A 129,891-nucleotide genomic window follows, 5' to 3' on the forward strand; every position below is an offset into this window, starting at 1 on the left:
TGCTGGGGACTTGAATGTAGGCTCCCTGTGTCCAAAAGCAGTCATTTTCTGCCACCTAAAGCGAGAGCAATGTTTCCATTAGCCGTCGCTTGCAGAGCCACAGCTCCTCTCCTGATAGGCCTTCAGCAGAGGCTGCAAAAGTACCGTAAAAGCTCACAGCAGTTTTCACTAGAGAAGCTCTTTGCTGCAAGGGCCTTTGGAAACATCACAATCTACATCATTTTCAGTAGTACCTTAGAAAGCTGAGTCCCAGTTTCAAAAAGTGGCACAGTTTGGCATGTCTAAACCACGTGCGGTCCCTAAAAATAAACCAGAAATAGGAGTTTTTCCTTCAAATTCGAGCGAGAAGCAGAAATTGCACTGCTGTGGGCTATTTGCACAGCCTCCCCTTCAGAAAGTGGCCCGCACAATAAGGAATGGTGTAAGAGGGACATAAGTCTAAACTGCTTGTGAATGAAAGACGCAAAATGGCTGCGCTGGGAGGGCATCTGCCCAAAAGTTCATCTTGTCATGAGGAAGTTAACAACGACAAATTTTACTCAAGACAACCATCAGCTGGATTAAACAGTAACTGGGTGGAGGGGGGATTCACAAGACATCTTTGAGAAAAGAGTCAGCTTGAAAAGAAGTATAAAAGCCGCATGAAAATTCACAGTCATGGGGAGAGAAGAGGTAGCAGTAAAAACCTGGTCTGACACTGCCAGAGGTCACCTCTGGCCCCACCTCCTCCATTTGGCCTGCTGCGAACTCCTTACTTGATTTAAACCATGTGAGCTGACCAGGCCTTCCCCATAGCACACCGTTTTCCTGACTGCTGGGGAGAACATCAGGCTTACAGATCGTGACTCACCTGGCGGTGATGGTCCCCATCATCTGGAAAGTCAGAGCACTATTTCAATGCTTCGCAGAGTGTTTTGAGACAAAAGATGCCGTATAAAAATATTTTATGTTTAACACTTTGGCAGGTGTGACATTCCATCTAGTAGAGGATAATCAGAGATATACACAGGATAACACATTACAGCTTTATCTTATGAATCAACCACAGCAGAGCTTAAGTGCTTATCCAGCAAGTCAGACAGAGGAAAAACAGAAACCATCCAGGGGATTTTTAAAATGTTATATTTGATTCCCTTTTAAACCCATTTTGTTTTATTATTTTTTTTAAGAGCTGCAAGAAGCCAGATTAGATAGTTAAACTCCGGTGCCTTTTCAAATGGGAACAGATAAACTCAGAGCTCAACATTTAAAGCCTACATAAACCTTAGGGGTTTTGGTAGCTTCAAGCAGAACCCAGTTGCCATTTATGCTCCGTTCAAGGCAAGACAGATGCAGACCCAAATGCAAATATACAGAGATAATAAAGTCTGCTATAAGCCAGACATTTTCTGAACTTGTGCAATTGGCTGATATTCTAATACGGACTACTTGCCAGACTTTTTTCCTACAACACAGATTAAAAAGCTCAATCCTGAAGTTTCTACTCTTGTTAACTTGTGAGTACTGTTGATTTCAACCCTCATATAATTATGTGCGGAGATTTTTTTTCCTTTAATCTCTTTCTTATACCCACAGGTTTTCCAGGTGATTTACAAAGCTAACATAAAAACAGCCCAGGAAGAGAGAAGTTTGTACATAGGACAGTGGAGAAAGAGGAAACAAGCATCAATGAAGATTTTAAATGTGATGGGAGTCAATAAGGCATTTTTTTTCCCAAGAAAAACAGTTTTCAGTACAATATCAAGGCCCTTCCCCTTGTCTCGGGAATCTCAGCCCTGTTACAAGGACACACCTGGCGCCTGGCAGCTACTAACTAACTTTCCGGCACTGCAGTGACCTACTTTTAAATGAAATCTCCACGGCATATCTATGAAGTTAACCCTGGTCATTCTCATGGCCTGAATGTTCAGGCCAGGTAGCAAATGCCTATAGCAGGAACACAAATATTTTCTTCATGGTTTCATAAAGGTCTCGCCACTTTCTCCCCTAGGCTTGCAAAGCAAATTTCATTTCACATGTAGTTCTTTTTTCCTAACCTGTGCATCTGAACAGCTCCCATAACTCTTTCAAGAGTACCAGCAGGAACATCATTTCTCATTCAAAGAGTGCTCTTGATAGGAAATTCCTTTCTAAAGCAAATTACTTATCAGCAACCCAAATCAGCCCTTTAATTTCCGAGCCAGTGAACCAATAGGGTCGCAACGCCTTTCAGTACCCAAAAATCTTCTCTCACTTATGCCAGTATTACACTGATTTAACTCTCAACCATGCTCATATAGGCTCCTGTCTGCAGAGGCAGCCTTTAGTCCCACCACAGGATTTCTCAGGAGCCAGCCAAACCCCCGTTTAGAAACACGTAGGCTTAAATAGTGTTCCTTTTGCCAAGAAATAGTCAGATGTGCCAAGAAGACATACAAGGTGCTCTAGGACTCACACCAGAGAAGCGCAAGAAGTGCTGTGCTAGCTGAGAGCCAACCTCCAGCCCAAGCATTACCAACCTGAGTCCTTCCCCTGACTTCAGATGTCTGTAGGACTTGGTCCATCAGGCATTACCAACACAGGAAGGGCTCCAACTTGCCACTGAGAAATGAAAACTTAAAAAATCAACATCCATTCTACTCACAAAGTTCATAGGAATTTTCTTTCCCCTGCCTTATGTCTTCTTTTTGCTGCAAGCATTTTCATGAGAACAAGGACTGTCTGTGAGGAGTTCATCAAGCCTTATGGCTCATTGCCCACTTCCAATCACAGACCTCTGCCTCTGACTTCATTATCACTTCCATGACAATGCACTTCCTCTACAACATCTCTTTCCACAACAAAGACTGTTGCTTTATGGTCTTGGGTCCTGTTTTCAGGCATATGTGATTTTATAGCCTCTTCCCCCATATGTGACCGTGGGGAAGAGGCTACCAGAAAAGAAGCAGTATATGCAGAATTGTTTACAACCTGAACTGATTTCACAGCTGCTGAGGAGCCAGCAGCACTGTCATTTTGGTAGGTCTTGTTTCTGGGTGTAAGACAACTAGTTAAATTTAAATATTTCAGCTGTAAGTGAACAATACATTCACTCTCAAAAACTGGAAATGTCTTGATCTACTAGAAGAAATGGAGGATCTACTAGATCATACAACCTATTTTTTGTCCCAGCAGGATGGCTTTAATTCCATTTGATTTTAAAATCTAAAAATTCTAATGACATATGCTGCTAAAAGGTGATTACATGTGGAAAAAGATCAGAGCGATATACAAAATATATCCCACCTTAGTCTGGTGCCATTTTAATTACCTAGATCACTAAAAACATCTGCAAATGGGCTTCCTCATGGCTTGACTTTTCACTACCAAATTCAGCTTGTCTGAAATTTGGAACAAGACAGGGAGACCTCTTCTGAAAGAATGATGTATTGCAAACAAACATATCACAACTTTCTTCTCGACATCTTCCTCTTTTCTCTCTTTTGATTCTAGTACACTCTTTAGTTAACATGCCCATTTTCTTATTGTCACTGATTTCATCTCAGCCACCAGTAATGAGTTGGGAAGAATATGTTCAGGGTCTCATAAATACAGAAGAAGCACAGAGTTTCTGCATCTTTGGGAAATCAACAAGGGTTTGGACCTTGACCAAGAGCTTTTACCATAAGTTAATTTAGTGTTCAAACAGCAGATGGAAGTGTTCTCAGAGGAACTGTGCTTCCCTGCTCTGCCGCCTTCTGTAGGATGGCCCAATACAATAGTTAGTCTAATCCAAGACAAAGAATTAACTTTTGCCCATCATAAAGATTCCCATTGATTTCAGCAGACATGAAATCAGATCCATATATATTTTCACAGTGCTTTACAATCATCTGAAAGTTTATCTTATTTTTTGTTTTGGTCTCTTAATGAAGCAAGAATGAAAGAATACAGACAAGGCAGAGACAGCGGATGCAAACAAAACTATTGTGACAAGCAATAGACACTGAATAAAACCAAATACTTACATGCAAACCTCATTTCCCTAAAATGAGCAGCCCTTCTGCATCTTACAGAGCTTCATCTGTTTTTTTATTAGAACTGGGTGCATTACACACTAACAGTAAAAATGGCTGGCTCTGTGAGCAAGCACATCTGTAAATCTAGCTCCCTTGAGAGATCTATAAAGACATACTTTTGGTAAATAAGACATCACAGTAGAATTAAGTGAGTTGTCTTCATACTGGTACTCAAACAGCTCATGTACCCTAACCTAACTTTAATAATAGCTTCATTGTTATCACAGCCTTACTCATCAGAAAGCTTTCTGTGTAGTGCAAGGCTAATTTAGCAAGCCTTGTAAACCAGTGGCACGCACTGAGCTTGGTGCTGGTGCTGTCTTCCACAGGCTCAAACTCCAGCTTCTCAGTGACTTCAGGAGGCCCAGGCTAGGAAGCAGCACCATTTATATCAAGCTTTGTGTTTTTAATGATGATTCAAGCTCAGAGATTTCATTAGCATTTCTCAGGACCTAACTGTTCAAAACAGCAGAGAGCAGGTTTCACTAGAGGTAAGTTTGCTATGAGAGGCCATGTAACCAATTGTTCTCCCTTCTTGGTCCTCCCATCTTTCCTTCAGGATTTCCATGGCTGCATCACACCCCCACGGCCTCTACCCTCCACTAGGGAAAGAAAATTCAGAAACAATTCAGATTTGCTCAATTCCCTCATCACATCAGGACAGCAGATCAGAGCATATTTGGGAATAATTTCTTGTGGAAGAACCAGGAAATCTCTGAGAAATGGTTCTCCACACAGAGGTCCTCCAGACTAAGTTCCCGTGGGTCTGCCACTATTTCTCGCTCATGCCTGCAGACACTGCAGGGCAGGTACATCCAATAAGTGCCTCAGCTCTGCCTGGCTGCTGCATGAATCACAGCAGCAGCAGGTATGCTTTAACAGGAGCAGCGGGGTGGCTTAAATCTAGGACTTACGAGATCAATTCTCAAAGCTGGGGCTTTTTAGCCAGCAGAATACCTGGCACGGCCAGAAGAATTGCCATCTGCAGGAGCAAGAGGTGGCTGCAATTATTTTATTAGCCAGTGCGAGGAAACTATAAATAGCTGAGGTTCCCCTAGTGCAGCCCGAAAATAAAGGAAGATACAGATTTACTCTCAGACGTTGGCTACTCTTTTAAGAGCAGTGATGAGCCATTAAAGGATGAGTCTGCTTACAGTCACTCCAGTGTTTTATTCTAGTGTCTGTTAATTTTTAATGTAACCAGCTATGACAGTAGTAGTCATGGTCAATGTTTTTTTATATTGAGCCAGTGACTCCCTGGCTATAATTTGGGAAGGCCTGTGCTGTAACTGTGCCTGTGCTGCACCATGTAGTGACCATGTCTTCTACAGCAGGGAGAAAACTGCTCACCAGCATGGCAAAGGCCATTTCTCTGCAAAGAGCCTAGTCTTTTCATGTTGATGCGGGAGGCTTCCTGGAGGAGCCAAACGCATGAATCAGAGCAGCAGAGAGCAGTGTGAACCAAGCATCCATTTCTAGCAGAAGGAAGATACTGGAAAGAAAAGCAAAGTGAGGACTGGAAGAAGGGAGCTGAGCTCCCAAGGCACCACTTGTCTTCAGGCAACATCGAAGGCCCCATCCAGGGAGGAAAACCCCTCTTCAGATGTGTTCTGCCTATCCCAAGAGCTTCACCTGCTCAGAAACCTGAGCTGGGACCCAGCATCTGAACCTCCCCAGCTCTCCCCAAGGAAGCCAGCTCACTGTCTCTGGGGCCGGCAACATAGTACTTAGCACAGCTAAGGCTCTTCAGCTCTGACTCAGAGGAAAGAAAACAACCCACAGAGTTTAGTAAGTCTCAGAACAAAATAACATATTTTATCTCCAAGAATCTCCATCCACCCTCAATCTATTTATCACTCAGAGACACGACTTACAAGACCGTCCCCTATTCACCTCTGTCTGATTTCTTCTTGGAATCTGATCGTGCCAGATGGCATATTGCTAACAACTGCTCTACTTGTCTTGGCAACAGAGACAAATCTATTTATTTATTTCTGAAAAAGACAAGCTGAACCAGAGGTGAGAGCAAAAAAGTAGGCAAATGTGGTCAAGCCTTCTAACTGCAAAAAACAAGGTGTCATTTGTTGCAGAAGTGGTTTTGCTACTGGCACTGTTTGTACCAGTGAAATTCTGAAAGGAAAAAATGTGGTGTAGGGTCTGGTCCTCTGGCAGGAAAACCTCTGGGGATTTCCTTGGGCGAAGAAAAAGAGACCTTTGCAGCCATGCTTTAGGTGCCAGCCCTGCTCCTGCAGAGGTGGCTGTGGGGTCTCACTCAGCACTGGCACACGCGGCTTTGAGTGCCTGGCCATCCCCACCGGGATGGGCACCTGGCATGCTTCCATGTGGAGCAAGCCTGGCGCTTGGAGCCAGCACAAAGGAGCTTCCCAGGAAAGAAGATGGAGGGAGGACATCTCTTCAGTATTTTTTCCTAGGGAAATTCAGATGAATGTCAAGCTACTGTGTCCCTTGCTCTCTTCCAGCCTCCTCGTGCATTCAGGAGCTGTGTCTTGTGCCCCAAAAGCTACGCCAGTGCACGCAGCAGCCACATCTGCGCTCACACAGAAGTAGGGGCACCACCACCACCGTTCTCTGGACCACGGTCCCTGCCAAGGAGGTGTCAGGAAGATTCACATTTTAAAACTACTCTTTTTCCCTCTGGAAACACTGAGAGATCTCTATATTTAAACTGCTTTTTCTGGAGTCGTTTCAAAGTCAGGGGACTTTTGCGCATCCTGAAGAAAGGCAGCTGTTTCTGTCAAAGTTCATTGGCAAATTAATGCTCCAGCCAAACCAAAAGCTTTATACAAAACTAACACCAATGCAGGGTAAGAACACCCTGCAGAGACCAAGTCCTCGTTATTTTTGTGCCAAGAGCACCACCTGGTGGGCTTCACCTAAGCATTGTCTTCTTCAGAAACGACAATAAAATTAAAATACTTCAAGAAAAAAGAGAAGTTTGGGGCTGTGAGAAGAAATTTATGGATAAGCATGGTAAAACCACCACGTATTTGTTGGATGAAACCCAGCCAGCAAACAAGCAATGACTAAAGCCCATATTACAAACTGCTATTTGGTATCCTCGTGAGGAGAGTGAGGGGTCCCACTGCAGTTTGTGTTGTGGCTGAATAAATGCAGAGAGCAACACGGCAGAAGAGGCTGCGAGAGAGCAAGCCCCCCTTCCCACTAGCAACAAACATCCTGTCTCCTCTTTTGGCCAACTTGCCTCCAAAGAGAGCACCCTCTACTCAAAAGAGCACCCCAAGGTGTTGCCGGGCATTTCACTCTGCTCCACAGGCAGCCAAGGAAGGTGCTGGGGATCCCTGAGCAGCAACAAGCACCCACACATGCTCATCAGCTGGGGTTTTGCACTCATCAGCTTCCCTTGGGCACGTTAAACAGAGAAGACCGCAGTGGGGTTTCTGTGTATATTCTCAAGCTGCCCGAAGCAGGAATATATTAAATAATTTGATCCCAGCAAGGGAGACAGCCTTGTGGGAAATAACTTATACAAGAGTTACTGACTGTTAATAGAAATCTTCAGGAAGAAAAAGAAAATGCACACTTCTATTAAGATCAAAAAAAAGAGTGTGTCCATCTAACAAATAATTCTCACGAGCTATGCCAGGAGACCCATGTGCAAAGCATGAGAAAGCTCCTATGTTTCTTTAGTGGACTGCTCTGCAGTGTTTTTATGAGAGCTGAATTGAACTGAGGGGGAATTGAAACCAGCACAAGAAACCCTGTCCTCTGACTGCCATGGGAGAACATATCAAGCAGGCAAGTGAATCCATCGGTTACCTGAAGTAACAATAAATAAAAAGACCTCCCAACAATACAAGCACTAAGGAGGAAAAGCTCAGGCAGAGCTAATTTGGGCATGAGCAGCCTGCCCCAAGAGCCCCACAGGCTCAGAAGAGCTCATGCCACCTGGCCACACTGTGCAAGCCAACACATGCCGGTCACCTTTACTTCGTCATTCTGCTCTCACCAGTCAGGAAAAACTACTGGCTTCTGCAGGACTTCACCTCTCTTTTTCTCCTCTTTCATTTCTCTTTCCTTTGCTGTCCTTTTCATTTTCCTTTTCTTCATGAATTTATTGCCAGTGGTTTGTATTGGCTGTAGACATACCAGCTGGCAAGTCACGCAGTCCTAGGTGTGACAATTACTACCCGTGTGATGAACACATCTATCATGTACTTGTGATGCTTTTCTTTTGGATGTCACTTCACCTAAACACAGCCACATCACAAGGTTTTTTTTTTTGTTGTTGTTGTTTTTTTTTTTGTCTAAAATATTGAAAATGCTTTAGTAAAACCAGAATTACCTAAAAGGCTCTTAACTTCAAGAGACACTTCAAGACACTGCAGAACTGTAAGCCTATATCATTTTAGTTAATGGAAAAACCCTCGAGTGTTTTGTATTGCGAGCAGTGCAGTTTCTGGGACAAGTCAGTATCACTGGAAAAAATGAGGTAAGGACAAACTCATAAAATCATTAAAGTCACCATTCTAAACGTGTGTGTGCATGCACATGTGTTTACAAAAAAAAGTAATGTCAAGCTTTAATTTCCTAAAATTACAAGAGCCCAATTTTATAGAGAGCAACTAAAAAGATAAGCATATACTTACTTGATACTTAAACATTACCTGAGCATATGTTTTTCCCAGGTTTTAGTAGCCATTTGATCAACACCATCCTCTTAGAAATATTATCAGATTACAGAAAAAAATAAGCAAGAACCCCAAATTATCTGTCTCTTGCTTAAAGCTCTTTGGAAATTTATTAAAATGTTTTTGTTTTAGAATGCCATTCATCTGATCACAAGAAATGGTGATCACTAAAGCAATATTTGCTTTTAATATACAGTAACATCATTGGATTTTTCATTGACATAAATGTTCTTGATGTTACAGTATTTAAAGCAACATTTTCAACAGGTTAATACAGTTTTCCAAGATATAGCCTTTCTTAAATGTACTTTTTCATATTGTCATTTTTCCAGTCTGAAATGCATTTGGTGCTGTAACACTTGTCAACTTGAATCTGCAGCCACATCTATTTTTTAAAGTCAAATTTGCAGGTTCTAGCAAAGGATGCAGAGAAAAAAAAATATTTTCTCTGTAACAACTTCAAAAATATTACTTGCTGCTCACTTTCACTGTGAATTTCCACAAGGACTGCTTTCAGTAGTTAAATTTTGAAGAAAAATATTGAATTTTTTTAGTTTCTAAGCTGCTATTTACGCCCTACCTGCACATCCCCTAGCACAACAGAGTCCAGCCTGGAGGATCTCTGGATGCCCCACAACAGGTATTTTAAATAGTAATGACAGTAACATCTTTGTAGACCTCCTTTTCCTTAAAGCTGATAGTACCTATCTAAGTAAAGTACTTAAAGATCTTCACATAGAGTGCCACTAAATCCTAATTCTCAAAAGCATTTCTCCCACAGAGATGTCCCAAGCTATAAGGGTTCACATCTGCTCGCAGCGCTGCAGCCATGCAGAAAGGGATTGGTCCGGTGCAAAGAGGGGCAAGACTCAACCTGGATGGCGCTGGTAGCACACACACAGTTGTGAGCCAAGGCATGAAGTCAGGTTAGAGAAAACATACGCTTAAGCATAGATACCAATCCTGCTGAAGCCTTGACCAGCTCAAGCTGTTAACACCTGAGAGAATGACCACAAACCCACAGGGGAACAGGACTGGCAATGTCAAAAATTTTACCCACCTCCCAGCTATTTTCTATCTCAAAGCACGAGCCAGCACTGTCACCTTTCCTGAAGGGTGACTGCTGAGGGAGCAACCTTCAGGTGTATAAAGGCTGCTGCAAAAGAGAAAGGGAATGATCCATTCTCCAAACCTGTTCTAGATTGGAGCAGAAGAAATGGGCTAATATTCTGACAAGAGAGACTCACTTTAGAAATTCGGAAACACTTTCTGGCAGTAAGACCACCAAAGTACTACTGAAAATTGCCCAAGAAGCTTATGGAATCTTTTTCTTGAAGCTTTTAAAGAACAGGCTAGATAGTGTCTGTCAGGACTGCCACAGATATCTTACCTTGAGTCAACATGATGGAGTAGTGACCTCCTGAAATGCCTTCTTGTTCCCTGGAGAATCAGAATAAATAGGGCATGTCCAGAAGAAGTTGGGGCAGATAAGCAAGTTCTTGGGTACTCCGATAAGCCTGGGGTTTCCCTTGGCAACACTTGTAAGGTCAGGTCTCCATTTGTGACTTTCTCACCTTCCTCCATACCCCTGTGGTAGACAGCCTGGGTCTGTGGCACATGGGATCACAGAGCTGCATTGTGTGAGAAATCAAACAGCCCAGGCTGTGGGACCTGCAAAGGAGGGAGCCAAGTATGTGCATCTTGCACTCAGTGCACAAAGTCTCATGGATGTGTTAAGCGAAGAAGTCCCCTGAACCAAGTTCACCACAGTATCTGAGCTGGCTAGGAAGGGTGAATAGTAATTTTATCCATTCCTTATTTCTTTGTATACATAATGCTTAGACCACGCATTCATATATTTAACTGGTCATAACTAAAAATTGCAGCTTGTCATTCAGTCTCCAGTTAACATCTGTGTTGTCCTTAAACCCATGTCTCCCAGCCAGAGCATGCTTTATCTTTTGAGTATCATCTACTGGCACATTAAATATTAACTACCATTCAACACTATAATAAAAAACACTTATGCTGGTGCATGTCAGCCTCCAGCAACTTATATGATGGCCTCCTGCAAGATGTAAAAGGGAGCTGTCATTCTCTAGCAAAATAAAAGCCCAGATGAGAAAGTCCAAATCTTTGCTTATGCAGAGAGGAGCCTCCCTCAATCACTCGTTGCTCTCCCTCCTCTCCCTGTTTCCTCACAGCCTATGGAAATGAAGGAAATTCCACAAACAAGCAGAAGTTCAGTGAGGACTGCTGAACTAGTACACACCATCTTGTGGCAATAATTGTGTCATGGAGGCCTATGAATGTCAGTTCACCTAGGCAGAGGAATGGCTCAGACATCTCTGCGCCAAAGCTGCTAAAGACCCAACTCCATAAACGGTTCTTGTGCTGAGCCACACTAACTTGAGAAACTTTCAGTCCTCACTACTATGAGTGATTTTCTCTTTGCATTTTTCCTGTTCAAACAGACCCAGTTTAAAAGATTTGTTTCTTAACTCCATGTTACTTCAAGCTTCTTTAAAGATACTTTGTAGCAATGACACCATAGCTCCTGTCTCCAGGCTGCTTTTAAAAACAATACGAACAGCAGCCCTTACCTTTCCCTGTCGGAGGATTTCATTTTGCGCTCCTCTTTTCCCAATGCACGATTCCCCTCTCCAACGTAACCTTTCTTTAAATTGAACTTACTTGGGGGAATCTACCCAATTAGACATTTAAGTCAATTAGACTGATTGACAGCAGGATTATATCTAGCATATTCTTAATTATGAATGCAAACACTCAGCTGGAATAAATACCTGCCACATAAGGGTTTGGTGAGGATTAATTAGCTAATGTTTGTGAAGAGCTTTGACCATATGAAGTGCAATACAAGCACTATCACTACTGTTCTTAGTAACATATGCTTCAAAGCCGGATACAGTAAAGACAAGGCAGGAGAATTTCCACGACAAAGTCACACTGTACCCAGGACCACTTGGGGCCACAGGAGAGAAAGGACAGACTGTTGTCAGGCAGGGTTTTGCTCTAACAAAAGCAGTCATGAAGCCTCTCCTGACCCTCTGTGGAATGGCAAGAGCACCTTGACCTCTAGACCTCTGCACCAGCCCTTTTCCCCACGCTCAAGCCAGCACAGAATCGGCTCAGTCGATGAGGTGTGCGTCCGTCCCGGCTTCCAGCGTTAGAGGAGGAGGAACACCACAAGACCTCCTTGCCACGCTCCATGGAGGAACCCTGGCTGCCTCTCATCTAGCAGCTCCCAGTGCCAGACACCTGGGTGTCAGCTCACAGAGAGGCCGCTCCCCTGTATCTGGTTCTTGGGGTTACAGGACACAGAGCTGCGCGTACTGCCAACACTTGAGATACCGTAGAGGAGAGAAAGATGAACCAACTCCCACACGGGTGAGACTGCAAGGGTTTGAACCCTGGATCCCAGCTGGCCCACACTGTGTGCTCCAGCAGGTAGGCCTCGAGCCAGGACTCAGAGAAAGCTAGGTTTGCGCCCTGTCTCAGTGCACCTCAAGGTCACTCTCTACGCCTGTCTAGTCTCCTTCTGATTTCTGACTATAGAGGGTCCAGAGATGTTCATGTTTTTGTGCCTTCCGCTACTAGCATGCGTTCATGACTGACCGCTGGCCCCTCGCAGAGAACACAGTCCTCTCATGGACAGAAGCTGTCCTCCTGCCTGGACTGGCAGGTATCCAAGGCAGGCATTCTGGTTGCGGTGCTTTTATAGAAGGTCTATTGCAAAGCCATTTTCAGAAGCATGAAGGCACTAGTGCCTAATTAATAAATAGGAGGTAAACTTCACTAAGCCCCCTGAGAATCCCCAGAAGTATTACTGTCATTATTACCAGTTAACACAGATGTAGCAAAGCTACATGTTAACAGAAAAAAATTCACACACCTCAGCAATGCAAAGGATCTCTTGCCAGACACACAAGCATGTATAAAATATGCAAAGTCAACTGTAAAATTGTATGTATGTGGATACATGGGGATAAACGTAAAACCAGTTTTGCAAGTTGTTCCTCACCAAGAAAAGAAAACACCATTAAAATTCTTCAGGCCATATCTGAAAATCAGTAACATTACAGAGTATAATACTAACATACCAATGAAAATAAAGAATGCATTTTTCAGTGCATATGAAAATGTTCTATTCAGATGTGCAAGCCGGTATGTATATATGAATTGAAAAGCTTCTAGTCTGGGACTCACAAAATTAGTTTGAACTGGCAAATGTGTTTGTGTGTGTATTTCCCTGGAAATCTAAACCATTGCACCCTACAAATAAGGCAGCTTCCACTTAAGAAGGCTTCCACTTAAAAACACAGATGTCCTATCCTTACCATTCCTCTACCAGTCAATCTGATATTGAAAACAATTGAAATCTAGGTTCCTGATGACTTACCTTGCTGGAATGAAGCTGCTGAATTCTTCGTCTATTGTCTTCCCAGAATCTCCCATATCCAGTCCAAGAGTTCATCCAAAGTATTCTTCTGGTAAGGGCTGACTAGTTGTTGGTACAAATTATACCATCACCAATTCATTAAAACAACAATCTAATGATACTATTTTTAATAACACTTTTAAAATAATGTACTTTTTAATGCTACATGGAAAAGTAGTAACACGGACAGACAGCATTACCCCAGAAGCACCTCCAAGAACTAACACTACAGAACAGCCATCACAAAACAAAGCATTCGTGTCATTGACACACACATGCTGGAAAAGCCACAGAGGACTGTCTCTCACCCAATCAAGCAACAGTATGTGAAACTAATGGGCAAAATTCTCCATTTGTGTCAACCAGCTCAAACTCATGGAAAAGTCCCCAGAAACACCAACAGATATTTTAATTTTAAAATATACATTTTAGAAAATGTTTGAGAGGGACTCTTTGGTGATGACAAGCACATAGGAGCCAGGCTTAATGCCATATAGATCTCTGCTTCTGTTTTCCTTTAAAATTGGATTAACAACTAGCAAAAAATAAAGTATTTAAGTGAAGGGTGGGATTTTCAAAACTGTCTGGTGAATTCAGAAGCCTAAATATTATTTCACAGAAAGTGACTGCCTAAACCCCTTTGTTGATGGCTTTTAAGACCCCACCCTCAAAGCTCAAAGCAAGTAAAATCACCATTAAAGAAATATGGAATCATCTTCAGTGACCACCATGTTTAGTGGTCTGTTTTGATAGTTAGAAATCTGATTAATTTTCCTGACCATTAAGGGTTTTATCCGTGTGTCTTTGTTCAAGTTTTCCTTGTATTTCCTATATCCCTTCTCCAGGGAGGAGAACTACACAGATTTTTGGAATACTCTCATTTTACAGCCTTCCCAGTCATTTGCCATTAATTTATGTGGGGCTTTATCTGCAACGAAGGATTTATTATTCCTACATTCTAGCACCCAGCTCTGACTGCTAGTCCCTTGCACATTAAATGTGCGAGTTATGAAAGCATTTAAAAATAAATTTCCATAACATCTTTCATGGCTGACTAATTGCTCAGAGTTATTTACACAGTGGAACAGTTTCAGTTTTACTTCTTTTAAGGGATTCTTTTCCTGTCCTGTTGTTAGGGAATTATCCAGGTGGGAGAATATTCTCGGTTGCTATACTACCTGCTTTGAATCAATTATCCCCAGACACACAGAAATAACTGGAGAACAATCACAGCAATGTTACACATCAACAAAGGAAAAAAAAAGGCATTCTTTATTTCTCTCATTAAAGCTTTGCTAAACTTGTCTACAGCATTGATTTACTTCAAGAAAATAAAATATTTTGGAAAAAGTTTTTCTTTAGCTTTTACTCTTCTTGCTTTTTCCACTTCTTTTCTTTTACATTCTTCTTGTCTTCTGGTGAAGGGCTACTTTTACATGGTCTCTCTCTTCTTTTGTTTAAAGTACAAATAGTGCCTCCATCAGGACATGTGCTGGCCTTTATCTCAACAGCCTACATACTTGCACTTTTAATCATATAATTTTACACTTCCCTTTGAAATACTGGTCAATAACACATCTTTCACACATGAGTCATATGAACATTATTTTTGCAAGCATGTTTTTCCAGCAAAGCTGAAATGAATAAAATATATCTGACCTGTTCAGTTCCAACTTTTCATGGGGCCCAGAGAAGTCTTCCTCTGAGCTGGGAAAATAATAAGTTTACATGTTGACACATTTCATTTTCATTAAAACTGTCAACATTGCGAGCTATGCAACTGCAAATGCTTAGGACCACAAAATTGCACACTTTTTTTTTTTTTTTTTTTTTTTTGAAAAGCCAGCAATCAGGCTTGCTTGACAACTTATCATAGTGGTTAATGATCATACACTTGCCATTTTCTAGAAAAATTGTCTTCATCACTGAAATCCTTGACATCAAACATTATCTAAAATGTTGTATGCTGAAATTCTTTATGAAAAATGGCTTCTCACAATACAATGACAGTCACTGAAATCTAGAAAGCATTACCAACTAACACAGCAATAATGATGCAGGAGTAAGTTTTTCTTTATGATGCGTCACATTCTTCCTATCATTAGGAGTATCCTACACCCCTTATTCAATACAGCAATCTTAAACACTTTCAGAAGTTGAATGCCGCAGATCCTAAATCCTCATCTCTAGCAATATATTGCATGTCTATGCATTTTCATGAGGCAAATATTCTTATCACTTGAATTGCTGAAATACTTACTGCAGGAATAACTTTGAATTTTTCTACATTTCTAGACAGTCTCAGCTCTTCATTTCATAGCTTCTGAATTCAGAAAACAAAATATATTTCCAGTGGCTGTTTAGGATTATTAGCTTTACTTTTTCTGTTTTTCTAATTGCTACATTATCAAAATGGCTCTAATTTCAAAAGACCGAATTCTACAGGAATACAAAAATCTCTGTTTATAATGCAAGGTGACAGACTGAATCAACAGACTGGATGATACAAGGGGTCATGTCTTCCTTTCCTAACAAATAGCATGTAGCAGTGACAATTTTAATGGCCCGTTTCAAAAAAACATTGCTGGACTGACTTCAACTACTAGTGACACAGGAAACAGCTGAATTCTACCCCTAACAACAAAGCATTATATCAGTTTTAATTAGCTCCCTACACACATCAGTAAAATGCAGTGAAATAAATCTGAGTGATTATCATAAAGGTCAGTCATTCCTGACAGAGAGTCTACAGTTATTCTAATAGTGAGTAGCCTGTGGTGTCTTAAGTACCAGTATGTAATCAATGAAAGCATGTACTGATTCTTACTGGAAGCCACTTTGGCACGCATGCTCACACCTAGAGAGACAATAGCTTCTTCTAAAACACCATCAATTTGTTAGATGTGTTTTTATTTAGAGTACTGCATGCCTGCAGGAAAATAACTTTAATATTAGAACTGAAATATACTAAGAAGCTGTGTTAGCTGTGAATTTCAACTATAATGCCTGTTTCCACAAAACAAATCTATTTTTAAATAAATAAACTAGAATTTTACAAAATAAGAATTAATGACAGGAAATTTCATTTCTGTATGCATTAAGCTTTAATGGAACTAGCTCTGCTAGTCATAATTGTTCTAAGGAAAAATCATGTTGTAGTGGACACGATTAATGCAAGGCAGGGACAAAAATGGCATTGGTATGAATTTCAGCTCCCATTTTGCCAAGACTTGTGTTGATTTTAACAGGCTTCTGTACAGCAAAGTCAAGCATATCTGCAAGTGCTCACAGGACTGTAACATTAGAACGAGTCTTTCGAAGTGTAAATGAAGGCACACACAATAATGAAATTGTTAGCCTTTTCAAACCAGCATTTCCAAATAGCTAAATTAAGTGAAACAAACTGAAGATACCTGGCCAAGTAATTACTTGAATATTACTTCCAATAAATTGGAAAATACAACATACTCTATATAGTTTTCCTTTACTAGGAAAAAAAATTCACTTTCCTACTGAAGTCTATAACCTACTGTAATTTAGAAAATGCCACTGTTTCACCAGAGTTGTAAATAAACCATATTGCAGAACCAACAGTGTCAATATACACTGTCAGCCCAGTTAAAAGGCCCATATTCCTTCCAGGAGCAAGCATGCCAACCATAAAGAATTGTACTGGTGGACTCACAGAGGACAGAATGCATTCCCAGAAAAATAACAGAAAAGCATTTTCCATACAATTCCTTAAATTGAAAGAAATCTAGGATAGAGAGGAAATGAGAGAAGGAAGACTTCAGACTAACAGGTACTTATTTTCCTTTGGGAAGATCAGTTTGTAAACACAACAAACTTGCCATGTTCCCAGCAGACTGAATACAGCCCCAAAAAAGCAAGCAGGTAACTCCAGAAATTTCACTTTCACAGTAGGACCATAACTCAAAAGACCCAAGCTCAGAAAGTAACATTCCGTTGTCCCTTTTTTACCCTACTGCCAAAGACTGCAATACTAGAGATTGGGGAGAAGTACATATTAATGCCAATTAGAACAGCATCCTGAGATGTTGGATTTAAAGATTTCTGAGTTCAGTTGTTCCACAGAGTGGCTAACTAATCTTAGATGAAGAAGTGGGGTCCCTTCAATATGAAAAGCTAGAGTGTCTAGGTCTCTGAGGAACTAGACGAGTCTCTGGTTTATTGCCAAGTTTCAATCACAAGTCATTTGGGCACAGATTTTTAAGTATTAGTTGACTAATCATACAGGCAGGGACCAAATTCCCATTGTTAATTTTACAGCAGTTAAGCACTAGGCAGTATGAAATGCTAATATCCTCTGCACATTTTCAGATAACTAAATATTTTTTAAAATCCAGCTTATTTCCTGCAGAGGCCAATTCCCTATTTCTAATACTTTTGTAACAGCCAGTGTGCCCTCAAGAAAAATTAATTAACATCTGGAAATTTCACTGTCTTCCAGTAATGGAAGCTATCTGAGGGTAGAAGACATAAGGCAGATGATAGGTAATAGAAAATAGGTGGGAGAGGTCCAGGATCAAGGAAATGTAATGACATATGTGAAGGTGAAAAAGGAAGTTGACCTTGGTGGACACAGAACACTACATCTGGAGAGCACTTTATCTTCAAACAGTGGGAATTATGCCACTGGAGAGAGTTACCACTTAGTTTGTCAGTGAAGGGCACAGTCAGGACAAGTTTAAGACACACAAAGCTAGTAACTGGTTTTCAAAGAGGTTAGCAGAGCTCCCTAGGACTCTCTGCATAATCTTTGGGAGTAGCAGACCCCTATATTGATTGCAGCTATCCTGCAGAGACCATTTTTGTGACCACTGTAGATGAAAGCCTTAACTGTATTTTTAACTGATGGCCCAGTACAAACAAAACAGGAATGTCTTGACTGCTGACTATCAGGCATATGTGTCACGAGGAAATGAAAAATGGATGATCCACTTCTAGACCTACACGCATGGATCTTGGTGCCTGCAAAGTCTGAGAAGTCTTAGGGCAAAAAAATGAGAGAATGTGTTTTAAAAGTGCAACCAATTGGTTTGGTATATACCATCATATACCATTGGAAGGTATATGATAGCACACACTACTGAGCTGATAGCCAATAGAATAATGCACGGTTTTACATGTGGGAACCAGATGTGTATCAGGAGAAGTGGAGTCCTCAGCCAGGGACTTCAGGTCCTTGAAAAGGTGAACTCTAGCATATATTATCTGACCATCAATACACAGTGCCTGGTTTGGTATATATGCCCTATTGCATTAAAAAACAAACTGAGTCTGTAGTTAAAGATGACTGAAATAGTCAGGGTCTCTGGTTTCCAGAGAGAGAAAAATTTTGGAATAGTCAATAGCTAATAGTAGGTAATGAAGTAAATCTGGAATAACTAAAACTTGGTCAGGGTCTCTGGTTGTGGGAGAGGAATCAAACAACACCTTTTATAGTAATGAGAGAATTCCTACTCAGCTGACTTGTGAAAACTTGCAGGAAAAATAGGTTCTTCCCTTCTGTTGCCTTAGATTTAGCAAACTCTTCAATTGGATCTTTTCTATTGAGCTCTGCAATAGGAAGTCCTACTTTGCACTTATTGTTTTTACTTTCTTTTTTGTGGTGTGTCCTTCCTTTCTTTTAATATCTAAAGAGCTAGAGACAGTATAACTAGTTCTAATTCCAATGAAGAATAAGGCTGTAGGAGAATCTAAATCACAAAGGTTTAAGAGAGGCAAGGAGGAGAAATTTTTCATCTTCCTAATGAATCAACAAGAACTTGTTCTCTGTGACACATAGATTTTCCCTGTCTTTGAGCTTTCCCAGCTTTGAGCTTCCTCAGATAAAGGAACTGATCTGCAAGTGCAAAAATAAGGGAAAGATGACTCCAAAGCCCAAAGAGACAGTGATCACTACAAGAATCTCAGGAAGGAAGAACAGCAATGCTCTCACCCGTAGATTCTGAATTTGGTTCATGTATTAGAACTGTGTGTCTTGTATATCTTAAAAATCAGGACTGAGTTTGAAGGTCTTGCAGTAGGAAGAGAAAAGCTTGAGAAGAGGCAGTAGTAGGTGAGGGGACATTGCAGATCTCTGAGATCAATAAGGGATTTTCACAGGTTCTTTGGCTGAGCCCTCTTAGATCTATTAGTTTTCAACATCAGCAAGCAATCCTTCAGGCCTGGAGCCTTGATGCTGAGCTCACCAAGGTCCTATGCATATGTGTCCATTGCTTCAAGCAACTAAAACCAGGCCGTTTGGGAATCCGGACTCAGTGCAGCACAGAAGCAGAGCAAGAACGCTGAAAGCTGTGGAAGAAAAGAAGGAATAGCTAAATAAGAGAGACGAAGGAGGAGGTAAAAGCACTGAGGAGAAGTACCTGGAAGCTTTCTGAGCCCCCAGCCTGAAGAAGGAAGGTCTAGTGCTGCATGTTCATCAGCAGCACCAACAGTCCTGTTCCTCAGCACTGCCTTGGCAGTGTCTGTACTCAGAGAAGCTGTATGGTGACAGCACACAGCACAGGCTGTCTGTAGTCACTCTGGGACCTAGAGAACTTGAGAGAAGAACAAGATTTTTGAAAAAATAATTATTTTTACATTTATTACAAGCAAATTCTCTATCTTCTGTACCATGAAAAAGACTGTAGGCAAGCTCTTGAAGGTGAGAAGGCAACCCTGAACCCAGAATCTCCAAACTGGAAAATTCATTCCTGATAAAGTATGGTTTTGTCACTTCAAACTTCATTCCTAAATTACTGTATTAAAAATTTTAAGAGAATTACAATAAATAATTTTGCAATTCAGAACCTATTTTTCCAGTTTCCTATCCAAGGTAGACTTAAATTAGGAGAGAAGTTATTAGTAATACACAACAGCCACATAATGCATTTAGAATATGAGGTTACCCATGACCTTAACTCAGGAAAGCACTTAAATCCATTCTTGTTTGCAGGAAAAGGAGAAGTTTTCCTGACCCAAGGCCTCTAAGCAGAGGTATGATATATCAAATAAATACTGCTTGGGCATACAGTAAAGATTTGACAGTTTGTTTTATAAATAGTTGGATTCCACAGCAAGTCTTAATCCAATATGTATTAAAAATCCATCAGTTAATTGAAAGTGCAATTCCCCATTTTGAGCTAAGTTGTCTCTACTTTGATGCATCATTCTTGCCGCAAAATAATCACAAATTGATATGGAAACATGATGGCAGTACTCACACTTTTTGGTAATTCAGAAAGGTTACACAATTTTACTATTCAGCAAAAATAATATTCTGGTTCATACAGTTACGAAAATGTACTTCTGATTCTGAAATGCTTCTGACCTCCCTATGAAATACATATGCAGAGCAGCAGCTCTGCAACTGTAAAATACCCTCATTCATTTCTATGAGCTATGAATTCAACAGTAATACTACTGATATTTTTAATGTTAATATTATTTGCTAACATATGAAACTCATGGACAAAGCATTGTAAAACAGACAACAAATCTGCTTTTTGGCTTTGATTAGTTAACCAAAAATTCAGAGATACAAAAGCTGTTCTAGGTCATGACCATTCTCAGGACTGGATTTTTCCCCAAAGATTTCTTTAAAACTCCATCCAATCCAATTACAAATAACATAAACAATGAAGTATCTGACACTTCCCCCAGGAGACCTTTCCATAGAATAACAAGAAGTTGTTTTTTCTGAGTTTAACTCTAATGTAGTTTCATCCCATTGCCCATTCTCACGTAAACAATGAGAAAAAGTTCCCAGGGGAGGCAACAGAAAAAGAGAAGTTGGTAAACTACACCAACAATGTGTATAAAAGCAATTCAGCTGCCAAGCGTGTTGATGGAAGGAGAAGCATAAAGGTAAGAGCAAACACGAGAAAGTCATAAAAGCAGCTTCCTAGTTTTCTCCTCTTCATCAGCATGGAAGAGTCACAGATGCATATGGATGGCTCCCAAGAAGAAACTAAGTATAAAAAAAAAGTGTGGATAATAATTCCATACATGTACCTTCATAAAAAGAAGCAAACTTCTCTTAGAAATTGCCTAGCTTTCTATTTTCCAGAGTAGGAAGGAAAGCACTTTGCAAGGTATTATTACAGTCCTGAAAATTTATCAGCCATGACATCTTTCCATCTCTTCTCATAGACACACAAAACTACCATACTACACAGAAACTACCATATTTTAACAGACACACAGTAGTCTATTGCTCTGTCTCTGAGACCATCTAATGAAAGATGCTGCCACAGGAGATAATAAAAAATACCTGATTTCATCTATAAGGATTTTTCTTCTCTCACAGCTTAATAAATAGCATCTTGCTTTTTACTTAACATATCCTACAGCTAAAGGATATATTTATTTACTGTTTTATTCCCTCACCTTCTCCATTGCTCATAAGAATTGGTGAAAAATAGTTTAGAGGATTAGTTCAGGATGTGTATGGAGACAACCATTTTGACAACACTATAAACAAAACTCCTAGAAGGTATTATAGAAAAAGAGATAGAGAAAGCACCTCACTGTCATCACTAATGTTGGCTATGGAAGCAAACATTTGCTACCTAAAATGATATATATTTTGTAATGTAAAAGCCCTAATCAGTATTTAACAAAAAATAAAGGATACCCTCCAGAAAATATCCATCCCCACTGATGTCAACAGCAAGACTCCCAATTAACATCAGAGGAAGGTAGATTAGAATTTGATTCCTGTCCTTCTCCAGAGTCTCAAAATCAAAAAAAGGCCTTGCAATGGCCAGCAATAACTGTATACTAAAGACCCAATCCATTTAGAAAAGAAAACAAAAGTCATTAATTAATCAAAAAAAAGATGACTAGATTATAGCTTGAAGAGATTTCAGGTGCCCCCATCTGCAGCTTCCTTGCGGCGCTGGGTCCGAAAATGACGCTCAATATTTTTTGTCACTTCCCTCTGCAAATTTCTGTTGTTAGTTTTTCCAGCTGTTCTGATCCAAGGATGCTGAAGTACTTGTCGTGCTGTGTAGCGCTTTTGGGGATCCACTATCAACAGCCTGGTTATGAGGTCTTTTGCTGCTATTATGAAAGACAGAAAAGGAGGGAGGAGAAAAGTGACATGATAATGCAGGCAGTTACACCTACACACAACATCCTTCTCATTTTTCCTATTAATTTTACCATAATGACTTCTGTGGCTACCCCAGGAGATATCCTAACAACTGGATTTAGAACTACAGGCAAGATATGTCAAATCTCCACCATGTCCTTTACTGATACATTTCTGCCATATAGAAAGAGTTATTAAAAAAAAAAAAAAAAAAAAGGAAGGGAATTTAATCTAGAAAGCATGCTGTAGGCATCAGGCTAGGTGCTCTCATTCACAGGATCTTTATCTGATCCCTCAAAGAGCGTAAAAGTTGTAGAACTCCAGTGAGAAAGAGGTTGGGGGCGGGGGGGGAGGGCGCTGTTTCAGTTTTGCAGGGAGAGAGGAGTTTTAGTGTTTTCAGTTTTGAAAAATGCATGAAGACACTATACTAGCCTGTGGGAAAAAAGAGATTACTAAGTGCAGACCCCATTGATTTCAATAGAAAAACCATACAGAGTTCTGTAGAGCAAGGAATCCTTTCTCAGATTATCAATCTAACATACGACTGTGGTGCCTTTTTCATGGAGGCAATTCATACAAGCAAGGTGAGGAAAATCCCTGCTCTTGCCTCAGAAAGGGAGTAATCAGCTAAACCAATCATACCCAATGTTCACATTCACAGACATCGATACTACCAGAGGACTAACTTCAGATTTGAAACAAATACAGATTCACGCAAAACAGACGTTGAAGACAACCCCAAAGATCACCAAGTTCTCTGTTCTGTCCAAAAGTGTAATTTATGTGTCCAAACCATTCTGGAGAAGTCTGTCACTTCTCAGATATGGTATAAACGATGACTCTTACCTGCAGAAATATTGTCCCAGTACGGTGAAAGGAACTCATAATGACCCAGCTGTATGATCTGAAACAGCTCTTCTTGATCACGTTCCTGACTGCGAAAAGGGGGAAAACCGCAGAGGAGAATGTAAAGGATCACACCGGCTGCCCACATATCAACTTCGAGCCCATAACCTTAGGGAAAAAAAGACAAACCACACACTATCTTTTACCAAAAGTCCTGTTTTAGACAGAAAAGTCACAAATGGTAGGAAACTTTTTTATTCCATTCTCCAAGAAGCACAGAAGGTTTGCTCAGTTTCTTGAAAAGATGAGGTCAGCCGAAGAATGAGTGGCTGGTACAGCATGTTTTCAAGCTGAGCTGTACTCTTTGTTAATAACTACAGCTCTCACAAAGTCCCTCTCTTTTTCAACACATTCTCTGTCTCACAAGGCCAGTGTCAATTGAAGCCTAATTGAAAAAATACAGCTTATATTTGTAAAATAGTCCTTCTCAGATTCCCTTCCAAAAAAGCACTATGAAAGTGCCAAGTTTCCATTGAAACTGAATATAACTGGAGATGCGCAACCCAGCTCCACAGAACAAGAAACAGACATAGCTTTGTTTGAGTCATCAACAGAACTGATTCTTTTTCAGGTCTGAATCTTCTTGGATATGAAATCTCCAAACCTTCCTCTGATTTGAACTTCACCTGGGGTTCTTACACAAGTATGGCATACATTTTCACAATCTTTTTGCATCATTATGGGCCTTGGATAGTTGTTTGGATTGCAAACATGAAATGGGGGTGACTATCCTCAGGTTGTAAGATGAACTCTTGCTCACTTACCCCATTTCAGCAATTATCATCTATGGTACTTCATGTCTTGCCTACTTGAAAAATACCACATTTACATTACCATAGATTTTAAAACTGCAGATACAACTGGTGTCATGCTTATGTTTTTCAAAAGCTAAAAGGTTTTCTTTCCTTTCACAGACTATACTGCTAGCCAATCTCCTACCCTATAAAGACATATTGATAGGTTGAAGCATTCTGGAATATTTCCATGATTAGGAAGTTCAGTTTACTAAAAATTATAAATATATACACTCACCCTTCTCAGCAAGTATTTCAGGGGCAACATATGTTGGTGTCCCACACACAGTAAATATGGGTTTTGTAACCTGCTTTGCAAGGCCAAAATCTGCTAGTTTCAGCGTAGTAGATTTATCTGCATTATGCTGAACCTATACACAACAAAAAATGTATATATTTATTCCAGATTCATTTGAAGACAGCAAAATATAAAGGAAGCAGTTCATAATAAGCAGGAAGAAGTAAGTCCTGATAGTATAGTATAGTCCTGATGCTTTCAAGTAAATCAAAATGAAATGGAAATGACATTTTGATAAATAGTATTTAGAAAGTTATTTGCACGTACTAAGTTGTATATATTTAAGAGGAGAAGCAATAATGGAAAAGGAAACTTTGTTCTAAAAACTCTGGCACATTCTAACTTCCAAGAAGTTAAAAGCTAAGAGGATGAAAAGTAAAGGAGAGTGAACTCAATGTTAATTTTCTTCCCTTGTGAAAACAAGTTCTTCTTTCCCTTTGGAAAGAAGAAAGCTGTGAGCTTCTTTATGCTGAAATGTGATATTCCCAGGTAAGTTATTGACTTCACAATGTCACCCAAAAAGCATACCTCCCTCACAAAGGTCTAATAAAAAACCAAACAACTCTTCATTTATTTGCAAATTACTCTGCTACTCTACCTGTTGCCCTGAAAACAAGTATGAGTCACAGTCATCACATATTAAGAGTTGGAGAAATAGATCCAAGTGGAATATCCTCCTAAATGTGTCTCTCTTGCAGTTCCCATCTCCAACATCCACCTGGAAAGTAGTCAAAACACTTCTTCCCATTCTAATTTTGTTTGTCTTTAATCTGTACTGTGGCTAAAGAAGCATTATTTTAAGAAACAAAATATTCAAAGGTCAAGGCATGAACAAGACAGCAAAGTAATAAAACACATCAATATTCTTAATACTGGTGACTGATATTCCAACATTCTTTAAGAAGTAAAAAAGTGTCATGTTGCTTTAAATGAGAAATTGTCCATCTCTAACTATGGGGAAAAGACCTGCAGTGAACACGTCTACAAGAAACCCAAGGAAATCCGGACTCACAGGTTTTGAAGGGACAAGCTGGAGTACGATATGGCAGACATACACCATGCTTTAACACCTCACACTTTGCCATCAGACAGTGCTTGAGACGGCCAAAAATGCAAGATAGTCTCTGTTATAAGACAGCTAAGGGCACAGATGGGACAAAATGTGCTCTCCTACACTACAGCCAAATAATCCCCACTCGTCTTCTTTATAGCAATTATAAACACTCTTCCAGTTTCCATCCAACAAAAAGTTCTGGAGTTTTGCTGTTTTCCTAAGAAAATATAGTTTTCAGTGTGAAATTGAAAATAAAGTTTACTACAGGCAGGCAGTCAAAACTTTTGCTGGAAAAAGGTAAAATGTAGTAACCACCTTTTTATTTTTTAAAAGCAGACAATTTCATGATGTTTTGTCATGATGTGCTGTGAACACATCAGCTGAGAAAAATGAAAAATAAGTTATATAAAGGTAACAGTTACTTCCAAGAGAAGCATCTATACACAAAATTTAGATTTGAAGCACATGGGTAATAGTGGTAGCATGCTAAAAAAGTTACAGTGGAAAATTTAAATTTTATATATTCTATGAATATTCAAGTATGAAGATATTTTATATTACACATATAAAGCTTTTAAAATCACAAAACGAAACTGTATCACACAGATTTCTGCTAATATCCTGCATGCTATCATTCTAAGACAAATAACAGTTATATGTTTACATAAACATTTAGAAACCAGGGTGGGTCACTGGTCCTAATCCCAACCTTACCAAAGTCAGTAGGAAACATCTAGCTGTTTTGCTTTGTGAAACACACTGTTATACTTCTTCTTTTATCAGGATATCAAACTCTAATCTCTCAACAGAGCACAAGGTGGCAATACTGCACTGTCTGTTCTTCCAGGGCAAAACCAGTAAGTTTTCATTTCACATAGCAACCAAACAGGTAGGAACTTGGGTGTATTTTCACAGCTTCATGACAACTGTTTCAAAGAAAGCGTGCAACTCAGCTCAGCTCCTCAGCATTTATGCTCGGAACAACTCAAAACTCAGCTCACATGGAGTGAGCTCAGATGAAGGATCCCAATCCTTATACGCTCCAGTCTATCCTTTCCATTGCCTGGCAGCAGCAAAGCATGTAAATACTTTCAACATAGAAATGTATATGCCACTCTGAAACAAAAGGTTCCTAGGTCACTTTCATTTCTTCTGAGGCCAGAGTACTTAGTCACAGCAGCATCACAGAAATCCAGGGCCTGCTCAAGAAAAACCTAACCATGCCTCCCATACCTGCAACATGTGCTCTGCAGAGCCAAAGTGAAATGGTGCTAACAAAACAAAAATGGTAACATTAGATGATCATAATAGCCTTACTGCAGTGCCTAAAAAGATATCTATTACAGCATCTGCACTCAAGACAAAGAATGGCTCCAAAAGCCCAATTAAAAGGCTTGCCTTGTCTTCTCTACCTACAGAGTCAGAGATAAGGAGGAACTGTATTCAGTACGCTTTCTACAGGCAGTAGACTGCAGTCAGTTTAGGCATTATAACTCGTTGTGGCCTTCAACTGCAAGGAAGTGCCTGGTAACCTTGGACTGCAGGCAGTCAAAATTGCTCACCACTCTCTTCAACGCAGATGCCACAGTGTGATATCTGAATACTGTTTTGAATTTCTAACTTGCCCAGCCATATGCCTAGAGAATTTTAATACAGTCATCTCTAACAGAAAGCCAAGTTCATCTTCAAAGAAGGGGCAAACTGATCTTTCTTTCTCCTGCCTGCTGATGACTGACACCTCTTCATGCTCTTGTATGTTTTCACATCTACATTGTGAAATTCAACAGGATGTTTAAGATGGTGATTTATAGCATATGCAAATACATAAGGTAGCACAGATTCTTCACAGAGACATCACAATAGCAAGCTGGTCCGCAGGACTTTTTGTATATTAGAAAGAGATACTCAGAGCTAAAGAGAGAGCACTGCTTATATACTTGAGTTTCAGATTTCCCTTGCTGCTAGCTAGAAGAATACCTCTATGGAAATATCTCACAGAAAATTCCCTGTGTAGGTTTATCACACTGAAAGCTCCTGACAGGCAACCGGTTAAATAGGATTTTAACGCAAATGTATTTGGAAACCTCTGATAGTGCTTTGTGTATTTGTAGATAGTATCACAAAACTGAAGTTAAATGAGAGAAAAGCTAAACTTGAAGTTCTCATACATACATGAAAACTTACAGAAAAAGAGAAAAAAGATGAAAAACTCAAATGCATGAAAAGCTGTAACACTTATATTATTTATAAAGCCCAATGTTAAACACAGAATTACCATAGTGGCATGTTTTGGAAGCAGCAAGGAGATAAGTTTACAATCACTGATATAAGAACGGGCAAGGATGTGATTTTGCCATAAACTGGAAAAACAGCCACCACACTTTGAAACTGATATCTAACCCACAACTCAAGAAATGCCACTTCCAGTAGAATTAGGAAGTCCTTTAACTAAGAACCTCATTAGCAAATTCTGTTCCTTCAATGCTCCTCCAGGTAGCATTAAAGATGTGACTGGCTCCTTTTGTGGGGCCAAATACACCATATTGCTCATCTTTGGTAGCTAAGGTTTTATTGTTAAACATCTAGTCCTAAATCAGGTGACTCTGCTAGCTGACGGGAGGAAGTCAGAGCAGCTGTCTTCACACCAGCTGTCAAACAGATTTTGTTTTTGTAACGCAGTCACCACCCTTCTGCCTCACAGTTATGCTGCAAGGAGCATGGAAGCTGCTGGCAGCCACAGCAATAAAAGGGGGGGGGGGGAGGGAGGGAGGGACAAAAAAAGGGATAACTGTGGATTGTTATAGAAGTTTATAACTGGAGAACAGTTCTACAAGAGGAACAAGAGTGTACTAATTAAACCAGATTTCCAACTCTGTCCTGTGTGAATAACCTTACATTTCATTAGACATCAAAGTGTATTTCCACCATTCCTTCTGTGGGAGGCAGAAATGGGGTTTCCCTTCTTTCCCCAGCTGCTTATTTTCATGAAACTTGTAGAAATATTTCTTCCTCAGATTGCTGTTCTGTCAACTCTGATGGAAATTAGCCAGTAGGCTCAAAAGTTACCAGGAGCAGGACTAGATTTTCACACATAGCAGGTTTATAGTAGATAGGCACGTTGCCTTAGGAGAAAAGACTGTTTTTCTTCTGTTCTCCATTTGCTAGAAAGATTTAAGAAATATGGAAAAATTACAGGCAAGAAAGAGAAAGGACAGGATTCACCTGACCAAAGCAGACATCCAAAATAGGACAAATGAGTCAACAGCCTAATGTGTGTGCCTATTTCTTTTCACTATGTACAAAGACAGCCTAGGAAGGCTAGCTCAGACTTAAACATCTAGAGTAGCAATTTGAAGTGAAGTGAGAGGTATCCCACAACCAAGAACAGAAAAGGTGATGCTTCAGGATGCCAGCACTAACAGCACTGTGCTTCCTCTCCAGTAGACTACCCACAGCCCCTAACCTGCCAACACTGGATGAGCCCCTGAATTTTTCTTCAACACTTGTTACTGTTCAGCTCTGGCTGACACTTTAAGATTAGCAGCAGCCATCCTTCCTACTCCATTACTGCTTCAGTGACTCTGAGAAGTCAGAGACAGCACCTTTTAGGTCAGAAAGACGGAACTCTTCACTTAGATGACTTGTATTTACTAAGATATTGGATATCACATGATATCACTTACTGGATAGCACATGAAAACCTTGCTAAAGCACCATTCCCAAACACTGTGGTTAAAAATACCCTCTGAGAAGGATTCCTTATGGAAAGGACCGGTGTTGCTGGACAGAGTTGGTACAGTTCTCACACCTCTGCACTAAATGGCAGGGGTAAGTTCCACTGGAATATCTACAAACAAAATACTATCACAGCTTATAACTTCATTTGACTTGTTGAACTTACTAGTCACCTTAACTTTTCAATGGGAAGCTTTATGTAAACTACATCTAAGGTAGGTATTCAGTCAATTAGCAGCAAAGGGAAACTCCAGCAGATAAAAGTCTTTTCGCATTCAGTTTGGGTGACCGGGCTGATACAGCAAAATACCTACCGGCCAGTGGTAAGTTTGTCCTTGCAGAGTATTTTCTGACATGTATGTTTAGTCAGAACAGGCAACATGATTATTTCAATGCTACAAAACTTTGCCACTGCCCAGGAATCTCTGTTTAGCATAGCGTTGAATTAAATGTGAAAACAGTCAGGACAGATCTGTATCACACCCCTCTTTCTGCTTACCTGCGTCATTGTGATGATTGCACATTATAAAGGGAAATAAAGCATCTGGTCTCGGGTGTTTCACATGCACCAGTTTAATTTCAGTAAAGAGGAAGGAGCAGAGCCTGGTCTATAATGGAAAGATCTTCCAGTCTCTGGAAGAGCACCCTTCAGTTCTGAGTGAAGTCTTGCTCTCACATCAAAACAATGAGCATGAAGGCAGGGCCTAGCAACACAACTCTTTCCGCAAATCAGCCACATGCATTCCCCATCTTTTCTTTACATGCAGCCCACATACCAATAATCTTCTTCAGACTACCCAGGCTGCATAGCAGGAGCTAGTATACATACTATTGGTTGATTAAAAGGTTCAGGAGCAAACCTTTCATGCCCATCCTTGACCAATCTCTGCTCATCCTACAGGCTATGCTGTCTTTTTTGTCTAGTAATTCCCAGTGATACCTTTGCAATACTAATTCCATTAAAGAACTGAATCGCACATAAGACCAAATTGCCTATAACCCATTTTTGGCTAACTGTGATCTTCCACCAGTAGATCAAACTAGATTTGCAAATACGTGGTCTCTATCTGGTCCAAATTTTGGAACTTCAGTGCAAAAGCATAAGACGCATGATTGGCAAGAGAGCTCATGTGAGTAACTCAACCGACTTCAGTGCTGAATGCAAAGAATGTAGCTTCAGAAATGTGTTGCAAAAAAGAATTTTGCTTTTTGGCACAAGGGTTGTACTTGGGCTGACTTTAGTGCTCAGTGCTATAATTCACTGAAATACTCATCTTGCAATTTCAGATTATTTCAACCAACTGTGTCATACTTCTGCTCTTGAGAAACAAAATCATCACAAGATAGAAACTGTACAGGAGAGAACTAGCATGCTGGTCTGCAGAATGTTACTGCAGTAGACAAAGAGAGTTTCAAATTAATAAGCTGAATTGGCAATTATAACAAATCTCGGTCTGCAAGGGAGATGCCTTATGATTCAGTGCATGCTTCATGCAAAGCACTCAAGCTTGGGTACCTAAAAGTCAGATGCTAAATAACAGACTTGATTTCCAGAAATATGTGAAAAAACACTATGCATGAAAGTCAGGTCACTTTAGTATGAATTTCTATCCACAGGCACTACTATCAGCAGTGTACAGCAGATATGTGCAAAGCAAACTATAAGGCTACTTTCACTTTAAAATTGTGCTCTTTTTTCCAAACAGTATTGCTACAGTACTTCTTCTCTGCATTGTATTTCCTTAAGAAATATCCAAAGATCCACAACAAAAAAGAAAATAAATCTAGCTCTTGCACATACACATTGTTACTGCCAATACTTACCAAAAGATTCTCTGGTTTGAGGTCTCTGTGAACAATGTTTTTTCTGTGAATATAAACCAATGCCTCGCACAGGTCAGTGATCATGACAGCAGCATCATGTTCTGTGAACTTCACACTTTCTATGATTGCATCAAATAAGTCCCCACCTGGGACATACTCCAGGATTAGATAAATCTCAGCCTCTGTTTCATACACTTCAATTAAGCTTACTATATTGGGATGAGAAAGACTCCTGATGATCAGAATCTCACTTTCCATCATGTCCTCTTTCCCCTTCAGCTTGGATTTATCAACAATTTTCATGGCATAGATCTCATGGGAGATGCAGTGGCGACATTCCTTCACCACTGCAAAATTCCCATCCCCAATGGTCCTGCCAATCTCATAGTGGTTTTCCACATCAGTTCTACTTTTAATAGCATGCCTCCGGCTTGTGTTTTCCAATCCCTGAGCCTTGTTTTCCTCTTTATTCGTTCTGCGCTCTCCTGCTTTTTCTGGTCGTCTCACATCATTCTCTCTGTGTAGGATATCCCCCTCTCTTCTGGCACTCTCTTCTTTAGTCCTTTGCCCCTCTCTGCCCTCCTTGCGTGTTTTTGATGGCTTCTCTACACCTCTTGGAGTATCTTTCATTAGCCAACCACTTTGGTTAGTTATGCAGCTACTTCCATTCTCTTCCTTCACTTCGTGAGTTACCTGCCATGCTTCTACAGCATTCTTCTTGATTTTTACCACTTCTTTCTCATGGTTTTCATGCCTCTCTAGACCTCTTTCCTTCTCAATGCTCCGTTTTTGCTTTTCCAGCTCTTCATTAATGTTTCTATGTAAGTGCTTCCACATCCTCCTACAGCCACCATCCTTCAGTCCAACTTCCTCAGCTTCCAGCGGAATTTCTGAAGATTTTCGGCAATTCTTGACTTTTACATTTCTTTCTATGTGGTACTTCTGACATGTGCCTGCATGGTCTCTGCTCTCAAATGAGGTCTCAGCCTGCCTTTCCCTTTGTAACTTTTGTCTGGCCTGCCTTTCTCGTTCACACTTCTCACATCTCATTATTTCCTCTGAACTCTCTTCTATTCGTTTGTCAGGACTTTTCTCTTGGCTACAGTGCCTCTCACCTTCTCGGGCTTTTCTAGAAGGCTTCACCCCTTGCTCACCATCCCAACTTTCTCTAGACCACTTTTTTTTGGTTCTCGTCTTTTCCTCTTGCCTTGTCTTGGCTTGACTTTTTCCTTCACGTCTGGCTATCAGTTTGGAAGACATGACATCACTGCAGTTCTTGGCAACTTCTGTCTCATCAAAGCCACTGTCCATTTTTGAAGCCTTGTCATACAGCCTGCTCTTCAGTTTTTGGGACTGCTCCTCATTCTGCTGAATTGCACTGACAGCATAAGGATTATCCGGATAAAGTTCTTGTATTACCAGTTCCAGATTCTTCAAAGTGAGCTGCTCTCTCCCCATAGCTATGAAGGCGTCACCTTCCCTGAAGAAGTCAGAAACGCTTCGGATTTCTCTGCCTCTCAGATTGTAAAGCTTTCTCACACGGTCATTCTTCCAGCGTGGAAATCCCAGAGCTTCTGAAATGTCAGCCATCAGCTGTTCAAAAGTCTGGACCGATCTTCTGTTCAGAAGCAAGGTAATCTTTCTGAGTGTGTGTCCACTGGGTTTTACCACAGTAACAATTCTTGGCTTCACAGGGCTATGCTCTGAATGTATCGTGTGAAAACCATTCCGGGGATTAAAAAATGGTGAACTATAACTATTTGCACTCAAACATGGTTTTCCAAAGTTTCCTCGACTGACAGAAGAAGTCCCTTGTAGTTTCCTCTCCTTTACTTTTGAACTTTCATTGTGTGACATATGGTCAAACAAGCCTCGATGTCCTAGAAAAAAACAAAGAGCAAACATATTATTCATTATCCATCATCAGATGTCTCTGAGTAACAGTATTGCATGCATCAGCATGGTCTCAAAGTCAGGATACACGCATGCAATGTTTATAAAGCACTTAAATTGCCACTAAGGAGTAACTGCATATACATGCAACTACAAACATTGTTTGTCCAAAAATACATACTTCAGCAAATACACTTTGTGACTGAGAGACACTATTCAGAAAAATATATTGGAAACGAATAGATCTTTCTCCTATATCTCATCAGCTTCCAGCAATCCTCAGATACAGGGTTACTCATGCCAGGATTCTATCCAGAGGGTTTAACATCCCATAATGGATCCAGCTTCCATGAACCCGCTCCATTCCATTTTTGAACCCAATTGCAATTTTCACCTACGCAAGCCCTGAGGCAACAAGTTCTACAATTAAACTGCATGATGTGAGAGAAATTAAGCACTTTTGTTTTAAAACTGCTACCAGATGGCTATTTGTGTGCAGCCTTGTATTCTTAAAATAATTATCTCGCTGTTCACTTTCCCTGGACTGTTTATTTGCTTTCTAAATTAAGTAAATTTAAAACAGGAGGAAAAAAGGAAATTCCTTAAAGAAAAGTACCACTTATTGCTATAATTTTATAATAATGTTTGTAGAACATTTAGTAAGAATATAATTTAATTTTTTTCTTAAAGACTCTCTCAATTCTGTTTGATATTTGGAGTCATGGTTTTCTGATATTATGATTTGACTTTTTTATTCTAAAACATATGTAAAGCAAAAAGTCCTGAATCCTACCCAGGGACATTTGCAGTTTTTCCAGCAGGATTTTCATCTTGAAACACCAATCAACAAAGAAAATGGCACTATTCTTCACATATAATTCCAGAAAGGAGGAACTGAAAAACCTGATACATAGTTCCAGCCAAACCAAGTTATAACATAAGTCACTCTCTATATACAAAACAATGAGCTAAGAATAATAACACTATCTGAAATACTCTGATTTTTTGTACTTATTAAGATTAGAACTTGATTACAATGGAAGTCTTTTCAGCCACAAGAAATAAACTTTCATAATGAGATCACAGTGAACTTCCAACTCCATTTAATGATTTTACAGTTTAGTTGGGAACAAAGATTCAGTACATTTGAAATAAAAGGATAAAGCCAAAAGAAAGTAGGGAAAATGATTACTGGACCATTGCAACAAAATTCCCATACACAAATGGCTTATCTTCCAGAGAATTCAGCCCATTTTCACACAATATTATGATTTAATAGCCACAGTGTGAGAGAGTTCACTCCCATGAACATTCTTGTTGCTAGAATTAAGATACGCATGTTCAAAAGCTCTTGCAGGCTTAGGCCTACCACATTTTGGTTTTCAACTGCTGAAATATCATCTTCAGTATCTCAAGCTAGATATTTTTATTTGTCCCTTTCATCAAGGCAAAACGGAGTGAAAAAAAAAGATGCCTTCATACCTAGAATAACAAACGAAAGGGAAAACTACTTTCGCCCACCAAGGGCTGCAGCGTTCATTAATCCTCAAAAACAGCCTATCCAAAAGGCAACACAGAGTCTGAGTGGGGAAAGTATGACATAGGAAGACACTGTTACAAAGCTCCACTCTGATAATGGCTTGGTTTGGTACCACAGTGATGGAAACTTCTGAAATGTAAGCCTCACCAGCTAAGCTCTGTGTGCCCCTCAGCACTTCCCTTAACTCTTGTCTTCATTTTCTCCCTTCTGCCAAATGAGAGAGATTTTTTTTCTCCAAATAAATATTACAAAGAAGGCCAGCTGTCGGTATGCTGATTGAAGACGTAAGCATTATATAAGAGCTATGTATGACTAATGCTTGGTGGCTGTACTAGAGCAAGATATTTCTGTCTTCATTCTACTTTTTAAAGACGATCTCTTGTTATTGAAAGATGACTACATATGTGCTAGTGATTTTTCAGCATCAGGTATTTACACTCTACACAAAATAAAAGCCTACACTGAATGGAAAAAAAAAAAATCAGATGTAATAATAGTTCTCTGAAATCTAAATGAATTCCAGAATATGTTGGTTACCAGGAACTGCTGAAGCTCTGAATTTGATCAACATTTCCAAAATCTTGCGTACAGTCATCAAAGCATTACCTTGCTCATGGGAACAGTACACAACATTTTTCAGTTTATAATCTTGGTCCAACACAAAAACAATGCTGCACTAATAATGACTTTCCCCACAGATTATGTTTCTCCTAGCTATGCTGCTGTTATCACACCTTTCTGCAAACATGGCTATTCATTTTAAGTGCCTGGCTGCACTGTTGATTGTTTCAATTACCTGAGTATGGATAATGTTTCCTTTCTTTACTAAATCAGTTAAGCTTTAAACAGAAAACATGTTCAATTTTTCTATGTAATTAATGGCCTGTGAGCAATTGTATTTCATTAATAAAAACAATCCAGGGATGTGTTTTTGTACATTTTAAACTGGTTTAATTCCTAGTCAAAAATAGTTTGACATAAATCACAAATTTAAAAATAATCATTTTAAGAATACTAATGATTCTTACACCTTCTTCTAACATGAAGTAGGAAGTTACAGAAATACTTAAATAAATGCATACGGATGTCTCCTAAACTTTTCTGAGAAAAGGAGGAAGTGCCAAATTTTGTCAAAGTGGTCAAAATGACTAATCTATATAAATACCACATAAATTAAGAAATTTGATTCACCTGTGACAGCTATACATATTAGTTATTTTCCTGTTAAGATGCATTTATTTTACCAGATATTCTTGTTAAAATATGAAGTAAGCCCCAACCTTTCCTGAAAGTTCATATATCTAAAGCAATAACAATTATTTCTAAAAAGCTATGAAAGATCATAGGCATATACATACACAAACCTATAGCTACAATTTATATTACTTCAAAACCTTGTTTCTATATTTATATAAAAATAGGAGAGGGAGGAAGAGGGAGATGTGAATCAGAAGTGCATTTCAATGAGCTGGAGTACTGAAAAAATGACACTGGTGAAAAAATGACTGGAAAATGCATTTTTTCTTTTAATGTCTTCTGAGAGCCAATGGTTGAAAACATCTACATGTTTCTTGTAAAGGCTAAGATGTATGAATGCATGCAAGTCTATTTTTACCCATATATGCTTCTATCTATACATGTTTGTGCATCACCAAATGTCAGTATATAGAATGATGCAAAAGCTGAACAAGGCAGAAAACTGTGGGAGAGCATCAAGGCAGAGGAGAGTGCTGAGGGCTATTGCTATGGAGCAGAAGCAGTAGGGCTGATAAAAGGCACCATGCATCCCACCTAAGCTGCGCACAGCAGCACTGGAAAAAGAAAACTGAGACTTGCAAAGAGATACAGAGCTTTGGATGAGGAAGACCACGAAGGTCTTGAGGGGGCAAACTGATCACACCCAGTCCCTAGGGAAGCAAGAAGGATGAGACACAAGAGAGATTTGCGGGCCTGAGCTGGTGGCATGCACGCAAAGTTTAGCCATCTGTTGGCAAGAGCACAAGTGCTCCCTGGACAGAAAACAGCTGCTGCAGCAAACACAGTTTCTGGGGTACATTTTTAACAGCCAATTCGCAAACCATTCATGATATTCACAGACAACCCTAGTGAAAACAAAATAAAATTTCTTCTAGCAGACCTTTCCTTGGGGGGTTTTGGTTCCTGCTCTGGAAGTGGAGTAAGATAAAGGAAATTCAGGGCACTTGAGCTCTGAATAAGGTGTGCATGCAAGGCTCTAACCAATCTATGTCTTAACAAATGGCTACAGCCCTACAACACCAAGGTTATGGTGTTTGCCAGAGGTCACATACTATCATTGCAAATAACAATTTACTGCTGGCATTTGCCCTTCAAAACTTATCCTTTCCCTTGACCAGTCTTTAAGTTTGTGCGTATTAACTAAAATGTTTCCACTCATCTTGCATTCCTTCTTGGCTCTCCCTCTTGAGATCACAGTTTCAGTAATTAACTGAATGGTTTACCCAGCAGCTAATGCTGGTATCAAGTCACAAGTTGCAGTGGAATTAAATTTTTACAAGGAGTATTACAACACAATTTAAAATTGAAGGCAACACTGAAATAGGATCTACTTACAGCATCACTTTCTGTGAATAAGATGGTTTTATTTAAGCTCTGCAATTTAGAGGGCCTTCGATCAATATGAAAGCCTCCACTTAAAAAAAGCAGTTGTGAAAACTCCCCAAAACATTAGTAGAGTTATTCATAAAAGTCGCACATAACAGAAATGGTATAACTAGGAGTGTTTTTGACATATCAGTCCCAAGATAGCATAAACAAAATGTTGTTTCAAATGGGAAGTGAAAGAGCAGAACCAATTTTTTTTTCCTGAAGCCCCAGCAATTCTTGTTGAGGGCACGTAAAACAACAAAGACAACAGAAAGAAGAATCTTAACTGGAATTCAAAACTTTTTATTTACGTCAAAGTATCTGGAAGTATCTCAAAGTAACTGAAGTAGAAGAGTCTCTCTGGACTGCCTTTAGCTCAGAGCAGCCAGGTATGTAATTCACACAGGTTAACAGTGCACATCAGCAGTCAGCTGCAGGATGCAATATGAGTCCTTTAGAAGTATACCATCTTAGTCTCCTCTTCTTGCTGTAAATTATTAAATGTTGCAACTTTCATAGCCAGTGCACACGGAAAGTGCCCGAGACTGAAGAAGTAGTAGTATGACAAGTCTGATGAATGTACTAAATTAGTTGCATGGAAACAATATATGATCACAGGCATCCTTTTACAGCAAGTAAATTTTACATAGGCATCAATTACAGCCCTACTGTTGGAAACATAGGCCTGTCAGTCCAGTTTGGAAAGGTTCTTTCCAAACATATAGAACATAAGGTGAAAAGATTATTTTTATAATCTATATATTTATTATAGGTTTGGCTTGTCATAATATCTGTTACAATGGTTGCTGATACTTCCTCTTAGAGGAACCATTCCTTAGTAGTTTATAATATTTTCAAGTTCCAACTATTTGGGCTAGAATCTAGTACACCAGTAACTGCTTAAAGTTGACTTCTCTCTTTTTAAGTATTTCAGGTGAAATTGTTTAGCCTTTCTAGGAAAAAGGCTAGATAAAGAGATATTGTTTCACCAGGTTCAAAAACACTGCCCAGTTTTTCTCTAAATAACTGTAGCTGAGGGTGCAGAAACACCCCCTCTTTCCTTTCCTCCTGCTCACCCTTGCCTCTTTGCCATGCTTTCCAGCCATTTAGGGCAGAGACTTCGTTGGAGTAAGGATGGGCCTTTACTTCAGCAGCACCAGAAAGTAGTCACCCCACGTCAATCCACATAAAATTCTACCTAGAAAAAAGCAGTCTAATTTCACAAGATCTCCATAAGAGACAGTGCCAAACTCAGCAGGAAAATCCCTGCTAGTTCCAGCCTGAGCGAGCTCAAAAGGCTCACACGGATCAGAGGCATGGTGTATGTGCCCTTGAGCCCAAGCTTCAAAAATTTCTTTTCCCTTTTAACAGCTGCTAAGGCGTATTGATAAGAAAAGGCTGGATGGTTGAATCAAAAGTTTGGGATAAGTTACAGTGGCTGGAGCCTCTCACAGGAAGACTGAAAGTCAATAAGGGAAACGGAGGAGAGTGGAACTGGCTTGTCAGAGGGAGGCTGGAAGAAAACATGCAGCACAAGGATTTGGCTAACTGAAGAAATGAAGACTATAGACAAATATGTGTACAGGCAGATAAACAGGACTAGGGAGAAGAGAAGTCACTCAGTGCTCCAGTGTGTTGTGAAAAACAGACTGGCACCAGAAAAGAGACCAGGATAAGAAATTACTTGAAAGACAGGAGATGAGGAGTCTTGGCAAAGGGACTAAAAATGGAAGTCGACTGGGGGAAGGCAAATGAGAGAGAATGGAGGAAAAGTTGGGACAGGAACCTGGAACTTGCTGTGTGAGAACAGGAGGGCTGGGAAAAGGAAAGGAAACTGGGAGGACATTGCTTTTCTGGTATCACTCTGTCCGGAAGCCAGACTGGCTATAGCAGGGGCAGTGACTAGAACAGAAACAGGAATGACTGCAGATGTGGACTGGGTGGATAAAAGAAAAAGAGAGGGCTAAGAAGTCGCAAGTGAGGAGGAAAAAGAACCGGGAAAGGCTGCAGGAGATCGGGCAAATAGGGCCATATTTAGATACTAGCTGACAGCAATTCCTGTGAACTTTGCTGACAAAGTGGAAGCGGAAGCAGAGGGAGACTGGAAACGGGAACCAGTAAATGTGAGGATGGGAGTAAGATGGGCTGGGAAGTCAGGTTGGACCCTGAGCTTATGCAAAAGGACAGGACTGGAAGACAGTAACAGAACTGTCCTCACATCCCTGGTCTGCTCTGTTGCAGTTCTTCATAAAGGACATCTACCTCTTCCTGTTGTCACTTACCGTATCAGTTCACCTAGATTATTTTTTTCTTAAAGAATGGAGAAAATACATGCACACAAAGAGATAGCTGTACTAAAAGAACATTACTAAGTTCATTATTAAGACAAGACAGAACTAAAGTTGTCAACAGAACTTCACCATCTCCTTGCATAAAAGATAGTTTACAAGCGCATAAGGTTTTTCCTTTGGCCCCTTCGGGCCACAGTGGATCCTCTTTAACAGAAAAATCAGCATCAGGACCATGCAGTGAAAAAGTGCATTGTCTACAGAAACCTTATCTCTCTAAGCACAGCAGTTGAAAAGTGTGTTGTGAAAGAACAGAGGAAGAGAAGGAATGTTTTCTCAAGGGAAGGGACTACAGCCTTAGAGAGCTGGATTTTAACTCAGACAGTTCCACAGAATTTCTAAGCAATTGACTTAACCTAGATTTTTCAGTGAGGATTACATTCTGGTGCCCAAAATAATATCCTAGGACCTGATCTGCAAAAGTATTCAATGGTCACAGTTGCAACAGAATTTGCTGGAAGCTGTACCTCAGGCATATAAAGTATTATTACACAACACATATACATAAGTCATCCAAAAATTGAGGGCCTGGGAGTCTCAGACTGCACTCTTCTCTTAATTAAAGGACTTTTGACATTAATTTTTCTATCTTGACTCCCACTCAGAAAAACATAGTTAATGCACTCTCTTCAGAGCTATCACAAAGTTGCTAATCGACGTTTGTGAAGTATTCTGTTCTTGTAATGATAAGCACGATAGAAAGGCCCAAGAGGAAGTTAATAACCCCATATTCACAGCGGGGTTCAAAAAGCACGCCATGAAACGCATGAACAACTGGGGTAAACTGTGAGTTGATGCTCATTATGTAAGCTTTGTCCATCCTATGCACTGATGGAGTCAGAGACTCCAGGGAAAATAACAACATCTGACACTGCAATTATTGGTTATATCATAATGCACACAAGCAGGGCGGGGGGAAGACAACATCACTAATCAATGCTTGTAAAGGCTTGACTTTGTAACCTGAATAATGTTAGATTGTAAGTACCTGTCCTGACAGAAACACATTGGTCAAATGATATATGCTCAGGACATATTAGATGGTGAGGCAAATACAAATTATATGATGCAAGAAAACAGTACTGTAAATCATCTGGTCATCATAACCACGGTTTCCTGAACCAATGAGATAAGCACAATCTAAGTATTTTTAGACAACTGAAGTGTATTTTAGCAGCCAACATTAGGAATTACCTATGACAGTATTTGCAGGAATTATTAATTGCATTAGCTACTGCTGCAGAATGAAAACAAAATCACATCCAATATTACAAATACTGCTTATCAGCTGGAATCTTTCAAAAACAATTTTAATACTGTCACAATAGAAAGGGAATGAGCTTGATTTCTATAACATCATTTCTTCTGCCTTAATGAGGAGCTCCTATCATATTCATGCCAGCACATCCACCTCCAATTCGCACTAGTGTAATGGAGATCAACTGCTGACCCAGTCTAACCCAAATTGTGGAAAACTGAGATCACTCAGCAACTCAAACAGTACTCAAGTCCACTGAAGAAAAACTAATTTGGACTTGTCTACAAAAAGGAAAAAAAGACAGAAATAAATAGAATATATAAATAAAAAGATATATTATTAATGTATCTGCCTTATAAATATACAATTTTAGTCCTAAAGGTCCTATGAAATAAGTATGATGCAATTCCAAGTTCATAATCTTTCACAATTTCACATCAAGCATGCTTAACTTTGCATGGAGTATTATTTTTCCTTTAACTGTCAGCCCTGCAAACTCAAGTGTGTGTCAAGTTCAGTTCCTTCTTTCCCACACATCATCAACAGGACTAAAGTTTCTCCCGGCCAAATTACGTCTCGTTCTATTAAGCGAGCTCCAAAATGTCAGCAGTGAGGAAAGAAAACATCATTAGAGACTAGTCCTAGAGGACAAAATTAAGGGAGAGACACACTTCTGTTCCCACTCCCTACCCTCACAAGTCCCTGGCATGCAAGAAGACCACTACAACGTATCTGCTGACAGCATGTAAAAAATGAAAGCTTTTGATTTGAAGAATAAAATAAACATCCGTTATGTTATGCAAACTGGAAACCAGAGATCTCTAAGTCTTTCAGCCCCGTGAAGGTCCATTCTCATTCTTCCCCCATTTTTCATGCATTCACTCTAGTTCCTTTCCCCCCTCCCCCGTTTCAGACTCTCCTTTTCACTGCCAGTTTTGGTATATGAATCCCTCAGTTTATGGGAGATGCTAGAGAGTAAAGAGTACAGAGCAGCTGCAAAGCAGACAGGTGCTGTAGCTAAGGATTCCCTCAGGTGGGAAGGGCTGTCTGGAGGGACAACCTGGGTGAAAAACCTTGCAGCTGGCTGGACTTCAGTTGAGGATGGGAGACCAAGCAATCTCCACACTGGATCCCTCGCCAGAGCTAGCTAATTTCTGGATTTTTCCATTCTGAAGATGGATGCTGCCTCCTTGTCACCCACACCTCCAGTGACAACCTGCAGTGATATGCATGTAGGAGGCTCAGCACACAGGAACGTGTGACTGTATTTACCATATTTGAGATCCATGAGGGATAAAAGACACTTAGCCATTCTTCTCTCTCTCTCCTCAAAGAAAATGAATTCAGCTTTTTTCTCTCCTCTTTTTTTCTCCCTTTTGCTAAATGTTCAGAGCCTCCTTGCAGTCTGCCCCGGCCTTCTCCCATCTGGCTCCCCCCAGAGACTGAGCAGTTGGGGCCAAACTGCTGCAGGGCAGCCTGGTTTGCTTTCTGACAGTTTTACACTCCCTTTCCCCATCCGTGCATACTGGTTGGGCAAGAACTACCTTCCTATCAGCTCATCTGCTCCCCCTGCAGGCCCACAGCAAGCCCACTGTACGGTTCAAGATTTTCTAAATTAAGCCATTTGTAATTAAAAAATAAAATATTTACAGCAAACACAGATGGCTATTGCCATGTGTTAGTGTTAAACTGAGCTGAATCACCCCCAGAGCAGCAGATGAAGGTAAAGATTTCATGTAGTCTGGCAATGAGTCACAAGTGCCATCATTTTTACATTTTTTTTTTTAAGAGAAGAACCCCACTTCCATTATTTTTTTTCTTTCTAACATTCTAAAGGTATCAGATTAAAAAATGAGCATAATGAAATCTCTAAAGAAGTATACAGATGCATAATCTGTAAAGATGAAGTGCATTGCACATGAAATGAAGCAGTGCACTTGGAGATGTGAGGCTCAGTTTTTTAAGTTATTACCTTGCATAAAACCAAAAAAGAACATTATGAAACTGCTCATTTATTTCATTTCTTTCAAAGGTGACAGCCTGTGTATTTTATTGGTAACAGCTATGCCTGCTTTTTGTAGTTTGACAGGTTTAGGGTCGGTCCCAGTAACTAGGGAAGTGAGCTATGCAATCCAGGACCTTCCATCAAGAGCATCCTCCAGGAGAGGGGCAGAACTAGCAGAAGGAAACAAAAGCATTTTACACAACTGCCACATTTGCAATGATCCCTCTGTCAGAGCTCTCTGTGTGTTTCCCAAGGTTCAATGTACAAGGAGTTTCACGTTGATGTTCTGGACTCCTGAACTACCATATATTTCAAATTACTTATTCATGCTCCATCACAAAGTAAGTTTTCATTGCTTTTTAATCCTGTTAGCCAATGCTGTCACAGTGGAAGGAGCAGGATTCTGCTTATTTTTGTACCAGGTTTTACTTGGATTGCTTCCTAAATCTCAATTTGATGACTAATCAGTTGCAACTGAGCAAAACCAATGAAAATTAGAGAGCGTGCAGAGGTGTCACTGAGGGTTTAATTAGGCTTCTAGAACCTTTATTACTAATAACATTGTTGCATAACTGAAGAGAAGACCCAGCTAGAGTCTGATTCTCTGTTTAGTTTGCAAAAGGGGCAATTATGCAAACATTTTACTTGGAAATTTAGCACATTTAAGAGATGTTAACTCACATGTAAGAGTAGTATTTCCGATCCCAATATTACAGAACCAATTTTTGAGAAGAGAGTCATATATTAAAGTCAACATTGAAAACCACTTGTTTTGCACCACTTATAAAAGCAAATGTTTTTTTTTTTCAGACAAAACTCTAAGCCAGTGCTAATTATGTTTAAAAGCATGATGACAAGCAGAAGGATAAGGATTTTCACACCACCAGGCATTTCTCGGCATTTCTAGTAAGTACACTATTTGGGGTGATATGAAAACTAAAAAGCTAAAATATATGTGCAGGCTAGCAATACTGATTGAGTGGGAGACGGTGTTTTCAGAACAATTACTGAAAGCTTCTAAGAATACTTAGCATAGGTAATTGTTTTGCATTCTTACAATAGTTAGACTGAGTGAATTACACTAATAACAGAGAGAAGCTGGTAAACGTGCCTGATTTTTATTTGCAGTGAAGGCAAATTACCAAAACCTCAAATTCACATGAGAACTAATTGAGGCAGTAGCTCCCCCTGCCCTTTTTCAGTCTGTTTCCAGGATCTAGTGGATATTTTCCTAAAGGAAAGACCACCTACCTGAAAACAAGAAAATCCTGGAAACAGTGTACTGTTAGAAAGTGTCACATTCACCTCTTTCCATTTCTACATTTTCAGCTCTGACCTAAGTTACATTGAAGCTAATTAAAAGATTCACATTGCCTTCACATTGCCAGTGAGAGCTGGATCAATCTAACTGAGACTGCTGAATGTTCCATAATGTTTTAGTGCTCATTACATTTACAAGAAAATCTACATAACGCTGATTTTAAATGTTGTTAAATATTTAGGAATCATCACGTCAAAGCAAAAGACAGTGACAAAACCCCACTTCATTAGCTTTAGAACTGCTGGAAAAGAAGGAATAACCACCAGCTTCCAGATCTCTACAGCCAATAGCTGTAGAAAGCAATATAAAGCTAAGTGAGCTCAGAAACTGGGAAATGAATCCCACACAACCTCCCTTAGTCACCACATGTGTAAAGTCCCACAGACACCAAAATAGAGAAGCTGGGTAGGACATGACTAGAAAGAGCTGCAGTGCAGTCAGATACAAGGTCTGTTGTAAGACTACTAGATAAAGATATATTCAAAACTCAGATCAGCATGCCCAAGTTAATTAACTTGAGTTAAGACAACAACAAAGACAAGGTAACATTAAAACAGCTCAATTTCAGAGTCTTGAACAAGTGCCAATAACTTGAATTAAAACCAAATTATCTTATCTGTGCTGACACTTTAAGCCCAATTAACCAATTCAGGTTGATGAACCACATATGGAGATTTACCGGAGGCTAGCCCTCAGCTGACATGTCCTACAAGAGCTTTTCTGGGGAGAGTGATGCCATACCTGTAGACCCACACCGATTAAAATACAAGAAAGGACCTAAGTCTGAAGGATCAGTTCTGTCTAAAGAACTGCAGTACAACTTCCTCAAATACAAAATGCAGCCACCTCTTGAGAAGAGCATGATGGAGTTGCTGTTGAAGACATAACGGCTGCACTCGTACTACATAAACTAGTTGCAGTATGTTTTGTAAGCTTTAGGTCACTTGACAGCTGTTTTGTGACTGTGCTCTGCTTCTCAATATTTCAAGGAGTCAAAACTACATTCAGAGTGCACAAGAAAAAAAAAAAACAAGAAAGCGTTAAGATGAAAAAAGAGTGCTAAAGAATACCAGAATGAGTGGGGGGGGGAGAAACTTGTTTGATACCCATGTCATTAGAGAAGGCATCAAAAAGTTTTCTACTACATCTGAAAAATTCATCATTTTTTTCTTTAAACTAACAAAACCTTCCTTTTTTTCCTCTTGTCCCTTTCTTAGTTGATAGGAAGCATTTCCTTGGAAACCGTAAAGCAAAAGTGGTTTTGTTTCCTCCTCCCCCTTCTTCTAATTTGCAAATGCTTCTCCCTGGCTCCCACTTACTCAGCTCCAGAGACCTTTTAAGTTGCTTCTTTTCTTATCTACCCACTTCTTTGTTCTTTTGCTTTTATTTATTTGATGAATAATTTAACTGATATTTTTTCAGACCAGTCTCCACGGAAAAGAATACTACGTGAAACACACAACTCCAAACATTGCAAAAGAAAATGGATCAAAAGCTACAGGGTAGCAAAGGTATAATGAATTGAAGAACTTGAACAAGGGTTTTTTTTAAATATGTGCATATGCATATATTGTTATTTATATTATGAAGTTAGTAGCAAAGATAAGCAAGATAAAAATATTAGATTAACCCCTCACACAATATAGGCTGAAACCTAAATGCTCAGAGGAGGAAGTGAGAGTTTGGTTGCACAGTTGTGAGGTCTTGTTTAAAAGAAGTATTTCAGTACACAGCGTAGCAAAAGCTTCAAAATATAGGGTGGTTTCCAAGCATAGCCTCTCAGAAATTGAAAACTGTCCCATTAGGTCAAACCAGTGGCCGTCTAGTCTTGACTACTGAGGAAGGGAAGAAAAGTCATGCTGCACAGCGAAAAGTTATGGAATAGTCTTCCTATACATATCCATTCTGTTATTAAACAGGAGCAAGTATAACTGATTTAACTACAGAAGTCAGGGGATGCAAGAGCAGAAGCAGCATTTTGTGCCCCATAAGGCACAGCTGGGTGGTGTGGCTACCACGTGTCAAGCCATCTACATCTGACACTCAGGGCACGACAACCTTCCCCAGCCTTTAAGCCTAAGCCTGTAACCCACAGTTGCCACTGTAGTAACCTCCAAACTGAACACCAGCTGAGGGAAGACTCAGTCTCTAAATGTGTTTTAACACACAGCTGTGCAACAGCTATAAATCTTTAGAGCAAATACTGTTTATTTTTACACAGCATGAGTGCTATCTTACTGGCCTGTTAGCATTTATTTCAAATGAACTATACTCACACCAAGTATTAGAGGACTGCAAATGACTTCTCATCTTTGATTTTTACTGTAACACAGACGACGCTGCCCATGCCTTTCAGAATAGTAAACAATGATTTAACCTTCAGATTTTAAAGCTTGCTTTTGTATCCTCTACAGCTGCTTAGGTGGTCTCTCAGCCTGGGAAAAGGAAGGTTAGCCTGGCCTCTAACACTTCTCTATGAAACAACAAGGAATTAATCTCCTTTTAGTAGTATTTTGCTCCATTTCCCCAAAGCTGTACAAAGCTACCTCATTAGCTTTCCTTATGATACAAAGCAGGACAACTTCTCCTTATTCCAAGAAAAGCAACTGAATGTTGCACAACCCAGGTGATGAGCACAGCTGAATAAACATCCCAACTTCGCATCTTTGGGGAACACCTTTTTAAAAGATTTGCTTTTCTTTGGAGCTGTTGCCCGAATTCGGCCACAGCTGGCTGTTCCCCAGCTCACCCCGGAGCAGAAATCGCTCTTTCCTAAGTCACTCTATCCTAATTTCAAGCTCAAATGCCTCAGAAACTCTCCCCCGTCCCTCGCGGAGACCACTGCCGGGCTGGCACAGGGCAAGCAGTGCCGGCTCCCTACTCACGCACCCGACAGCGGTTACCTCAGTAGTATACACGCGCAACATGAGCACATGCGGTAACATATAATGACCAGGGAGGAAGTTTCCCCCGCCACCAGAGCCCGGTCGTGCCCTCCCCCCCCCCAGAGCCGGAGTCCGGCTGCCTCCAGCTCGCCCGGCCGAAATCACCCCAAACTCACGCGAAAGGCCGGCGTCCCGCGGCGGCGGAGCGGCGCAGGCAGCACGCGGCGACGGGGCGGAGGGGGCCGCCGCCGCGGGGGGCGAGGGAAGGGCGCACTCACCCGCGCAGTGGCAGCAGGAGCCCGCCGCAGGGTGCAGCGGCGGCGCCGCCGCCGCGGCCGGCATGCCGCCTCGCCTCGGGTCCGGTCCGGGGCGCCCCGCACCGCGCTGTGCGGTGTGCCGCCGCGCCGCGCCGCGCCGCCTCCTCGCCGTGAGGGGAGGGGAGCTGCCGGGAGGCGGTGCCGCGGTAACGGCCGCGGCAACGGTCGCGCCCGCTCCCCCCACAGCCGCGCGGGGCAGCGCGCCGCGCTCGCCACCATCTCCGCGCCCCTCGCCCTCCGTGCCCCCTTCCCAAATTCCCTCTGTCGCCCCGCTTCGCGTCCACCCCCGCCACAGCGGTTTCCTCGCCTTGCCCCTGGCCTCCCCTCGTGTCGGCGACTCGCCCGCAGCCTGAGCTGTGGCCATCCCCAGCCGCCAAAAACTCTGGGTTTTCCCCCCTTGGGCGTCCAGCTCTCCAGCTTGGCACTAGAGTTTTATTAAAGGATGATGCGAAGGTGTCCCGCGTGCTTTTGGGCATGCACAGTGTTATTCCTCAGGTGGAAGGACTGAGGATACAGCAAGCGTTAACCCACTAATTAGTTCAAGCACACTTTTTTTTTTAATGGCCACTTTAATGCCAAGTCATGGATGGAGTAGACTTAATAAGTCATTCACTTGGGGTTTGGATTTAAAAACAAGCACTAAACAGCGTAAATAAAGCACATATTAAATGCATGAACAACTGGTTGCCCAGCAGACCTCATAAAATTTGAGAATCATAGTTGCAATATTTAATGAAGTTGCGAAGAGACTCATCTCAGGCACAGCGCTATTCAATTTTTGTCAGTGATGTAGAAGCAAATTAACATCATTGCTGGTACCTTGGCAGTTGACAGAAACGTTGGCAGCACAACAAACAGATGACAGAGGGCAAGGCCTCCATAAAGGTCAGTCACTTGGCAACACGGGCTCATTCACCCACAACACTTTTGGCTGCTGGCAAATGCAAAAATATATATTGAAGAACAAGGGACGCGGGCCCTACGGTCAGTCCCCTCTTCCATACACACCTCAGAAAAGTTATGGCTCAGAAAAGACCAGTGAGCGCTCTGGAAAATGGGCAACTCGGAGCTAGCTCGCCATGCAGCGCTCTCCAACAAAAGCGGCCAGATTGGGACATAAATCGGAGGACAGTGAGCAGGAATGAGGAAGCGATTTCTTCTCTCCATGCTGCGGCGTCCAGGCTGCTACTGCAATACCGTCTACACATCTGATACACGTATTTGTAAAGGCATGTTCAAAAAATCAGTGGGAGTGAAGTAACAAGCCACAAAACTGATTACATGAGAAGAACTTGGCCCGTTTATCTTATGAAGAAGGAGGTGCAATTTGATAACAGCGTGTACGTGTCTCCATAGGGCAAAATACCAAGAACTAAAAGTCCCTTTAATCTTGTAGAGGAAAAGAATAAAGAGAATCACTGTCTGGAAGCTGAAGTCAGACAAATTCAAATTGGAAATTTTATCATGAGAGTGAATAATCACTGCACAAATTACAAAGTGAATCTCTGGTTCCTTCATCTCTTGAAAACTTCAAATAAAACAAGATGTGGAAAATATACTCTACCCCAATGCAAGTCATTGGGCTTACCACAGGGATGACTAGATTAAATGTAATGGCTAGAGATATATAGTAGGTCAGACTAAACAACTTAGTGCTGTATCCTCCTGGCCTTAGATTCTATGAACAGAACCAATCAGAACATTTAATCACATATTCTTTACACTCTGATTTTTTTCATTTACTGAAAGTTTTGTCCTGCTGCCCCATTTAACTATCTTGTCTTCTATGATTTTACTTCCACAGTATTTCGCTGTTTTGGAGCAAGATAGTCTGACACAAAATCCTTTGTAAATGTAGATTTTGATCAATGTTTTTCCTGAAAAGTCTTCCAGTGTGCTTTCTAAGAGTTAAGTGTAAAGACATGGATAGAAAGGCTAAATATGCTCTCTGGATTTATTTCCATAGAGCATTTCTATTTTGCTAGACTATCTGATAAATAAAATCATGCAAAATAAAAGTGTAGACAAAACCTGTCACATAAGCTAATCAAAACCCAGGTTATCAAAACCAGCAACGCATTATAATACCAAGTTAGTAAGTTATAGTAGCATAATTCCACTTCTGTTTGTAATCTTCCGGATTGTTTAAAACCTCAAATACTAACGCCACCCTTTTTTTCTTATTTTCCCCTTATCCGTGATCTAGAGCTTGTTCATTCTATAGTCATCGTTATTTTTTTGTTTTCCAACTGAGCCCAAGTTATTTTCAAATAAGGCATCTTCAGGATTAGAATTGCCTGGAAGAGCAGGTTTTGAGTCATTTTTATATGCACAGCTTGTGCAGTATAAAAGGCTACCTCTTCTATCAGACTCAATGTTGCTGTGAAATCTTGGCTCCACAGTGAAAGTTTTCTTCTGCTAAAGGAGCATTTCTCCATCTTTCAGGTGGTTCTTTAAACAATGCTATAGCTAACTAATTTCTGTCGTTCTTCGCATCTCAGTAAATAACTGATTGCTTCTGGATGAAGCAGGTGTGAAGATGCTGGAAAGCTGCTGGAAATCCTAGTGTATTACTATCACTATTATATTTTAACGATGATCACAGCCTCAAAATTATTTCCCTGGCAATCAAAAACTAATCAGAATTCCAACTTTTCACCTCTACAAACAAAATTTAACAGTCAACATGGAAATACGTTTAAAAAGTGATGATCAGTCTTTTTAAAATTAGTAATACCTTATTAAAAGCATACCTACTTCCAGAAAAGCAGAGGCAGTGAGTACAACACTGGCTTAAGATTTCAGGGGCTATGTTCTATTCCTGACTCTGGGATTCTTCTATCAAGCTATTTCATATTGCTGTGTGAGACCTTTTCCACCTGTAAAATGCAGACAATGATACCAGTTAAAGGGATTTGCTCTCAGTAGATGCAAAATCTTTAGAAGAGCTAAGTGTCAATCCTAATTATTTGGTATTACTTCCTGCAGTTTGTTTCCAACATAACATTCATACTTTCAGAAGTCAACACACTTTGGTAGTACTCACATTTCTTAGGGTAGAATGAAAAACAGAAAGATGCAAAAAGAGGCCCAATGCATTCAATATGAAAATAAAGACAAAATCTGACCTTTACTGAGGACCAGAAATAAGACTAAAGTGTATCTTAACTGAGTTCTCTCCAAACTATATGTTTCTACCTCAGGTACTATGGCTTGCACATATGAAATATAATGGGTAGAAGATGAAGGAATTAATCTGAATGGTTAGTGATTATAGCTAACAGTCAGCTGCTGTTAGAAATCCAGATGATAATTTTTCAGACTTCTTCAATAAGAAATCAAAAACTCTCAGTAAAATGATGAAAAATGGTAGATATTACTCAAATCACAACGAACACATGCCAAACTAGATGTGAACAATGCAGATTTTGTCTTCCCCTCCCCCCAAAATCAAAGAATTTACATGCATGCTACCTCTTAGATATATATAGGATACATGTAATGAAATGAATAATTCCTGACATAAATCAAGGGGTAATGCCTGAACGGAACCAAGAAAATATATCATTTTGCCAGAACAGTGATATTACAGTCATTTACACAACAGTGCTGAATGTATTCATGTCATCAAGAAAAGAAATCAGGATCCTCAGCCATAGTCAGCAGACCAGCAGATATTCAAAGCAAAAAAAAAAAAAAAAGCTTTAGAAACTTATTATTGCCTAAACAGGAATAATGATAATGACATAATTCTACGCTTCTTATTATCAGAATATTATTTCTTATTAATTCTTATATCTATTCTTATTATCAGAATAAATATTTTTTCTATCAAGAAAATGCACTACAGTTTCACCAAAGTTATGTTATCTTCCCCTAACAAATTGCCTTACTTTGATTTCTAAATCATTGAGATACTTAATCAGTGTCAAATTCAGTGCAGTGGAAAGGGGCTCTTGATCATAGATGGCAACATTTTGATGAGGCAGGAGAATTCTCTGTAAATTTGTTTTTATAAACAGTTCATGTATTATTTTAAGAGAGACTCACTAGTGTCAAATGAGTAGAAACTGTGACTGCTTGACATCCTCTGACACGCTGGATTATATGCTTTACCTGTGCTAAACTGATATCCACTGGATTATGACTCTTGCCTTCTGAGAAAATTCACAAAATTCAATGTTCCTCATGAAGACATCTCTCAAGGGAGACATTTTATATACTAATAAAGCCTTTCATTGAAGGCTCTTGACGCTCATCAACATTCAATGAAATCTCATAGAATAATATAAGGCATGTTGAAACTTCATTAATGTGTGTGTGACCTCATCAAAGCCTAGAGCTAGAGAAAAGCAGTTAAGATACATAAACATTATCTTACCTGTATCTTAAATGAGTATCAGAAGTGAAAAAATTGAGGCACAAAGAGACTCAGCAAGGGCCACATAGCAAGTCACAGGCAGAAATGAAACAGAACCCAAACCCGACTATCCATCCCTCAATATCTACCATTATTACTGAGAATATTTGATGCTGGATGTATTTCTTGAAAGTACCCTAGATTTTCAAAGGTATTTAGACATCTACGTACACACATAGGCTCCTTGTGTTTTTCTAAGAAGCCCATTTCCCTAATTGATAATGTAGCTTTAAAATTTTGCTCACTTACTTCCTCAAAAATTTTTATCATTCTCCCTGCTATGCTACTTGCTATATATCTGTTTATCTCATATCCTGATGTAAAGTGAAGAGGAGCCTTAAGAAAATTGCTTACAGGAAACAATGTGTTTCATTACCACTAATGGCTCAGGCAATAGAGAATTTAGCTGCAAACAGCATGAGACAGTGTTTGTAGAGACACATTTTAAAATGACACAGTTTAGAGTGTGTGGAAGCAGCCAGCTTGTAGTTAGTAATCATGTCTATATTCTTACTATAGAAATGGAATATGACCAGGAAAATAGGAGATGGATGGGAGAAATAGATCAGTAAACCAGAAATTAGAATGCCAGCATGACAGAGTCTTTCACCTTATGGTCATTTATTCTAATGCGGACCAGTACTGATGAAGACATCTGACTTCCGAGAGCCGCCGGAGCACAGCAGCTGCTACTGACAAAACCAAAGAGGGTTTTCATTACTGATTTTCTGGGCATCTCTTTGGGTGCCTTGATGGGCAATACACATTTCTCTCCCCCCACTCAATAGCTGGACTTGATAAGAAATTCACTTCCTCCCTTCCCTACTGAATGGAAAAGCTGGAACAAGGAAGACACTTCTGTTTCCGGAAGTAGCTGAGCTGGTCTCAAGTTTCCCAGACTCTAGTGCCTCTTTGGGAAATTTGGCCACAGCCTGAAATGTTTTCACAGATGCATGATAGAGGCATCCACCAAGATACTGCAGTCTGCCTTCTGTGTAGCACAGGTGCAGGTCTTTCCTGAATTAATTCTTGCTCAAATTAAAGCATATCTTTTAAAATACAGACTCTCTAGTCACAATGTCCCAGCTTGTGGTTGGGGGGAAAAGCAAGAACCTGAAAACTGCAGATTTGATCTCAGAAACCTAAGCAAATAATACAAAATGTGTGCTTTTTCATCATCTTAAGAAAGGCTCCATTTTCTGGGCTTTCATTAAGAACACTTGAAAACTGTCATGTGTGGGAGGCCCAGCCTAATTAATAATGCTTCAGATTCTTAGGAAAGATGGATCCATATTTTCTTCCTCACTCTTCAATAAATTCATTGTACTCAAAATACAGAGAGCAAGCATAGCACCATCACCATTGCATTCTGCTTGTTTGCAATATCTCCTTTTCCTTTTTTTTTTGCTTTCTTCCTCAGGACAGAATCTCCTGCTACCCTGTGTTTTTGCAGTGCCGACCACTCAGCCTGTCCATAACAAGCATGAAAAACGTGGAAGGAGCTCAGGCATGGAGAGATTCAGTGCTTAGCCACCCTTCCCCAAGGATAACTCATAGTATAAGTGAATGCAGGTGGTGCTCTCATGGACACAGGTCTCAAAGGGACTTCTCGGCAATCATTTCAGGCAGGGCAAACCATCTGGGAAGACAGGCTGTAGGGACCAGCCTGCATTTACTGTATCCTAATGAGAGCTGAGAATGGCCGGAACTCCGCACAGAAATACTAAGCCTCAGTAGCCAGTGGTAGTCTGCTGTTTTGTACCCAGCAGGGAGGTGAGCTCGGGGCATGTAATTTTCCTTTACTTGTACTACCTGAACCCCCCAAACTCTGGCCTTGCAACCACAATTATTCAATCCCTTATCGTAATAGTACAGTAACACTGAGAGGCAACGATTTAGACTGGCACGTCTTTGCACCTGGAATTATACAAACGCGTTGTTACCAACAGGTCTAACAGTCTGATGAGCTGGGACCCAAATTACACTTTAATTAATCATGGTTTGTCATTTCTGATAGGAAAAGAGGACAAAGTTAAATCACATAGAGTGAGAACGTTTCTAATAGACTACAACCTACACACAGAGAAATTAACGTATTTTTATTTGTATCATTTATGGATATATAGATATGGATCATTTATGAATGAAGTCAATAACAAATAAAGGAGAGTCCTACAAGAGAGAAACACATACTAAAGAGGAGAATGTGGTAGAAAAAGATTTGTATCACTTTGACAAGGCCAAGAGAGAAGCCAAAACTATGCATAGTAAACACATGTTCATGCATTTGTGCTAAAGATAATGTAAACACAAATATACTTAACAAAAATATAATTCTCATGAGAGATCATAGCAGCATGACAATTCATGAGTATTTGAGAAACACACATGATGAAGCAGAATCCTTGAAATTTAATTATATTTGTTTGTTTTTCCTTTTTTTTTCTTGTCTCAACAAAGATTTTAACAACCTTGCACAAAAGTGAGTGAATGCCACTTAGTCACATCCCAAGGTACAATGTATTTCAAGTGTTTTTTTGTACATTTGTTAAGTATTTATAATGTTCCCTTAAATCTTTGAGTTTTGTAATGGCACATTAGCAACACAGCGTTTTATTTGGGAACTTGCTAAGTTGCAGGGGAGCCCAGGGAGAAGATTCCAATGGGGAGCCAGGAGACTGAGCTCTATTCTCAGCTCAGATGCTGATCTGCTCTGGAGCCAGGCGCAAGACACCTCGTTTCATGGCACCTGTCATTTTTCTTCCACTCTTTGCCTAATTAGTTATTACGATATTTGGGGGGAAAGGGATAGAGGGGAACTGGGGACAGGATTATCTTCTGCTGTGTGTAGATACAAAAAATAGGACCATCAGGCTCCACTTTCAGTTAGGACCTCTTCATATTTCTGAAGCATAAATAATAATATTACATTACGAAGCACTCACAAGTATTTAGAGGAAGATGGCTTCTAAAAACAGTTACCAGCTGTTGCTTTTCTACAAGCTTAGGACGACTGGTGCCATTCCATAACTTTTGAGAGCCCTGGTTAGAAGTAGTTATTTATACTGGAATCTGACAGACTAGCCACCTAATCAGCAAGAGTTTTCCAAAACAGGAGAAATTCCAGCAGCGGTTTTTTAAAATCAATCTCACAATCTAACAATGGGGTTTTTTTGAAACCTCAGCTACAGTTATAGAGAATTTCTATTATCAAATAAAGAAAGAACACAGTCTTCCTGGTTGATAAAGAATATCTTGAGAATATGAACTTTAGAGGTATAAGAATGAGCAGACAGATACTCATATTATCTATTTCAAGCCTGACTTCATAAGCAAGTAAGACTTTTCTGGTCTTATTTAAAGTTTTCCATCTCCTCACCCAAAAGCTTTGAAACCACTGGCTAATTTCCATGAAACTTGAAAAGAGGGTAGACATTTGAACTTCCTGTATAGCTACATATGTACTTCCTATTCCTATACGTATGTCTTCCTTTACATTTTGTGAAAACTGATTTGACATTTTATGAAAACATGGTACACAACAAGCCAAAGTATTTTCCCTCATGAGGGAAAAGCAGCTAGAAAGTAGCTGCTCTTCATATGTGCCATTCATTGACAACCAACTGGCCATTAAACACATAAGTAGCTTCACATTAGCCTGTTTTTCTTTCCCACATCATCAGCACATGGTGGAGAGCTGACATCATTCAGATTGAAGGAAAGCTTAAGCGGGAAAGGTAAAAGACTGAACGCAAAGGACACACATTCATAGGAAAAAAGGATTGCTTAGTTCTAGTGCTCACAGGACAACTAGTGTAAATCTCACTGATTTTAAGATAGGAGCCACAAACATGATACAGACAGTCTGTCAATTTTAGAAGTATAAACATAGTAAAATGCACGTGGCATTAATATTGACCCCTCAGAGAAGCATTTAAAAATATATCTGCCACCTCCTTTTTCTTGATAGCACTATCCTTTGCTTCTTGTGTCAATATGCAGTATGACATTGTTTCCAAAGTTTTGAGCTCTTTGTGTGTTAATTTCACTACTTTTCTGTATTATCTTGCAAAACAAGAGTGCAAGAGATGCACATAACTGGACAAGGTGAAAAGTGATGACGAAGTGGGTGGTTTTCCACTGGCCCTAATGAACTTTGCTTGAGCCCAGAGAACATAGGGGATACTGAAGTACTGGAAGTGCTTCTATACAGCTGTGAAGCTACCTGTACCCAAGCAAAGGAGAAAGATATAAAAGACAAGAGTAGGCAGCTGAATGCTTTATTAGACTTTCGATGGAGATGCTGTTTTGGCACACAGCCATGTAGCAGCATGCCAAGTTTTTCTGGTTTTGCCCTTCTCCTTGTGGTGCAATGAAAGAAAGCAGAGAAAAAGTTGAGGGACCTCCCTCAACACAGCTACTCAGCCAAGAGGACAGTGCCTAATACAGCCTTTCCTCTGCCATGTGTCCTTCATACACGGTAATAAATTCATTAATCTCCCTTCCCTGCCCCTACCCACATGTTACACATCAAATGTTACTGGCATGATCCCCCATTCCCCTCCCAGCTCAATCAGATCAGAGCTGCCTCTGTCTCAGAGACATCTTGTTGGAACAGAACTTGGCATAAGATATTCTGGATAAGGCATTTTCTGTCATTCCTCCACTGGCACATATTTGTGACCACAGTTTATTGTCCAGTGCTCTATCCAATGCTATTCGTAAGATCTTGTTTTCACCTGAGGCTGAGATATCTGTTACAAGGATAAATTAGCCATTCTGCAACAGGTGCAGATACCCTTTCTACTATGCCTCCACTCAAATTTCATACCTAAACAGCCTGACTACAGCTTTTAAACCACTTTGAACAGGACACCTAAGCCTAGACCAAGTTTCCTTTTGCTAAAAGACATAGTAAGGAATAAAGCATTGACATGAGCACTTTTTCAATCTCCTCGGACAAGAAATGGATGAAGTATGAAGACAATGGTTATGGCTACAGCCTTTTTATTTATATTTTTCTCATTTGCCAGTGTTCCTCAGGGTCTCTATCTAAACCGAGAAAAACTAGACTTGACACTTCAGTGGTGAAAAGCTGAGAAAATAAAAACAGATAGCAATTTCCTTCTCTCTGAAAAAAAATCAGTCTCTTCAAAGCCAGTTTAAATCCATTCCAGATAACTTCACAAAACCTCATGTGGCACCTCCCTTTATATGAAGGCACCACAAAGCAATGTGGGCCAGCTGCCTGTGTCAGTTTGTCTAGTCAAGCTGCAATTTGCCTGGAAAACATGCAAAGTCATCCAAAAATTCAAATTTTTCCCCTGCAACAAAGCAAGACTTTCCCCCTCCATTAAATGATCCATAAATCTCTCTCAAATAAAGAAGCAGGAGAGAAACAGTTCACCAAACTAAGCAAACAGTTTCTAATCCCTCTACACTTGTTAGGAATGGGCCTGCGGTAGAATATTTTCTTGCAGCCTGGGAGCCTGGGGACTATATTTCGCTACCCAGGCAACTTATCCACATCATCAGTAAAGCCCTGCAGACAGTCTGTGAGAACTAAGCTGCATGAAAAATCCTACATTTCACCAGCTATTTGTCTTTTATTTATTTAACAAAATACGAATACAGTCTCCGAAGGTTTTTGTAAGAAAGGAGTGAGGAGAAGTTTAGAATGAAAACATCACTGAACACAGTTGTTAGCCAGTACTTTATCCTCCCATGGTTGTACTGAAGCTAACTGTAAGACTGTCAAACACAGTCAAAGGATGCATTTCCTTACATGAAGCTAGTGCTGAAATGCAGCATATCTTAGACCTTTTCATGAAAGTAACTATTTGCTTCAAAACACCATCTTTGTATCAGAGTAATTAGAATAATATATTTTTTGAGTTTTTTCCTCAAAGATGAAAGAGTTGGTCATTCTCAACTAAAGACAGATATAAAAATTACTAGCTTAATTGCTGAAGCCAGATGAGATGTATTTATGCATCTTTATACATAACTCTGCTTATTTGGGGGACAAAGCTGGAGACTGCTCTCTAAAGAGACAACAGGTCTTCCCTGTATAATTTCTACAATTATCAAATAATTGATTGAGGCTATCTGGAGTTTCATATACTTTTAAATACCAAATGTATCAAATACATAGGTCATACATGTTCCCATGCATTGGCCATACGTCCACACTGCACACTGCGTAACTAATTCCAAAGAGTTGCAGCTGAGGAAGTGAATCCAGCCAGTACAGAACTGCCTTTAACATTATGTTTTGAAAAGGATCTAGGTTAGCTGTTCCTCGGCCTTTTCCCCTGGAAGATTTAAGGAGGCTGAATCCATTATTTCACTCTATTGAGTGCTTCATGCTCTGTGGTGTGAGCTGCACTTGACAATCAAGACTACAACAAAAAATTGCCTGTCCAGTAAGTTGACAAGCGAAAGAGCAGCACCGGGAGAACAAATTCCTGCTTAATGTTTTTTAAAAAAAATTTTAAGGCAGGAAGGAGGATTCATTTCTTTTAGATATTTTTAAAAACAAGTATTATAATCAAATTTCTGGGTTACATACAGTATTACTATGCACCTATATTGCAAGGGCATGGAAAATATCTGGAGACAAGATTACAGTCTTAGCCATCTCTTTAACTCTTTGTATATCCCATTAAGGCATACAGCACTGAGGGGATTAACTCTTTTTTGGTTTCTTCGAGTTTCCAGTAAGTGTTCTGATGAAGGACAACTTAATCAATCATTGTGGTAAACTGTTGAAAGTTTTCAATAAGAACAGGGCAATTCTTTCCGAGCAGAGCCTACCTGGGCCTGGGTTTTCCTATGTCCATTTTTTTTAAAGTCCAAATTTAAAGGAAAGCTGAGCCTCTCTTGTAAACGCAATGAGCAGGTGCTGCTAAGAACTCGGCTAGGCTGGAGTTGATTGCACATGACTTAACGGCTTTGTTTACTTCCTGCGTACTTTTAAAATGACATTGCATAAGTCCAAAGGGAAACAATTAGTATCCATGTGCTGAGAAACAAAGCAGTGCTGATACTTTAGCTCCTAAACTCTCAAAGGAGTGACCAAAAGCTAGAACTGAAAGTCACAAAGTGAAACTAAGGTTCACCAAATTAAAATCATGTTCTCGAGTATCTCCCCTTCCCGTTAGCCACCTCTAAATGCTCTCAGCACCTACATTTTACCCAGAGGCCGTCTAGCGTGAACCGCAGAATGGCTGAGCAGGCGACCCCAGCGCAAGGCTGCACAGCCCCGGTGCCTGCGCCCACTCCCATTCTCACCTGGGCTGTCTCCCAGTGACTCTCTGCAGGAAAGGACCAGCTCCCGGAGGGCTGGGGGAAGTTTGCTGCAGAGTCTCCCAACCTTGCCTCCAGCCTGGCTTTAAGTCTCAAAGGGGGAGACGTTGGTTTGAATGTTCTGGGTGAGGAACAGGTTGATTGCACTCTTATTTAGTGTCCAAATGCTCCCACCATTTCAGTATTGTCTTGGGTAGTATTGCCTCTTCCCTCTTGCCACATTTTAGAGAAAAAGATCGAGCCTCTCTGCACTCTTGTAAAGGATGAATTTTCAGGAGACATTTTCGAGAGAGGGTTCCCATCTAGATCAAGACACCTCAGACAGAGGTTCGTCCTTCTGCCTGGTGTTTCCACATGGTTAGTTTGAGGCAGCTGCATGCTGATTTTAGCAGATCACGTATCAGTGTAATGACTGCTCCAGATCACATCCTGAAGAGTCTCTCAGCATGAACTGCACACAGATGCCAACAGAGGATATGGGATTTCATTGTGGGGCCAAGCACCTACTGCTTGAGTGCCTAGTACACCCTCACTGCACACCCTGGATCTTGCGTGCCTTCACTCAACAGAAAACAGAGAGAGAAAGATGCAGGTCTGAGGTCACATCATTTGAGGTCACCTATTAATTGTTCATTGCTCAACTGATACCAGAAAGAAACCTGACAATTAAATTCAGCAATACAGCTATCGTCAAACGCGCACAAAGCCTGCAGGAGCTCAAATAGAAAGGTAACATATGGGTAAGGCTGAAAAAGCTAATTTTAACATGATTTAGTTTAGCAAGGAACACATCCTAATTCAAAGTCTGGCTTTATTCTTAACTCGCATTTGTTATGCTTAGAGTTATTTTTCTAAAGGCTGATTCTCATTTTTAGTAATTATTAAGACATGCTGATTTGCAATACATGTGGTGTTTATACTAGATTTGGTACTTTTCCTTTGGTAAATTGAAGAATGTATGATTAAGCATCTTATTTTTTAGACTTTATTTTGTTAGAAAAAGGTAAATAATACTTTTTATTTCTGAGGGGATTCCTTTTTATTCATGATTTGCGTTAAGCTTCTTTGGATGGAAATCTGAATTATATATGCAAGGCAAAATCATGATATGTTATAGTAAGTTAAATATAAATATATGGAATATTATGAATAAATTAGAACAAAACATTTATCAAAAAATATTTTGAAGTTAAAACTATTTGATTAACAAGTTCTTTTGGGCCATATGTCCTTGAAAATACCTAGTATTAGTGGCTATTAACTCTCCATCTTGTAGGTTTTGTCATCAGATTATTTATTTTCTTCCTCTAGGTTTCAACTCCCAATTGACTTGTCAGACTCTAATGATCACTGTATTGAAATTAGCTAACATGCAGCAAAAAATAAGATTACCCACATATAATTTCTCACTCCAGCAAATTCTACTCTTTAAATCATTATAGGTGATTCAACCTTTTGTTGACTGAACTTTTGTGACTGGCAGCACATATACAGACAGGTTTCTTTTTTTTTTAGAGTGCAATTTACATGAATGTCATAAATTAAATCTACTCTGTAATATATGTTGTCATATCAATATTCAGGTCATGAGTCATAAACACATTCTGTTAGAAAATACTCGTGACAGTGGTCCCAGTTGCATGTCTGCCATTACTGAAGCCATCAGTGTTTTGTTTTCTCTTTCTCACCAAGGCAGAAAAATAAATCATCAAGCTTACATTTTACTTTCTTTGTTCATCTGCTCCTAAGTTAGCCTGGAAATGGGTCAGTTAGTGCTCTTTTATTCTGCTTAAGATTAATTTTCTTTCTTATAAAGCAAAAAAAGAATTTTCTATCTATCTTTGTTTATAAAACTGTTTTTTGCTCAAGGCTCTGCATCTCTTCATATCAATCAGCCAAGACTAGTATGTGAGACAGAAAGTAGGACAAAGATCCCCAAAGAGTGACAAAAAATGAAATGACATATCAAGCTGGAAAAATTGCAGGGTCATTTCCCTTTCAGCTTCAATGAAATATTTTGATTTTTGAGTCAGCATTTATGACATAAATAGTTTGCAATTATAAAAATAGTAAGGTGATAAAGACTGACATTTGCAGAATGCATTTTGCTACCATATTTTAGCAAGGCAGGAACAAACAGGACTGACTTGTCCAAGATCATACAGTTAAAAGCATAAACCCAGAAGCCAAGTCCATGTTTTTGGATGCCTAATCAGGCGATCAGAACACCAGGCTCCTATGAGACAGAAGTAGAATCACCTCACAAAGAAAAACACCCAAGAAGTATAAAGTTTCAGGAACTTACCTTAAGAAATCCCCATATGCATGGACACACTCTACTCGCCAAAGAAATAAACACTTTCTAGGATGTCAGAAAGAAAATAAGAAGCTCATTGCCCTGTAGCCTTCACCAGTGTACACAAATTTAGTACTATTGACGTCCAGTCCTTTCTGATACCCGACTGAGTCAACAGACCGTAGTAGTTCAGATAGTCCATCTCAGTTGGGACATTGAGGCTTGAATGTCCTGCATTAAGATGTGAAGAACCTGAACCTCTGGTTTTGCTTGTCTTCCTTCTATACCAGTGAAACTCATCCAGTTTTCACCAGATTTACCCCACTTTCACACAAGCAGAAAGATTAAAAAGTGACTGGAAAGAGTTTATACCAGGTGCAAGTGTACTCACATAGCTGCTTCCAGTGCATGGACAACAGAACTTACAGATCTCTCCAACGTTATATGTTTAAACATTTCACTCAAATATGGGTATCTTCATGTAACCATGATTTTGACCGTGAGTCTTTAAAACAGCAGTTCTTTTTAGAGGAAATATGGAAAATTGCTTAATTTGTATTGTAAGAAATTATCAGAGATACTTTTTTTCCCCCAACCCAATAGCACAAATGTTAAGGGAGATCCATAGTTTTTGGTGTGCATCCACTCAGTTCCATGTTAGATTAGAAACTTGAAATAATTGTATGGTCATGAACTACAATTCTGCAGGTGGTAACAGCATAGATATTCTCTTTCACTTAATGATTCTCTCACTGAAACTCAGGCCTATTCTCCTGCCATTCACAGATGTAAAAATTCATTTTCAGGATGGCTTTAAAGTCATCAGTTCTAATGAAAGAGACAAATAAATTAAGCCTGATCAGGAGAAGTTAGTGACAGTGTACTCCAGGTAAGGGTTCAGTCAGGCACATAAGAATTGTCCACATTCATGACAGGCAGCTAGCCCGAGCCTGAAGAACACATGCAGTGAGTGTGGCCCTGTTCTTGGTGCATGAGGAACTCCTAACAGGAGGTTCCAGACCTACAAATCAACACTTTTGCACCCCTCAAGCTTGTCACATGTTCTCCATTCCTGAATTTCTCCATCGCTAAATTGGGATGATCAATACACATCCCCTGGGATATCATAACGCTCAGCTGACTAACGTTGGCAAAGCACATAGTTCCGAATGAAAGCTGCTACATAAGTACAGAGAGTTGCAGCTATCTGCTTGATGTGGCTGCACTTTTTATTTCTCCCTTTTACTGACTGATATTTCATGCATCCTCCCTTGCACTTGAAGCAGTAAACGAACAGAAGTTATGAAGTGCGCCTTCCAAACTTCCCTCCCACTCACCTCTCCTCCATCTGTTGGAGACAGAGATCTTATTTGCTGCAGAAGTGCTGTCTGGCTAAAAATGTGAGCACTTTTTAAAGTATGATCCTACTCTCTCCTCCACGCACACCCACTGCCCAAGTGTTTCGTTTTGAAATATGACATTGCTTCTCAGATAACACCCTCTGTAAGAAGAGGATTCTAGAGCAGATTCTATTAGGTGCTGACTAAAACGCTGCTTTAAGTACCCCTATGGTGTTCACTGCTGATCATCTCCACCCTGTCTCTTGGGAATGGAAAGAACAGAGGATATCCGACAATAAAGAATATTTTGCTTTCTCTTTTCCCTGCCACAAACAGTCCAATTCAGTAATATGCCTCACTATTTCCAAATCTGGGGCTTTAATCCTGAGTCTTGTGACCAGTTGGTATTTCTCTTAACTACTTGGGTCCGGGAAGCAAGTGTTCTTTTGATATTTTCTAATTTGAAAGAAAGCAATGACTCCAGTGCCGTCTCTGAGGAAGAAAATTAGAAAGGTTTGGCTGAACACACTCTAAAAGACTCAGAAAATAAAAAGGTACATAGAAAGCATCAACATTATTTAAAACACACAACATAAGTCTTTATTTTTAAGACAGCGTGCAAAATTTTAAGCCAGTGGAATTGGTACTATGAAGAGTGAGGAAAGCTTGTGATCGTGAGGGCAAGACTGTCCACCAAGAGTAACTAACAGGAATACAAAAAACAGTCTTCAGACAGTATTCTATTCCAGACCTCAAAGTCTAAGCCCAAGATATTGTTTAAAGAGAAAGTGCAATAGTTATTAGAAGAAAAAGGCAGGCATCACCTCATTTACCGTTGAGGTAAAACCTCCCAGTTTCATTCCCATTCTGAATTTTGTAACCTTAATCAAGAGAAAAGTTTGCACAATTTGGAACTTTTTTTTTGAGTTTGATCAGCCAAAGGGTGTATTCTTCTCAATCATATATAATGCTTTCTATACATAGAGATAGACATGTGTGTGTGTACAAATAAATATAAAACATCTGAGACACTCAGGCTAAAAGAAACATTAATAAGTAAAAGGTCCTAGAGAATCATTTCATGTGTGAGAAGAAAAAAAATGTGGAAGCCTGACTAGAAAGTTTTTTCTGGTAAAAGCATAATTCTTAATTAGAGCTATCTAATTCCAGCATTTGGGAAGTGCAGGCCCTTGAGGAGCCTGTGTTGCCTTTGGCTCATGACTTCACCACTTCTACTCCCAGTAAAGTGCTCCTGTGTGTGGAGGAGGAGCATTGCTAGGATTGAATACACATTCAATCACCACACTGAATGCATGATTTACTGTGAGTTGGGAAAATATGTCTGCAATGCCAGACAACCCTGGATTCTCATGAAACGTGTTTTAACCTGCTTTTCTGCATCTTTTTTTAGTAATCTTCACAGGATGAGTTCAAAATGGGGAAGGTTGGAAGATAAGTCTCAGTCAAGAGGTAGCATTTTCTGTTCTGCCTCACATTGTTTGGTTAGCTAATGCATGATTCGAAGAAATTGTGTCCTTATGGAAGAAAAGACACAACTCAAAGCTGTAGTACAGACCTCCATCAATTCAATTCTTTGAGTTCAAAGCAATTCTTATAAAAGACTTCAACCTGAAAAGCAGATGCATCACTGATGACAAATAAAGGTCCAGGCTACACTACAAAGTGATTACAGTTCATATTAAAAGCTTATTACAACTAGATGGAAATGTTTGCCTATTGAGGAAGGGCCGCCAGTCCCACGTGATGACCTTAGCCTTGGACAAGCTTTGAGTCAAACCTGAGAGCTGTTCAACAGAGTTATAACTCAGTTTGGCCAAAGGTGACTGTCTAATCTAGGTCCTCAAAATACTACTTACTAAAAATTCAGCATCATTACCTTGATGACTCCCAAGCCACAAGAGCTTCAAAAAAATCCTCCAGCAAGAAATAGGCACAGGTAGTATTTCTAAACTAGAAAACACAAAATAGGCAAGGGTGAGAGGAAGAGAAGGGACTATTGGCCTTAGAATGGGTGGTGGAAATGGACAAAATTCTCCTTTCTCTTCACAGCACTGTACCAAACAGTCAGCTAGGTTATACTAAAAACATTATATAATAATAATAAATTATAAAATAATATAATAATAATAAATTATATAAGTTACAGCCAGGCTATACTAAAAATATTCCATATAACAAATCTCAAAGTATTCTCCTCCCCACTACAACAAACCTGCTGCAGAACACACAGCTTATAAATATCCAGGCTCACAGATACAGTTCATTGTACTACAAGATTTTCCTTTTTAAGCGTCAGTGACTCCTCCAGCCAGAGTACAGAAATAATGAGAATCTGTGAATGTAACATGTTAGGAAACTCCTTCCTATTGGCTTGTGCTTAATCTCATCTGAACAGCAGACACACTCAAAGTGACAGGGTCAAGAAAAAGTGAGATTGCCCAGGCATGTTATTTACAGAGACAGGCAGAGTTGCTGGAAGCTTAAAGGTATTTTTTGTTACTTAAGTACTCGCTTTAGCTTGATCCCTCTGTTCTTTATGCAGGTCTCCAGCCAAGGGTACCTTGCTAACTGCTCAAAGTGCCTCTTAAAGGAAACTAGGCCATGTTTTATCCAAGATCTGTGGAAAACAGGTTGTTCTGCATTATTTATTAACACAAAGGAGTTAAATGCTTTATATCTGCCTAGATATCAGGGTTCGAATAAATACAGCAGCACTCCTCACTTACTATATCCCTCTAAGGGAAAAAATATTGTGCAGGATTGTAAAGCACTAGTCATCCTAAAAATCTCACAGCTGTGTAAGAATTGATGGAGCTGTGTAGGCAATATTGATACCCAGTTAATGGACCCAAGGGCAGCAGTAGCATCATCGCCAAAGGAATGGTGTATGAAACAGGAAGGGTGAGTCCTATTTCTTGCCTTGCAACTTGACCCAGTAAAGGAGCTGACTGACTGGGGGGAAGAGGAGGAAGGGTGAGGGAAAAGGCCCCAAAGAGCAATTGGCCACTGCATAAGACAAGGTATCAGGCTACACAGCCCCTACACAACCCAGAACATCTAATTCTTACACACCCAGAACTGCCATACTTTGACAAGGCTGAGCAGTTCAGCCTGTATTTACCTGTAAGTCAATCCAGGATCCAGGAACTAGGCAGCTCTGCCTCTTCTTCTACCTTACTCCAGCAAAGAACTCCCCAAAGATCTTGCACACCAGTAGGATCATTGTAAAACATGGGGTGGTTCACTTCTGAATAGCCTCTGAGTGGGGGTGCTTTCCCAGGGAACAGGAGATGCAGGTTTAACACCACATCGCCTACAGTTTACCAGTTGAGGAGCCTGGTGACCACACTACTGGCATTTCTACCTTTCCTGAAGATGTTTCACCACGCAGAGAGAAATTCAGCATTTATTTATCAGAGTAAGTGGGCTCAACCCTGCCCTGGCAACTAAGCACCACTGACACTGGAGTCACAGGTCCCCTTCCAAGAGTTGGTTGGTTTTTAAATGTAGGACTACCAGTATTGACACCTGCAGCTACAACACAAGTCCTTACTGAATGGGTCCCTCTTCTAACCTCCATCTATCCCCAAAAATCTTCAATTAACTAAGCTTCAGCAGCAACTGTAGTGAATGCTCCTCTAGACAAATCAGCCCATGGGTCAGAGCATCCTTCCAGGAGATCAGTTTAAAGCCCAGGTGTCTCAGAAGCCTAAGATAAGTACTCCAGCCACTAGGCTATTATGTGAGTACCCATCATCACTTTCTCCTCTATATGAATTTTTTCTGATTGTGTCCTAATGAAAGATAAAGAGCTCTGATTTCTCCTTTAAAGGAGAGACGATTGAAGTTTCTCAGCTGCATACTTCTGACACTTTTCTGCTTCCCAGTATAAGCTCCAAAGATAAAGAGTCTGAGACTCACCTCTATCCTCAGTGTTTTCCTTTCTGCATGTCTTTTGCTGACACATGCCATTTCAGATGCCAGCACTTCACAGCTCAGCGCTCTTCTGCTCTGTGTCCAACTTTCTCCATGGGAAACAGGCACCTCATCCACTTAGGCTTCACAGTCCTTTCAGGCAACTCGCCCTTCAACAGCTCTTCTTTCTTTGGGGACCCTGCCCATCGCTACTAGAAATGTAAACTCCCTGGGAAAAAGGCTACATAGTGCACGTAGAGAACCCCAAATAATACTGACCTTGACTGGGACATTACTAATAATATTGGAGTAATTTAACGTTCAGCAATTACCTAAGCTGACAAGGCAAGTCAGCAACAGATCTCATGTTTTGCGCTAATGACATAAGCATTCATCTACCTACATTAAAAAAAGAGGAAAGAAAAGGAAAGGAAAGGAAAGGCAATGCTTGCAGACAGCTGCAAAACTGAAGGGTTTTTTTATACCACCTTCACAAGGACTGCAGTAGGAGGAAAAAGGGGGCTGATTAACCTCTCCTCAGTCTATACACAGGAAAAGAATGTTGCTGAGCAGCAGAAATGGTCTAACAGTTGTACTGTATGTGCTCATTTCCTGTTGATTTCTTCGTGTTACTTTTCTTCTCTATTTCTAGGGAAGCAGCCAACTGTTAAACAGCTCAGTGTGGTGCCTTGAATGTTCCATCCCTGACTGTTTGAAGGTAAAAACCTCATCCCATGATTACATAAAACATTTCTAGCACAGGACAAGCAAACATTGTAATAAATAATTCCCAAAGAGGCATACAGCAGTGTGATACAGCTTCTGTGAAGACCTATTCACCTTTTACAAAAGGGAATTACAGGGATTTACTTCTAGGAAATTTAATGAAAACTAGTCACTGTCATCACCATTACTTATTTTCCTGCAGAATGTCTTAGAGTTAACCTAAATCTGTCAGTTTGCTGGAATTTCAGCACTGATCTACACAGGACAATTTAGAAACCAGTTTTGCTTGGTCAATGAAAGCTGGTATGACAATCTTCAATTCCTTTTAGTTTAGGTTGATCAGAAGCCCAATGTCTGGAATATTGATATTATTAAATCATTAACAATTGAAACTTCGCATGCAGACTAAACCTAACATGAACCATAGAGAAGTATTCTTTAGACTTGGATTCTTTGGCTCCAAACATTGCTTTCACAGATAAAGCAGCACAGAATGATCATAAATAAGGATTCAAAGACACTAACCCATCCTCCTGCAGCCAAGGCAGGATCAACATGACCAAAAAAAAAAAAAAAAAAAAAGCCCCCACACCATACATACACATCACCTATGCACATACACATAACATGCTCAGAGCATGGGCTAAAAGCAGTATCACAAGTCCAGAGGCCAGGACTTGAAATAAATGGTGTAATTTTTGCAGATATAGAGTATTTGTTTGGAATGGCTATTAATCTGAAAATTTGGCTGCTTTGACTGCTGTTTGACATTACCTTACTTGAGTGTATTTGCATTCAGAAATCTTGGCATGAAGCACATAGTCATGAAAACTACGAAATAAAGCACAAACCCTTCCATTGCCTGACCAAACCAGCTCTTATAAATCAATCCGGAGAAAGGCTATGGGGTAAGTGTAGAGAGCGCAGAATGTCTGCATTACCAGCAGATCACCTTACTTCAGTTATACTGACAGTCTACCCAGAAAACACCTAGTTCTGAATTGGGTTCTCAACTGGGATAAGCAGATCTGCCATAATTATCAAGTTTACACACTCTACAACTATTAAGCCTTACGCTACTTCAGATGTGTTAATTAATTCCAATATAATTAAACCTGGGCAAGCACCTTCTCTCAAAAAGCAACATTACTTCCAGCAGGAATTCTTCACATACACATGCACACTATCTTTTATAAAAGACGCACTTTAAATTCACCTCCTTGCAGACAACCAGTCATCAGTGATACTTCCTGAAGTTGAACTTAAAACCTATTTTTTCCAGAAATAACCACCTGTATTTTTATTTCATAGGTGCTAGGGAAGACACTAAAAACCTAAGACATCTACTACACTAAGACGAACAGGTAAAGAGTACAGGTGCTGTATAGTATTTTGCTAACAGATTTCTGAGTTACATGCTAACTGAAAGCCTGAATGACAGAGGTGCTGCAAATCTGTAACACAGCAAGACATAGAAAGTCCTACTTTTAGTAGTGCAGATGTGGAGGTTTTTGTGAAAACTGAATGCTCCAAGAGCAGAGGCAGAGGCCCAACAACAATGGCTGTAGTCACCTTCCATCTGAGAAAGCACGCTTCATAACTGGTTTTGAGCAAATAACATCACAGGGATTGCTGGCAATAAAACCTTTTAGTTTATTTACACTGAGATCAGACAAGGTTTTTGTGAAATTCCCCTCTGCCATGTTCTCTGCAAGCATAAAGGCAAAAGGCTTCCCTTCGCAAATGAAAGCAAATGCTTAAAACGTAGTGAGCGTTTAAATGTTTCGCTGAGTCAGAGCTCGTAAGAGCTAGTTATTGTTAGGAATATGTTTTGGAATAAATCTTTGGGCAATATTATACAAGGATGTTTTTAAGAGGAATACAGGAGAAAAGAATTTGAAGATCTCCTTCGCTTACAGCCCTTTGCTGTATTAATATAGTAATATATGAGGTTCAGGCAAATGAGAGGTTTTTTTCCTTCTTCTCGAGGAGCTTGGAGTTTGGAGAAATATTTGTCATATTTTTAGACCCCACCCCTTTCTCCCAAACCACAGTAAATGATTCTTTCTTCTGTTTCATTTAGATGTCATTTTTGTATCATCAGGGAGAGATTTTAAGTCACTGGTTTCCATAAAACTGGTTTCTTTTGAAGCCTTTCCTAAATTCTTTTCAACTTAACATGGTTTAGACAGGTAGAAGTGGGCGGATCAGCTTGACAGCCTGCATCTACTATTCAATTCCGAGTGTTTTGATACAATATGCACCTTGCATGTACCAAGGCACCTGTCAGAGGTCTTAAGTCCCTTTGAGTCAAAGGCATTAACCCATGCCAGAATACTGCAGCTTCCTACCAGGGGTGAGAAGGATTTTTAAATAATCAGAAAAAACAAGAGTAGATCCAGCTGAAGTCCACTTTGTTAATTACACATTCAGATAGGATTAATGCACACAAATCATTATTATCTTAACAGACTACCATGGAAGAGAAAGGTTTATGTTTATTTATGTACACCATCAAAAGGGGAAAGTAATAATAATAATAATAATAATAATAATTTAAGCACTGAGGTTGGGTTAGGAATCCAACCAGATTTCCCACTCTGCATGAGCATTGCCAAAATCTTGGCCTAATATACTTCTGAAATTGTAAGCCCAGAAATGTGAATTTTCATGATTCTGCCATTGAAATGAGTTCCATCTGGGAGAAATGGTTCAAAATCAGAGCCAGCACATTAGGTTTTTTTATTGAAGCATACCAAGGATCATACGTCCCTGCTCCAAGGAAACCACCCGGGATGAAATTCTTAATGTAATATAACTTAGATTCTTATATCTCCTTCTTCATTTTCTCTTTGTTTGGTATTGTACAATTCTGTTTTCAAAGTTTGCTTTCTCCCCACAAAGAGAAAGCAAAAATATGTTCACTAGAACTTTAAAATGTGAATAGTAAGGATCTTTAAATGGTAATTGTCATTAATATGTTCAGATAACATTTAATGCCACAAATTTAAATACTCAAGTCAAGAAACTAAACAGGAAATGTTTTTGGAGTAGTATTAAATGTAAAACATACATCAGCACAAGGCCAACTTTTAACATCAAAGCAAGTTAAAGTTGAGCATTTTTTAAAACCCCAAACCAACAGAAATTTCAACCAAAACATACACAAAGAGCCAAAGAAGCTACATGAATGATCTAAATTTCTTAATTCCTCTGCTTTGCAATTATCTGGCATTCTATTTCATCAATGTATGTTTTCAAAGTACTACTACATGCTCGCTTAAGTAACAAGGGTTTAAAAACAAGCAATTAGGAAAGTGTCTTCTTCTGGCAGACGAGCAATTACAATGCAATAGATAACTATTACTGCTGCCCATATCGCTCCATTCTACAGCAGCATTTCATTTTTATCCACATGAAGTGTCCCACTTCCAAGACAGCACAATAACAAGTTATTAAGTTTTCTGCAAAAGTGTAATTGTTAAAACATACTGTTTTGTTTGGACAAAGCCACTCCCTTTTCAAGGCAAAATATTTCAACAACTAAACAATACCTTAACTAAGCATGTTTAATAAACAAAATGACTAGTTTGAAATGTTTTTTAAAGGAGATTAGTGTATGTTAGAGATACTGAAATCCTAGAAGTAAAACAGTGTTGGTAAGAACTGATACTGTACTTTTGACCCAACCTGTAACCTTCACTCATTTAGTCAGTCGCATAGGGCTTTCATAAAGCTTTCAAAAAATGAGACAAGACCAAATGATTTTAAGAACCTTACAGGTTTTATAAAATATTATCATACATTACAAAAAGTTTATCAATTAAAAGATATAAAACACTTCAAATGTATAATGCTCTTTAAAGAAACATTATCTATATTTCAGTATGTACATGTAAGAGTTTATATCAAAACTTGATCAAACAGATAATTTTCATATCTATCCAATTTGATGTACACTGTTGAAAACCTGATTGTGTTCAGAAGTGATCAGAAATTATTCTTGTTTATAAAATTAAATAAGAGAGATACTCTAAGTACCCTACCTGAAGACTCCCAGACATAACAAGACTCAGAAGACAGTGGGTTTACAATAGTTATTTAAAACCATCAATTAAAACCTCTTAAAATTGGAGAAATTTATCTTCTTATTTTTCTGAGTATTCCAGCTCAGAAGAATGATAATGTACATTAACAGGGGGAAAAAAAAGAACACTAGGCAGAAAAATACCCCTGAGATAAGGCAGAAACTTGATTACTTTTTCCTACTTGATTAAGTAAAAATCTACTCTTTGGCTTTTTGTTACTTTCAAGTTACCACATTTGTTTGAAAGGAAATATACCCTGTCATAGGTTTTAACAATTATGTCATCACAGGTAATTATTCTGACTGAATACAAGTAATAAAAAATAATTGCATAAGTTACTATTTTTCTTCAGATTCTTCCCATTTCTGACCCCATTCTTTTATTTTTCTTCTTAATGCTTTTAATTTCTATTGTAAAATTATATTGTTAGAGGATAGAATAGCCACCTGTATTTTATTTCTAACTACCATTTCCTACATTTTCCTTTTCTTCTTGAGGCTTTTTTATGCACAAGTTCTTCAAAAGCCATGCTTTCATCTTCTATGTCATTTTCCAAGTCTCTATCATGGGCAAAACCTATATTAAAAACAAGAAATTAATGCAAAGTGTAAAAACCTGACAACTTTTTCTTTTAACAGTATGACAAAACTATACCATAGCTATTTTATATATCAGCCAAATATCTTTGTATGTGTATAATTATGTTTAAGAAGCATTGGTTTTCATATGACTTAAGCTTGTGGTTAAGAGCTCTGCTAGGATGGAGAGACTGCTAGGCTGCTTGCTGCACTAGAATTTTATTTTTACATGGAAAATCTGTTTCTACTGTTATAGCATTTGACTTTTTCAAGTAAGAATGATCTCTTCTATCAAGGTGCAATTTCGGCAGACAATACATTTGCTTATTGACTTCAAAAGACGGCAAGACAGACTATAATGTTGCTTATAAGACCACAAGAGCACTCCCATGTAGGCTTATTAACTATGTCTTTCTTGGAATAGGAAGGTATAACACAAAGCTTTATCGTGATCAAATTCCCTAAAACAGAGCTGCTTTAATGCTTTAGTGTGATTTGTAAGCCTCATTGCTTCACTGCTTCTTTTTTACACAATTGTTGCAGTCCTACCACTTAAATATGTGCTTAATCCTAAACATACAGGTAGCCACAATGATTAAACTTGTGCTCAAAGGTCTGTGATGCAATAGGCTGCACCAGTGTGTGTTACTTTTAGCAAAAAGCAAAGTGAAATGAAAGTAAAAACAAAAGAAATTCAATTGCACATAGTATTTCTTCCCAGTAATCTTAAAAACAAGGCGAGAACTAGTTTTATTAAGAAGCTGGTCTCCAAGAACTTGGGACCACGCTGTTAACTGCCCATAAATGTACTGCTGTAGCACAGTGAAGAAACAAATAGCACTAACTAATTAGTGCAGGTGAATACAGCTTTTCTTCCTTTTTCAACCCCCGCCAAGCTTCTATCCTGAAGGCTGCACTTGAACCATAGCTACGTGTGTATGTGCATGTGCGCGCATGTATGTGTGCTCATATACTCTATGCAGGCTAGGATTCATCCAGTGCCAGGGGAGGAGGTTTGCTCCACTTGAGCCCCCCTGCAGTCAGCTCTAAGGCTCATACTCTGTTTCAAAGACCCAAGAAAGAAGACTGGATAATTCGCATTTTCCAGAGCACTCCATGGAGGTACCTGTCTCTTGCTGCCTAAGGGTAAGCGAATATCCACAAAACTGCTGACTTTGAGATTGAAATGATGTTTCGAGACCACTACCAAACAGCGACTTCTGGGGAACACAGAAACTTGTGTAATTTGAAAACATACCTTTTTCCTTTATCCTATATGAGTCCATTTTCTTCAGCCACTTATGAGCCTCATCAATGGTGGCAGACAATTTGTTGGCATGTTGGGTCATGATTTCTTCAGCTAAAAGAGAATGCAATTAACGTTTTATAAGAACACTAGCTGAGAGATGGATAGTGGCTAAAAGCCAAGCAAAAAACAAGATGTCATAGAATAGTGCTGTATGACAATGCTGCAAAGCAAGAAGTCTCAGTCACAGGCAATTACATGTACAAATTCACTACTGGGGACAGAGGTGCTATTTGTATTATTGTCCATGCCAGTCAATATTACTAGCACAATGAGAGGAGAAGTTCACATCTCCATCCTCGTGCTGACCCTTCTAAGGTATACCTGAACCTCCTGGCAACATTATGGTTCATCTATTTGGGGGCATCAAAGAAAGAGTTCCTGGCTTTCAGCATCCCTCTGAAATTCTACAAGCCAAAGAACAACATGGAGTCAAAATGTTGGGGCCGTTGTTTAATTACCCTGGGAAAAGTAATCCCAAAGGCAAATGACTTCTGTAAATAGATTTCTACCAAGTGGAGGAACAAGGTAACATTCATCAAGCAATTATCATAACAAAATCAAGTATTAGCTAATTAATATTTATATTAAATATATCCATCACTATCACAGTTCACTGAGCAGAAAGCCAACTACATAAGTAGCAAACACTATGAACTTCATCCATATGTAAAAGCTTTCCACTTGGAGTACAGATAAAATGAACACATCAAAGTGAAGAGCACAACCTAACATTTAGTTACAAACTTAACATATTTCACTGATCAGAACGGATGAGCAAGTCAAACCTTACAGTTTTTCATTACTCCCAGCCATCACAAGCAAACAACTTGACAGGGCTGGTGAATTTCTATGACTAAAGCCACTAACAATGTTTTGATTTCAGATGTCACTTTCCCAGAGCAAACACCTCAAACAATTTTGCTCCTAGGTCACTCATTCATTGATTCAATTTTTCTTGCAAAAAATCAGCAAATCAGCTTTAAGAATATGGGGAAAGAAAGCAAGTATCAAAATATGCATCTCCTAAGTTCCATAACCTACTGGACATTAGTATACTAGTTTTGCCTTTGACAGCTTGTCCCCCAGTACGGATTTGTAGTCAAATATCCACTTTTGTTCAGTCCTAGCGAAATTAGAAGTTCAAGGGCAGATCAGTCAGAGATATTCCTACCCAAAGACTAAAGGTACTTCCGGCACTACTCTATCCCTGCATACCCAAATTACCATGGTTGGAAGAATAAAACAAGTAAGAAACAGGAGGAAAATTAGCAAAGATTTTCAGGTCTAGTGCTAACTTATGAGGTGTTTTAAGACTGTGTAAATTCAGAAAACACAGCACATCTGATCATGTAGTTAAAATGCAACACTGTTTGCTTTATCTGTACTATCTGATACACTTATTACTGTTTTGGAAAATGTCAGAATATTTAATATTTTCTTACATGCTGCCTTAGTTCCTCTCTCCCTCAGCTACCTGAAGTATAAGGTCTGTCTCTTACCTACATGAATATTTTGGAGTGGAGTTTTGTCAGGCCTGGAAGTTTGGCCACAAATGGTGTATTATAATTGTTTAAAAGAAAACTCAAACATCTTACCTTCAGCCCAGGCTTTTCTCTCATAGATTTCCTCTATTGTATCTGAAATCTTCTTAATATTCTCTGAGATTTTTCTTTGGCGTAAATTGGAACCTTCCTTGTATGCCAGATGATCTTGGGTGTAAGTCTTTTCTTTAATAGCCTTCACTACTTCCAGTCCGTCATATATTATTGTGTCTATCTTTCTTCTGAAAAAGTCAGCATAGTATTTGTAGGCAGCAGTATTATTTCTGTGTTCATCTGTGTTCCTGTGCTCTTTGTAAGCCTCACTGGCCACAGAAATTGCACTTTCTTCCACATGCAACTTTCCTTCCTCACTTATCTCTGTTGGTATCACAGCTTCAGAAGCGTCTACCTCCATATTTTCTGTCTGGCTAAAATAGTTCTCAGGGCTCCCAATAAATCTGACTCCACAGAGGTCACACTGGGTTTGGTCAATATCTGCTTTTTTGAAGATCTCTGATAAAAATTCCTCTCCTTCCATTGCAACAAGCTCCGTTTTGGAGCAGACCTTCCTTTTCCACTTCACGCATAGACAGATGAATTGGAAAACATGACGCAGCTGCCGTTGTGCAGATGCTTTCTGCGCTTGCTTTTGTTGCTTGTTGAGTGCAATGACTTCCAGGGGATCCTTTCTGTCCTCTAGACACTGATCCCTTTCAAGTTCCTTCTCTATCTCATCAGCATATTCCGTCTTATCCAAAGGAGTCACAAACCTGTCAAGCTTTATGGTTTCATAGAGGATGCCCCGTATGGTTGGATGCCCCTGCATATTCCCAGAGTCCCACCTCCATCGGCAGTCAACTAAGTACTCTGCATCTCGCTCTGTCAGAAGCTCTTGCAGGCCTTCAGCGATGTCTCTTACGTGTGTAGCATCACTCACTTGCTCCACAATCTTTAGCAATCTTTCAGGCACTTTAGAGGGAGAATCTTTTCTCATTGATCTCAGTATAGCCTTTATTTCAGGAAAGTGTTGGCATAAGAGAGATTTACGTTTAGAATTATGCACCTGATCAGCATTCAGTAACATCACTAAGCACAACACGACAGTCCGCTCAGCCTCCCCTGAAGTTATGCAGTCGGGATCCTCAAAAGCATCCAGAAGGACGTTGAAGTTCCCACAAACTCCACACAAAACCTCTGCAAGATAACAGAGATGCAATCTGAAATTCTGTGCAGCTGCATATATGTCCGTTGGTCTGTACTCCTGTATAATGGAAAAAGTGTCTCCAAGTTCTTTGTTATGGCCTCTGCTTCTGAACAAAAATTCCCAATAATGAATGAGAGCAATGTAACTCTTTGGAAGGCACAGAGTAATGTTCTTGCAGAGACGCATCAGGACAGCACAACAGAGAATATACTGGAATTCCAACAGCATCACTGTGTTTTGTATGCTTGGAATCAGGTAGCTAGTGCATTTCCTGACCAGGACATTCATAAAACGGAAAAACAACCATTTACAGTCTTCCGGGTTCTTATGAACATAGAATTGCTCAAATGAATTTTCAAGAAGTCGAATGAAACACAAGTGCATTCTTCCCGCGTTTTCAGCATTTTTGTCAGGTAGCAACATACCATGTCTGCCATCTATTCCTTTCATCTTTCTTCTTCGGCCTTCATTCTTTGGGGAGTTTTTCACCTTTGACAATGCAAGGTTTAGCTCTTTGTTGTAATCCTCCTCTTCCTTAAAAAGAAGTTTCTCAAATTCTTCAGGATATCCTGAAGATAAGATGAAAACTTCCATGGCACTTAGCCACAAGTCAGTTGATTCTCTTCTGGCTCTAGCATCTTCATTTTTAAACTTAAATGTGATGTACTCCTTTAACACCGCTCTGCAGGGTTTGGAAAGAATGTCATCAAATTCCAGTATTTCTTTGCATGCTCTTGGGTTCTCAGACAGTATTCTCAAATGGAAATGTTTAGGAAAAAACATTTCTAGAAGGGCTTTACACGATGCATATTTGTCAGCAGTCAAAACGTCATCAAAGTCTTTGCACTGATTCACTAGCTCTTTAGGGAAAATCTTTGTGGCTTCCAACACCAGTCCATTTATTGCTGCCAGATGCATTTTACACCACAATACAGTCTTTGCTTCATGACGCAACAAAGGTCTATGGAAATCCTCACAGGTTTTATCTTCACAGTTCAACCCAACAATGAACTTCAAACAAATATCAGGGTAATGCTTGGTCAGTAACTCATGGGTGATAGAATACAACCTGCTCAACAAGTGCTGCTTCAAAGCAGATGTTATCTCCTCTGTTCTTACTGAGAAGTCATCTTTCGTCTTCCTCTCTCTTAGACTTCGGTTGTCTGACAAAAACTTGAGAATAGGTTTGGCTTCATTTTGGGACACCTGGCAACAACTGTCACCTGTTGGCACAATCCCAAAATAGGCAAAGCATGACTTCACCATATCTTTCTCTGCATTGGTGGCTGCTTTCTTCAACCCCCTAACCAGTCTTAGAAGAGCCATTAAGCCACACGTTGCCAAAAACAGGATGTCCTGGCTTGGTGCGCTGCAACGAGATAACACAAAGAGGGCTTCCACTGCACCAGCAGAGTGATTGAGAGACAGGAACTGACCGTAAGCACTTCTCAGCTTTGCAAAGTCTCCCTTCAGAGCTCCCTGCAAAAACAGAGCCTCTGCAATGCCACATTTTTGTTTGGTTTGTTCACAAAGTTCAAGGGCTTCTCTCAGGATGGCCTCTCTATCTGCCAGTTCTGCTTCTGAACAGGGAGTCACACCAGCTCGAGCTGCAGCAAGCAAACATGATGCACGAAACTCCTTTATAGATGTGAGGTTCGCTGCTTCCAGAGCAAACCCGTGTTGCTTCATTAATTTAGCAGCCTCCTCCTCTCGACCTTCTTTTTTCAATAAGCCTGCTGCTTGGTGCAGGCATCTGCGAGATTTCAAAAACTCAAGCTGATCCTCTATATCAAGTTTTGAGAGGACTCTCATCATTTCCTCAGTTCTGTTTGCATTCAGGTACTTTGCAGCTGCTTCCAAATAAAACTGATTTGCTGTGCACGAGAGTTTGCAAACCATTTGTCCTTTTGTACTTAATATCTCTTCATATCTGAAATAAAAGATACGTTCACACCAATTTACTAACACAGGTGACTAACCTAGACAAAACCACAACTTTTTTTTAAAAAGCCCGAAAAGCATTAAACACATAGCTGCTCCAGAAAGCCCTTCCTTAAAAGGCCAACTATTTCAAGTTACGTCTGTCATGAAAAACGATCACATGATTTTAAAAATTCTACAGAAAAATTCAATTGCAACGTAAGGTTATCTGAAGCAAGAGCACTAAAACTTCCAACATAAACAAAATCACAAGGTTTACAGTATTAGAGAATCTTGCTCCATGCTGTCAAATCGCTGTATTTCAAATTAATTTAATCACATTTTACCAGTGATAATCTTCTGCTTGTTAAAGTGAGCCTCAATATACAGTGGTTCTTTACATGAACAGTGACCAGAATGAAATAAATCAGAGTATCAATCAATTTTCCACAGGCCAATCTTGATAATATTGTGTAAGAGCTTATATCAAAAATTGGTCAGTTTAGAGAATTGTTTCAGTCCTGTCATATGCATCTACATACGCTTTGCTGCTTACTAAGTGCCTGAGCAGAGTATATGGTTGTAGCTTTCAAAACATTCACTTTAAAACACTCGGTCATTAATTGTTATTGCCTGATGTCAAATTATTAAGCCAAACTTTAGTCTTGCAAATGTATTATCACATGCTGAGAACAGATAATTTTTTTTTTCTGATGGGTAAGTAAATTATCATTAGCCTTTCGTTATTATCTTTCTCATGACAAATGTGGGAGTGCAGATTTTGTGCCTCTTCTGGTAAATTTGCATAAATGATTTGGGGAGGCTGATTTAAAGCAAAACATTAGATGGTGAAATGACTTTAATACTTGCACTTTTTGATCAGACTATCTCTACACATTAAGTAACTTTTATTTCTTTAAGAAGCAATTCCCATAGCATAAGAATTATTGAAGGTGCATCACAGAGGATTTCATTAGATTTCAGTGTAGGTGTGTAACTGTAGGCGTTGCTGGAAGTCTAATTGGTGTATATAGTCTTAAAAAGTCCTTGCTAATGCATCAGCCAAATTAGGTGTAATAAAAGTAGTGGCCAATAAAACGGAACTGTTTGCACAAGAACATGCTGAAGAGATCACAAGGATGGTACAAGATGAAATTCCTGTCAAAAGACAGTAATAAAAATCAGTTTAGCACAGTGAGAGACAGATCTTAACTGCACCTAGTCAGTTTGGGGCAGATGGTATGGAAAAGCTCAACAGCAGAGCTTGGGACAAAGAATCTGTCAGAGAGGCAGCAGGAGCCCTGTTAACATGACTAACACGAGATTTTTGATGAAGTAAATGACTAACTTTATATAAAGAAAGTCAGTAGAAAAAACTCTTTTGAAAATTTTGTGGAGAGTCTACTGTATTATGTTGAAGCTGGAGATCGAAGAGAAAGATATTTCCTTTTCCAACACCCTCTTGAAAGACACACCTTTCAACTGCCTTAGCTGCTTCCTCATAGAGTTCCTCCTGACAATACATCTTAATTGCTAGATCAAATTCCTCGATTTGTTCATAACATGTGGATGCTTCTTTGTAGCACTGGCTTTTCTGATAGTAAACTGCAGCATCTTTCATCTGCAACACAGAAGTCAGTAATAAAACTGAAATCTTTTAAACAGTCAAAACTACAGGAACAGAATAAATCCAGTAATTTCATCATGTAGGTTTTTCAGCCAGGAACACACTTCAAAAAACATAACTAAAGTAATATAACCAAAAATGTATCAAAATAACCATCATTAAAACTAAACTGATTTAAAAAAAAACCTTCAAAATATTTATGTTGGAAAAACTGAGGGGGGGAAAAAAGCACAATGCAAAAATCTTCTCACCAACATAAGAAGCAGAAGAATTAAACCAGTTCTGCATGCAGAATGGGAACGCTAACCTTATACCTTGAACTTCAATTATTACAGGAACCATTCTATTACAATCTGTTAGTAGAAACACTGCAAATAAAAAATGCTAAATATCCTTTTACACTTAGAAAATTGTCTGCCAATGCTCAGAATTAAATCTAATACTGTAATCATCAGTGCACTGCTATCTTACTGTTAGGATATTATTTAACCTTTTCAAGTTCTAGAGCTCCTTTTAGTTGACTGCATTAATCAGTGAAGTTTCAGTATCATCGGGTTATTATATTAATGAAGTAATAGCTTACATTTTATGAAATCAATAAATAAATAACTTTCAACAGCAAAGCAGAAATGACTGATGATCAGATTTGAGAAAAGCTGAACAAATAAATCTACAGTGCACAATCACATCATTCTCCTCTTCATTGCCCTTACAGCTATTCTGTGACAAGTGTGTCCTCTTGAACAATGGCCCAGCTTAAAGAGCTGTATTTTATGTTTAGCTACTACTATGTCACAGAAAAATATTTATTACTTCAAGTGTTCACAATGAGTTCATGTTTACAAATTCTCTACAAGCACCAACTGGGGAGAGGGTTGAGGGTGGGAGGGGTGGAAGCTCTCAGAAAAGGAAAGAAATAAAGGTAGAGAATTTAATACCTTGCCTAACTTTTTACATAATTCTGCACAAAGCCGGAACTCCTTTGACTGAAACAGGCATTTTAGCGATAGGTTTGGTTCTCCACATTCCAAGTAAGTTTTTGCCAATGCCATATATTCCATCTGTTTTTCCCTGCCAAAAGTAAGAGGAAATTACTGCTAACACACAGATTAAATCAAGTTTAGGATCACATGATCACTTACTGAATCCAACCAACACTGACATCATGCGTGCTGTTCATAAACCGAGGCAGCATTACTCCAGTTACATTTTGGGCCTTTCTGCTCTGATCAGAAGTCTGCTCCAGAATCTCACTGCTCTGAGTAGTATAAAGCTTCTTTTAATTTTCAGACTAAGTATACTAAAGGCCAATATGGTTTTGTGCCAGTTTTCTTCTTTAGCATAAATTGCTCCTTCTTCCTTTCTGCTATTTACCCCCTAATGCCATTAAAAACAGTGATCCAGTTCATTCTCAGCGTTTGCTCTGTAGCACTAAACAAGTCCAGCCTTTCTGGTGTCATCACAGGATGTCTGTTTTCTTCCCAGAGCTTCTCTGAATTCATTCTTCTTGAACATGGAGGATCAGAACAGTTCAGAATATTACATATTATACATAGAGCACACAGGAATCCTAATTATGCTTTGTAGAATGGCATTCATATTTCTATGAAAAAAAGGCTACTTTCACAGATTCATTATTACGTAAATTCTGTCAACTTACCATATACTCATATACCCAATTCCTTCTTCTCAAATTTTATCCAGTTGACAAGTACCACATCTTCAGTCTCATCAACAAATTTTACATGATCAGTGAATTTTATCAGCATGCTCATATTCCTAGCTAGGACTACTAATATAAAAAGGGTCTTAAAAATAAGGTAAATCTTTGAGAAACACCAGCAGTAAAGTTTCTTCAGGCCTTCCTCCTCCTCCCTTCACAGCTATTTTCCTCTACTCTCATCATTCCTTACCCACTCTGCTATCACACTGCTGCTTCTCAGTTTCCACAGCATAAATAGCAATTTATTCAGTTAGGTCTAGAGTCCTCCCCTAGAGGTTTTTTTCCTCTCTTGGTTAGGACACAAGTCTCAAATAATTTTTCTACCTTGGACTTCAGGAAACTGCACACTTTCTCCCCAGTCAAATCCTTGAGCTCTTCAGCCCAGCTGACAACACGAGCTAAGTGATTCATCTCAAAATTAGTCCCTTTTAAAATGGCTTTAGGTTCAGATCTCATTCTGCTTGTTTAATTTAGATTAACTCAAACACTGTTTATACCTCAAAACTCACTTTCTGTTAGCAGCTCTTCTTCCCAAATATGAAACACATTGTTCTTCTTGGTGAAGTGAATATTCAGTGGGTTTAACTGGAGTTGGCCACCACTCATGACACAGGCTCTCCTATCTACATCTAAGCCTCCTGAAGTGATGCAAATCCTGTTATTTTCCTCTCACATAACCACAGAGCTCTTTCAGTGGCCAGATTTGGCTGTGAGGGCCTACAGCATACTGCAGCATCACCACCACTTTCACTGTTCCCCATAGGGAGCAGGAACCCCAATTCTGTTCTAGCCATGCTTGACTTTCCAGTTTTTTTGTCCTCTTTCATCACGCATGTACAGCGTCGTCCCCTCACAGGGGCTTCTGTGTTTGCTGAGAGCTGACTACCCCTGGGCTCCCATCACAGACATCTCTCCCGTATGTCTCTCCAATGGCTCCGATTTGGTCCCACCATTATGGTGGGCATCTCCACACCCATCGGCTACAACGTCTGGCTTGCCAGAATGACTGCCCACTCATTTGTTTTTACGCTTACTTGGGGCTGCATTTCTTGGAGTGCACTTTAAGAACAGCATCGTGTGCCAGGGCCAGCTTTTCCTTCTCTGCTGCTCCTCCTTTTTGGTAACATTTGGCTGCTACCTGGGGTGAGATAATACAGAGCACTCACACATGTGCATCCAACTCATGGCTTATCACATAAATGGGACACAATTTTACAGTCACTGTAATGGAAAACAGAAAGACTGGCAGGGTGCCTGGAATAAGGAAAGGTAAAACATTGGGGTGTATTTTTAAGACAAAAAAAAGCTCTAAAGTCAGTCCATATTTAACTGTATTACAATTAGCACCTTAATTAAAAATGCTTATAAAATTAACAAGGAAGTAGTGAAAGGAGAATTCCTGGTAGACTGGTAGAACAAATAACACACATGCATTTTGAATGACAGCCTAAACCATTAATTGGTAAGTCAACAGGCATCTGCCACAAATTCTATTAATGAAAGTTAGGAAAGTGAACAAGTGCAAAGTCAAACTGAAGAGCACAGAAGATATATTCATGTTTTTCTCATACAAGGACACTTCTGTGATAGGCTAGAGAGAAACACCAGGAGCTATCGTACTCTTAGTAAGGTTTACTTAATTATCACCTCACTCATTTTGCAATATTGTATTTGTCTATTCTATCCATTAATTTTGCAGTGTCTTCTGTTTGAAAATTCAGCATTGCAAGCCACTCTTAAAACTATAAAATTCTCCAGATAATTTCATCTTAATATAGCAGTGATTAGCAAAGATCAGGGTTATAAAGAAAACAGAACAGCAGATAATACAGCTAATAAAATTCAGCTTTCAAGATGATACAGCTGTGTGTTTTTTATCCAAACCCTTTTCTGTCCATTTAGGAAATTGCTTCCGCCCCCCCAAAAAAAGGGAGAGAAAGACTGCTTGTATAGTGGCAGCTGATTATTTTAATTTTTGCTTTATTATAAACATCTATATTCCATAAAAAGCTACATGTTGCTATCATCAAAAAAAGAAGCTTTCATTCTGTCATCATTAAAAAAAAACCTGAAATTTTATTTGCTGACTTGAGAAATATCAAGAACAATTCCACACTATTAACTGTTATACCAAATCTGGATTGTATTAACTACTAATCAATAAATAAGTAAGTTTCAACTGCAAAGCAGACTAAAATCATCGTGAGTTTTGAAACAGCTGGAAGCAACTTCTCCATCGTTCTTTAAGCTGTAAGGGAATGATACCATCATTTTACTATCCTATATGCAGTTTTCTTATTGCAGTGAAACTTCTTGGTTCTTACATGTTGTTCCCAAATATGTGTTTTGTATCCATCCCTATTTACTCTCTGCAAAACCACAGAAGGGCTCTGGGATCATCACACAGATCCAGATACTTCAATTACATGTTTTCATTTGCCTACAGTAATGTACAATGACATGGTTTAGATTTACAAATGTCAATCACTTCATATTGTTAAAGCATAATTGTTTTTTCAACCATCTTTGATCTGTGAACATTAAAATATTTTCTCCCACACTGGACTGCAGATTTTTTGGTAGTGGATTTAAGATTAGCGACAACAGGCTTACTTTCCCTACTCTCTTTTTGCAAATTGCTTACAAGTAGCCTGTAGACACCTACAGAACTTCAGACCACAGGTTAAAAAACATTGCTACAGAGCAACTGAAAGGTTTTAAAGTAAATTTATAGATGCAAAAACAGAAAGGTTTCAGAACAGGCAAAAATCCTTATTTCAGACAAACATATAGTCCTACCTCCCAGCACTGATGTTTAGCAAAGTAGTCTCCCCGTGCAATCCATTCTTCTGGAGTCGAGGTTTTAACAAACATGCTATCATCCAAGTCTAGAAGGACAGGGGTAATCATTTTATGTTAGAATGGATAAACAACAGAAGCCATTACTCAGGTATAAAAGCTAAGTACTGACTTCTCACAGTATTCCAAACTCCCTATGATTTGTGCTCGTATCAATAACGGTAACTAGGAGTTAAATGCATTTTACACTTCTCTAACTGCATTGAAAAATCAACAGGTTGGGTTTGATTTTTGAAAGGCCTCTAAAAATCATGCTCGTTTTTCAGACAACAAGATCTTGAGTAAATCTACTGTCTTCACAGAAACCAAATTCTCTCATTTGTTAAATCTATTTTAGCTGAGATGGTTTTCCACGAACCACCTTCACTACTGTGCAGAAAAAATCATATCAATGTATTATCAATGAGATTCTGTATCAACATATACACCTAATCTTTAGAACCAAAAGAAGTAAGACCCACTGAAATCAAAGGCAATTTGCTAAGCCACTATCAGTGCAGTTTGTGGGACCAAAGAATGATTATGATTAAGTATTATGCTGCCTGAAAGCAAGAAAGCATTTAGTGTCCTGTTCACAGGAGCTTTAATATAACAATACCTTTATTTTCATCTGTTTTGACAACCTGAACAAATTCTCTTTTGATGAAATATTTAAAAGCTGGAGCCCGCTTATCTCTGTTTTCATCAAAGATCCAAAGATTGACCCTGGCTCTTGTAATGGCAGTATACAATTGCTTTAGTTCTCCATTCAGCATCTGAAGCAGAATAAAATAAACAAAATAAAATAAATAAAATACCAGAAGAACCAAAGTGTTATGAAGTGACATACTTTGCAGTAAAAGGAAAACAGTGAACACACACAGAGTGAAACACACAGAAGTAGTATCCTTAAGTAAGCAGCTCTAAATATTAAAGATGTGATTTTCAATTCCATATGCAATTGTCCAGCTAATGTGCACACAACTACTGCTACAGCAAACATAGCAACTGCAGATAGGACTGTCTGTTTCTAATCACTTGCACATCCAATCACTTCATTCTTTTTACAGGACCATTCTGAAAGTATCTGACTTGCCTGACTCTAAGAAGCTTCCTTCATTTTAAGGGAATGACATCAGTTTGAAACCAGCCTAAAGTAATAACAAATACTGACTGATTTGCTATTTGTTTTAACCACAACTGTTCTGTAAATACACCTAAAAGTCTATTAAATATGGATTTTACTCTCTCACAAAATTGCATTCACAAAAAAAATTATCTTCTGACATAAAGTCTATATTATATATAAGAACATATATACATATAAATAAGAACAAGTAACAGAGAGACAAAACAACAATGACAAATGTGGAACTACAGCATGAAAGTGCCACTTGAAGAAATGTCTCATCTTTTCAGATTTAAGTGTTTAGTTTGCCTTGCTATTCCCCGTGTTACGAAAACCTCACCTTATACATTTCTGCATTAAAAGAAGGAGGCCTCTTTGGCGTAGCAGTAACATCCTCTAAAGGTGTTTCAATTAGCAGTTTGCTTTCTGCTCGCACATCCGAACTGGGTGCAAAAGAAGAAATGATCTTCCATTCTTTGTAAGCCTAAAATGTCAGCAGCATGAGGTTAGCTGCATGCAGCACTAGTGCCCACATATACAAAACATATGGTCATACATACATGTAAAAACTATTTCTGTAAGTACATACAAACATGCTTCAATATATGTGAAGTGTGCCTGCAGATTTGTGCTGTGCACTCACGACATATAACAAATCACACTTTTCTGCAGGTTCCTGATCCCCTCCCCCTCCACAAAACTAACCCATAAAATCACAGGTAAATTGTTATGTTGATTTGGGGTTTTTTTTGGTATTTAATGAAAAACTGTTTAAATCATGCCACGTCTGTGGCACAAACTGAAAAATGCTGATATTAAGGCTGATAAACAACAATGAACTCCTGTTTCTATAGGTCAGAGCCTTGAACAAACTAACATAGGTTAACTGGCTTACTGAAAAAAAATGCAGAAAACTTTTCTTGTCAAATTTATTTTGAAGTTCTGAATGTAATAAATCATGATCAATAAATTCCTAAAGCTTTTATGGATTACAAAGTAACAATCAGATAGCAGTATAAATTTACTCTATGGGTTTGCAGGTTTTTTTGTTTTTCTCCCCCTTTTAACTTCTTTCAACTTTGCTTCACAAAAGCAAGACTCATCTCAAATCTCATTTTAAACCTTCATAGAAAGCAAACCTAACAATTTACAAACAGCACACAGCCAATTTGCTGTGTTTGCAACAGTCCAGAGATTCATCTTTTCAAAACTAAAAACCGCAGTGTGAGCTTCTGGCTTGCCTGCTTATTTACTCAACTCAATTACTCTTGACTCAAAGGAAAATGGAAGAATTGTATGAAAATAATTCTCCAGGCCTGACATACATTAGTAGAGCCAAGTTAAAATCCTCAACACACTCATCTCTACATTCTGCTATTAGTTCATTATTTTTCTGAGCACAACTCACATCACTGAAAACACATCAACTGAGAGAAATTTATAGTGGCAGCCAGTATCATATTGTTCCCCCCTCTCAGTAAGTCAGGTTCAAGATGATTTACCTCAAACTCCTTCCCCCCACCCTCGCCACATCTTGCCTCTATGAAAAGCTATCAGCAAGCTGCCCTTAGTTTTCCTTTACACACCTGTGGTTTTCAACAGCTGAAAACCACATCTCAGACACTGCTTTGAGGGTTAAAGGCAGAGGACATCTGCAAGAGAGGTTTTTACACTGAGTATTTGACTAAGCACTAGCCCTTAATTAGTCTCTGCATCCACATTCAGTAAGGATACTGTCTACTGCCTGGCCGGGTGAAGGCTTAGTAGTGTAATGATTTGGCAACAGCAGCAAGGCTGTGGCAGTCAACAGCCACTTGCAAGGAGCATTAAGAGCTGGGTCTTCACGAGGTCTGCACTTGAGCAAAGCCTTTGAGGAGGAGGAGGGTCCAAGCTCCTGGAGAACCATGAAGGGAGTACATAGAAACCACAACATCACCAGGAAAGAGTGATGGAGGCCCTTCTGAGGATGACAGTCCCCAGAGAGTCCCCAAAGGCCAACCCAGGCCTTTCTGGGGATGACAGTCTTGGCTGTAGACCACGAGAACTTCCCAAGTTTCCTGCCAACTCCCGAGCTAGATCACAGTGAGTTTTCTGGAGCTAAACTGTGGGTGGCTGTAGAGCATGCCTTCCCCCCTCCTAAATATATGCTTCTGACCATAGTTGTTCTATTAAGTTTTTACTTTTTAAATAGATTCAAATTATTTTGTCAACTCCAGACAAAATAAAAGCAAGGATTTCAAGTCTGTGAGATGACAAATCAAAATAATCTGTTAACAGAGTGGTGATCCTAAGAAGAAGCTAGTCTGCTGTTGGGGGTGTTCAGCCACCCCCCGCACCCCATGACCGTGGGTGCGATCGTCAAAACAGCGACGGAGGAGAGTTGAATCCTGCAGCAGCCAAGGGCTAGGGACTGCGACTGCATGAAGACAACTGCAACTGGCCTTGCGACTACACCTCCACCTTCCCCTGAAGGGTATAAATCTGTTGGCCCTGGAGGCCATCTGGGGCTCTTTGCAGGTGACAGTGGGTCTGCCAACTTGCAGATCCCCTCGGGATGGGGACACCCTCCTGCAGTTACTGCCCTGGGATTGAGTGTACATTGGCCGCTGAGGCAATGCATGATCAATCAGAATTGGTTTAATAAGAATTGTTGCTTTGTTTGCCTAGTTCATTTGTTTGGGTAGTTACAATTAGTATAAATTAGCTAGCTTTGTCTGTCTACTAAGTCGTTACCATCAGGATAACTTATAGTGTAATTAGAAAGTAAGTATTCTAGTTGAGCTAAGTTTGTGTTAATAACAATTGTTGCTTTGTACCATTGTAACTTGTGCAGTAAATTTTGATCTTTGCGACAAGCTGTGGAGTCATGCAGTAAATTCCCCCTCCCCCCCGCACCTTGCTCCACGAAACCCACACGGTCCAGGACTGTAAGGTAGTCACTCGTCCCACGACGTGTGTGTGCACATGAATCCCAAGGCTTTCTCTGAAATTGCAACAGTCAACACTCTAAGGGAAACACAGACTCACTTCATACACCTATGAACCCTGTTTTCCATTCTGTGATGAAATGACCTGTCTTCAGAGAAAACTGTGAATACTTCCTCAGCTGCAAAGCCAATTAGACTGCATGTAAAATCAAGGCATTAAGAAAAAAATGCAAAAAATAGGGAAGACTTAAATACCTCAGAGTCTGTGAAGAAATTGTAGAGGAGGACATCATCAAATTCCAAGCCCTTTGCTTCATAAACTGTCAGTACAAGTGCTAAACTGAGTTCCTCAGGTATCTTCTCCTTGGCCATCTCATTTGCAACTAATACCACCTACCATAAAATACATGAATAAAAAGAACATATTAGGAAGCAAAAAAGGTAACAGTCACATAGGAAAAGCTTACAAACGTTTCATGATATTTCAAAAGCTCTCTCAAAAACGGACAAAATTCAACCCGAAGATATTTCCATGCACTCCACAAAGAAGTCTACTAAGCTGCCGCTAGAATGCTGACAAATATGTTATGAGGAGAAAGTCGTAGAACTGCTGAAAGAAAGCTTGGAACAAGAAAGAAACAGGATAGAAGGCATCTGATGCAAAAAAGAGCATAAAAAGCAAGCCAGAAATACACTGAAAAGAAAAACTGAAACACACATTAGAAAGGTTGCTGGGTCTTAAAGGTACGCTTTATGAGTGAGCTGCAAGGGCTAAAAAGAAAGAAGTTTTAGAGAGAGGTCCATATAAAATGATGATTTCATTAGCAACAGACCCAGAAGTATTTGCAAAAAGCCATATACCTAAGAAAAGCAAACCTGATGTGCTCCAAATTCAATTGGTTGTGTTTTCCTTTTGTTGCCCCTCAGTAGAATTGCCAGGTCACTAACGCTACAGGACTCCAAGACCGTAGGCTTTGGTCCATCGAAGAGACCACAGTCCTTAGGAAGGCGATCAAAAGATTCTGGGAAATAGTACTGAAGCAAATCAACCACTCCAGACGCAAGATGGAGAATACCTGTAATAAGCCAAAGAGAGACCTTAAACTTCAGTCTGACTGTCTCATACTCTCTCATAAACATGCTTTTAAAGGATTTTGTTAAAATCTGAAATGAAGAAATATCAGAACAAAAAACCCTATTGAAAGAAAAAAGCAGCTGTAAGGTCCACTTTGTTTCTGCTACTTCGACCAGATCTGACTAATGGATGTGTATAGATCAGAAAGCATGTTACAAAGACTTAGCAATGTCTTCCTTGTCACAAAATGAAGGTCACAAATGAGAAACAAGTAAGAAGAAAAGCTGGAGTACATCACCAATCCTGCAAAGCCTAGTAATTTTGGATTGTGAGGGAAGAAAATATATGTATTTTAAGCTTTCCTTCAAGTCAAATATAAACAAAACATTTGGTAAGCATAAGTGTTGCAAAAATGACAATTCACAGTTTTAAAAGCCTTCACTCTTGGCTTTCTAGTTGAGGCATCAGAATATAGAGTCTAGATGTCAGAAAGAGCCGACCACCTGAGCTCTTAAATAAAAATGAGGCTCTTTAAAGATGTTTTGAATGGGCCGGTAGAAACTTAAAGCATTTGTGACACCTGAAGAGCAGAAGCTCATATGATAAACTTGACACTCTACCTGAATGAGATCTGTAGTTCTGGTACAGCTGATATATCCTTTTCGGTTTTCTAATGCGCTGCTTCTTGTCCATAGAGTTCTTGCTCGCATAATGAAACAGCGACCTCAGATCACTAAAACGAAAAGCAACTCCCTTCATTATGCTCTGGGCAGTGTCACCAGTCAGAAACATGGCATTAGGGTCATTGATGCATTTCATTAGCAGCGCTAGCTCAGCCTGGGTGAAATCCTGAATCTCATCACCGTAAAACTCATGAATGGACCACGGCAGCAAATTGATCTTTGACAGCCTTTGAGACAAATTATACAGTAAATCTTCTTCATCAAAGTAACCCCTCTGTGATCTTATCTGCTGATAAAGACAGAAGAGGCGATAGATTTCACCCCTGTCCTCTGTGAAGTTTGGTGATCTTTTCCGGCCTAGTTTTTTATACTGTTCCTCAGTAAGTTTACCCTCAGAGCAGCTCAGTGCCTCAAAAGAGCCTTTCAAAAATGATTTGATTTCTTTCCAAACGAGTGCAGGATTGTACAAGCTTTTACCTTTTATCATTTTTGGCCATATTTCATTAGCAAACACATCATAAGTCACAAAAGTCCGAGGATCTCTTTCCCTGGAGTATAAATCTGCAGCTCCTTCATCATCACCATGTTCTCCTTCAGCATTACCTTCTTCATCCTCATCTTGCCAATCTGGTACAACCAAGTCTTCCTGGGGACTCCAACCAACGATTGTTCTTTTAAGGCTTCCGTCCTCATTCCTCAGAAAAAATGGGTCAGGCATGGATGCATCCAGTAACAGCAACAACTGTTTGGAGGTGATGAACAGTGGGAAGTTTTCATCTTTAACATCTTGTAGCTTGTGAATATTTGGCTCCAGAGGCTTGAAGTGACTGGTTACCCTAGAAGACTTGCTAAGTTCAATAAAATTTTTCTGAACTTCTTGGCACAAAACAGGATTTTTCGTCACAAAGATCTGGTGCAGGTGTTCCAGTCTGTTTGATGCTTCTGTGCTTCGCATTTGCTCTTCTTCAGAGTCCTCGGAAGGACTTGTCTCTGCACCAACTGTGCTTGCAAGAATGTTTTCATCCCCACTGTCCTGTTCTTGCTCGTCACTGACCTGCTCCTCACTAGAATCATCGCTTTCCCCTATTTCATCATTCTCGTCCTTCTCCAATTTAGCTTTTTCAACTTCACTGCACTGCTTTTGCTGCCATGTTTGCCTTTCAAGCAGAGGACCTTTTGCCAAGGTGGATTTTTCCCAGTACGAATGGAATTTCTTCCAAAGCCTGTACAAGCAGCAAGTTGTCTTCCCTGTCCCACTTCGCCCAATTAAAATGATTGGTTCCATGGGCTTCGGATTTAGGTTAATTACTGCGTATTCTAACTCCCCGACTCGGAAGGGGTATTCAACAGCAGAATGTATATCATTTATAATGTTATATGCCATGTTAGTACTGAAGCTGTGAAACTTCATTATATTATATTCCATTTCCACTGCACTGGCTGGAGGGAAATACTCAGGTATGGTACGTTCTTTTGTTTTTTCTGCCTCTGAGTCTTCAATATAACAACGTGGAACGCGCTTCTGTGTTTTCACATTGTAGGTCTGATGTCCTTCGTTTATGCCCTTGAGCTTTTTCCTCAGGACACAGGACAAACCACGATTGTAGGAAATACATATATTATCTAAGACACAGTCCAGCTTGCAGTGGTCCAGAACAATGGCCCAAATTCTGATTATTTCGGTGTAAACTCTTCCAGACCTTTCTGGATGACTTTTTGACTGTTCTGTCTCCATGATCTTTTCTGCACTCTCACTGCAACGAGGAGAAAAGTCTATCGCAAGCTCCCACAGCATTCTTTCACCTTTGCCCAGCTTGGCTTCATACAGCTGGATATCAGCTTTCAAATGTTTGAGTGGCTTCTGAAGGCCCTTAGTCCATTCCCCGTTGCCGAGCTGCTGAATTGTCATTATAGTTTTGGTTTTTAGATAATGAGGTATTGCTTTGCTGCGCAAAGTCTTCAGCATTTCAGGAGTGCACTCTATTTCCCACGTCATGTTATCAAACTCCTGAACATATGTCTCAACATCCTGAATCTTCTCATACTCTTCCACTGTTTGCTCCTTCTCTCCATTAGGCAGGTCCATCTTAAATTCAGCATGCCCCTCCCCTGCTCCCTTCTTTTTCTCAAGATCATCCCCTTTTCCTTCAGCACAAGCTACACTTCCACAAGGTTGTGTGGACTCATTTTTTCCCCCTTCCAAGTTAGTCTGGGCTGAAGAAGGCTTCTTTACCAGAGCATTATCCTTTCTCAGGGTGTCACCCAACTTCAACTGCTGCATTAAAGCTGTGATTGCCTGCACTAGACTTTCCTGCGGAGTTAAGAGGCTATTTATTCTTTCCGTTTCCTGCTCTGCCAACTGATCATTTTTCGTCTGTACAGAACACAGGGTTTTTACATCATTACACGCTGAGTTGACAGATGGTGCCTTTAGTGAAGCCCCAGATGAAGAACGCCCTGTGTTCTTTGGCTGCAAAGTGTTACAAGCTGGAACAGGCTTAGGTGTTTTAACTGACTGCCCTACTATATCGTGCCGATACTTCTTCTTCTCCAATACGGCATTATTCCAGGCAAGTAGCAGTGGGTCACTTTTTTTAATTCTATGCCTCACATCTCTTCCTAATTTGTTTTTTATATTAAAGTTAATATCAAATTTTCCTAATGAATCCATTATTCTCTTAGCCTGCTTTGAGAATCCTCTCTGAAAAATAATATGCATCACTGTATTTCCATTCTCATCTTGGATGTTTGGATTAAGATATGGAAAATCTGAAGGTCTTGAAGCAAAGAGATCAAGCAGACAGTTCAGGATGTTTAAACCAGCGCTGTCTGAAAGGAAGAGAACAACAAAATCATTTGTTTTAAAATGCTACTTTGAAGGCCAACAATTTTTATAACTTTTTTTTCCCTCCTGCAGCTATTAAATGAAAATCAATGTGCTTTCAAAAGAAAAATTCTATATTTCATGTTTGTGAAACAGGCTGTTTTGAGGTGCCTCAAAACCAAGCTTTTCTAGGATTCAGAAAAAACAGTACAATGGCAGCAAAGCTTTAAAATCCCTTGTGCCGCAACTGCTCCTATTGCATTTCATTCTTCAATGCATTTCAATTACAGCATTTCAGTTTCATTCTTTTTCAACCGCAGAGTGAAGGCAAATTTGTTAATCCTCCAAAATCAGCCATGACTAACAAAGATAGTCTGGTGACTCTGGTGATGTGGACAGACTGCAGCTTTGGGTACTGCTTTGGGGTCATTTGTTTCATTTTAATATGGCACCCAGAAGGAATCTGGTGGAGATAACTTCTGGTTACTAAAATAACCTGTGGTGAATCCTCCTATGTTTCCAGATCTGAGGTCTCTAAAATAATTTCCTGCAAAATAAAATCTAATCTAATACCTCCCTGGGAAAAAAATAGCTACTCTACAGCTTTCTGAATTTAGTCTGGATAATTTATGTGAAACATGTCTTTTTTAATTGTAAGAGACTGTTACATGAGTCATTATAAAAAATTCCATCTCATATTTTTCACAGTGAAAAATACTTAAAAGAAGATACTGTCATTTGATTTCTGAATTTTTTTATTTGAAATTTACCTTCAGCAGCTTCCATGTTTTTAATCCCTCTGAAGCTAGCTTTTAAGTGAAATGTGTCTGCTTTAAAAATTAATAGATTCAGTTCTTTAAGTTGTATTTTAAGTTGAAAGATTAATTCATTTTTTAATCAAACCTGACTTTGGGGCTTAATTTGATAGTTTATCTGAATGTCTTACATTTATACATAACCCATGGAGTCCTTTCACTCCGTCCTCCTCCTCCAAGCAAAAACTTTGCTTGAGTTTTGACTGCATAGAAACAGGGAGAAGGACTTCAGAAGTCACTCTAGAATTTCCCCCAAAGTCCGCTGCCACCACTCTGCTTTTACCTTTACTTCTTCCTAGACCCGTCACATTTACTTCATCCCCACTTAATAACACATTTCACAGGGTTTCAAGGAGAAGCCTTCATTTCTCAACTAGCTTGATTAAGCAAGAACAAGTGTACAAAACAGCAAGCGATGGAGATGACAGAGCTGCCTGAATTGCACTTGTCACCTAAGAAGCCATAACTCTCCACATACCCTAAGCCACTGCAAATTGAAAGCTGAACCCATCACTTAGAAGATTTGCATGCCTCCTCTAGGCTGCAAAACTCAACAGCTGAGACATGGCCCTACATCCTGACCTGCTGCCTCTGCTACCTCACCAGTAAATGTCAGCTAAAGGTGTAGTGGGCCAGACACACAAGAGATGGCGATGTTTTAAGCAGTTGCTGCAAAAATTAAACAGGTGCACCTGCTACAGCCCTTTGTGTCCCTTAGGCCTAGGCACACAAGCAGAAGCCTTACCTCTTTTATCTAAACAGATGGAAACTGCAGCATGTAAAGGAGTATCTCCTTGTGCCACGGAGACATTTCGAGGATCTGCACCTTTGCTCAGCAGCAAATGCACCAGTTCAAAATAGTTCTTTTTCAGGCATATTTGCAATGGTATTTCAGAGTCTGTTCCAAGTCCATCTGGCAAGGCTAGTGTGAAGTACATGAAAACATCAGTGGGTTAAATCTGGTTAAACCAGATTGACAAACCATAGAAAGCTCTAAAGAGGAAGATGCACATTTTGATTGCTAAGCAGGTTACCAGATTCTTTGGGCTTTTTTTTTTTTCAGTCAGCTTGCTACAAGTGTCTGTTAGAGTTTCTGACTAAGAAAATCTTCAGAGCTTCCTCTGGTCTCCCACAAAACTGAGTGACCAGTTCTCCCATTGAGACAGGAAGACAGGAAAGCCAGAACTTACTTCCTTCAAGAACGTCAGACACTGACCAAAAAGAAAGGAGCTTCCTCACACCTCAGGTGCTCATAAGGATACTATGTATCCCTAATTTATATAACATCAAGTTATAAGATGAAAACGGAACACGCAGGAATAAACCTTATGCAAAACAACAAAAATTATGATGTCCACTCTAACTGAAAAAGACAGACATTTGGTCATGCCTTTGAAAAATGTGAATAACTCAAATAATTAATTACTTGTGACACAACAACATACTGAACCCAAAATCTGGGGCTTACAGGGGCTATCAAGATAATATTGTGGCTGAAGATAGAGAAACTAAAAACTAAAGATACCACAAGCAAAGGAGCAGCAGTAATCCTTGGCCAGTTCCCTCCAAACCCAACTCTATCAGCCCCATTTCAGTTGTGAAACATCGTGCTTCCCAAGCAGCCCTACTAGCTTCCCCATGCTGCACACTGTGGATGCAGCTGAGAGACTGAAAGCCCAAGAAGCCACTGCACTTATACAGAGCTGCAATAGTCATGCTCTGGTGCTTCTGAAACTATGTTGCTCTAAACATGCAAAACAAAACATCAAGTCTTTTATAACATATTAACACTGCTCAGTTTTTCACCTCCTCTTTCTATCAAGCATCTTATGAGGTGCACTGGTTCATCCAGTCTGTTGCACTGACGGATAATGCTGCCAATGTCAACATCCGAGAGACTGCAGTCCTTGAAGAGTCCTCCACCTGATGGCTTTTCCCCAGTGGCTTTCCCTGTTAGCAACAGCAAAACTTCATGCCACATTTGCTTCTCCAACAACTGTTTTATGAAGTTGTTAGCACAGGCATGGGAGATGTCACAAACCATCCCTTCAGGAATTTCTGCAAGACAGGCAAGAAAAAATAACTCATTCTAAACAGATAATGAAATTCATCTCTCTGTAAACTAGTTTCAGAATAATGAACCGAAGACATTAAATTAAAAGCACCGAAGAGCAAAATTCTCCACTTACATCCTTCTGTCCTCATGTTGACTGCCAAGTAAGTTTAAACACTTTTATTTATCGTATTGCATTTTTGTGCATATTGGTTTTTTTTAAGGCAAAACACAACACTAAAAATAAATAAAGCATGTTACTTCAGTAATTTCAGCTGCAGAAAGAGGTAAATGAAGGAAGGGAAAGAGAGAGCGGAAATTGTATGTCAGCATCAAATATTTTTCACACTGATTAAGTTCTGTGAAGGAGAGAAATGGGAACTCACTGTACCTTTCACAGTAGAGAGCAGTTTCAGAAATCCCTGAACCGTGTCTTCCTCCAATAAATTTTTATGATGTGCTCCCTTTTCAGACCTGCAGAACTGGAGGAACTGTTGAAGAACATCCAGGAGAGACCCTGCGTCACCTACAGCTTTGCTTTCATTTCCCCCTGCAAAACATTACAGAAATAGATAAACTAGGTCCTTGTTAGCCTGTTTTCAGGGCAGGACTGTAATATATAATATCTCAGGGCTCTGAGAAATATGTGGTGGCAGATTAAAATCAGATAGCTGAAACTCTTATTGCCAAAGCCATTCCTAGGATAGACTTTACATCCCAGAGGATATTTCACACACTCATCAAATACGCTCTTTACCTTAATACACTAGGCTGAAAATTGTAATAGTTCACAAGCTGATCTGGAAGCAGACAGGACACCCCTGCCTTGCAGTGATAATGTTGCTCAGGACTTTTAGGGTAGATGACTAAGAACAGTAACATTTTCAGCACACAATTTTAATTAGATGCCCTGAGCTTGTCAAAATCTTCACTGGCATTTATGACATACGGCCATAAAATTTGTCCTCTTAAAAAACAAAATAAAACAAAACAAATGCCAAAATGACAACTACAAGTTCAAAATACTTCTATAACAAACAATGGCAGATTAAACAGTGTCCTAACGAATGCCCTTAGATGAAAACTCGAAGACTTAGCCTGACTTTCCCAAAAGCTCTGAGGAATATAAGTACACCAAGTAAAACAGCAACTTTATCCCTTAGGACGTCAAAGAGACAGAAGGTTGGTCATCTTTTTAGCATTCAAGATTAATGCCATATTGCTATCCGTAATGCAGTAGCGTGTTCTCTATCCTCCCTATTTGCACCACACCTAGAAAACACTTGGGGGCTGTGCACTGCAGAAAAAACTTGACCAGAAAAGACATGCCAAGCTACCTGGAACATCGGACAAGGTGGCTACCACCACAGGGGGAATCGGCGTTAACTTCCTAACTGGAAGTCACTGGGCTAAGACCTTCTCCAAAGCACGTCAGGAGATCTCTAAGGTAAAGAAACAGAAACCGTGGGAATCTGCTTGCCAGGAGTCAGAAGACGCAAGCGCAATGAAACTGAGTGCTTTCCAGTAATCTTATATGCTATATACACATTAAATCAGAAATGCAGCCTAAAAGCTTTGTTTTTTTGCTGAGTTTGACCTACCTCTGGAGTCTTTTGCTCCATCTGTGCTCTGAGATCTGCACGAGATGAGCCAGCTCTGGTTTGAAAAGGTTATGCTTTGGGCTAATATGGTAATACTGCTAATACAAACATCACCTTAAAGCTGGAGTAAATTAGTGCCTGGAAAAACAGACAAATCAGGCATCACACCACCTCAGAAATACTGTACTGAAAAAAATGGTTTCAAGATGAGCAAAGTCTATGCCTAGGACTTCTTCATCTTCTAACTCTAAACGGTGATCTAAACCATGGCTTGAAAAGACCAGCTGTAGGATCTGCCTCCTTAGTTTCTGGATGTCAGAATCTTGCAGGAACATCCTACCTAATTAGCTGATCAGTCAGTTCTCATATGGGCTCTCCAGTTCTCACATTGACTCACAAGAGCTTCTCCAAACAGCATCCTAGGACTGGATCCTCTGCTAGATCTGTGGCCACGCTATAGACTTTTATAGAGCTAGGATGTAAGCAGCAAGCAAGCTGCAGTGCCACGCTGCTGGAAAAGCACATCCCACACAGAGCCTCCAGCCCTGCAGGTAGTCAGCTTCAATTTTCTGACTTAGCTAGAGTATCTCTGACCTATACCGCAGTCTAGACAGCTCAAAGTCATCCCATTTGTCAAGACAGGAAAGGAACCATGTAAGGCATAGCTGATCTTGATACTTCCACTCTAGGGCAGTATCAGAAAATTTATGTGCTTTCTCATCCTCATTTATTGGTATGCAAGAGGAAACGCCAGTTATTTGGACCATCACACTTGATACATTAGTTTCCAGGACAGAAAATTACAAGCAACAGATGAATCAGGATCCTCTTTAGAACTGACAAGTTATTATGAAAAAGCAGACTAGAAACCAATTTATCACGTCAGTTTATGAAGTTTCATGTTAGTCCTGGGACAATTAAAATTTCTGTTTTTCTGTAAGACAACAGGTCTTTTGCAAACTGGCTAGAAATATCAACAACACAAAACCTTTTTAACACACTTGGAAGTTTGCTCAAAAGTGTAAATTTGAGCTCCCTAGTTTGGGTTGTAAGAGACTCTCTTAGGTTTAGACTGCTAGTCCGCTTTGCTACCCTTTTCCCTTCCAATGTGCAGAGGTTAAGATTTTCCGACTAACACATTCATCATTTCAGGCTTTCTATTTCTTGCCAGCATTTTTCTTTTATTAAGAGCATTTTAAAATATGCCACCCATACTTTTACCAGATGCTTCATTTTCTGAAAACTGAGGTTCAGGTAAAAGGTCAAAACTGGAAAAGCATCAAAAGGAGAAGCAGTTGCTATTGGAGGAACCACATTTTTCCATTAAGGAAAAAATAGTGGTTTACAGTAATTTATAGCAACCTAGAGTTACTTACTGCATGATGTATTAAGAATAGTAATTGGACAGCACACGCCTTCGGGCAAGAATAAAATGTTTTAAATTGACGGATGGGAAATCAGGGTGATGACTTCTATGAAAACTTTCACAAAAAAACACTATTACCAATGACAAATAAAACAATTTTGTATCCAAAAAATACAATTTTAAAACAGGGAAACCACACAGTCCATACAATACCTGACAATTCCTCTGATGAAGTGTGCTCAATGTGATTGCTGACTGCTTTGACAGCATTGAAGTTTTTATTCTTTTTCAAGATATCTATGACATATCTTGACCGTGCATCTGGAATGGTGGGATCAACCCCAAAATTCAGGAGCATGAGTACATCTTCTGTTTGATCTAAAACATTAAATGAGTAAGTGTTAGAGGAAACAAAATTCCCATTATTCAGGTTTAAGTTCCTGGCACAATTTCTAACATAATTTTACTCAAAACAACATATCTGAATTCTACCAGTGTCATAAGAATGAGGTACTGTTAAGTATTACTCCTCAACAGAAACCCAAAAGCCTGTTCAGAAAAACTGAAATCTTATCTTCTTTACTACAAATGGGAAAATGGGAGCATAGAAAGCAAAGTGACTGGGTGCCTCAGGAGCATCCAAGAGGCCAGAGGCGGAGTGTGGAACACGCTGCTTCCTAACCCCCGGCCCCGTTCTCTGTTCTCTAGGGCAACTGCTCTGAACATAAAGAAAAGAAACAGGGCTTTTTACTATTGTTTAAAAGGTGACTCAACAAAAGGGAGTATTTCATCTATTCTGGAATGAATAGACACAGCTAGACACTGAGTTTCCTTCCTATGCCAGGAGCAGCATAATATACATGATTTTCTTGGTAATTAGTCTTGTAACAAAGATTATTTCTAATTTGACTAATGTAGGTAGTAGTTCTTTCCACAGAAGTTATTGTCTGTCCTCTATAGCATTTCAGAATAAGTGTTACAGATTAAACAAACACAATAAACACAACTGTGATTTAAAGCCTTCACACAATATCTAATATTCTGGAAGAAAATGTGCTCCCTTCTTAATTTGTCACCTTCCACTATTGGGGGCATTCTGCAGCCCTGCAAGCAGCTGTCTACTCCTCTGGCCTCAAAGAGCTGTGCGTTTGCCACACGCCATGCCCACAAAACAGTCAGAGCAGTGCAGGAAAGCCGCACTATCCACCATGCAAGGGAAAAACAAGCCATGGTTAGCAAAGCAGTGTTAGACAGCTACATACTGTCTTGCTTTGTTTGTCTAAGTTTACCTTTCATGCTATTTCAGGGATTATTTTTGTTTGCAGATGGTTCTGAGGGGTTGGTGGGTGAATATATGTGTGTGTGTATATATATTTATTTATATATATAAAAATGTGAGTGTATATATATTTACATGCATGCATGCGTGTATCTCTACATAAATATTATATATTTTACATATATAAAATGTATGCATATGCATTGTATATGTGTATATATATGTACATACAGGATCAGTTTGGGAAACACAGTAGTCATTTAGCAACAGATGGAACTGCTGTGAGAGAAGTGCGACTCCTCTACAGAAGATCAGTTTAGTTACATAAAGGCTATGGGCATCTCTTTCATACTGTTAAAGATAACCACCAGAATGTCATTGCATTCAATGACCTAAAAGCCTAGTGTTATCTTGGGATTGATGCTTATTTCCTGTTGCCACCCAGTGGACATAGTAAGAAATACAAGGAAAAAAGCCAGGCTAAGTTAACATTAAAGAAATCCCTCAGAAAACCAGGAGAGCAGCACTTCATTTTCCTCCTCTGACCAAGGTACATTACTACTTATGGTTAGGTTTTAAGCCTTCATCTACTTTACAAACAAGAAAAAAACTCCAGACATACTGGAGGTCTGACAGTATTTTATGAGGACATCAAAATTTAAAAATGTATTTTAAAAATGGAGCAAGTTGTGGGTAAATCATAACCAAAAAAAATAGCAAAGAGAAAAAGCACCATATCAGAACTAATGATTTTATAAAGGAACTGCTGAAATGTTAAAATACTAGTTGTAATTACAACTCTATATTCTGAATACATGACTTCCTAATTTTCCTCCTCAGCATGAAATAATTAACACTGGTGTCTGAAATCTTCTTCCATTCTTTTTTCCCTGTAAGAAAATAAAACCCCACAGCAACAGAAAAAAAAAAGAAAAAAATAAAGATGTATATTTACTGCATTTCCGGGAATATTCACTGGATGCCACAACATGCAGGACAGTGCGTCCATCTCTGTCTTGCTGGTTAATCCTATCCTTCAAGTGTGGCTTCTGCACCAGTAACCACCTGAAAAGATGGTTCCTCTCTGAAATGATTAAAGACACACACTTGTTACGAAATGGTAAACAGAGGTATGGCATAAACAGATGTTACTTTTTCCCTACAGAGCAGAAAGATGCACCTTTAAGAAATCTTTTCTCAAACACGGAGACTATAAGAGGGGAAGAAAAACGTAAACAGAATCGTGGTAAGAGCCAGCCGTGCTGTGGGAGATGTGGCGCTTCATTCTCGCTGACTTGCAGCATGCCCAGCTCTGAGAATGACCCAGAAACCTGCAGCACATATGGAAACCGTTGCTCCTCACTTAGGTGACAGGAAGAAATCCTGTATTTTCCTTAAAGCCGACATATTCAGGATCTGAAAGAGCCACGTCAATCACACTTTGGCTTCAAACCATATTACAGGTATCCCATACACATAATCCAAACGTACTTATTAGCTTCATATCATTACTAAGTGCACATGATCAAAAAGAGAGCTTAAAACATTCTTTTAAATAGCACTGTATTCATACATGCAAGGTCATAGCTGTTTGATCTGGTCTCGGGGAGGGGGGTTGTTTGTTTTTGTTTTTAATTAAATAAAAAGCTCCAGCTGTCAGTTATCTGAAAAGGCCACCTTGTTAAATTTTAGCATGGGATGTCACTCACTTGCTTTGATACACAGTCCGATAACAGCATGAAGCGGACACGTTCCAATGGTTTCAACTTTTGCCCCAATAGAAATTAGCCATTTGACTAATTCTGCTACTTGTTGCATCTTGTCATGAAGCCCACAAAACTCATAAGTCTGATAAAAAGAGAACAGTTGCAAAACATTATTTGACATATGCAAAAGACATTTTTAAGTCATAATTCCATGGTTTTAATGATAAGAATCAGTGGGACAATAACGACCAAGCCATATCCATCACATACATAACAAATGTGTCATTTTGTAACAATTGCAGTAGAAGCCCAAAACAAATACTCTTCTCCTACGACAAACACATGAATCTCGACAGAATCTCACCCTGCTCTGAATAGCATTGAATCTGAAGTCTATTTTATAATACTTATTTCTGTATTTCTTTTCTATAAGTGACTGCAAGTTTCTGCCTTATACATGTCTATTAAACGTTACTGCATCTCAAGGCACATATTGCTGCAACAGGATGTTGTCCCTTTAAGCTCATATGAGGTAGCTTTATGCAGCCAATTAACCCCCAGCAAGGACAAGAAAAGAAAAGAAAAAAAAGAATGACTTGAAATTGGTAAAAGGGAGCTAGTGACTTGGGGAAGGAGACATTGGGAGTGCAGGCAACTGGTCCTTTTATAGCTCAGAAATCCCATTGATAGACAGCAGGTCAAAGCCCTACTCTCTCTGCCAGCTCAGCAAACATCTAGAGTTAAGACAGCAATAATTATATGACTGCTCACAGAAAGAAAAGGTGTTAAGGCCTAGGAAGCAGATCTTAGGCCAGGTTGCTTCAAAGAAGGTGATCTGGTAACAGCATGAATTTTACTGGGAAGTTTACAGTCCAAGACTGGAAGCACATGGCCTGAGCAGAAGGATGCTGAACCAAAAAAGGATGTTTTAGTAATGACTTAAAAAATACGAAGCACAGCCTACCAGAGGGAGGGACAGCAACATGAGGAACTCTGGAGGGGGGCAGAGGAAGCAGAGACGGAAGTTGGGACAATATGCCAATAGGATCAGGCCATGAGGGGGTGCTTGGGAATGGTATTCAACCATACTTTTTCCATTTGTGTCTGTCACTTTTTTTTTTTTTTTTTTTTTTTTTTTTTAAGTATCAGTCTTCACACATGCTTCCAACATCCACAATTAAGTCTCTCTAACGCCTCATGACAGATTTTGACTGGCAAAAATTACTGTTTGTGCAGTTACAAATTCAAAATACCACACACACAGTGAATATGTAGTGGCAGCAGGGGAAGTTCCAGTTCTCAGAAAGGCACGTTTTCCTCTAACTCTTGCAAAAGAAAAGCAGTGCTGAGGGATTTTTCATCTTGAATCTTTCTGCACATAGAAAAATTTCACGAGCGGAGACTGGAAGGGCCATTAAACAAGAAATAACATACTATTTTGCAAGGGCAACCCATGGTTATCCCGCTCTCTTTGAGGCGCCTTGATTTGCTCCCTAGCAAGGAAGATTTTTGCTAAGATGCCTTAAAGGTCCTCTATGGCATTTGCAAGCTTTACTGTCAGGGCCTAGAGCGCACTCCAAAGAAGGGGAGCAAACATGCAAGGGGTGGCAGAGGGTAGCACAAAGCCCTGTATGGGCTACTCAGCTGGCATAAACACAGCATACACACTGGCCGGTAGCTAAAACACATTTGTGCCTCCCCATCCGCTAATTCTTCTGCTATCATTATAAGCAAGCTGAGTGATAAGCTGCTGACACATTTCCTTTACCACCCCTTCTTTTTCAGGATTACTCTTGTTCACTCTGTCAGTCACTAAAGTGAAATATATTTATGGAAAAAGCCCAATTTGAAATCGTTATGACAGAAATACCACTGGCATTGTAACAGCTAAATGGCAAATTACGGTATATTCCATTAATATGCCCTAAACTGTTAATTTGATAGCCAGCAAATGCCAAGGAATGGTACTGTGCAGCCTACAGTTAACATTTTCTAAAGCTTCCATTAGGAAAATCAGTGGTGTAAGAAATCCAGTATAATTCAGCTTAAAGCCAAACAGAATTTCTCTGTGAAGGTTTAATCGTATATTTTAAAAGTATGTTATATACAGCAGAACTGTAGTTAATTAAGTTATATAAACAGAGAAACAGAAGAAAAAAGCGTACAGAGTTTTCTGTTTTGTTTTAAATAGGCCAAAAAGAACGCTTTATCTCAACTGCAATTAAAACAGCCTGGGCATCAGTTGCATGACAGCAGACTGGGATACTATGTGATGCCTTTAAAAACCATGCATGCTCCTGCTGCAGACGGCAGCTGTTCCTAAGTCGCAGAGCTGGTGAACCCCTGGCAGCTCCTGTCGCACCATCAGCCCCCCAGGCACATCCCAACTCCTAGTGGGTCGGAAGCAATGGTTGCACATCCCTTCACACATCCTAGATAGTCTGGCAGGACTCCCATGCACCAGTGAGCCCCGCGAGGCCACCCAGTTCACCCAATTACCTGACCAGACACCCTGGGACATACTAGTGTGCATGAGACTGGCAGCAGTCAAACTACGCAGGATTAATGTGGCAGTTTGACAGCTGGAAGTTTTTTTTTTTCCCCAGTACAGAAAGCTTTGGATATCCAAGTGTTGCAGAACATGAGGAATTGCAAGAAAAAAAAAAACGGCAAGTTTCAGAAAAGCAATATAAAGATCAAATTCTACTAGCTGCAGATGCCACCATCTCAGTGAAAGGCACTAGGCATTGTGGCTACTCTGGCTGTATGTTTACATCTTGCCGAAATCCTCTACATCATCTGGAAAGTGTCAGAGCCGTCAGGGAGAAAGTTTAGCAACTGCTGCCTAAGTATAAAGCAACCTACCAAAAACTTGGGGTGTGGAGGGAAGGGAAAATTATCATCCCAGCTCATCTCCCTTTAATCATGCTCAGCATCAAGAAACAGTGTTGAGACTGGTTGGCAAAGCATAATAATACACTATCCCAGGAAAATCATAAACTATTCTGGCTGGAAAACATCCAACTTAACAGATGTCATATTTTTCTACATCAATATAAATGTCAGCTTCTAAGCCTGACGTGTATTGTTTTCTGTACTTGAGACAAACAAGTCTTCTTTTAATTGAATTAAAGGAAATATTAAATTACATACAGAATTTATACAAATTAAAAGATTTCATAACGATCAAATAAAAAGGAACAAAATAGATGATTTAATATAGCCATATAAAGTACATTTTTTTTTCCATTTTATTTTTCTTTGATCTATTACAGCACCATACACAAGATGGAAAATCTCTCAGTAAAAGACATGAAGAAATATGCACAAAATAAAGAAAAAAAATGGACACCACCTCAAAGAGATTCTTCAGTGATAACTGGTTGACCCTGAGATTTGTGGGCAATTCTCTCTTCTCAGAGAACAGTAGCAGAAAAGACTTTAAAAAAAAAAGAATTGAGATCATGTAAGCACATTTAGGAACGTTCATTTGTGTTTCACTGCCTCAGCAGATGTTTTGGGAAGACTAAGCAAGGACTGACAACATTCCTGATCTTTAAGATCTTGACAGGTCTTCAAATATTATCAGCTGAATCTTCCGTTCCATTAACAACTTAATGTAATATACACTTTTTCCCTCCCTGTGTCCCTTATCTCGCACACAAGCTGCCCTGCCCCGCTGCATGTGCTATCATGCACCTGGAAGAGCACAGCTGGTGACAAGAGCTCACCTTTATTTATTCATTAACCTGTGATTTAACCACACTGGCTAAAGCAGGCAGCACTGCAGCCCAACATGGAAAGGAATTACTGAAGGATAGTCTTAAATAACTACGCAATGAATTACAGAAACTGTAAAACCTACTATTATTTGATCGCAACAGACCGAGAAGCTATGACAGATGAAAATTTCTTCAAAAATAAAAAAAGCATGGGAAGGTCAGGTCCTAGAAGTCTCTCACACACACTTTGGAATGGACCCTCCGCTTTGAGTTGGACCTTCACATCTAGGGGCACGAGGCTCCCCAGCTATGTTGAAATCCTTAACAGGAATCAACTGTTTTTGTTTTGTCTATTTCCCTAAAAACTGTGCCTTGCTCCTTGAAAACCTACCTATCTTCACAGAAATTAGAGTTGGAGCAGCACCTTGAGGGAACTAGAGATTGCATGAAAATATTTCCAAGCACCTCAGTATAATAAATGATGTCTGTTTAGCTCCAAGTTTTGAAAGTACAACCAATTTATGGGGGGCGGGGAGGGTATTTCTGAACATGTATTGATCCATCTAGGTGTTTATTTAAAGTCTGCAAGGTATAATTGTAAGGATGATATATTTTTCATACAGTCACTATAAAAAAGGGAAATAAGAATTTCAGGTGATACACCTTCTGAGTTTATTAATTAATTTGGTTTTGTTTAACACCCAAACAGTGCCACTGAGATGGTCTATTATGCTTGGGTCATTCACAGACAGCTTCAAAAATCCAAATGGTCATACAGAAGGAAGAGCAAAAGGGACCACAAACACTTTTTTCCTCTAACATCTTTCAACAATAATCATTCTAGATGGCAAGGTAATTATCACAGAAAAATAATGAGACAAATGGAATTTTTAGGTGATTTTACCCCTCTGAGAAAGTAAACTGAATCTCAGAGATTTACCACTCAGTATTTTTCCAAGTCTAAAATCAGGATATTTCAACAAGGGAAACAATAAGTATTAATTGTTTCAGATTTTAAAGGTAATAATAGCTTACCACGGACAGAGGAAAAAATACATAGCTACTGCACAGAAATACAGAACACTTGTTTTCTTTACGTAGTAATAAACTTACCCGCCACTTTCCTTTCTGGGCCAACTTTTCTATCACCATTTGCCAAATCAGTGCATCAAACCTTGCACTGAAAATATAAGAATGAGCCTGGAAATAAGTTGGTGGAAGGATTCTTTCATCTGCAAGAATAAGCAGTTGTGAGAATTACTTAGTACACACAGCACTTTTGAAGTTGTGGTACCCAACTAAATTACTTCACTGCACAGAGACAACTTTAGTCCTGATTAATACCCAAGAGAATGTCAAATGTGGGCACGCATCTGACTTTATACTATAAATATCTCTGGCCACTAAACTAAAAAGCTGCCTTGTTATCAGTAGTCAGTCTTCATTAAAAATGGGGAAAAAAAGTAAAAAAAAAATAATAATAATAATCCTTGCCCTTGAAAAACACCTCTAAACTCCATGTCATTTGGAACTTTATGCTGTTTTTTTCCACTTACCGTAGGTGAACCCAGATACAGAAGCTGTTATAAGTTAATGAAGGTCCTTAACAGAAGGCTACAAGTTCAGTGAGTGAAGGAGTGGCACTGCCAAAAACCATGCATAATGCCTGCAAGCCCATCACACAAAGCTTGCAATTCAGACCAAAAAGCAAGATGGGAAGGAGAGCGTGAAGCATGGAAGAGAGCAGGGAGACTGAGGGTAGACATTCGTCAAAAATAAGCATGCAACGGTGCAGAAAAGCGCCACTAAATGTATGCATTTCAGATAGACCTGTGGCAGTAATGGCCAAATGAATGATTGCACAAGAGATGCCCCACCAAGGACTTGCATTGTCCCCATCGCTGAAACGCTCTTAGAAAAATAATTTTTTTGAGTTTACCATTTACACTTATGAAGACTCCCACTACAAAATCAGCAACTTGAGATCGATCTGCAGAAGCATTCAGAAGACTCAAACCCTTATGAAATGCAGAAACTGCCTCAAAAGAGTTTGACATCATGATCAGTGAGTGGCCAGCTCTATAATAAGCCTGGGAAAAAAGAACAACAAAAACCACCATGAGCTGCCAACACTGAAAGAAATCTTTAAGTATCAACCTAACATGACAAAAATAAGTAATTGTGTGAGAAGACAAGACAATCTTTTATTCCCTTAAAGAATCACCAGTCTGGTACACTCAATGTTCTTGTTAGAAAAATATTCAGAGATGTTTACTATACAGCAAAATATCATTTTCTCCTAAATTCACTAACTATACTGGAACATGACCTGTAGTACTATTTTCACTGCTTCTCATACACATATTCAAAAAACGTGCAGGCAACATTCCTCAAAATTCACAATCTAGTATATTGCATGTTACTGAGGTCATTATAGATACTGTGAAAGAGCAATAAATCCTGAAATATAAAATTTGGAAAATAACCAAAGAATGCAAACACAATGTTACCAACCATGTTTTGGCTCTCTCTGGACAGGAAAAAGTCTTTGTCACAGTGTCCAGCATACAAGTTTATTTCGCTGTTCTGCAGCATTTTTCGGTATTTACCATAATGCTTGTATTATTCAGTCAACAGTACTTGAATATATTTAAATTCACCACTGAACTACTGGCTCAGAGCCACAGTGGAATCAATTCGTTCAAAACACCTAATCGGCATGCTGTGATTCAGCGCAAGTTAAATTCACGTTTGCATGCAATTCTACCATATTTAAATCATATACCTCCTACTAGAATATCTGGGAGCTGCTGCACTTTATTAAAAGGACTATTACAGTAGTAATTCCTATGTTCACCTACATATTCTGACACGGATTCTGGAATTTTATGCTATATTTGTTTATTGCATCTTTAAAAAAAGGCAACAAAAAGCAAATATTGACACTTGTTTTAAAAAAAGTAGGCAAAAACTGCCAGCTTAAACTTTTCAGTACCTTAACATACTCTGGATCCCACTGTAAGCTCTCGTAGGCTGAAAAAGCTGCTTCTTTCCATTTACCAAGACTGTACAAGGCAGTTGATTTGTTGCAGTGTAACACAGCTATGTCTCTGGAACACCTATGAAAGTTAACAGCATAACCATTTAATAATTAAAAAAAGGAAAAAAAAAGATAAATGGTGCTTTATAATTAGCTACATGAAAATATATACAATCATTCTACCTAACAAAATTAGAATGGAAAAAAAGAAGCTTTAGAAAGTAAAGGTAATTGGAATCTCAGCTGTAACGACTCCTAGTAACATCCTATGGAAAACGCTGGGGCAAGATTTCTTTAAATAAAAAGTAATGTTACATGGGTGACTCATGAAAAATCACTATTAAGATTAAACAAGCAAACCTCACTGTACACCCTGCCTTTCTCACATGTTTATGAGACACTAACACTACGAAATGGACTATTTTCATCATTTTTTTTAACTTTGGATAGAAATACCGAAAATACACTATGCCAATCAAAATGCAGATGACCTGAATGTCCCTGCGTCTACTGGTCACTTCCAAAGCTTAAAGCCAACCTACTAGAATAACATGGTACAAGATTTAAGAGGAGGTTAAGGGACCATCTAGAAACACCTAGACATCCAATGAGTGGAGGGGAAAAAAAACAGACACACAAGTGGAAGCAGCTAGGTGGAAATATTTTGGTCATCAAAAAACAATCTAAAAACATTTTACTGTATCACCAATTAATGAAGCCAACAGAATTATCCACATTTACACCACCTGAAGAAAGAAAAATACGTATTTGAGAGAATAAAATAGGCTAATGTAGAGCCATCTGGATCCAAAGGAGAGTTTTTGAAAAGAGTTGCACACAACTTACAGGGCTACGGTCCATGGGGTACTGAGGAGCCTGAAAGGCCCGTTTTGCCCACGCTCAGACAAATTATATGTGGCATGGTGTTGCATCTTCCATCGTAATCCTACCTACTAGCCTACCCTAAAGAAAGTTGTTTCAGCTACATTAAATGCATTCAGAGTAGTATTTTCCATGTGAGCGCATCCTGCCATTGCCTATGGGAAGGCAAAAGGAGACGTGCAGGAATTGACCAAAATGGACTGCTGGGCTCTGCATTGCCCAGTTTCACTCCCCAAATATTCCACAGACAGCATTTTACCATCCTTTGCCTAAATGGCTAACAATAACAGGAAACAGTCAAAATAAATGAATGACTAGTGTTAAATAAGGTTAAAAGTACTGATACACAGTAGTAATGAATATTTATTAGTGAATTATTTAACAATTAATAATGTTAGCAACTGATGTTAACTGGGGAGGAAAAGCACTTAACATTTGAAAAGAAGTACTCAAATAACTCTTTCCCTGAAAAATTACTTTTGACCAAATCTTAGAATAAGAATGTCCAAATAACCAGAACAAAGCAACTTGTATGAATCATTTTAAAAATAATCAGACTGCCAATATAAAAACAGGCCATAGACACGACCGATATCTGGCAGAATCACAGAAATATTAATCCACAGTATGTCAGCTAAGGATAGAAATATATTTAACACAAATCAGCACAGTGGGATCAGATTCCCAAGCTTTAATTACACTAACTTTTAATTAATGCTTATATAAAGTTTTTCAGATTATAGGACCTAATCTCCCACATACATGTCAGGAATTACTATTCCTGACACACTAAAGAGTATGACAACTGATACAGAAAAGTCAAGTGTCAAGGCAGGAAATACAGTTCTGAGTTAATTGCAGTGCTGCACAAATTTCAGGCTGCCTTATGGTTTACACCTTGTAACTACAGAATACTTACGGGATCCATTGTCTTAAACAAATGAGCATTTGTAAAGCTTGATCGTACTTTCTGATGGCCAAAGAGTAATTTCCATTTTTAAAATCCTGATTCCCAGCTTGTCTAATAAACTGTGCATGCTCCATGGCATCCATGCTAATTAAAAGCAAAAACAAAATCAAGTAAAGCACTGAGTTATAAAGCATTTATTTCCCCCAAATCCACTTAAATTTCCATCTCAGGTTTTGTATATTTGAAAAGGAAGACAAAAAAACCACTTTTTTGTTCGCTGGATTTGAAATAGTCAAATAGAACTGAGGTGCCAACCTCATCTTTGCTGTTGAGATCTCAACTTTCCTTCTATTTTTTACAATCAACCTTAGGCAAGCTGATCTATCACTTGAATGTATTTTTTCAATTTTTTTTCCTCAGGCCTTAAATGACACTTTTAAAATTAAGATTCCAAATTATTTAAATGTGTGCACACACTAAATCCAGGAGGAAAAATCTGAGATAACCAGCAAAGTTCATATACTTAAGAAATATACAAACATATACATTTAAATTAGTTAAACACAAAATTTATTTACTTTTTTTTTTAATCTTTGTGACTTTTCTTTTTGTCCAATCTTTTTGGTTATACGTTTAATAACCCAATGTACACAAAACTGCACTAAAAAAAACTGACTACTGTCAGAAAAACACAGAAACAAAAGTATATTAATACTGCAGAAAGAGATTAAATTCAATTTAAAACAGGTATAAAAATTAATACGGCAAGCACCTGGAGAAAACAAAAGTTGGAACAGGCATCAACTGCAGCTGATTAGAAAAAGTCACAATAAAAATGGCAAAATCAGGTTTCTCACATAAAACCAATCACATAATCAAGCAGCTGGAAAGGGGGAAAAAAAATTACATGCATGTTCAGAGACAGCAGGTCAAAGTCACAGGCAAGAGAAGAATCAAGTTCTAAAGCCTCAGGCAGAACCGTTCTTCACGCCGCAGGAAGCTGTATTTATCTCACAAGCCTCAGTACCAGGCAATGACATTACTTCACCAAGGAAGGCTCAGCTTCCTTGTCAGCAGGCCTGGAACAAGAAGTGGCACAACCTGCAAAACCATAACTACTAAAATAATCTGCCAAATCACTTCACAACCGAGAAGAACAGTTTTGTTTTTTTTTTTAAATAGATGAACACACACAAAAGAAGTTATATCGACATACTTTATAGGACTCCTCAGGACCCCAGCAGCACCTGAGGTGCTGAACGTCACCGCTGTGTTGTGACACGCAGGTACTAACAGGTATACTATGGATCCTGCTTTGCCTCCCTTATTTAGGGAGCACAAAGTGACTTGATCAATAGGACAACATCTGTACTAAGTAGCACACCCGAGGCACCAGGAAAGACCCATCGGAAGATATGTTTTATTTATTTACGCAAACAAACATCCTGTGATGCTGCCTGCAACCCCAACACCGCCTTGCAAGTTCCAAAACGCATGAAGAACCCGTATGAGAGTCCCTGGCTATACGCTAATAAGACGTCCCATATATTTTAGGAGAGGGAGGACAGGACCACCAAGTTGTGCCAGAGGAGTAATTATGACACTGTTACCCTAGGCAAATTAAACAACTTCGTTAAATGATGTGCGTGAAGTTTATATTTTAAGAATAGCACTAATCCAGCCAGCAAGGTCAGTGTGCTCACATTCCACATGTGGGAAATATTGAGGGGAAGAGGAGAGAAGGAAAAAAACAAACAAAAAAAGTAACAGTGGAGTAGCGGTGCAAAGAGTAAGAAGCAAATGCTAAAAAGCAAATGCTAAAAAGGTGGTTCTATCTTGTGTTTTGGTAATTCTTTCAGCTTTTAACTTTTTAGCATCAGAAGAACGTTAAATAAGTGACTTTCACCAAGAAGAATCCTAAAGCAGTTCATCTACACAGGAGTTTCTTGATGTGGGAATACAAGAGTTTGCCATTTCTTAAATCACAGTTGAATTCCAAACTTGTTCTTTTTCTCGTTAAGGCTGTGCTTCTACATCGGCTGGAATTTTCATCTGGAATTATATTTATCTAATTTTTCATGGGAGGGGGGTCTATTTGAAGTAAAATTAAAAAATATGTATTTAAAAGAAGTTTTAAGCACTATTTTTTCCACAATACAGCAAAAGACCTCCAACTGTAACCTATACTTTCAAAGGACTTTCAAGCGTGCTGCATGCCAAGATGCTGCAGGACCAGAGGGTCCCATTTGGGCTCCAGTGGCAGGGCTTCCAGCGGAGCACACATGCCGGTCCTTCACCAGCACTGGCATTTCCCAGCCAAAGCTCCAAACCATACATTGTTTACATAAATGGGACACCTGCAGTGTGTTAAAGAATAGTGAATTGAAGCTGTCTAGAGATAGCTGCTTAGCACAACTTATATAAAACTTGCTTAGCATGAGTAGCTACATTTGCTGAAGCCTTAGGCCACACTTGGATAAAGTAATGAACCTTTACTTAATTTAGTAAGAAAAGTGCCTCAGAGCTGGTTCAGGATGGGAAGATAAGGAAGCCACACGCAGTCTGCATTCCTGTGTCACCCACTCCAAAAGGGAAGACGTCAAAACTTTGAAAATAAGACCTTGGGAGACAACCGCAAAACCCAACAAAAATAAAGGTATAACCATCAGCAGAGACCGCAAAAATAAAGATAAGGAGAAAAACAGCTTACCTAGGAACAACGATGAGATCCAATGAGGAGCAGGAGACCCCAGACCTAAAAATTACTATTGGTCTAACTACCGCGTGAGGGGTGGGAAACTTAAGTTGAAAAAACTATAATTGCCCAGGATTTTTTTTGTTGGGGTCCCTCTTCGGAGGCACCCAGCTCAAGCTGTAATTACGGCACACACGTGATTAAAATTTAATTATTTAATTTGCTTTGATTTGGCTCTGAACTTTTTTCTGCGGGAACCTAGGGTCGGGCCCTGTTATGGTGGCCGACAAGCCTAATTTCCATAACAACTGGGCTTTAGCAACTACACCCAAGTTTGCAGGCCCAAGAGATATTCAGGCATGAAAATCTGACATCCAAGTTAGTTACCCAAAAGAACTGCTGCACTGCCTAGCACAGCGTGTCTTGCTATTGCCTAACATCTTCCTGAAGCATAAACAATTTTAACTCAAAACCAGTGGACTAACTGAATGAAGACCTATTATACAAAGTCTACTGAGCATGGCAAGCACTGAACAAAAACATCATTTATTATTCTGGCTTCAGTTGGCCTCTGTAAAAGGCAAAAAGCCAGGATCACAACTGCATTTGAAGGTAACTTAATGAAAATTTTTTTCTTGGTGAGACACGTGCCCTTCCTAAAGTAGGGATTTTTCCTAAGATATGGAACCAGTGAAACAAAGAATTTACGGGGACACCCCAAGGCCTGGGAGACCCATTTCCCTTCTCCCACAGCTGTCAGTGCAATGCTGTGACAAAAAACAAATGAACAAAAGCAAACATACATAGATAAGACAGTCTACTTTCTGTTAACTTGTTTATTGCTCCTGAAGTCACCAGTATGACTGACAGCAAAATGAAAAAAATCAAGCATATTCATTTATGCTTGCAGCATTAGAACAAAAGATGATACAGTTAAAGTCACAACCTCATCCAACTCCTACTGCTGCCAATCGGCAAAATTCCCATTTACTTCACATACTGCCAACTCCGTTTTATCACGATAGTCGGTGTCCCACTGAACTGCTTCAGTCAGGCTATCCTCAAGGCCAAGTCAGTTTGTGGGGGTGGGGGGGTGTTTATAAGACTACATTTTGACACCTCCGACTCAAGCAGATAAGTTGGAAAATATGACTAGAGAGTGCTCAGAAAATCCACTTGTCATTCTTGAAAAATGTTGTGCTCCTTATGCCAGTTACCATTCTCAAGAGGCCAGCTTGTGATTTCTGACCACCAGAGGCTGGCAGTATCAAAAATTTTATTATCAGTAATTCTGAGAGTGACCCTGAGCAGCTTCTATGCCTCTGGTTTACATATTTTAAGAGAAAAACTATGTGCTACACTAATTATTCATAGAGGAGAAATTAGATCTGGAAGTTCTACAAAGCAAAGCTTTTTAATTACTGTTGCTGCTGAAAGTTAAGTTTGAGGGTTCATCCCTACAGCAGCACTCTGGGGCAGAATAATGGTTTTATTCTTCAGGCATAGCAACTTTCCATAATGTAAGCAGCAAGCAAAGTACACTAATTTGGGGAGTTCTGCATTTGAATTTAAACAGTGGTGGAAAACAAGCATCCTCCCACTTCCAGGATATCTGACTTCCTCATTCCTATTACAACAAGATACAGGATATATACTCCTTCCTCTTTGTACCTTATCCTAAAAGGCAGGCATCACCAACCAGCAACAGGTAGGGAACTAAAAACCCAGCAAACAATAAAACATACAGACACGACTGAGTAAAAATTAAATACCTTCATCAGCATTCAGATAATGTATGATGTTTCCTCACCAGAAAACCTCTCGGCTCCCCATAGCCTGCACCCCACGAAAGCACGCCGACTGCGAGAGCCGAGCACACAGAAGAGGACACATGGCCACATCACCCAGACCCACCACACCAGAAGGATGGCTCCAGCCACAGATTGGCACCATCTGTCCATCCAGGAAGTCCCACAACCGCCCAGAAAGGGGACACACTCCATACAGGTCTTCTGAAAGAAGCCTGAAGGTACCTTCAGCACGTACCAAGATGGATGTATGCAAAAAGCAGAGATGAGGTCCTTCTCAGAAGGAGCTGTGCTTTTCCACAAATCACCAAAACAGCAAGCAAAAAAAAATCTTAAAGACTATGTTTTCAGAGGAGGTCTTGGAAAAACAGCAGAGACAAAAAGACAAATTCTGCAGTCAGTAAGACCAGGTTGTAACAGATTAGGCCATAATTAGACTCAATAGAAAGCTTCACACAGAGAGGGGGGAAACAAGTTCAGCTTTAGACATGGCCATCCTCAAGGATCTGCTTAGTCTGGGAAAACTGATAATGACATTTTTGATTATTTTAACATTATAATCAAATGCTCTGTCACTACCTCATGAAGACTGCTTTCAACCTTTGTAAAATACATGAGCTCACCTTGGAGAAGCTGGCCAACTAAAATAAAACACTCCTCCACTCTGCTGTGCGAAACAAAAGACCACTCTTGTGGTCAAGTCCCCTTCCAGATCCACACAGAAACCTGGAAGTGCCAAAGTCTCTTCGCCACCACTAAAAGTTGGCCCTGCTCCAACCTACCTTTTCACACTTCCAACCAGTAGGACACCACACTGCATCTAGCCCACAGGCCAGTGCGCACGGTAATACCAATCATACCTCGCTCTGGGGCCAGATATCTGCCTGCACCAGGTCTAGGATGCAAATGCCAAGTCTGTATTTCGGAAGTCAGCTGCAAGACCTCCGCGCTGTGATTGTGGTTGCAGGAACTGCTCATTGGCTGCTGCACTGAACTAGACCAAACATCCCCGAGCGCTCTTTATTTCATAGTAAGCTTTCACCTGGGAATGCAATTAAACTGCTGTTTGTAGAGTACAGACGTCGTCAGAAAGAAGATATACTTCCTTATCGATGCTTGGGCAAACACACCCTACGTACCAGGATATAATTAGCACCGATGCCTCAACAGTCCGCTAATACCTGGAAAGTCACGTAGGAACCAGATAAGGAAAAATGAGCATAACATCTGTGATGGAACAAGTCGCATACAAACATGACAAGCCTCCAGCCTCCACGTTACCATATACATTGGCTTTGCTTTAGGCAAGCCATTAACAAGAGGATCGTTACTAATAGTCAAGCCCAGCTGCCTGACACCTCCATCTGCGACAGAGCAAGCCCCAGGAGCTGGCCCCGCCGAGTGGTTCGGCTCCCTGGCATGGCGCAACCAGCTGCACCACTGCAAGGTGGCACCAGCCCAGACTTCAGGTGTCATCTCCAGCCATCCCTCCTCTCCCACAGGCTGGACTCCTGCTGAGCACACGCGCATCAGCTTTCTTAGAAGACGTTTCACAGCTGGCACCAGTGGCAAGCTTGGCGCTGCTCCCCAGCTCATCCAGTTTTGTTTCCCTTAGCAAAACAGAATTTTTGCTTTCAGTTTCGAAAGAAAATAAGCTATGAAAGGAGTTACATCTCCCATTTTGCATACAAAAAAATGGATGCAAAAGCATGTTCCATATTCTACCTACACAATGCCATTACTGTATTACTAAAAAGAAAAAAGAAAGAAACAAACCCCCAAACCCCCACAAAACAACAGAAAAGCTAACCCTGCTTCCTGTGCTCTGAAACCATCTTGAAAGCCCTAACTTAGCTCAGCCACACCAGCTCCAACACAGCCCAACAGAGGTGTTTAACTGCTGCCGTTGTTCACTCCGGCTAACAACTCAGTGTTTCCTTTGTACAGATTAGGTCAAGATGATGTGACATCTGGAATGTAAACAAAAACAAAAACACAAGATTCTCCCAACAGCGAGGTTTTTAGGCTTGTGCACAGCTCACAGTCAACTCCAACAAGTCTAGCTGTACATAAACAAAACAACAGGTATGAAGCTCTCCCTTTTGCATGTTTTTATGGAAGCATAAAGCCTCTTCCCATTTGCAATATACTCATTCCATCACCCTAAAGTTTGTTTTCTGCAAATTGAGCAATAAATACAAAGGCTGATGAAAGAGCTTTGCTTTGTTTTTCTTCTGAAGAGTGGGCTGTGGTCAAACTACTCTGCAAATAAAAAGTCTATCTGTTAGACGACCACTCCGCGACCTTGCACAACAGTTTTGCTTTTCAGAGGAAAGCTCCAAAACCCACCGAAGACAATTAGCTCAGGGCTGTGCCAAAGGAGTCCCCGTCCTTTTTTTCTCCTCACGCACAAACACATCACAACACCTCTCCCTGCTCCTCCATGCAAACTGTGCACTTCCTCCTCCTCCTCCAGCCACCCCACACGACCCCCGGAGCACACCCCTCCGCACCGCCGACAGCTCTCCCGCGGCGGGTGCGCGCCCCCAAGCCGTGCACACAGCGCCTCCGCTCCGCTCCGCTCCCCGGCCGGCGCGCACCCACCTGCCGCCGCGGCCGCACGCCGGAACCCACGAGGCGCGCGCCCGCCGCTGCCCCTTTAGCCGCGGCGCCCGCCCCCGCGCGCCCCGCCCCCCGCCGCCCCGCGTCACTGCAGCGCCCCGCGGGGCCGCCGTTGGGAATCGAAACCGAGCCCCGCGCGCGACCCGCCCCGCCCCGCCCCGGCGGCTCGCCCTTTCCCGCCCTTTCTTATCTATCTTTTGTTACTTTTTTTTTTTCCCCGTGAAGGTGGGCATGCTTCGAGAGATTTCCTCAAGCTTTGGGGACTGTGCGGACAACTGCTGGCTGTTACCTTCTGGGACTTCTCTTTAAAGCAGGCCCAGCACAAAAGCCCCATCTCTGTCCCTTAAGGAGTTTAAATACGGTGTACCATGGATGACTTTGAAATCTGGTAACTCTCGAAAAGTCGTGAATCACGATGCCATAGACTAACCGGCAGAGCAGGCCATGGGGAGCCAGCAGAGCTGTCTCCACAGAGTAATTTGGTTGCGGTGTTGCCCTCCACCACCAGCATTTGATTTTCTGTGCCAAATAGGAGTAATTGGCTCCCCTGAAGATCAGGCCATGGGATTTTTTGGCTGTTTAGTTACTGTACATATGAAATAGAGATGATGACATGCAACCACCTCATAACACGTTCAGAAATCTGTACAATGGTTCTGTGCTTAACATCGCATCGTGGGTGTAAATAATTTTTTTAATTACTTAGCAGTTTCCAGCATACGTGGAAATTCAGTGATCGTTTCTGTTGTGTCTCTTCATCTTGAGGCACTTTACTACTCTTAGTGATTTCTCAGGAAAAACCCTTGCCCAGGGAAAGTAGCTATTTTTTTCCCTCTTCCATGGCTTAAGAAAACCTAGAGAATGTAGACTTCTACCATTTTTAGGCAATTCAGAACTGTTTCCTAATTCATAATTTCTTGCTGTCTCTTAACATTAGGAAAAGCAAATTAACAACCCACGCAAATATTAATACTTTGCAAGAGATCCTTCAGTAATTTACTTTTCTATAAACCACATTTTTTAAAGAGTCTTTCTATGTTATCAAGTATTAAAATCTGCACATCTTTCTCATATAAAAATGCATTTCTCATAGGTTTCTGTCTTCCATGTTGAGCTTTCACAGAAATTACCCTGATACAGATTCAGTGACTGGAGAAAAAAAGTAATGCTAACCTTAACCTGGGTATTTTTGTCACATCACCTCATCTCAAGTCAAATGCATCAAAATAATGTGGCAAAGCCACTTTTTAAGAAAAGGGGCCAATAGAACTGCCACAATTTCTGTTCAGGAGCCACCATGGTACTAGGTGGGAAAACTCAGCATGCTCCTCAGTGTAATCTTGTTTACTAAATACTAAATGACATAAAGAAATGAAAGTCCATACGTGGAATTTTCCAGTGCTTATTCCAGCAAAAGTGCTGAAATGATTCAAAAAAAAAAAAAATACAAGTGGTGAGAAAAATGAGTGGCTCATCAGGACTAACTTATCTGGCATTCGATGTAACCTTGGAACTGAGTATCATCATTACTTAAGAGAGTCTCACTTTAGTGCAGAAAAACAGCAAAGGCCAACCCATATAAATTCTGGTGCACTAAGTGGAAAAATGCTTTTTGTCTTAAAAGGGACTCTGACCTAATCACCCTCACAATAAACAGTCTTTGCTTCATCTGTCGGCAGAGACGGGTGTGTTTTGTCAAACGAGTCAGGCAGAAAGTGAAACGTTTTTTCTTAACTGTGTTAAAAATGAAACTTGGCAGCATGTAAACCCTTTGCCTCTGTGCACTGCAGCACGTTTCCCTCTTGTGCAGAGTGAAACACTTCCTAAAGCTGCCATGTACACACACTGCCAATGAATTACTGGCTCTGCAAAGTGTTGCATTTCCTCATTTTGAATGGGTGTGGAAGGAACCGAAATGGAAAGCATGGACCTTTGGGGGGCAGTCCTGCGTATCTGAGCGTACAAGCACTTGGGCAGCTAAGCAGATAGGGGCGCTGGGTGGGATGAGTGCTTCCCTGAAGAAGGAGCACTGGGAGGAGGTGCTCATAAAGCACATAATGATGTATAAGCCTTTTCTACCCAGTTCCTAACCCCCTTCAATTGTAAGAGTAGAATGGAAGCATCAGGGCACATATGGGCACAGTTTTAAAAGGAATGCATTTCTCTTACGTAGAAAAGTATGTAACAAACCCTTGCACTGTCTTATCACTCAGTACATAAACCTGCACATTAGAACTTGTGACGGCGATGCTTCCACTGCATGGAAGGGATGGTCCATGGCACCAGGTTGATGCTAGAAATTATGCTTTTTAGCTACGCTCCTTCTTGAAGGATGGGAATACTTCACTTTGGGGGTGAAGCCAAATAAGAGCCTTATATTACTGGGGGGAATACCTTCCCTTTGGCACATATCCAGGAAGGTGAGTACCAGGGTGTGGGGCACCCCCATGGCATCCTGACACCATACATGGAAAAGCACAGTTTTCTTGGTTTAACTGCCCTACACTAGAGGCTTCTGTCAACAAAAGGACATTGGTTGCAAATGACATCTCCAACTATTACTGCTATGAGGGCAAAAGTTTGTAGCGTAGGTGTGGTTTCATGAAGGCATCCATGCTAAAGTTTCTATCAGTGTGACTGTTTCAGGATGTTTGATTTTAAAAGTATGTCTCCAAACTGACATAGTAATACTGCTAATGAACTTGTTTATATCTGGGGTCAAGAACTTGTCCTGGGGAAATCAGATGCTTCAAAATAATAACTTTAAAAGAACTTTTAATGGAATCTTAAGCAGATGATAAAAAAAGAATAATGCAACACAACTGATGGCAAATGTACACCTATTTTATTGTTTTGCTGCTAGTTGGCCTAATGCTGAAAAATCCCTTCAAATCTCTCCTGTCTAATGTTTCTTCCCTGTTAACCTTTCCTGTTTTTCCATTTCCTAAAGCCCTAACGGCTTAACTTTACCTTGTCAGCATCATGTAGCTTAGGCTAACATACTTCTTGTAAATCATTTGAAAGCCTGTTAAGGCATTTTATAATCCTCCAAGAAGTGGTCTGCATTGCTGTATGAACAGTTGTTTATGATCTACACACAATCATTGGTGCTCTTTGCAAGACAAGGTATTTTATTCCTCTTGTGTTTGCCAAGACCCCAGTCCACAGCCATTTTCCAGTGTTATTCTTAAGCACCTTAAGTCAACTTATGCAGTTGTGGTACAGTATGTCCTGAGTTGAGAATGGAGGTCTGTGACAGCAAGCACTATATACGTCATTAGGAAGGCAATAAAATCTTTAACATCAGTGTGAAAAGACTGCCCTAGAGCAGTCTAGGCTTAGACTTTAACCTGGCTATAGATAGCAGCATAAAGTTCCTTAGTATCACACAAATAGTTATTTTCTTCCTGTGGCATTTTTTGAGGAACTCCTTCTATGGCTGCTAAACAATCTGGAATACCCCAGCAAGCTCAAGAGTGTTCACATGAACTGCAGTCCCTCTTGTGAGAGCAATTCAAACACTCACCAGAGGCAGAAACTTACCCAAGCAAGTGACAGAGTGGGCAGGAAGAACAATAGGAGGTGTGAGCAGGGTAAAGAAAGGTGTTACTCTGCACCTGTCAACTCTGTCTGTTTTGGAGAGAAACTAGCTGAGTAAGAGGTAGTGGGGGCAACAGAAGAAAGAGAGAAAAGTAGAAAACCGAGAAGATATGAGAAGAAGAAGGCTGGGCGAAAGGCACCCACTGAGGCTCACTGGTACGGGTTGGGACGACTGGTACAGGGTGGAACCAGTGAGTCTCCCCAGTGAGACCGGGCCGCAATGGCAGAGAAAATCTGGAGAAAGGGTAACCACCAGCCAGTGGCAACATGGCAAACAAAAACACGCAGCCCTTGTCATCAGAAATAAATCATCCTGGAGAAATCCATAATAATAATAATACAGAGATACATCCATCTGTACTCTTTTGTTCTGAAGTAAATCCACAAATTTGTCCCAGTTCTATTCTCAGGTAATTTTGAGCAAATAAGTTTGGAGCCATGTACCCACGCTTCCATACCAATATGTTTTAAAGGGTACAGCCACCTAAGGACAGTGGTCATCACAGTGATACGGGAAAGCAAACATTCCTTGTTTGCAGCCAACAATAACTTAAACAGCATGAAGCCAATCATGAAGGAAACAGTAGCAAAGAGCTACCAGCTGCTTTGGAACATGAAGGTGAACAGCTTGAAGTCTCTCTACAAATCAGCCAAGAGTATATCAATCTATGACAGCAAGGACTGAATAGGACTTTAGCAAGAGATAGCAGCGTTGAGCCTTACTGCATGAGAAACAGAGGTGACAGCCTAAGTGACAGAGAAGAAAACGAATGATCCCAGGAAGAGCTGCGCAAAGGCCAGGAGATGTTTGTACATCAGGAGACCAGTCAGGAATCTGTGCAGGCTAACCCAGATAACTCAATCAAATACGTCCCCAGCCGTGTCTCAGCACCAGCACACTCCCAGCTGCACACCGGAAGAGACTGGCGAGATTTTCTGTGTTTGTTTTTGTAATGCAAACATGCCAAATTTTAAGCAGCAGGTATTTGTTTTTACTGCCAACAAAGGGCACTGGTATCATGGGCACAGAGGAACAAATAGCTTTTCCAAATTCCTCTCCTCCACTACTGTGACACAGCTTTCTAAAACCAGCTCATGATGGTGACTGATGACTGTGGCTGGCAGAGGACACCTTCTGGCACCCATCGTTCAGGACTTTCCAACAAAGCCAATGGGATCCAGTCCATCCCAAGGGTACAGCACGGCTAGCATGACCATTCCTGTGAAAAACTGAGCGTTCAGGCAACACACCCCTGTCTCTGCTCTACCCGTGTAGGCTGTTTCCTCCAGTTGAAATATCGCTTGTTCACTCAGTATCTAGACCTCCACCTTACTGCCCGGTTCTGTAGTAGCTGACAGGCTTTCTCTTGCTGAATCACTTACTCCCCTTATCAAGCACTACACCCAGCCCTTTCTCACTCACATATATCCCCTCCACTAAATGTCTGCTACATTAAGTTAAAAAAAAAGTTATGAAAAACAGATTTCTTTTGTGTACATTTGAGTTTATTAAGAGCCTTATATGATCCTGCAAAAAGGCATATCTGGTTTACACATTTTCCGTCATACTAATAAAGGAAAACAATATAGGTATGATGTGCTCTGATTACCTTGAAAAGTGAGGGGACTCTCTGAAATACAATGTTTGAATCCAGCTTATTCAAATGTGTCTCAAAGTCTTCCACGGCACTTCAACTCTCACAGGCTTATAAACCTATTTAACCATAGCTCAAGCAGGCAACCAGTTCTGAATTACAAGCTACAGCTATTATTACCTAAAAGATGCATAAGTCTCTGCAGAATGTGATGCAAATTTTCCGCAGTTCTGCAGAAGCCCTGGTCACTGTGCCCTTCTGGTCGTATGGATCCTCTGAACACCAGCCACACATGCAGCACCGTCTCCCACTGATAGTGCTGGCAGCTATTTATTTTCGACTTTTCTGTCATTTGGAGCAAGGTCTCTCTGCAGCCAGGAAAAAGTGAAAACTCAGCAGGGCTTCAGCCACCCACTTGCCCTTCACTGACATAAAAGACTGTTTTTTTCTTTATGTTTTCACCACCAGCAGCACTTGGCCCCACCAATACTGCCTCATGCAAATCCATCATGTTAAAGCAAAGTACAGCACAGCAAAAGGGTAAACTACAATACAAACTACAAGTCATGTTCATTAAATACTGATCACAATGTAGTCACCACTGTGCAAGTCTCAACCCATCCAAAACCCTGCATGTATTCTCAGTTGACTAAAATCCACGGTACTTCTGCTACTCTTAAAATCCGTAGCAGAAAAATTAAATACCCTGAAAACAGGGGTGGACCCTTGCCGGTAATTAAATACAGCTACTAAAACATGAGTTCTAAATTTTGTAACATGCAGGTCACTGACCAGAGGTGAGAGAGTATGGGTTTGGCTCCTGTTGTACTTCTTCCTGACAATTAAGCATTTTAATCTTTTTATTTGTTTGTTAAAGAATAGTGAATTGAAGCTGTCTAGAGATAGCTGCTTAGCACAACTTATATAAAACTTTCTTAGCATGAGTAGCTACATTTGCTGAAGCCTTAGGCCACACTTGGATAAAGTAATGAACCTTTACTTAATTTAGTAAGAAAAGTGCCTCAGAGCTGGTTCAGGATGGGAAAATAAGGAAGCCACACGCAGTCTGCATTCCTGTGTCACCCACTCCAAAAGGGAAGACGTCAAAACTTTGAAAATAAGACCTTGGGAGACAACCGCAAGACCCAACAAAAATAAAGGTATAACCATCAGCAGAGACCGCAAAAATAAAGATAAGGAGAAAAACAGCTTACCTAGGAACAACGATGAGATCCAATGAGGAGCAGGAGACCCCAGACCTAAAAATTACTATTGGTCTAACTACCGCGTGAGGGGTGGGAAACTTAAGTTGAAAAAACTGTAATTGCCCAGGATTTTTTTTGTTGGGGTCCCTCTTCGGAGGCACCCAGCTCAAGCTGTAATTACGGCACACACGTGATTAAAATTTAATTATTTAATTTGCTTTGATTTGGCTCTGAACTTTTTTCTGCGGGAACCTAGGGTCGGGCCCTGTTATGGTGGCCGACAAGCCTAATTTCCATAACATGTTTTACCTTAGAAAGTTCAGGAATGTAGTGTTGCCTTCTGTAGTTGGTTAGAGAACTCTTGGAAGACTCAGATGTCCCTTAAGAGCTAGTTTGTCTACTAAAGTAAAGACTAAGGTATTGAAACTTCAACATATGTATCTTGTCCATTCTTGTAAAGTAAATACCTTACAACTATGTAAGTTAAAAGAGTTTTGCTCAAGTTAAAGAGCAAAATCAAAATGGGATTTTTTCATAGTCTAGTATAATCACAAATAAAATTAGGTTAAAACACCCCCAATATTTGCTGCAAAAGCAAATATTACAAAACAATTATTTTTCCCTGCAGTCCAGACATGCAATGAGAACTGTATGTAATTGGATATGTTTATACTTTGATTTATATTCATTAATTTATAATAGCTTATATATAAGCAAAATGTACTTTAAGTTTGTCTTAAGCTTGTCTTAACTCAGATTATGCCAAAAGAAGTGATCTTTCAGAATATATTAAATCCCAGGGGGGAAAAAAAAGAATACATACAGCAGTAATATTCTACAAATATATGTATAAATATTTTATAAAGATGGGGTAAGCCCTGTATTCTGCAGAATACAGTCAGTATGTCATATAGGAAATAAACTATAAAGACAAAACAAGAAGTTAGGACTTTTGCTTCATACTTCCTGACTGGTCCAGTAGACTATTTGTTTCAAAGGAAGAGACAAGTAGAATTGGATAGAAAACCTAGCATTGTTATGCATAGTGGCTCAGAAAAATCTAAACACTGTGGAATGATCTAATTACCATAATGAAAGAAAAGTGGGCATAGAGGTAGTCTAATAAATTCAATTTTTACATTGTTTCAGGAACATGGAAAATGCTGCCCCTGTATCAGTGTGATTGATTTACATTGGCATTCTGCTTGTAACAGTTTTTAATGTCAAGTGAAAAGAAAAAGATAATAAATAATGCTCTGATGTATCTGTAGCAGACAATTACAGAGTGGCCTGCCTATGGCAGTGTACTCCCTGAGAGTCAGCACTTACTCTGCAGCCAAGTAAATATGATTTTTGCCATTACTAGTAACAGGCTGCAGGCTTTGCACTGGCCAGACAGTGCAGGGTCTCACGACTTGTCTGGGCTTATCTTGGCCTATGCTGATTTTGCCGTATTTTAGCAGTGAGAACAATTGTTTATTGGTCAGGTTTGGTTTAAGTTAGCTTTAGTTCATGGAGAAAACATGTAGTTATTTTGCGTAGATTGAATTATCTGTTATCCTAGGATAAAATGTGATTCGCAAGGATCTAAACATGGGATGGTACCAGAGGTGCCACGCTATAAATGCAAATCACAGTGGTCATCACAGGAGTATATCTTTTTAAACCAGTTTGGATAGAACAGAACAGAAAACTGAATAATTGATAACCAATGAGGAGAGAACTCATGTATGCAGCCTGTCTTGAGAAAAATATATAAAAATAAAACCTAGCGGTCCCCACGACTGAGGGGGAAAGGACCTCCACCACCAGCAGCAGACTCCTCCCAGGGAATGACTCGGGATGCCGGTGTGTGGATGAAACCCTTTGCAAGCTCTCTGCTTGAGGAAACCTGGTGCTGCCAACCTCGGGACCTGGAGGGACACTGGAAGAGGGAGCATGACACCGAAGAAAGTAGGTGGGTACTAGGAAGGCTTTTCTGTATAACTATTTTAACTATAATATTGAGACTTTCCTGTATTAGTTTGGACTATGAATGGTAATATTATTGTAACTGGGCTAACGTTAATGCTTTGCTGCATGTTGATTAGACTGTCAAATTAGACTAACAATAAATTCTTGATTTCACCTATGTGGTTTGTTCCCTTTTATCCATAAGATTTTGAGTGTAACAAGTCTTCTGTTTATATGCCTGAGTAAATTTATTTTCCTAGGAAATGCAACTATGGATGTTTTAAGGTCCATATAAAAACATATCCATATTTTAGGTAGGTAATTTATATTATGGTTAATATACTAACAAAAAGAATTAGCTTTGATTTTCTGCCAGGTGTGTCCTATATGACCTTGCACAATTTATTCTGTTCTTCTCTGTGCTTCAGGGTCCTACTTATCAGGTGATTCCTTACCTGACAGGACTGTACTCACAGAGTATGATGAAGGGAGATATATGCATAGCATATCGACTTCAGAAGTATTTTGTCATCATGAGCTTCCAGAGCTTACCCTCAGAGCTCAAAAATATTCACTACGACCTAAGGGGAAAAAATCTTAGAGCATTATTTTCTAGCAAAAACTCCTCTTTCAGTATGCAAATACCAGAGGCTATGTATAAAGCCATGTCACACATGCAATCTTGAGCAACCTTTCTAGTCGCAGAACATGTTTTTCCCTGGCACTGAGCAGTGAGGTATCAACTCAGAATACAACTACTGCAGCTTAACAAGTTATCCTGTGTCAGGTGAGCAACAGTAACCGCTGTTTGAACAGAAGATAATTTGACTTAGCTGGAACATGAGTCTGATGCTTTTTTTCTTTTTTTCTTTTTTTGTTTTTTTGGGGGGTTGTTTTCTTAGGTAGGCACTGCATAAAGTTGGAGCAACAAGCTCCTTCTCTATGACTAGATACAGTATTATATTAATGTAAGTCATAAATAGCTACAGTGACTTCATATTCCTTAGCTAACCTTTTGGTATTGATATGTAGCGAACCATTGTAGCACAAAAATTTTATTAGTATATTTATTGTGTATGCTAAATCTGCATGACATTCACTGCATATATACTGATACATGTAGCAAGTCTGAATTCTGCAGTGAAGGGGGATAAAAAAAGAACTGGCTGGCTGGGCTTATCAAGACAAGCTGAAAAGAAACATGGAAGTCCATGAATCAAGGTTATCTCACTTGCATTCTTTCTGTTATCTCTTTCTAGTTAACTGGAGACAGTTTTAAGAAACCATCGTGGAGACAATTTAAAGAAACTATCATAAACTTCCCCACTGTTTGGCTATAAAAACTGTAGGAAAGAGGTGAAAGTACTGTTTCCTCTTAACATTCACAATAATGAAAATTATTTTAGGGCAAATGAGAAGACACTTCCAGAGACTGGAGTATCATTATGAAAAGAGCTTATTCTTGCAAATAATTTTATAAAAGTACTAGCACAGAAAAAATCTGTTACTTACTGGAATGATGCTCAGCTTGCCGCTCTTTTAAAAGAAAAATATCAGGATTTTTTGGTCAAATGATCTTGTTGTGAAAGAGTGGTATTTTCCCCGACCAAGGCTCTTGTTAAGCAACAGTTTTCATAAAGAGACTAGTGTGTAAATGCAAGAAGTATGTTATTATTGTCTTGAAGAATTCAGAGGCTCTAAGTATCTCTTGGAAGAGATCCCTCTTTGCAGCTCTTTACTGGAGCTGAGGATCAAGTGAAGAAAGGCTACTGCAAATATAGAATAAGTACAGGGATTTCAAAGCAACTTTCGGGCATTAGTAGCTACAGCATCTGTTTATATTAAAGAATCAGTCATTTCAAATGACTATGCCATCATAGATGGCAAGAGATATATTTTTATTTAATTATTTTTACCCATGTTCATAAGGTACTTAAACACCTCTTCCCACTCATGATGTCTTGCCATTTAAACTATATCCTAGGCTTCAACTGGTACAGCTTAGCTGAAAATTAACTGCATAATTCAGGTCATTTCTCCTGGATCTGATTCTATTCAATATTTCCATTCATTCCATTTTCATTCATGGATGATGAAGTAGTAAGTACACTTAAAAGATTTGCAGATAATGCAAACCTAGAGGAATTGCAAGCATTTTAGAGGGCAAGGTTAGAATATCAAATGGTCTCGGCAAATTGGAGGACAAGGTCCACAATCAAAATAATCCAATTCAATAATGATGAATTCAAACTTATAAAGCACAAGTGAATGCACAGATGCAAGGTCAGAAATAACTGACAAGGCAATAGGATTGTGGAATAGGATTTGGTTCTCATTGTGGCCCTCAGTCTAAGGATAAACTCGCTTGACCTGCTGAGTTTTACCTGCATTTCCCCAGTTAGCAGAGTTACAGTTGTAGTACTGAAGTACTCTATTTTTCTGTGGTGGGACAATAGCAAAAGCTTCAGTCTTGTGTCAAACTAAAACACTTGAGGAAACACGGGCTCGGACCGTACTGTAGAAACTGTTTTCTGGGCTCTTTAATACGTTTGAGTCAGAATAGTGAGTACATGCTGCAGATCGAAAGTGGGTAAGACTTGACAATGGTACACGATATAGTATATTAAGCTTATCAAACCCAGACATTAGATATGCATTTGCATTTTTAAGAACAAAATACATTTTATAATAAAAACCAATTCAAAATCCATTTTATTTCTGGCACTTGGGCCACCTAATATCAGCAGAGAGAATGATTTTGATTAGACTGCAGTTCTTCCACTATATTATCACCTTCTTTTTATTAAATAATCCTCTGTCTCCAAGGGAAAACCCTATCGCATTTCTCGAGTGACTACAGGGCTGTTTAAGTTTCTTGTGTACCTAAGAAAATAACGTTTGCTCTCTCAAATTTGTTAGCATTCATTTCTTTAGCATTGATTAGCATTTCTTTGGGATCTTAAAAACATGAAGATTCCAACAAGTACTTTCCATTAATACTTTGCCACTTCTATACGTTTCTTAGAAAACTAAGCTGTGATGTCAAAATACATTGTCTTCCTAAATTACTCAGAATGAAATCTAGATCACTTGTTTTTAAATTGCTTTAATAAAATCAAATTCATGTATTATTCTTTCCCAGTATTCTCTTAGAGAAAAAAAAAAAGCTAAAAGTCAAAGGAGTGTATTACCATGCCAATATTTCATGTATGTCTCTATCAGGCTTTTCTGGTAAATTATTTTTAGTGATTAATTTGTGACTGATGTTTCCCTTTTTTAACAGACTGTGATGCAAAATAACAGTTTATAATGAATGTGTCAAAGCAAGGCTTGTAGGGTATGAACATACAGAGCTGACCTCCAGTTGGAGCTGTTGTGTTGCAAATAGGGAAAAGTCTCTTGTTGGTTGTATGCTGCCATACAGAGGAACAGACTTGTCCACATCAGCTCCAACATGTAAATTGACAGGTTAGCATAAACAGGGCATTCAAGCATTTAAAAGTGCATGCAAGCAGTGTACATCAAAATGAACTGCATCTATATGATACAAACCATGGTTTACATCGTGTAAGCCAGCAGTACCTGTGGAAATCTTCCTGTTTGGTCTAGGGCAGATACTGACAGCGCAAATACAGCCAGAAAAATTACTGTCAGCGAAGAGCTTGTGTAGATGTGTTCTGTTTCAGACTTTGTTTTGGATCCACCAGATGCCTTCTGCTTTCTGTCTTCCCATCAACTGCCTGAGATCACTGAAACCAGATTCCTCCCCTAGGTGCAAATCCTGGAGCAGAGCCAGATTCACCCACCTGAAGCCGGACGCTCTCGAGGTCAGTGCATGGTCACTCACCTTCTCTTTGTACCTTTGCCACCTGCCCCAGTCATAGTGACAGGGGAGCTCGTACCAAGATCTTGGACAGTTCCCCGTGCGGCCAAGCAAAAGTGCACAATGGCCCAGGACAATCAAAAGGCTTAGGAAGCCACTGCCAGGGAGATGGCAGGCGGGATTGCTGCCCTCATCCTGTGGAGTTTTGCCAAGGACAATGAGCAGGCAACCTGAAGTCAACCTTGAAGTCGCTGAAGTTAAGATCTTTCCTGTCTGCTGGCACTGCAGGCCCCTTTCCTCATGGACAGGAATGAGGCAGAACGACACTTTATACAGCAAAAGCCTAGACAGTGCCAGGGAGAAAAATCTCCTTGCGATACAATGCACCTAATGCCAACCCAAGTCTCACACGCTTAAGGCTCACCAAACCTGATTTTGCCTCATGCTTCACTCATTCCTTGCAGGGCCTGTTACCGTCTTCCTTTGCAGCACTGCCAGGGCTTGAGCTACCTCATGACCCTCTTGTTTAAAAACACACCTGTGCCAGTACACTCCTCACAATGGTTTTTTTTTCTTTTTCTAGAAAGTGAAAATTGCTTTACTGATTGCCAATAACATGTTATTATTAATGAATGTGTGGTCCCAAACATGAAGA

General features: G+C 39.7%; 2 protein-coding genes across 4 annotated transcripts; both read right to left on the reverse strand.

Moving 5' to 3' along the window:
• Positions 1–14,404: 14,404 nt before the first annotated feature.
• Positions 14,405–46,989, reverse strand: DCLK3 (doublecortin like kinase 3). Its single transcript, XM_026101361.2, has 5 exons — positions 46,929–46,989; positions 30,878–32,757; positions 24,205–24,337; positions 23,113–23,280; positions 14,405–22,235 (listed from the first exon to the last, which is right to left on the reverse strand). The coding sequence occupies exons 2-5, from the start codon at positions 32,732–32,734 to the stop codon at positions 22,039–22,041; spliced, it is 2,355 nt and encodes a 784-aa protein (XP_025957146.2). The 5' UTR covers positions 32,735–32,757; positions 46,929–46,989; the 3' UTR covers positions 14,405–22,038.
• A 22,503-nt stretch (positions 46,990–69,492) lies between these two features.
• Positions 69,493–117,120, reverse strand: TRANK1 (tetratricopeptide repeat and ankyrin repeat containing 1). 3 transcript variants are annotated; one of them, XM_064506510.1, is made up of 24 exons: positions 117,043–117,120; positions 109,945–110,079; positions 108,099–108,222; positions 107,043–107,193; positions 106,217–106,335; positions 104,737–104,820; positions 101,385–101,523; positions 100,631–100,759; positions 98,610–98,774; positions 95,821–95,979; positions 95,183–95,434; positions 94,122–94,298; positions 89,675–92,566; positions 88,856–89,055; positions 88,235–88,372; positions 85,393–85,536; positions 84,543–84,699; positions 83,885–83,973; positions 82,120–82,223; positions 80,301–80,433; positions 79,211–79,356; positions 74,666–77,745; positions 73,020–73,121; positions 69,493–71,759 (listed from the first exon to the last, which is right to left on the reverse strand). In XM_064506510.1, exons 2-24 carry the CDS (start codon positions 110,076–110,078, stop codon positions 71,647–71,649), a joined length of 8,931 nt encoding a protein of 2,976 aa, XP_064362580.1. In that variant the 5' UTR covers position 110,079; positions 117,043–117,120; the 3' UTR covers positions 69,493–71,646. The 3 variants fall into 3 exon arrangements, with proteins under 3 accessions (XP_064362580.1, XP_025957142.2, XP_064362581.1); XM_026101357.2 differs by lacking the exon at positions 117,043–117,120 and adding an exon at positions 112,646–116,818; XM_064506511.1 differs by lacking the exon at positions 104,737–104,820.
• Between the last annotated feature and the right edge of the window lie 12,771 nt (positions 117,121–129,891).

This window comes from Dromaius novaehollandiae, chromosome 2 (assembly GCF_036370855.1).
Source record: "Dromaius novaehollandiae isolate bDroNov1 chromosome 2, bDroNov1.hap1, whole genome shotgun sequence".
Taxonomy (NCBI): Eukaryota; Metazoa; Chordata; class Aves; order Casuariiformes; family Dromaiidae; genus Dromaius; species Dromaius novaehollandiae.

What these genes read in the sequence shown, in the direction of transcription:
- DCLK3 (XM_026101361.2), bottom strand. Translation starts at nt 32,734, where the DNA reads ATGTCACACAATGAAAGTTCAAAAGTAAAGGAGAGGAAACTACAAGGG. An exon ending in TCAAACCAGAGAATCTTTTG is followed by an intron (nt 24,338 to 30,877) that starts GTAAGTATTGGC and finishes TGTTGTGTATAG; the next exon opens with GTTCAGCATAATGCAGATAA. An exon ending in CTGGGACAATATTTCTGCAG is followed by an intron (nt 22,236 to 23,112) that starts GTAAGAGTCATC and finishes CTTTCATAATAG; the next exon opens with CAGCAAAAGACCTCATAACC.
- TRANK1 (XM_064506510.1), bottom strand. Translation starts at nt 110,078, where the DNA reads ATGGATGCCATGGAGCATGCACAGTTTATTAGACAAGCTGGGAATCAG. An exon ending in GAACTACAGATCTCATTCAG is followed by an intron (nt 89,056 to 89,674) that starts GTAGAGTGTCAA and finishes GGCTTATTACAG; the next exon opens with GTATTCTCCATCTTGCGTCT. An exon ending in GAGAAAAGCCTGGGCTGAAG is followed by an intron (nt 73,122 to 74,665) that starts GTAAGATGTTTG and finishes ATTCTCTTTTAG; the next exon opens with CTGAAGAAATCATGACCCAA.